The 110,696-nt window shown below is 36.8% G+C and overlaps 1 protein-coding gene across 2 annotated transcripts; it reads right to left on the bottom strand.

Annotated features, from left to right (window-relative positions):
* Positions 1-18,515: 18,515 nt before the first annotated feature.
* Positions 18,516-103,680, bottom strand: PPP2R2A (protein phosphatase 2 regulatory subunit Balpha). 2 transcript variants are annotated; one of them, XM_041765906.1, is made up of 11 exons: positions 103,391-103,680; positions 101,290-101,364; positions 66,312-66,450; positions 50,280-50,377; positions 33,892-34,057; positions 29,263-29,375; positions 28,480-28,657; positions 27,032-27,196; positions 25,679-25,848; positions 22,614-22,705; positions 18,516-19,515 (listed from the first exon to the last, which is right to left on the bottom strand). In XM_041765906.1, exons 3-11 carry the CDS (start codon positions 66,325-66,327, stop codon positions 19,236-19,238), a joined length of 1,278 nt encoding a protein of 425 aa, XP_041621840.1. In that variant the 5' UTR covers positions 66,328-66,450; positions 101,290-101,364; positions 103,391-103,680; the 3' UTR covers positions 18,516-19,235. The 2 variants fall into 2 exon arrangements, with proteins under 2 accessions (XP_041621840.1, XP_041621839.1); XM_041765905.1 differs by lacking the exon at positions 66,312-66,450 and having other exon boundaries at positions 103,391-103,679.
* Positions 103,681-110,696: the final 7,016 nt, after the last annotated feature.

Raw genomic sequence — 110,696 nt, 5'->3', positions numbered from 1 at the left:
GGCATGTTATCTCTTTCTCCATCTCTTTACTTTTAATTTATGTTTGTTTTTATATTTAAAATAAATTAATATATAGTTCGATCCTTTTTTAAAAAGATTTTATTTATTTATTTGAGAGCATGAGTGTACATGTGTGCATGATAAAGAGAGCAAGAGAAAGCTTGAGTGAGGGGAGAAGCATAGGGAGAGAATCTTAAGCATTGCACTCCTCACTAAGCATGGAGCGTAACTCAGGGTTCTATCTCAGGACCTTGAGATCATGACATCAGCCAAATTCAAGAGCCATATGCTTAACCAACTGAGTCACCCAGGTGCCCCGGGTCTTGTTTTTTGATCCATTCCAACACATGGCACAGTTAGACCATTTATATTCAAAGTGATTATTGATACAGTTGGATTAATATTTACCATATCTGTTGCCTTATTCCATTTGTTGCCTTTGTTCTTATTTTTTGTCTTCCAGTCTTTTTCTGCCTTTTGTCATTTTAATTAAGCATTTTATATAATTTCATTTTCTCTCCTTTTAGCATATAATTTATACTTTCCCCCTTTATTCAGTGATTGCCCTAGAATTTGCAATACATTTATAACTAATTCAAGCCTACTTTCAAATAACACTGTGCTGTTTCCCAGGTAGTGTGAGTACCTTTTAAAAAACAAATAATGGGGATGCCTGGGTGGTTCAGTGGTTAGGCGTCTGCCTTTGACTCAGGGCGTGATCTTGGAGTCCCAAGATCGAGTCCCACATCAGGCTTCCTGCATGGAGCCCGCTTCTCCCTCTGCCTGTGTCTCTGCCTCTCTCTGCATCTCTCATGAATAAATAAATAAAATCTTAAAGAAAAAACAAATAATGCTAATTCCTCCATTTCTTCCCTAATATCATTGTTATCACTTATTTTATTTATACATAAGCATATATATACATTGTTGTTCTTATTATTTTGAACAAACGTAATCTGTTAGATCAATTAAACATAAGGACAGTAACTTTTATTTTACCTTCAATTTATCCAGTGCTCCTCCTTTCTTTTAGTAGACCTGAGTTTTTGACTTCTATCATTTTCCTTCTCTCTAAAGGAAGGTTTTTTGCAAGGTAAATCTACTGGGAAAAAAAAATCTATCAATTTTTGTTTGAGAAAGTCTTAATTTCCTTTTCACTTTTGAAGGATAATTTCACAGGATACAGAATTCTAGGTTGGTGAGTTTTTTCTCTGAGCCTTTTAAATATTTCACACCACTCTTTTGCATGGTTTCTGAGAAGTCTTATGTTTAGATGTATCTTTGTTCGTCTATAAGTAAGGTGTTTTTTCCCTCTAGCTTCCTTCAGGATTTTCTCTTTATCTCGTTTTCTGTTGTGTTTTGTTTTTTAAAATAATGTTCCTAGGTATAGTTTTTTTTTTTTTGGTATTTATCATACTTAGTGTGTTTGTGAGCTTCCTGTATCAGCAGTTTGGTGTTCAGCATTAATTTGAGGAAACTCCCAGTCCTTGTTGTTTCAAATGTTCCTTTTTCTTTTTCTTCTCCTTCTGTTACAATCTTCTGTTTTAAGCTGTATGTGTTACACATTTTGTAGTTGTTCCCCAGTTCTTGGATACTGTGTTACACTTTTTTCAGTCTTCTTCTTCTGTAAATAAGCCTTCAGAAATGTACTGCTAAGATGTAGGCACGGGGAAATGTTCTATACTCCTATGATTAGGTCTGTCTTTTAGTGAGCCTATGCTTCTAGACTGTATATTTCACATATTATCAATTTATTTTTTCATTTCAATTATTGTACTCTATAGTTCCAGTACTTTTGTTTGGTTCCTTTTTATATTTTGTGTTTCTTTTTTTTTTTAAGGTTTTATTTATTTATTTGACAGAGAGATAGAGAGAGCCAGACAGCACAAGCACAGGGAATGGTAGAGGGAGAAGGAAAAGCAGACTCCCCACTGGAGGAGCCTGATGCAGGGCTCTGTCCCAGGACCCTGAGATCATGACCTGAGCCGAAGGCAAATTCTTAACCCACTGAGCCACCCAGGCACCCCTAATTTGTGTTTCTTTATGATGTTCCCTATTCATTGAGATATTATTCTTCTTGTTCCCTTTAGCTCTTCATCTGTGGTTTCCTTTAGCTTTTCAAGCATATTTTAAACAATTTATTTAAAGTCTTCATCTAGTAAGTTCAATGTCTCTGACGCAGTTTTTAAAAAATTTCTTCTGTGAATGGGCTATATTTGTTACTTTATATGCTTCCTAATTTTTGTTGAAAACTGAGCATTTGAATATAAATATGGCAACTCTGGAAATCAGATTTTCTCTCATTTTAGGGTTTATTTTGTTGCTAGCTGTGGACTATAGCTATTTAGTTTTTCAGTGGCCTTTAAAAACTATTTCTGTAAAGTCCATATTCTTTGTCATGTGAAATTTCTGAAGCCTCTGTTCCTTTTAGCTTGTGATCAGTTGGTGTTTTGACAGAGATTTCTTTGAGTGTCTGGAACTAAAGGAAAAGACAAGAAAAAAAAAGAAATGGGAAAAATACTTTCAGACTGTGTTGGAGCACTCCTTCAGTGCTTTGACAGGTCATTTACGATGCTGAGCCTCTATTTCTTCCTCGTGCTGCGGCCAGAGATCAGCCAGGGGTGAAAGTTTAGTGTCTTTCTAAGTCTTTTCTACACACATCCTACTTTGGGCATATGCATGGCTTTCTTGGTTTCTCAATAAATGTAGTCACTTTTGAATGTCCTAATTTACAAAAATAAAAAACAAAAACAAAAACTCTTCCCAGCTTTTCCTGCCAAGCTTTGGGCACATCACTGGGCATATCACATGCCTCGGCTGTAATCTTTTGCCAAGGAAACAGCAGTAGTTCATTTGCCTTGCAAGGATTACAAGGAATTCTGACTGTAAAACCACTTTTCTGCCCCGAGTGACTTCCAAGTTAGGGCAAACAAAAGCAAGCACTTTCAGGTAGCCCCCACACAGGTTAGAACAGACAAACATATTTCTTTGAAAATACAACGTGCTCTTCTCTCTGAAACCAAGGACCAGGGTCTCACGGTGATAATGCAGGCTGCCATCATCCAGACTATCTACCCCTGAGCCAGGGATGCATGGGGCCAGGATAAATAGAAATGCCACAAAACATTAATACCATTTTTTCAGTTGCCTTTTTCATAATTCAGCATTCTTTTTGTTATTAACCAGAGTCCTGAAAATTTTGCTTCTGACAATTTTTACTTGGTTTTCCAATGTTTCTGAAAGATATTTTGCTTGGTATAGAATTTAAGGTTTACAAGGTCTTTTTTTCTCTTAGTATTTTGTTTATTTGAGAGAGGGAGATAGCGAGAGAGAGAGAGAGAGCAAGAGAGAGAAAGAGTGAGAGCGCACGAGTACACCCACCCAGGTGCTTGTGCATACACAAAGGCAGAGGGGAGAGGGAGAGAAATAATCTTAAGCAGACACTACTCCTAGCACAGAGCCTTACATGAGGCTTGATCTCAAAATCCTGAGATCATGACTTGAGCCCAAATCAAGAGTCCCACCTCTAACTGACTGAGTCACTGAGGTGCTCCTCTTTCAGTATTTTTTTTTTAAAGATTGTATTTATTTATTCATGAGAGGCAGAGAGAGAGAGAGAGAGAGAGAGAGAGAGAGTGAGTCAGAGACACAGGCAGAAGGAGAAGCAGGCTCCATGCAGGGAGCCTAATGTGGGACTCGATCCCAGGTCTCCAGGATCACGCCCAGGCTGAAGGCAGGCACTAAACTGCTGAGCCACCCAGGGATCCCCTCTTTCAGTACTTTAAAAATGCTTTGGTGGCTTCTTTTTTAGCATTATTTCCAATGAGAAATCTGATAGCATCCTTTTCTTTGTTCTCCTGTATAACACTGGTTTTCTTTCACTGCCTATAATATTTTCTCCTTTTTATTGATTTTCAGTCATTTGATTATATGGTACCTTAATTTAGTTTCCCTTATGTTTCATATGCTTGGGATTTATTAACTATTTTGGATCTCTGTTTATAATTTTTATCAAATTTGGAAAAATTTCAACTATGATTTCTTTAAAAAATATTTTTTTAGTCTCCTGCTCTCTCTCGTCTCCTTGTGAATGCTATTTATCCATATATTAGGTTGCTTACTGTTTTTTAACATTAAGAAATGGTGCTCTTTTCATTATTTTTTTCCTTTATGTTTCATTTAGAATAGTTTTTATTGGTATTGCTTCAAGTTCACTAATCTTTTCTTCCATAATATTTAATTTACCATTAATCTCATCTGGCATATTTTTCATGTTAGACCTTATAGTTTCTAACCCCTAAAAGTATGATTTAGTCTGTTTTATACCTTCATTTCTCTTATCTTTTTAACATATAAAATACAGATTTACAGGTGCCTGGCTGGCTCAGGCAAAAGAATATGACTGACTCTTGATCTCATGACTCTTGATCTCAGGTTCATGAGTTCGAGCCCCACATTGGGTGTAGAAATTACTAAAATAAATAAATAATCTTTAAAAAAAGACTTAAAATTATTTTATTTCACTTTTCTTCTATTTTCTGTGGCTGTTCTTGGTTGTTATCAGTTGGTTGATTATTCTCCTCACTGTGGGTGTGTTTTTACAACTTCTTTGAATTCCTGGTCTTCTTTGATTGTCTTTCAGACATTATGACTTTTGCCATAGTGAGTCCTGGATATTTTTGCATTCCTATAAATCTTCTTGAGCTTCATCCTGTGATACCATTAAGTTACTTGAGAATGGTTTGACTTGGGGTGGTCTAGTTTTGATGATTTTTTAGGTGGATTCAGAGCAGTGCTTAGTCTAGGATTACCTATTCTCTTTTGTTGAAGTGAGACCTTTCTGAGTCCTCTACTCAAAACTATATGAACAATGAGCCTAATTGATAGGAGTTGACACTATTCCCAGACCTCTGTCATCCTGTCCCTCTAATCCTTTGGTGACTCTTTCACAGGCCTCTATTAATTTCCTTACTGACCGAGGGCTGGTTAGTACTCTGATGAACACTAAAGGTGATCCTTCTTTAGATCTCTAGGGTTTTCTCTTTGTGCGGCTGTCATCACTATGGTACTTTATCCTGTGAATGTAGCCACTTTGGTCTCAGAAGCACCACCTTGCCTCAGAGAGTTTTCCAGGTTCCATTTTAGTTCCCTGTCCTTTTTCCACAGCCTGGAAACTCTCACAAGGCAATAAGGTGCAGCACTCATAGGCCTCACCTTCTTTGACTTCTCTCTTTCGGAGATCACTGTCCTTCATTGCCTAACATCTGGTGTCTTTAAAACCATTGTTTATGTGTTTTGTCTGTGTTGTTTTTTAAACTGTTTTGCAGAAGGGTAAATCTAGTTTCCTTCACCCTATCTTGCCTGGAAATGGCTGTTTCCTTTAGATGGTAATACAGTTTGTCTAGTGTGCCAATTATTGGTCTCTTGTCTCTCAGCTTTATTCACAGGCTTCCATGTTCTCTTCTGAGCATTGGGAACAGAAACCTGCACATTACATTTCCACATCTCTTTGCAATCTGGCTTCCACTTAGGTTCTGCCTATGGGGCATTTTGGTAGGAAATTGGAAGGTGGGAGAATGGTGGAATATTTTTTTGGATTATTCACGTACAACTAACATGTACTGTTATATTAGTTTCGGGTGTACAATATAATTATTCAGCAATTCTATACATTACTCAGTGTTCAGTATAATAAGTGTACTCTTAGTCCCCTTCACTTATTTCACCCATCCCTCCACCTGCCAGTTCTGGCAACTGGCAACTCTGGCAACTACAAGTTCGTTCACTATGTTTGAGAGTCTTTTTTGTTTTTTTCACTTGTTTTGTTTTTAAAGATTTTCTTTATTTATTCATGAGAGACACAGAGAGAGAGAGAGAGAGGCAGAGACACAGGCAGAGGGAGAATCAGGCTCCATACAGGGAGCCCGACGTGGGACTCGATCCTGGGACTCCAGGATCATGCCCTGGGCTGAAGGCGGCACTAAACTGCTGAGCCACCCGGGCTGCGCACTTGTTTTGTTTCTTAAATTCCACATAAGAGTGAAATTATATGGTATTGTCTTTCTCTGACTGACTTTCACTTAGCATTATACTCTCTAGGTCTATCCATGTTGGTGCAAATGGCAAGATTTCATTCTTTTTTGTGGCTGAGTAATATTCCATTGTGTGTGTGTGTGTGTGTGTGTGTGTGTGTGTGTGTGAGATAGAGAGAGAGACATCTTTTTCATCTATTGATAGATACTTTGGTTGCTTCTATATCTTGGCTATTGTAAATAATGGTGCAATAAACATCTTTTCGAATTAGTGTTTACATTGTTTTTGGGTAAATACCCAGTAGTGGAATTACTTGATCATATGGTAAATCTATTTTTAATTTTTTTTTTAATTTTTTTTTTTTTTTACTGTTTTCCAGAGTAGCTGCACCAATTTGCATTCCCACTAGCAGTGCATTAGGGTTTCTTTTTCTCCACATTCTTTCCAACATTTTTTATTCAGCAGAAGCATTTCTTTATTTTGCTTTTAGTACGTGTGTCTGGCAGTGGTATCAGTAGCAAAGGCAGGTAAATCTTGACCACTGCTTCCTACCCAGATATTATGCTTCCCAGAGTAACAGCCACACAGATGCAGTCTTGCCAGCATAGCATCTGTGGGCTCTTAGCCTGGGAACAGTAGGCACTTTGGACTCATGGGCTTCTGCAGCATCAGGAGGAATATGCATTCCTGGGTGTAATGTAGTGTTGGCAGTTCCAAGAGCTGCCCCACTATTACAGAAATAACTGTGGGCTCTGGGTAAAACCATTGCCTACTCTGATTCTTTAGCTTCAGGGCTGGTAGTGGCTTCTTGAAGTAACTAGTCTAGATAGAACTCTTTTTGTATAATTAATATCTTGTGTTAAATTTTCTCTACAATCTATTATATTTCTTCAAAACATCCACAATACTTTCTTTTTCCTAACTGAACACTAAGTGTAATAGGAAGATATGAAAAAATTGGATTATACTTCATTTATTTAAAGATTTTGTCAGAAAAAATAAAAAATAAAGATTTTGTCAGCACTACTCCACTGTCTTCTAGAACTCAATATTATTTTGAGGAAATTTGAGGTCAGCTTGATTCCCCCCTTTGCTTTATAATTTACTTTAATATTTTTTACTGGATACTCATGAATTTTTTTCTTCATTTTTGACATCCATTAGTTTTATCCATATGTCTGGAAATGGATTGGTCTGTATCAGGTTTTCCCAGACATCTGTACATCTCTTTTTTTAAAGACTTGGGTCTCATTTCTAGAAAATTTGCTTGAATCATAGAATGCATTTATTCCATTACATTATTTTTCTCCAGATACACAAATCAGGTATATGATAGTTTTATCATATGCCTGTCTTTGCCTGTCTTTAGTATCTATCATTTTTTTTAATCTTTTTGCTTTTTTCCCCTAAATATTATACTTCTTTTCCTCTGAATATTTTATACTGTAGGCAGAATAACCCTCTCCCTCCCCCCACACACACCAAAATGTACAGGTCCTAATCACTAGAACCTGTGCCTGTGTTATATGGCAAAAGGGACTTCCCTCAAAAAAAGGGATAGTATCCTGGATTAGCTGTCTGGGCTCAATCTGATCACTTGAGCACCTAACAGTGGAGAATTATCTCCTTAAAAAGAGATGAATCAAAAAAGGAAGTTAAAGGGACTACAAACAAGAAAAGGAATCAACTTTCTGTTTTTGGTTCTAAGACATAGGGACCCACATAGGGCAAGTCCTCTAGGAGCTAAGTAAGGAAGGCCCAAGTTGCACAAGCAAACAGAAACCTCAGTCTTAACCTACAAGGACCATTCTCCCAGCAATCTGAAAGTATTTCGACATTATAATAGTGACTGTTTAGTGCCATGGCCTATCCTAAGCACTTGCATATGTTTATCTCACTTGATCCTCATTACTAGCATCACTTAACCAATGAGGAATCTGAAAGTTACATCCATGGGGTAGCATGGGTAAGGTAGCATCCTCCCCCCATGGAGGGCAGGATGTATTCATTCAGTCATTCAATAAATATTCTTTGAGTGTCTATTAAATGCCATACATATTTTAGGGTCCAGGTTACTACAGTTAAGGAGTCAAACAAGACCTCTCTTTTGTAGTTGCCTGTCTCACTAGGGAGACAGATAATTATCAAAGTGAATGACTGACACAGTTTTGGATAGTAACCAGTGCCATGAAAGAAATTGGAGGCCTGCTGGTTGGTGATCGAGGCTCCCTGAAGGGATGCCAACTGAGCATCAGTCTGGAGAGAGCTATCTAAAGAGTAGATGTTTGAACTAAGACCTATAGAGGCAACCTTATGCTAACAGAACCTTGGCATGCCTAGGGATGGAACAGAGGGCCTGGGGGCAGAGTTGTGGGGAATGAGAAAGGAGTGGGAGATAATGACCTATGTTGGTTAGGGATCTGTGAGCTACAGCAGGGTTTCCTTGGTGTAGAGAAGCAGGTTTTCAGTTAAGGCAAACCAAATTACGAAGTAAAGCCTGAGTTCCTCCCCACTGAGCTGGTAAAGGTCTCCCTCCCAGGGAGGGAGGTTTATTACAATGACACAAGCCACGTGTAACTGAGATCCTAGTGAGGGGCAAAACATGTGGTCTGGCTGGCTCCGCTTTGGAGGAAGGCCTGAATTTAAGTCTGGAAAGTGTGTTATCAGGACGGGAAATTTGTATTTTACATGTTAAACAGGATCTGGATACTACAGAATTTGTATATACCACATTACATGTTATTTCCCCACTGCCTTTATCAAAACCAGTTAGGTAATAAATCAGGTAGGGTGGGGGTCAACCATGTACAATAGCAGCTAACGTTATTGTGCACTTAATATACACTAGACTCTATAAGTACTTCATAGAATTAATGTCCTATTTAATTCTCTCAACAATCTCATGAGTTAGGTGTTACTACTATTTTACAGATGAGAAAACTGACACACTTGCAAAGTACCATACACAAGATGGCAGTGGTAGAGGAGGACTTGAATCCAGAACCATTTGACTCCAAAGCACAGACTCACAGCTGCTATGATTCCTTTGTATTTTAACACAAATGTGATAAAAAGTGACTACTGTATTATAATTGTAGTCTAGTTTCTCAGCCTGCAAGGCACTGTCCAGAAAAATGGCTCTGGGTGGTCTGGATTCTTCTTTATCCAGATTTACAGAGATCCCACCTGGCCCCATGCTGAGTTATCCTACACTATCTGCACCTTCATGTACACTTCCTTCAGAATCTCTCATTATCAGAGTTCCTACTTTTTATTTAGGGGCTTATGCAAATTTCACTCTATGAGGTTCAACTATTTAACACTTCTCTCATAGGAAAGAATTTGTTTCCTTTCATATGCTTTAAAAAAAGAAAAAAGGTGGCTGCCTGTGCATTAATCCAAGGAATTATCTCTTTCAAATTTCCCATCAAGAGAAAGTTAAAAGCCATAGTTATATTGTGCAGAAAATGTTTTATCTTGATACCTGAAATTTCATCCAGTTCTAGAACCTTGCCATATTATTAGCCATGGAAAAATAAGGGCCAAACTTAATATAAATCAGTAACGAAATGGACATTTTTATCCACTGCTTTGGCACCTGTCACATTGTATTTAAATTAGGACCTTAAGCTTGTTTTACTTCCTTTTTTTTAAAGTTTGTTTTACTTCCTAACAAAGCTTCATCTAGAACCTTTCTGGTAGATAGTTATAACACTGTATCCAGATTTAAAAGGTAGCTTGTTGATCTAGAACTTTCATTTTCAGGAAATCGGTCCAACGAAATGATCAGAGTACTAGATGTCTGTGCATGGATAGACGTTGCAGAATTACCTGGAACAGGAAAAAATCTTAGCAAAAAAATCTAGATGTGGCCAACAGGAAGTCAGTTTAATACACCATGGTATATCTTTGTAATGCAGTCATTAAAAATGGAAGTGTTTCTCAGTGGTGGGAAAATGTAGGCCATAATGTGAGAATAGCTTATAAAACAGTGTGAATACAACCCCAGTTTTTGTACACATGAAAACAAAACAAATGACCTCTGAGAGGTGGCATTATGGATGAACTTTATTTTTATTCCAGGAATCTAAAGTTATGGTTAAGACTATGGGCTCTGGAGGGGTGCCTGGATAGAGTCATTGAGCATTGGACTCTTGGTTTGGCTAGGGTCATGGGATTGAGCCCCGCGTGGAGCCTGAGACTCTGCCTCTCCTACTCATGCTCTCGCTAAAATAAATAAATCTTAAAAAAAAAAAAAAAAAAAAAAAAAGCCTGTGGGCTTTGGAGATGGCCCAAGTAGGTTTAATCCTTGGCTTTACTATTTACTAGCTGTGTGGCTCTAGGCAAGTCACATTTATGAAAATTATGTCAGTTAATTTATGTAAAATCTTTAGTACAATGAAAAACTATCATTATAAAATGGAAATGAAATTAAAAATAAAAATATCTTTAATATCAAAGAGGGAGTGTGTTTATTTTATTTTTTTATAAAGATTTTATTTATTTATTCATGAGAGACACAGAAAGAGAGGCAGAGACATGGGCAGAGGGAGAAGCAGGCTCCCCGGGGGAAGCCTGATGTGAGACTCGATCCCAGGACCCCAGATCACGACCTGAGCCAAAGGCAGACGCTCAACCACTGAGCCACCCAGGTGCCCAGGAGTGTGTTTAATATTGTACAAAAGGACACATGGGAATGAGAATAAGAAAAACTGGGTTTGAACCCAAGTCTACCAAGTGGTTAGACTTTGCGCAAGTCACATCCTCTGAGTCCTGATTTCAAGGGTCAAATGGGGAGAGTAACACTTTCACCATCTCAGAAATGAAGTTGGGATCAAATGAGAGTTTATACGAGGACTACGTAAACCATGTTACACTCTGCAAAATATTTTATTATTATATTGAGTGTTGACTCCTTAATATCGTAATTACAAACATTTTGTCCTAATTCCAAAGCAGCAGAGGCACAAACTTAAATGGTCACAGAAGAAAAAGGGAAGTAACTTGGTGTAGTGGAATAAGCTTGTTGGCAAGACAGGTCGGCACTTGCCGCCAGTGGAGTGAAGAAAGGGTAAGAGGAGAAGAGAAAGAACTTTATAATACTATTTTCTTAGACTGGCAGGGCTCCTAGTGTGGCAGTCCATTACATCCTAACTACTTCTTCGTTGCTATTTAAGAGAATATCTAATCTGATCAGTGGATCCTCTCAGGCATTACTGAATAAACTGCTGGGCAACAAGAGTTTGATCTAGATTTGGGCCAATAGATTAACTTTTTCAAAGATAATTGGGAAGAAGCAAAAATGTCACTAGTAAAAGTTCAAATGATGGTGCTTCATTCTGCTGACTCTGCTGGGTGATTCAGAGACTAATAAAGAAATAATAAATTTCAATTCCCACAAGAGACATATGTTACAATTCTCTTTGTAGAGTGACTCATAGCTACGTGACTCTTGACACAACAATTGTATGTTTTGCCATTTTTCAACTGAGGAGGTTGGCTGAATAAGGTTTGAGGTCCCTTTAAGGAATAAAATACTTTTTATTGATGTATAGGTCAGGATCATGCTACTAGGACATATTATTTGGTAATTTGGAGTGAATTCTTTACCTGTAATAATTTTAAGTATTATAACCTTGATGGAGTTCAGAATTAAAATAAGAAGGACCCTTTGGAGAAGAGAGTAACCACCACAAAAATAAATATCACCTTACCTTTTGCCCCTCACTCCCACTCCGCTGGAATTACAAAGGGTACGCTTGAGTCAAAGCAGCAAAACCATGCTAATGCACTGAGATGAGACCATGTCATTTAATTTTATGAAGCTGACCCAACCCTGACAAAAACAAGTACACACAAAAACTAAAGATCAATGTTATCTAGTATGAAGAAGTAAAATTCCAAAAATATTATTCATCAATTTAGTAGTTTCAAAGGAAATTAAAACAAACTGATTAGACAGCCACAGCATTTGATATTTCATTTGATTAAAAAAAAATCTCGGTAAAAATAGGACCAGGGAGATTTTTCTTCTTAACAGGATGAAGTGTACCTCAATCAATGGCCCACATTATACTTAACAACAAAACCAAAGGCATTCCCGTGCACTCGTGAATAAGACAAACAACTTTGTATCTGTCTTTTATTTAGCATTATTTTGGAAGTTACTGCAATTAAAGCAGAAAAATAAGAGATTTTAAAATAAGAGATTCAATATTGGAAAATAAGTGAAATTATGTGAAGGCAGTATAATTACACAAAACACCAAAGAATCAACTGACATACAAAGTAGAGTTGCTAAGTGCTCTAGTTAATGGCTAAAATTTAAAATATAGTGAAATTAATAGCTCTCATGTCATCATTAATAGAAGTGAAAATTCAATGAAGAAATAAAATGATTCATAATAAAAAGCAGTAAGTGTTAAAAAATGAATATTAAAGAACTTTTTCTCATTTTCTAATCATAAATGAAGGGAAGAACTTTCTAACCCTAAATGAAATAGACTCTTTGGTTGGAATACAGAAGAACAAGAAAGAGGAGGAGAAGGGGGGGGAGAGAGGGGAAAAGAGAGAGGAAGAGAAGTGGGAGGGGGAGGAAAAGAAAATAAAAAAGAACCGCCTATGGTACTTTGTTATAGCAGCCTGAGCAGAGTAAGACAAAACAGAATGTTATGAATAACTCTGCTCATAAGTTTGATAACTTGGATGAAATGGACAATTTCCTTGACAGTCAAACTGCTAAAACTCAAGAAATAGATAATCTGCATAATTCTACTTAAAGAATTGAATTCAGATAAAAATCTTCCAATAAAGAGGCCCAAATGGCATCGTTGGTGAATACTGTCCAACATCTAGGAAATTATATTAATTCTACCCATATTCTTCCATGAATATACAAGAGGAGGGAAACTCATTTTATAAGAGCAACATTACACTGACCGGACAATGACATTAAAAGGTAAGGAAACCACATATCAATATCCCTTATGAACAAAAATAATAAAATACTAGCAAAGGAATCTAACAATACTCTGGAAATTCAAGGTTAGTCCTACAAAAAAAAAATGGATGTGATTCATACACCAATATTATGAAGGGAAAAATAAAAGACAAGATCGTTTCGATAGATGCAGAATAAACATCCAACAGAACCCAACATCCATTCATGATTAACAAGTCTCAGAAAACCAGGAATAAAAGGGAATTTCCTCAGCCTTAAAAAGGCCATTTACAAAAATCCTACAATTAACCTACTTAACGGTAGAAGACTGAATGCTCGCCTCCTAGGATTGGTGACAAGACAAGGATGTGTCTGGCCTCACCACGGCTTTCATCAATGGCTGGAGGGTCTAACCAGTGCAGTAGGACAAAGAAAAGAAATAAATGGCATTTGAAAGGAAAATTGGAAAGATTGTAAAGAAAGGAAACATTTATTATAAATAAGCTGCAGACAACATGACTAAATAGAAAACTTCTAAAAATCTACATAAGTGGATCTGGCAAGGTGTCAGGATACAAGGTCAATATACAAAAATCAATTGTATTTCTAGATACAATGAACAATTAAAAATAGAAAACTTTCTAAGAATGAACTAGTTCACAGTGTGCATGCAAGATCCGTATGCTAACAACTAAAAACACTGATAAAAGAAATCCACGACCTACATAAAACAGAGCACTGCGCTGCGTTCATGGAGTAGAAGACAAATATTAAGACGTCCACTCTCCCTCAACTGGTCTATGCATTCGATGCAATTATCATCAAAATCCACGAAGGTGCTTGTTTTGGTTCCTGTCAAGAGGCCAATTCTAAAATGTCCAATGGAAAGGCAAAGGAACCAATATGGCAAAACGTTTTTGTAAAAGAACAAAGTTGATTTACTTTGTGCTTATGGAAAGCTACAGCGACCAAAGCAACGTAGAATGGGTGAAAGCACAGACCCAGAAACTAATGGAACAGTTTAGAAACAGACTAACACCTTGTCAACTGATTTTTGACAAAAGTGCAAAGAAAACAAACTTTGATCTATGGTACATATATAATTCTTATACACACCATATGTAAAAAGTGACTCAAATGGATCCCAGACCTAAATGTAAAAACGGAAAACTCAGTCCTACAAAATAAAAAAGCCTTTGTCACCTTAAGTTAGGCAAGTTTCTTAGATATGACAACAAAACTATTATCCATTGAAGAAAAAGGTGCTCAAGTGGACTTTGTGAAAATTAAGAACTGCTGCTCTTCAAAGAGCTCAGTCAAGCGAATGAAAAGACAAGCCATAGACGGGGAGAAAATATTTACAGAGCATATGTCTTTTCTAGATTATAGAAATTAGTATCTGGCTAGAAATATGAAAACAAATTGACTTACCACTTATGATTTTTTCAAACTAATAAAGATAGAATATGGGATTTTTGTTCATTAGTGAGAGTGTGAGGATACAGGTAATCCCATATACTTTTTAAAAAGATTTTATTTACTCATGAGAGACACAGAGAGAGGCAGAGACAGAGGCAGAGAGAAAAGCAGTTTCCCTGTGGGGAGCCCCATGTGGGACTAGATCCCAGGACTCCAGGATCACGACCTGAGACTGAGCCCAAGGCAGATGCTCAACCACTGAGCCACCCAGGTGTTCCTAATCCCATGTACTTGTGATGAACTTCCAGTTTTGGAAAGAAATCTGACAAGATACATCAAATCTTAAATATATCTGTACCCTTTAATACACTCTATTTCTAGAAATGTATCCTTAAAATCTTACACTCTGATACTTCTATTTACAAAAATGAAAACAAAAATCAGTCCCACAACAGGAACTGATGAAATAAATCGTGTACTATCCACCTATGGGAGGCTCTGCGGACAGGGAAATCTTGCTTAAAGAGTCTTCTCAAGACACAACAACGTTAAGTGGAGAAATAGGACATAAAACTGTATACAGGATTCCATTTTCTGTGGGGAAAAAAGAAAAAAGCCAAGTATGTTTTCTCTGCATGGTGAGATTGCCGGTGAGGTATTTTTTCATTTTGTACCTCCTGAAAAACACATTTCCAAGATACAGAAGTTATTTTTAAAAAGGAAATGGTGGGATCCCTGGGTGGTGCAGAGGTTTGGCGCCTGCCTTTGGCCCAGGGCGCGATCCTGGAGACCCGGGATCGAATCCCACGTCGGGCTCCCTGCATGGAGCCTGCTTCTCTTTCTGCCTGTCTCTGCCTCTCTCTCTCTCTTTCTCTCTCTCTCTCTCTCGGTGTGACTATCATAAATTAAAAAAAAAGGAAATGGTGTTCTAGAGTTAACATGAAGTTCAACAGAAATCAACACGAAATTCCCGGTCTCTCTGGAAAGGAGAAGGCGAGCATGGCCTGCAAGCATCGGATTTCGCCAAGCGCTGGGCAGACTGTGTGGGCGATGACCGACAGCTCACAGCTCTTGCCTAAGTTCATTTTTGGTGCTTTCCCAGCAAGACAGGACCCTAAGACACATGGGAACTGACACGTGGGAGCCCCCCTCTATCACCGGGCCCTCAAGCGCTGCTGGAATACTGGTTTTATTTGGACATAAATACGACTTTGAACTTTCCCTTTGTTTGGTTCCCAATTTACTTTTTAATAATTAAGCTCTTACAGAACTCTCCTGTCGGTGCATTCTAAAAATACCTGGTAAGTTATGTTCGGGACTGGACCATTGCCCCCTAGTGGGAAAGCCCTCAAATAACCTGTTGCTGTTCACACACTGTACGCAGAGCCAGGACACCGAGAAACAAGCGCTAGCTTTCCTCCTTATGCCGGTTGGTTTCTTGCCAGGTTTCTCCTCCTGGAGAAATCTCCGTAAGGCCTTCTTCAGTAGGCCGGTTCTATGCTAAAGAGGAACTTTTCATATGTATGAACTTTAAGCCCATAAGGCGGGCACTTCTTTTATTATCTAAGGTGGCCGTTTCTTAATGCTTACACGGGTCACAAAGTCTAATGCAGTTAAGAGGTCAAGGAGACAATTTATCATTATGCTTATAAAAGTATCTCCAGCATTTGAGAACATCCCAAGACTTTGTAAAGTCATTATTCATTTGATAATACTAACGAGTTAGGATGTTTTGACCTCATGTGCATTTTTCCATAATGAAGCAGGGTCAGGTCCAAAGTCTGGGGGGCAAGAGGTGTGTAAAAAACCTTTTTAGCCATAGTAAAACACACACACACCACTTCGGTTACCAACTGAATAGATACCCCAAATGGTAGTGCTCTCAAATACTAAATAATTTGACTTCTCGATTACCTAGCATTCACTTTTATTTCTTGGCTTGGGTTTATTCTTCCAGAAGTGTACAGTACTATCTCCACCTGAATGTATATGGGACTAAAAAAAATGCTGAAAGTGCTCCCTAAGAAGGTAATGATTTATGATCCACTAAAAATACTTGTCAGTAGTGTTTAGGTTTCACATATAAATTTTCCAAGACTAAAAACCTATTACTTGAAATAAATCCTGTTACACACCAGAAGAACCCGTTTTCCTATTTCTCATTTTCTTTAGGAGTATCGGTACCCAGAATCCTCCTCACATCGAAAGTTTAAAAAGATCCTCACTTAAAAAAAAAAAAAAAAATCCTCACAATTTGAAAGGAAAAAAAAGTGTGTGGATGTAGTATATTTATTCCAAAAGACTAAGGGCTTCACAGAAGAAAGCTTAATATCCAGTAGTTAGTTATAATATAAATGTGTTTACATAGACACGGAGATTTATAAAGTAACTATTGCCCAGCCACTAAATAAAGATCAAAAGAGATTTTTTTCCTACTGTAATTAAAAAAAAAAAAAAAAAGGTTAAGACAGAAGGCATAGAATATGAATGTAGGTGTCAAGACAATAGAATACAAGCAATTTGACAAGACTAAGTTTATTCTAAGCAAAATTTTTATTAATAAAAAGATTAACCATGACCATATGAGATGAGTGGCTGGGCTTAGACTTTGCTACATCAAATAAATTAAAAATTGATACTTGAGAATATCATTACAATTTATAATAGCATTCCTTTATAGAGGCATTTTAGTTTTAGCAATGTTTCTCTTAAACATAAAAGACTAACCCTTAAGTGTCATGGGTGAGAATCATTATAGCTACTGTTTATTCAGAAGAGAATTTCCAAGAGCTGTTTGGTGGTATTATCTCAAGACCTACACCCAAACTTTAGGGAAACAATCTTCCAAAAAGGTCTGGAACACTGCGTGATCAGAGACAAGTATCAGTGCTTGATACTGTGGCAGGAAGATATCCCACCCCAAGTCAAGTGTGAAGAACAAATAACACAAATTAAGAATGCACCCAAGACCCCCAAATAAGTTAGTAAAAGTGCCATTACTTTAAGAATTATCAGACATATCATGTGTTTAAATACAAATTCAAATTTGTTAAGTCCAAAAGATACAGTAATTTTATTACATAAAATTTCTCCTGTGTGCTAAAAATGTTAACTTACAAGAACATAATATTTGTATAAGTGTAGAGGGAATTAAGGTCAAATTGTCTAATCATTTTTCATTGATGAGAATAGAACAATAGGTAGTGGACATAGAAGAAGCACTCAGAGTCCTCTAAAATTCCAGGTTGTCTATTACTGCTCAGCCAAAACACACTGACCATTCTCTAATAATATAAATGCCTACTCAATTTTTATTTTTAAAAATAAAGTCCATTTGTTTCTTCATTAAAGCTTCTGCAAGACTGACAAAGGTACATTCTACCTATTAAAAATAGGAGTACTCTTCATCTTTGGATAGGTATCACCACTTAAGGGAAATGTAATCATATACAGATTACTATATTTTTATTTGAGGCAGCTGTTGGAGTCCATTAAGCACTTTTTGAACACTGTACCTTTAAAGTTTGTCTTTAATATTAATACTTTGGAAAACCAAAAATAGAGGAAAAACATCTACGGCAAAGTACATTTCATTCAGATTTGATAGCAGTAAAATACAAAAAAAAAAAAAATAGTGCAGTGTCAATTTTATATCTGTAAATCACTTGAGGATAGTTTTATGTTTTATGATTGAATGACAAAAAAAGTTTTAACCTGTTAAAAAAGTTTAAGTCTTTGACTTAGTAAGGCAAAAATGAAATTAAGCACTGTAAAAAGACTTTAAAAATGAAGTTCTACAAATTTGGTTTCCATTTACAACAATTTCATTAACAGATGAGTTAAGTGTAGATACAATGTATCCAATACTCTTATAACCACAGTAAAAAAAAATCTCTAGCAATTTATAGATTGTGAAATCCTTAGTAATACCAATATATATTTAAAACATGTTCATACAGAACCAAGACCTCTCCTTCACCATGTAAAAGAACACTTCTTAGAGATAATTAACAAAAATACCAATTAAACAATGGAAACTCATTTCATTTCACTGCGCCCAAAAGTATGACACAAAATATTGGCTTAAAGAGGTAGATTAAAAAGAAAAAAGAAAACCAGATTCTCCATTCTTTGTCACTTTTATTCAGTAGTAGTATTTTTTTTTCCTTATTTTCGGTGCCAGACACGGCAAGGAGTGATTACAGCCAACTGTTATTAAAACATTTGTTCGCAACATATACCCCCTTTACCACTGACCCCAAACTGACTCATTTTGTGTGCTTTCGTTCTTTCAATTTTTAATATACCACCACCAAGACTGGGTGGAGGGGGCAAGGGTAAAAGAGATGAAGGGGAAGAGTCCAGGAGGCCAGAAGAGGAGGAATGCTACAAGCCACAGTAAGAATGAGCTGTATTTAATTTAAAAAAGGGGGGAGGGGTGTACCCCACAAATGATACAGTAATGAGGATACACAATTAAATCCCATAAGCATGACTGAAGGCTTTCACTGTGTTTGACGTCATCACAATGGAAGGCATAAAAAGTGGAGTAAATCAATGTTGATACAGTCCAATCTAGTCCATTAGGCAAGATGGTGCAAGAAGTCATTTAAATTAAAAGTGCCCTACCCTTACCTACATGGCTAGCAGACATGGAGAACACCACAGTGATGAATCCACAGAGATCTCTCCATGTAGCTATAAAAAATGTGTTGTCGAATGGCACATTGTCAAACACTGGAAAAGGGCGCCACAATGGACCTCTCTCTTTTTTAGGTACGAATGCTAGATTCAACTATCTCAACTAAGCAGGAAGTGGGCTCTTCTGTTGGGAATGCCAACCCTAATTCACTTTGTCTTGAAATATATACAGATTGTTTGTAGTAGCTACAGCAATGATATTTTCCTTGGGGTGCCAGGCTGTATGAAGGATTTTCTTGTTGAAGTCTAGGCTGTCAACACTTATTTCATCTTTCTTTCGCTTGCCACTTGCACAGACTTTGCGTGGCTTCAAAACCGTGCGAGGTTTGTTGTTCTCGCGTGATGCCTCTAGGGTTATGTCTCGCTTGGTGTTCCTGTCAAACATTCTGAAGAAATTATTGTAAGATCCGGTCATGACAACACTGTAAAAGTAAACAGAGTATGAAGTCAAATAAATGAACAAAAGTTTATCTTCAGTAAAATGATTCAGTGATGAAACCTAGCCTATTACTCCACAGGAAATAGCTACTTCAAGCAGATTTGGATTTAGGGAGAGGGCTGTTGACACCAACCAAGGGACCAATCATTCAAACACACTAGAACTAGTCTGGTACTAGTTAGTGCTAGTTGGATTTCTATAAATGACTCCTTTTCATGACGACCAAAACTATCACTAAAGCTGGGTGTATTCTCAATTATTGCTTTTTAGTAGTATTGAAATAACCTCTGCTGAATGTTTTCGCAACTAAAGGCTATGTGATTAACCACACTGGTACCTTCTTGAAGTATCAGCCAACTGTTGGCTCAAAGGTTCTGAAACCCTTCAAAATTTAAAGTATGTAACTGTTCATCAGAAACCAATGCTTTATTTTGTGATTTAAATTATAAACTATGGAATTCATTCCCAGGACCTTCTCTGGCTGGGATAATTCTAGCTTAAGGATGCTTACAAGAAATCTCCTACTGAGAATATTAAGAGAGTAGAAAATAAATTTTGTATTAGCAGGAAATCATTTTACCTGTAACATCAAATATAATTTAAGCACTTTTTGCAGGGGGACAAATATTTTTAACAGTATCTGTTTAAAAAGTTGCCGAATTTTAACCCTACCCAAGGTAGTTCAGTCAGTTCAACTTTCCATCCATCACTGCTCAACATTCGCTAAGTTTTAAAGTAGCCAATAAGCAAAACCTCACAAGTTTGAAACTGTTCATTTAGAAAGGGCCTGGGGTACCTGGGTGGCTCAGTGGTTGAGCATCTAACTTTGGCTCATGTCGTAATCCCAGTGTTCTGGGATTGAGTCCCGCATCAGGCTCCCCACAGGGAGTCTGCTTCTCCTTCTGCTTGTGTTTTTGCCTCTCTCTCTCTCTCTCTCATGAATAAATAAATAAAATCTTAGGGGAAAAAAAAATTTAGGAAGTGTCTGGTGCTATGGTTACTTACCACGTTCTTCCCCCATTGTTTAAATTGCTATTGTGAATAAGGTTATAGAATATCAAGGAACTGTTTAATGCTTTAAAAAGACTATTTACAAGTATCATACATTATATAGGTCATACGTGAAACACAAAGGATTACCATCTATTCAGTAATGTCAATTCCTCCAAAGGACACTTGACATTTTATTCAAACTCAAACTGGTGTATGTACCTAAGGGTAATACAACTTATTTATTTTTAAATGATTTATGTAATTTGGGTTGTCATCTTTGTATTATTCGAATTTGTGAGGTTTTAATGGATTAGGACACCTAGGTCTATGGCTATTTGTGAATTTCAGAAATGCTGTGGTAACCTGCCCAAAATGTGTAACCTGAATTAAATCATAAGGAAACATTTGACAATACTCAAATTAAGCAATATCCTATAAAATCATTGGCCTGTTTTTTTTTTTTTTTTAAAGTCACAGTTGCAGAAGACAAGGAAAGTATAAAAAACTATCATTCCAGATTAAAGGAGAACGAGATAGGACAACTCAATGTTACATATACTTTTGGACTGGATATTCAACTGGATTTTTTTCTCTGATAGGAAGGACATGGCTAAGAGGACTGGTGAAATTTTAATGGACTCCATAGATTTGATGGGAGGACTGTGCCAACAGGAACTGTTCTGCTTTAGAGGACTGCCCGTCATTACATAGCAGAGACTCTTTTAGAAAATACTCATTAACAAGTTTAAGGGCAATGGGGCACCAAGTCGGAGTTTACTCCCAATTGGTTCACAAATAAAGTATGTGTATCTTTTTGTGTGTCTTTATAGAGATAGAAATAAAGAGAAGAGACTGACATAGCAAACAGTAACAGGAAAACCTGAGGAAGGACTAAATAAGACTTGTGTCACTCTTACAATTTTTCTCCCCACCTGAAATTACTTCAAAACAAGTTTTTAAACGTTAAGGAAAATCAATATTCCTTTTTGATAATGAAATGTAACTTAAAACTGCCAACAGTATGTTTCAACAACATGAGGAAGAGCTGGTTGTAGCAGTGCCTCAGATCGTAGTGTATCAGTATCTTCCTTCTCTTCCTGTCTGCGAATTTCTCCTTTCTCTTCTTCCCTTTCCTTCACCCTTCCTGATGCCTTACGGTTATAGCAGTGGCATTCAAAGGCAAAAGCTTGCTTGTTCCTAGTCTGGTTTACTGTGGCCAGCCTATTTGTGGGTGTCATGTTAGATTCAGATAAAGGTAATATATACTAAAGACAAATGATCCAAGTTCTAGCATCCTCTATAACACAGAACACACCATGAAACCTGAATGCTATCAAGCTTCACTGACTGAACTATTAAATAAAAAGTACCTTAATGACCTTGAAGGCAAGTTTAAGTAATTCCAAATTATGTTTTCTTTTGTTATTATCTGTTTTATTGGAACACAATAAATAGTAAATACTGATAAGGAAAAACTGAAAGATTAAGACTTACTTTATCCTTGGAAATAATGGCATACATTTCCATGATATAGTAAAAACGAATCATACACCATGGCAAAGTTGTGGCTTATAAAAACCCTAATTACTCATGGTAATATGGTTAAAATTACAGAGAGTAATTACCACTTCTATGAGATATTAATGTATTTGGAAAAACTGGTGTGTAACATTCCACATAAACTATCCACTGCCAAAATATTTCTCAAAATTGTTTCATAGGAGATGGAACCACCAAACTGAAATATCACCATTTTAATTGTTGGCACGTCAAAACCGTTATTAATCTGATTCATAAAAGGGAAGTATTTAAAGATATTTAAATCTAAGATATTTAGATTTTTTTGTGTATTTTCATATTTCCTAGTGAAACACAATGTTTAATTTTCATCTGCTATTATTACTACAAGATTATTGAATTTATTTCAAGCAAACTGAGGGAAAATGAAGAGGATTTGTAACTTACGTCAATCTAAAAAAAGCTACGTTTTTTTGTGAATGTGGCAACCATACTAGAAGTGAAATAGCATATTTCCTTCCTGCAGTAAAATGCACATTTGAATGAGAAGTTCAAATTAAAATCAATTACCTGTCAGATCCATTCCAACAACATTCAAATTTGTCAAATATGCAGTCATTTTCATAGAGTGAACAAAGTTTACTTCTGAGGTATTCATGAACCTGGGTTTTAAATGTAAATATATTACTATATATTTATTACTATATATATATATATATATATTACTATAGATATACAACTCAAGATCTGTTAAGTGATATTAGAAAAATGATTTAAATAACTCCTTATTTTTTTTAAGGATATATAGACACATAATACTCTGTAATCTTATTAAAACTCAATTCTTAGTAACAACAAAGGCATTTTATCCTTTTCACAAACAAACAAATGAGCTCCCTTCCATGAACACACATTTTCCTACTGTAGGACAGAGAAAAATACCCTTTGGGGCATGACACATGAATTCTTTATAAGTTGGACTAAAATAGGCCAGAAAAATTTGAAAATGGTACAGATAAGAGAATAAAGACTATTATAGCAATAGTTGAATATGTTAGTTTTTTTCAGTCCATTAACTGCTGATAAATAACACTCAGTATTATGTTTTACTTCTTTTTTAAATACCATTTTCTGGGTATAAATGACTGAAGTCTACATTATCATTACAAGTGCCTATGTAATGTACGGCCTGGTTTGGTGATAAATCATAACGGACCCTTGAGCAGTTTGAGGATTAGGGGCACTAATCCCCCTGCACAGTCAAAAATGTGCATACAGCAGCACTTGGGTGGCACAGCTGGTTAAGTGTCCCACTCTTAGGTTACAGCTCAGGTTGTGATCTTGGGGTCCTGAGATTGAGCCCTATGTCAGGCTCCATGCTCAAGATGGTATCTGTTTCAGATTCTCTCCCCCTTTCCCTCTGCCCCTTCCTGCTCATGCTCTTTTTCTCTTTCTCAAATAAATAGATAAATCTCTTAAAAATATATAAATATCCCCATGTAATTTTTGGCTCCCTGAAACTTAACTATCAATAGCCTACAACTGGCTGGGGAAGCTTACTGATAACAAAGTTAACACTTACGTTGTATGTTATATGTAATATGTATTACATGCCATATTCTTCTAACAAAGTAGGCCAGAGAAAAGAAAGTATTCAGAAAACCAAAAGGAAAATACATTTGCAGGACTGTATTTATTTTTATAGGAAAAAACCCATGTATAAAGTATATCTACATGGTTCAAACCAGGTTGCTCAAGGATCATTTGTATATAGTTACTCAATGTATGCATCACTGAAAAAATTTTATCACTTGATATTCTTTTAAAATATTATAAAATATTAGAACTTAATGAAAATGGACCTATTTTTTGAGGTATAACTCTATACTTACTCACTAGTATTTCACAAGGGGATAACCTAAACAATAAATCTGGTATTTAAAAATATATTCTGAGAAATAAAGCATTTCAATCTTAACACTAAATTACAAAACAGGAAAGTTCCAAAGTTCTTGTTATGATGGGGGGAGGGGGAGGGGGAGTGTTGTCTCAATCTTACTGTTTTTACTTACAGAGAGCCTTAAAAAAGAATCAATGATAGAAAATAGTTACTTTCTAAATGCTTAGAATTCTCTATTCTTTATAAAACAACCTAAAGTCATTTTAAGTGTCCGTTTCAACTTTTTAAGTATACTGGAATGATTCAGGCCATGTCTATGTGACATAAAGCACAAATTTGTTAACACTAAGGAACTGCAGCCCACATACGGTCAGGATAGAAGGCAAAAATTAGTAAGATCAAAATATTCTTTAGTTATACACAGCTCAGTAAGTTGTTTATATAAATCCAACAATAGTTGAATCTGCATACACTGAGTATAAAATGGGACTCTACTCTGAATCACTAATCAATTTCAGTATAGGCAAAAAAATCCCCTGCAAATCAGGTAAAACATAATTCAGCAAAGTTTTAGAATGCACAGACAATGCACATACAAGGGTTTCTCACCAATTTTAAAAGACTATGAAGTTAAGGTTTAAATCAATTATTCACAATGGCAACCAGGGGGTGGTGGTGGTAGTGGTGGTGATAGTGAGAACTACCCAGGACACAGATCACAATCTTGGAAGTTACACAAATGTAATTTGAAAACAAAGCAGGATGTATCCCTTTGGCTTTTGTTTCAATATAGCACTTATTTTAAACTTTCAAATACCATTAAGGTAGAGTCTTAAGTAGTTTATGTTTGTCAAAGAGGATTAAAAAGTTTGAGAAACATCATTCTTATTTTATGAAAAACACACAACATAAAGAAGGTACCATTTATAAATTCTGTATTCTTACACAGTGTTCAAGTGTCTTCTACACTGTAGTCTAGGGCTTACCTCAGGTTTCTGTTTGCCCCCACCTGGGCTCCTGTCCCTGGCTGTGCATGTCTTTATTCTTTATTCTCTTTTCCAGAAGAAAAGGATAGGGGAAACAATGGTAGTGTGGCTGGCTGAACTAACATTCTACAACTGACAGCTAAACAACTCAAGCCATCCTCTGGGCTTTCAAGCTCTTCTCCTTTAGCTTAAGAGCCAAAAGGCAGAATGCCAGTCTATTTCACTGGGCATGCCAAGATTAATAAGCTCTAGTTCAACTATTCCACATATTCCAACCAGGACATCTCTACTAGGCCTGGCCATTCTCCCTAATTCTCTTCTCCACCTAGACTTTATGAGAGTACTTTTCCCTCCTCACTTTAAATGTAATGTAGATAGGGAGTCTGGGTAGCTCAGTGGTTGAGCGTCTGCCTTTGGCTCAAGGCATGATCCCAGGAGCAGGGACAAGTCCCACATTGGGATCCTTGCAGGGAGCCTGCTTCTCCCCCTCTGCCTGTGTCCCTCAAGAATAAATAAATAAAATCTTAAAAAAAAAAATTAATGTAGACAGTGGTGGGGGAAAAAATGGTCAATATTGAACCAAACTGGTAGCAATATCACACTTTAACTGAAGAGACAACACAAATTATAGAAAAAGCCTAAGGGTCAACCATGCTGTATTGGGATTAATGCATAGTACAAAATCCTCCTCTATAAAGACTTAGAAGTAAATAGGGTATATGCTAATTGAAAGAAAAAACTATAAATACCTGGTATGTTTCCACAGGCCTGTTTTCCATATTTAAGTCCCAAATTTTGACTGACAAATAGTCTCTAGTCATCATATATCGGCCACTATGGCTGAATTTTACATCGGAAATCGAGGAGATGATTTCAGAAAAAAAAGACCTGTTACTGGGATCTTCAGGTTCTTCAAACACTAAAAACAAGCAAAAAAAAAAAAAAAAAAAAAAAAAAAGGCAAGTTGTAGAACATTCTGGCTTCAACAAAGCCCTTGCTGAGACAACCATTCAGAAACCTCCTAAGAGTGAGCTAGAGATGACAGGCTAGTACAGAACTGAAAAACATTGACTATAAGAACATAACCTCCCTGTAAGTTTCTAAGGGGAATGACTTAACATTGACTTCAAAGATACAAAGTATATATAGTATGCTCCAGGGGCCCACAGCTGATTTAGCAGAACCAGGCACATCCAGGACTTCTGACTTCAAAGTGCACTGGGTTTGTAAGTTTTGTATATACCTCAATGACTTTGCCTGTACTGTCACCACAAGGGAACACACCACCCAAATGTATACCACATTTTATTTTATTTTTACATTTTATTTTTTTTTACGGCCAGGTAGAACTGTTTTGGTAACAGACATGTACCAATTTCCATGAGTTTAAATTTTTTTTTTTATTTTTATTTATTTATGATAGTCACAGAGAGAGGGAGAGAGAGAGGCAGAGACATAGACAGAGGGAGAAGCAGGCTCCATGCACTGGGAGCCCGACGTGGGATTCGATCCCGGGTCTCCAGGATCGCGCCCTGGGCCAAAGGCAGGCGCCAAACCACTGCGCCACCCAGGGATCCCCAATTTCCATGAGTTTAAAAAATACTCAACAACATGAAGACAATAATAATGCAACCCCTTAATTTTTCAACCCAGTGCTTTTTCAAACTTTTTTTTTTTAAACCAAGCAAATCTCTTCGCAGAAAAGTCTTCCTAGAAAGCTCAAAACAGAAAGCAATAAAGAAAGGGTGGGAGGAAAATAGAGAAGGGAGGTTAGGAGGGAAGAAAAGAACTACTTTACTTGAGACCTGGAAAGCCCAACCCTAAGTTACTCAAAAATAACATTCCATTTAAAAATATATCCACTGAGACATCGACAGACATGCTCCCAAGAAAGCCTTTTATGTTCTTCCAGTAGAATAACATACAATGTCTAATGTGGAGTCAGAAAGCTTACCAAAAGGTACAAGAGGCCCTGCGCACACAGGTTTTTAGACTTGTAAACCTATCTAAGTTAGTCACAGTTAATCTAAGTCACTAACTTAGATTAGTCACAGTTTCAAAAACAGAAAATAGCACTTGAAAAAAGGACACAGTATACTTACGTTTAGAATGCCTATCACAGAGGGCAGAGGCCCGCATGTCACATAACCGAATAGTTCCTTTACTGCTGCTGTATACAAACGTGTTGCAGCTGTTTGGATGGAATTCTGCTGCCGTAATCACCTCAGTTAGCTCTTCCATATTGGCAGGCTTGATATCCACAATATCTGAATAGCATTTTATTAAGGAATTTCCATTTATGAAAAAGGACAATAAAATTCTACATTTCTCAAACCTAAAATTCATTCAAAACTTAAACACAAATATTCATTCTGAATTGGATTCTACTCCTTATAGGAGTATAAATCCCAGAGGAATCAGAACTTCTAATGCTTGGGGAAAAAAAAAATCTTAGAAGAAATCATGTTAAAATAAGAGGAGCCTAAAAAAAAAAAAAAACAATAATAATAAAAAGAGGGGCCCTGTTTTCTGAGTATGATACAAATCTCAGAAGCCATAAGGAAAAGACTGGTAAGTTTATTTTCCTAAATATTAATAGGACTTAGTGTACATTCCAAATAAAACAAAAGTAAAAAACTTTAAGGGGGCAAAATGGGGAACCTCTCTGCACCACAAAGGAGTGGATTCATTTAATAACAAAAAAGGTGCTTTAAAAGAAACCCCCCCCCCAAAAGAATATATATAAACCCAATTAAAAAAACTAGAAAAGAACAAAAAAAATATATATAAATGGTTAGTAAATAGGACTTTCCACTAACTAGACTGGTAATGCTACACAGAAACAAGCTCTTTTACATACTGTGGATAGAGTATAAATTACAGTAAACTATTGACTTTTCAAATGATGTCTACTTAAAAATACATAAAACAGTAACATTAGCAATAATAACTGCAAACACTTCAAAACCTCTTTAAAAAAAGGTACTTAAATATATTTATAAATAATTCTAGATTTATAAGTGTATGCCAGGTATGTCTGTATCACACACTTGTATATGTACCGAAAGTATTCAGAAGGATAATATAAACAATGAAAGTGGTGTTTGGAGAAGTATTTCTTTTGACTTTATACCACCATGCATAACGGATATGAATTTCTTTTGCTAACTTTACTAAGAATATTTTTGTAATTACATTTTTAATGAATAGTACTCCATAAATTTGTTTTATAAAAAACTCAACCATTAAAAAAATGCCTATTTTTATAGGTATAACAGTATTTAATATACACAGTATCATAGCAAAGTACTTAGTATGAAGTACTAAACTTAGTCTAATAGTACTTAAAATTCTAAGAATCCTATTAATATATTATGCTCTTTATCAAAGAACTTCCCCCACTGTCTAGTCACTTAAACACAAAGAAAAAGGGGCATAAAGTAAGAAGCTACTATAAAGAGAATAAATAAAAGGAGAGATGAAAATAAATGTAGTATGGGCACAACATGCCTTCTTTACCAAACACCAAAAAAAGAAACCAAATGGATACTAAAACTCCTGTCTGTGATCTCCAGATGCCAAAGATTAATCCGTAAATCGTCTGCAGATAAATATGTTTCATAATCACTATTAATAGAAATTGAGTTGATGTGATATGTATGAGCATTGGCAAATATTCTTCGTGGACTGGCCTCAACCATTAGGTCCATGGGCCTAAAGACTGGCACCTGTCAATAAGACACAGGAAAAAAATGGTCATTACAAAATGCTCACTATTTACAACAGCATTTAAAGTTCAGTTCTTTATCCTAGTTTTTGAGGGACCAATGTACTATATTACACAGATTTAGTTTTATAAAGCAACTGATGCTGATCCTTAAAATGTTAAAATGAGGGAGAAAAATTAGTAATTTGGTCAATTTATTGATTGATAGGAATACTATTAGGATTTGCTGTGCTTTCTAGTTCAAATCTTTGGCTGGAGATTTGCAAAGCTTAAATGTTCTGGTTTGAAGTGGCTAAGAAGGAAATTAGCTCAAAGCATTTAATTCCTGGTATTTCTTAGCTGCAACTAAAGTATCTGGTCCATTTCTAATTTTCTGATCTCAAAGAAAATTAATCTTGAAACTTAAAGTTGTAATAGCTGACATTCAAACTATGAGGACAAAAGAGTGTGGCATAGTAATGTCCTATCTGGTTATAAAGTTGTTGGGGGATGGGGGTGCAGATTATAGTTAATCCTATCCAAGTTCTGCTCAGGATCTAGAATATATAATATAGATACTGAAACCTAATCATCAGAATTACCATTATTTTTTTCTTAAGTACTTACTCGTAGTGTAGTGACTGTAGTAGGATCTCTATACCTTCCATCTTCCTCTTTCAAGTTATACCCTTCTGGTCTTTTGTCCCTTTCACTGATTTTCCATAATTTTATTGTTTTATCTGGAGAGAAAAATGAAAAAAGTCCTCAAAAAAACCCCTGCAATACTAATAGAAGAAAAACATTTAAGGCACATTTAAACATGCTATTTTGTTTTTCACCTAAAAGGATTCCAAGAATAAAATCTCTTACGTGACTTAATAAAAAACAAATTTCCTAATTACCCAGTGAATAAAAAACACATATACATAGAAATACAGTATAGACATCACAAATTTTTATGTTAATGACAGTCAAAGTACTATTTGATATTAAAATCAAGTCACAGTCAGGCTCTTGTCCTTTAAAAATAATTAAAGCTAGAGGGGAGAAAAGTTGTGTGTATGTATATAAGCACCCATATATCTGTACATACACATACATATATATACTTAATATTTTATTTTTAAAAGAAAATAAATGGCAGGGTTATTAAGATAGCCTATAATTTAGAATAAAAACGAGAGAGGAGCATCTATCTCCCTTGGTCCCATACTTCCTAGCAGATCCTACCAAAGACTCAACAAATTCCTTTACAGACTGGATGCCTCTGTTTAAATCCTTCCCTGTTGTATTAAGGATTCAAGTCAAGTTGGCATCAGAGTCTGAAAAAAAAAAAAGACCAATTAAAGCTATGTCCTGAAGTGTCTGGGTGGCTTAGTTGGTTAAGCTCCTGCCTTCAGCTCAGGTTATGATCCTGAGGCCCTGGGTTCAATCCCTGCATCAAGCTCCCTACTTCTCCTCCCTCTGCTAGCCACTCTCCCCACTCTGTTTATGCTTTCTGGCTCTCTATCAAATAAATAAAATCTTTAAAATAATTAATAAAATAAAGCTATGTCCCCAAATTCTTTAAGACAAAATTTGTGGGTATCAAGAATATATAAAATAGTATTTTTATAATGAACATTTATTTTGGAGCAAGTTTAGACTTACAATAAAGTTGCAAAGATAGCAGTGTTTCCATTATACCGTTCATCTAATTTCCTCTAATGTCAACATCTTAAGCCACCACAGGTATGATTGTTAAAACCAAGAAATTAACATTGTATGTTACTACTAACTGAACTCCAGACTTTACTCAGAATCCACCAGGTTTTCTACTTAACATCCCTTTCTATGCCAGGATCCAAACAAAGTGTATTTAGTTGTCCAGTTTCCCTAGTCTCTCTCATTTTAACAATTTTTCAGACTTTTCTTATTTTTTGTCATCCTGACAGTTCTGAGAAGCAGCAGTAAAGTACTAAAGAATGTCCCTCTACTGGGTATATCTGCGGTTTTCTCATGATCAGACTGGGATCAATGGGTTTTTAGGAAGAATACCAGAGGTGAAAAGAAGGTATACATGGTATCAACATTACTTTTCCACTGGTGATGATAATTCTTTTCACTTGGTTAAGGCAGTATCTGCCAGATTTCTCCATTGCACAGTTACTAATTTCCCCCTTCTCATACTCTATTCTTTGGAAATGAATCTCTAAGTCCAGTCCACACTTAAAGAAGAACCAAGTTACAGTCCCTATAAGGAGAAGCATCCATCCAAATATTATTTGAAATTCTCCTGTAAGAAGCATCTCCCCTCCCTGCTTATTTATTCAACTGTTTATTTAAATCATTACAAAAAAAAATCATTACAGACTCACCATGAATGTTTATTTAATGCTTTGTGTTATAATCCTAAAATTGCATTATCATTCTTAATGGTCCTTTCATAAGCAATTTGGTACAATTTTTAAAAATAGTGTATAGAGATACTTTATAAAATTTTATCATATAGAGAGGTAGCAGGGACTCCTGTAGCCCTGCCACCTCTCTCCGCCTGGTGGTGAAGAGCATGCTAGCTATCTCTGTGAATAACCTTTACAAAGAGGAGTATAAGCAGAAAAGAACTGCTAACTTTACTAACTTGTAATCTAATATTTCATCTAAACCCTAGTGATCTTGGTTAGAATTATCATGAAGTTAAGTTGTATGTGTTTTCTATGTACTATGTTTATTTTATAGATATACATATAAAATATAAGTTAGGTAAAGATCTATATATTTTAGGATATTTTACTTGTCCCCAAATATTATTAATAAGTCAAGCCTAAACTCATTATTTTGGGAGTATCTAAAAATAAGGATGAAAAGCTTCCCTTCACCCAACCCCCATAACTGCCTTGTGCCCTGTACAAATCCATCATCCTTACCAAAGGTCCAGATAAATCACCATGCATTTATCAAAATTTTCAAATAAGATGTAATTAGTTTGTGGTTTCTAATAGTGTTTTAGGAAGAAAATTAATTTTTTAAAAATCACGAAGAACTGAATAAACAGATTTTTAAAAATATGCTACACTTAAAAAAAATTTTATGTGATAAAATTTGTCACTTAAGAGGTTTAAAAAACTTAATAGCATAAACACAGGATAGAAAAGTACTATACAATTTCAGTGCAATGCCTGGAAACAAGGCATGTCAGAAATAAAATATTTTAATAATTAGGACAAATTTTTAAAAAGTCAAAATTAAGCTCTATAGTAGTGATTTAATTAACTGTAGTTTTTGGCCAACTAGAAGTATGTGACAATAATCAAACTCCATAGAACTACATGCAAAATTATGTAAATATATGTATTTTTCTGTAAGAGTATTATTGGATTCCTTAAAGAAATCTGTCATTTCCAAAAGGTTAAGAGTGCTCTATGGTGTTTCCCTACATTGTCAATACTAACGAGTAAAGAGTATTCCAGAAGTCTAAAAGTCCCAGTGTTTCTCTCACCATAAAGAGAGAGTAGGACAGGGAAAACCATCTACCAAGTTTCCTTGTGGGAATCTGGCTTTGTTATTAAAAAACTTATTAACAGCTGTTAAAACACAAGGTATTTACTGGTAAACTCTGTATTACTCATATATTCAAGATCCACAGTCAATAGGTTAGAGGTGGACATTTTGCAATGTGGAAGAATTGTGGAAAACTCCGAGAAAGCAAAAGGAGATGAAAGAGAATAAAGTTATGTGAAGATAAATGAAATGAACCAAAGTTGTAAGGAGGGCACTATGAAGTTATGTGAATAAAAATGACCTGGGAAACACTGGACAGTTGATGATGACCATGGGAAATCCATATAAGACCAAAGTGAGATTATTTGTAGTCAATCAAAGGTGGGGGGATGTTTCATGCTATTTTCCACCACCTCCCTTTAGGAGTTCATCTTTTATGAGCCAAAAGGCCTGTTACATGTAGGGGAAGAGGAATTGTTAATGCTCAATCTTACAGAGGCAAACATACCAGATAATATAAAGTTATGACTTAGATTTAAGAGATACTGGCATTCTCCCATTATTTTCTTTCTTTGTAAACAATAAAGCTCTCCAGATATAGCTTAAAGTTCTATTCCTTCCATCCTTTTCCCATCCCACCACATCCAGACACAACAGTCTGTAAAATTCCCACTAGTATTATTCTTCTACAGTGGGTTCTGTTTTTTATCACAAAAAAATAATGTAGCTCCAAATAATTGTATTTTATTTAGTGCTCATTAACAGTAACAACAAAAGACAGAAACCTACAATGCACTGTCTAGTGCCCTTTAAAATAATTTGTATTATTAATCAATGACTTAAAAATTCACATGGTAAATCTATTTGGGAGACACTGTTGATTGTCTATAGAAAATACTACACAGGATCACATACCCAAGACCCAGCGACTAGAATTCCCAGGGCCTCTCCCTCTACTGAGCGTTTGTAGAATTTACTGTCTAGAAAGGCTCATCTGGTTACACACATGCAAGTATGAACAGAGAAGTGAGGGGTAATTAAGATTTAATCCATAAATGAATCGAAATGGGATTTTTTCCCGAACAATACTGAGGAGGGAAAGCAGAAGTACCTGAACAAACAACTGGCTTCGAACTGAGAAGTGCTAAAGCTGGATGATGGGTACATAGGACTTTCTTATTCTAGTTCAGCCTTTATTTTAAACATTTCCCATTATTAAAAAGAAAAATACTTTATCCTGTAAGAAGTGAACTGCCAAAATTACTAAGAACAAATATCCCAATACATGAATTATGTATGTCCCAACACATCTGCTTGGGGTATTTATCATCATCATCATCATCATCATCATCATCATCATCATATATATCACATTTACTACCCATAACAATACTATTACATTATTACCATCATCAGTTTGCTGATGAGGAAAATTTGACTTTTGTTACAATGTGCCAAAGGCAACTAAACCAAGATGTGGCACAAATGGTACCTGATCTAAAATCCAGTGGTAAAGTCCTTTTTTTCACTACAGAGTGTGTATATACCAAAAGAATATGGACACCTGAGATCTTTTTCATAGAATTTAAAAACTAAAAGAAAAAAGGGAAGACAAAGAAGAATTTACACATCATGTATAGGGAAGACGTCTATTTCCAAGTGTCTATTTGTAGAACTTTCTGAACATCTATTCCTCTTTGTAAAAGTTAAGCATTGTACAGGATATATGTACACACATATATATAAAAGGCATATAAATAAAAATTTAACACTTACCATTGGTAGACAATAAAAACTGAGCAGCATTTTTCTGGGGTAACCACCTAATTTTGTTGATCTTTTCTTCTATTTCTAAACTTTTCAAGTAGTCAAACTCTGGTTCATGGCTCTGAAAGGTGCTGTAAACATTATATTCTCCTCTGCTATGAGACTGGATTTTGTTCTAAAATGGAAACAAAAATATTTGGACCATTGTTGAGAAATATTTCGAAACATAAACATGCAATCAATTCCAACAGATCTTGCAAATTCTGGTTAATTAATTAATTACCTGCATCTTAAATACAACTATAGTGGTTTTTTTTTTTTAATATTTAAGGCCTTTAGGAATAAATAAAACAGCTCCTCACAAAAAAGGGAAAAGCTTAATAAAAAGCCTGAGCCCAATTCAATAGGAAAATGACATTAAAATATTGATCAATCTGATTACTAATTTATCATTATATAATAAATAGTAGAGGACTACTAGTAAAAAAAAAAAATCTAAGCACCCTTAATGAGGGAGCTCACCTTTTTAAAAAGGGAAGATTAAAATAAAAAATTAAAAGGAAAGAATAAATAAAAGCTTGTTAGAAAACAGCTGGCTGCGGCACACTTTCTTTCTCTGTCCACTGTAGGGTCAACCATCAATCAGTTATTTATTGGATGTATTGTCTTCCTCCTCTTCCTTTCTTATGCCTGTCTCTAGGTCATGTCACTGCTGAAAAATTCTTCTTTAAGAACTCCATCAACGTAATAGTATCATCTGACCCCAGCTTCCCCCAAGACCACAGTTACAGAGCTCTGTGACTCATTAAGTTCACATAAAGCATTACCCAGCAAACCTCACCCCACAAACCCATCAACAATTGCTTCCTCTCTTTAAGTTAGCCTTATGAGCCTAGCACACACTGATGATTTATTTCAGTTAGTATCTGGGTAAGTGAATATAGTTTAAACTATTAGCTAAAGCAACTACTTGTCAACTTCTTCAGTTAACACTAGTATGTTCACAAAAGTGAGAATTATAACCATGAGAGAATTTCACCTTTTAACCTATTATCACATGATTAAAAATCTTTCCGTCAAAAACATTAAAAGTCTAGTTCAAAGAAGAACCTATGGAAAAATAGTTTAAAGGAAAGATATTACTGATAGCCAACTATTCAAAAGTAAAAGTCAATTTAGCAAATGAAATGTTTAAGATTACTTATTAAAAGAATGGCTCATTAGTTATTGTTCTACATATAAAAGAAAACCTTAGTGAATCATCACCTTAAAAGCTTGTTTTGGGTTGTTTTTATACAGCAGCTTGATTATCTGGATTGGTCATTCATGGTTCCAGTTATATTTGAACCCTCTGATAGCAGTATCAATTATTATTGAGTTTGCCAATATTAAGAATGCAAGGCATACCAAAAAACATAATCCCCACTGGGGATTAAAACCCTAGTCTCATTACCACAGTTTCTTTCTTTTTTTTTTTTTTAAAGATTTTATTTATTTATTCATGAGAGACACACAGAGAGAGGCATAGGGAGAAGCAGGCTCCCTGTAGGGAGCTCAATGTGGGACTCGATCCCAGGACCCTGGGGATCATGACCTGAGCCAAAGGCAGACGCTCAACCATTGAGCCACTCAGGTGCCTCTCTTTACCACAGTTTTATGCCAAATCACATAACCTAATCTATTAAATATGTATATGCTACTATTGCTCTATAAGAAGAAATTCAATAAATCTTTTACCGAAAATTACTGTTTCTAAAGGTCTGTTGTGCTACTCTCAAAAAAACCCCTTAACAGCAATTCAATTTTTAATATGAATGCTGTTTTTTGAGCTTAAGAAACTACAGCACTGTGTACATCAAGTCCTACAAGTATAGAGAGATTTAAAACCTACTTCTACCTTTAAGTAACTTGTGTAAGGTTTTACTAAAACCTTAGTTTAAAAAAGTAGGTCCGCTTGATTCAGGTAAGCGATATAGAGAACGAAAGGCAAACACATACAGTTCTTTATGCAAAAACTGGGTTTATATGGGTCACAACATAAAAGATGGTAAGAAAAACACAAACATAGGAACACACCCTCTAAAACAAATGAACAAAACAACCCTATCACCCTAAAGACTCAATAATTACCACATGGTCTAAACATCTATTAAAGAATGCAAAAACAATCATAGAGGTGATTAGAGATTAGCAGTCTTAATGGATTTCAAGAAGCAATGTTTCTTTTCAACAGAGGAAAAAAATACACCACACAAGAATGTTATGCCTACAAAGTTAGAGATGCCAGGCTGGACTCATATATTAATATCCATACTCCTTAAACTCTACTAAAATTACAATGAAAGAATTTTTAAAAACAAATCAACAAGAACAAAGAACAGCAGCAGAGATGACAGCAGTAATAACAAAGAGAAGAAACCATAAAAAAGATGCATGAATGGAGACTGACTTCATGGACTGCAGAGAGCTGGACTCGTAGCCAAAAGTGGGTTGAGATTTTGCCTAAAACTCAGGGAGAGATGTTTCTATTATTACAATGATCATGACAGCGAGCAAGTATGAACTAAGTACAGTGAGCAAAATATGAAAAGGAAATGCAATTCCCTGTCAACACTGTGTCAAAGAAGAATGAACTTAAAAATGCTTTTTTGTTTCAAAATTTCCCTACAATCATGGAGAATTGACACATTCTAGAAAGGCTGCATATTTGTGTTTTACTTGCAAGGCTGTTTACAACTCCCTTTTCTGTAGTCTGTTTTCACTAAGAGAGGACCTACTTTCTTAACCAATCTATTTATACAAATAAATATATATACATTTAAACATAAATACAAAAGCTTAAAAGAGCTTTATCTTCAAAACATGTAATAGTGCCTGGCATATAACAGGGATTCAGTAAAGATTTTCTAAATGACCAGAAAGAATAAAAGGTTGTGCTGGTACAGTAAAAGAGGTTGGAATTAACCTGGCAATTAAGAGTATAGTGCAGACATCAGGAGAAATGGGTTAGAGGTACATATAGCAAGACAAAAAAAGATCTTGAAAACGTAGCCCTTAGTTTAAAAAAAAAAAAAAAAGCAGGAAACAAAATGAGATGTGAGATATAGCATTCATGTGCACTGAAGACACAGTACATAAAAATGCAAATTACACATCTCAAAAAATAAAATTCATAAATATATAAAGGATACTATACATGACCAAGTTTTAAAGCAGAGTAATAAAACACTGTGGTACTCACACAGTACTTACAAATAAACCAATTGAACAGAACAAAGGGCCCAGAAATAGCCCTGAATTATGACAAAGGAGCACAGCTGAGACAGGACAGTCTTATCATTAAATGGCTTTGGTCAATTTGCTATTCATATGTAAAAAAAAAAAAGAACCTTGACCTCTACTACCTACCTCAAAGCACTCCTATAAATTGATTCCACGTGAATCAGAAATACAAACATGAATGTTCAATAATCAGGTTCTAGGACAACACTGGCCAAGACAGCTTTCTGTAATGGTGGTAAGAGTCTGTTATCTATGCTGCCCAATATGGTAGCCACTAACTACATGTCATTACTGAGCACCTGAAATGGGACTACAGTGACTGAAGAAATGAACTTTAAATTTATTTAATCAAAATTTAAATGGATGCATGGAGCAAATGACTACCATACCAGACACGCACACATCTAAAAGAATCTAACACATATGTATGTATGTCATCTGGGACCTTGGGATAGATAAGTATTTCTGATGCAAGGCAAAAAAAAAAGGAGTAAGCTCAAGGAAATCATTGATAAACTGTTCTGTACTCTTATATTAAACACTGGCAAAGTTATTGAACAGTCAGAATTTTCATATATTGTTCACGAAAATAAAATTGACAGAACTTTTTACTCTTATACCAAATGACATGATTTTATGCATGACTGTGTGCATCAAAAAATATAATCAAGAATGTTCACAGCTGCATTATTCTTTTTTTTTTTTTAAGATTTTTATTTATTTATTTGACAGAGAACACAAGCAGGGGGAGCAGGAGGCAGAGGGAGAGAGAGAAGCAGGCTCCCCACTTAACAGAGAGCCTGACTTGGGGGCTCAATCCCAGGACCCTGGGATGATGACTTGAGCTGAAAGCAGATGCTTCCCGGACTGAGCCATCCAGGCACCCTGCATTAATAGCCACAAATGAAAACAACCAAAATGTGTCCATCTACAACATAATGGATAAACTGTGGTACGTAATACAAAAGAACATGAGTAAATTATATCTGCAAATGCAATATTGACCAAAAAGACCAGACATGACACTTAATGATTCTATTTATAAAAAGTTCTAAAACTAGGGGCACCTGGGGTGGCTCAGTGGTTGAGTGTCTGCCTTCGGCTCAGGTTCCTGGGTCCTGTGATCAAGTCCCACATCAAGCTCACCAAGAGGAGCCTGCTTCTGAGCCTGCTTCTCCCTCTGCCTATGTTTCTGCCTCTGTCTCTCATGAATACATAAAATCTAAAAAAAAAAAAAAAAAAAGAAAAAAAAAGGTTCTAAAACTGTTAAGATCAAACTAGGTGTTAGAAGACAGGCTTACAAACAGGCTTATAAGGGAAGGACAAATTAGTGGCTTAGAAGGGGAACGAGAAGGGTTATGTGGAAGGGTGGGAAGTTCTATTTCTATTTTTTATTTCAAGATTTATGTATTTATTTGAGAGAGAAAGCATGAGTGAGAGCGAGGGCCAGGTGCAAGCGGGTGGAAGGGCAGAGGGAGAGAGAAAATCTCAAGCAGACTCCCCACTGAGTATGGAACCCTATGCAGGGCTTCTCATGACCCATGAAATCATGATCTTAGCTGAAATCACAAGATAGACGCTTACCTGACACTGAGCCACCCAGACTGCCCATCTATTTCTTGACTTTACATGTCTGCTATGTGATAATCTATTAATGTTTTGTAGCTTTTTTGAGTTTATTCCAATCAATTGTAAAAAAACATATACATAGCACATAAAAGGTGCAGCCACTTTGAAAACAGTATGGAGGTTCCTTGAAACAGAACTACCCTGTGATCTAGTTATGCTACTTCTGGATATATATTCAAAAGAATTTGAAAACAAGATCTCAAAAGAGATTATTCAAAATAGCCATGTTGTGGAAGCAAACTAAATGTCCACTGACGGATAAATGAATAAAGAAAATGTGACATACAAACACACACCAATATTATTCAGCCATAAAAAGGAACTCATGCAGGAACCATAAGGAGTTAATGTTAAGTCAAACAATCCAGTCAGAAAAAGACAAATACTTTATGATCCCACTTATGAGGTATCTTAAAGTATCCCAACTTCACAGAAAAACCAAGAATGGTGGTTCCAGAGGCTGGTAGGAAGTTGTTCGGTGGTTACAGAGTTTCAGTTCTGCAGGATGCGGGGGAGGGGGGGCGGGAGGGGTTCCCTAGGAATATGTTGTACAATACTGAGTATATGGTTGGCAATATTGTATTATATACTTGGAGATTGTTGAGAAATTCCAAGTTACATGATATTTTGCTACAGTTAAATAACTGCACAAAAACAAAATACTTATTACAGAACACATTCAAATTATTATCCATGTTAGGGAGAGGTGAAGGGAGCATGTTATGTGTAATGCATTTGCTCCTTCCTGCACACCTATGCACACAGGTTTGTTTACTGAAAGAGAGGTTCTTATTATGATATGTCATGAACTCAATTGCCCCCTCAGGTTCAAAAAAACTAAAACAAAATATAAAATAATAGTAAAATTCAGTGGTGTTAGAACCAACCATTTGACAAGGGAACTGGAACTTCATTTCTTATATATAAAAGTAAATTCCAAAGGGAACAATTAAATGCTTAAAAATAAGTAATAGTGGCAAAAGAAAAATACAATGATGAATTTCTATATATTTTGAAGTGAAAGAGAACTTTTTTGTATAAAAACAAAAACAGGGGATCCCTGGGTGGCTCAGCAGTCGAGTGCCTGCTCCTGGAGTCCCGGGATCGAGTCCCACCTCGGGCTCCCTACATGGACCCTGCTCCTCCCTCTGCCTGTGTCTCTGCTTCTCTCTCTGTGTCTCTCATGAATAAATAAAATCTTTAAAATAAATAAATAAGTAAATACATACATACATACATACATACATACATACAAAAACAAAGAACAGAGAAAGGCTTGTATCTACTAAGAAAATATTTAAAGGTCAAAAAATATATATAATGGCAAGAAAATTTTATCTTCAAGATAGCAAGTTACTGTCTTAAAAGGTCCTTAAAAATCACTAGGAAAGGGATGCCTGGGTGGCTCAGTGCTTTAGTGCCTGCCTTTGGCCCAGGGTGTAATCCTGGAGACGCGGGATCGAGTCCCACATTGGGCTTCCCACATGGAGCCTGCTTCTCCCCCTGCCTGTGTCTCCGCCTGCCTCTCTGTGTCTCTCATGAATAAATAAATAAAATCTTAAAAAAAAAAAAAAAGGAACATCTAAAATACCCATATTAAAAAAAAAATCACTAGGAAAAATACTAATACTTTACTCTGAAAGATGACAAAGGTCAAAAGCTGGCAATTTATATAAAAAATGATCAGTAAATATACATGTAACTGCTCATTATCATTAGTAATCAAAACTAAGGAATACTGTTTTGTCCTTAAACTGATGAATAAAAATGTTCTAATGTTCCTCGAAATAGGCACAAAGTCATATACTACTGGCAGAAGTATAAATTTATACAGCTTTTCTGGAGGCAAATTTGTTAATACATATTGAAAGTGTTAAAAAATACAGATACCCAACAATTCCACTTCAAAGTATAACCTAATAGAAAACAATGTATGCAAAGATGTATCAAATTAATGCATAAAAAGCCTCAATGTCCATCAAATGAAGTAAATTGTGAAATACCAGAGTCTATTACATCCAATGGCAGATCAATGTTTCTCAATCATATTAATTTATGCACAATGCTTTCTGCTACCCATCTTCTGCAGTTCCCACAAGCTACGTATTTATTAAACTTCTGTCACCTAAGTTATAAAACCAGATTGGAGTGTTCTTCCAACTACATATGCACTCCTTTCCATTCAATGGTTGCAATGAAGAGACCATTCACTTCCCTGAGAATGAGACTAACCTGAGTAAACATCAACAGATATAAAAGCTGAAAGTTATAGAATGATTGACATGTTCAACATGATTCTAATTCTGCAAAATAAAAACAAAAACCCCAGAACACGCACAGACACAGACTGGTCTTGACTCATGAGATGGGATAGATTTTGTATGTTTATCTTTTCTTTGTGAAAATGATAGTTTTCATATTTTCCATGATAAACATATTAAGGGAATCATGAGGAATTAAAAAGAATCTCTGAAAAGAATGTCACTTGATAGTCTATTAACACCTAATTCTAAATATAAATTACTGCATTATGCTTTTACTAATTCTCTTCTTTTTAAATAAAACTCTGAAAATGTAGGATTTCCTGTGCTCCTTGAACAAAACAGAAGTTTTAAATAAAACTAAATGTATTTTTACTTTGATCATCTCCTATAAATGAGAATAGGTTTTTAAGCTTCCAAACAGAACACTGCTAAAACTTAGTTACTGTTTACAAATGCTCCTTTAAAATCATATTTGTAACAGGTAATCATTTGTTTTCTATTTCAAGGTACTTTAAAGAGTTTTATTAGAGTCTTGTAAAAAGGGCCATTCAGGGGCAATGAGAGAAATGGCACACACACAAAAAATCAATTCGTATCTGATAACAAACCACTATCGATGCAAACAGTGAAACTTTCTATAGTAAAGCAAAATACAACGCAATCAATGGTATAAATAGAAAACAAAAAGAAATTTCAAGTGTTTTCTCAACTGATCACAATGATGGTGATGGAATACTTCAAGATTTTGTGGGAACTTATTAAGTTACACTCAATAGTAAGTTGTGTCCCTTCGCTGAATGCGTACTGTATCAACTATACCAAGAAACATCCATTTTAGACAACTTGGGACTCTTTAAGGAGTTGATTTCTCTGATACAAGACTCAGCAGATGGACCCCATTTAGCATTAGGTTAAAAAATAATAATTCTACTAATTTTATCTATTTTTACCTCACAGATTCATTAAATAATCCTCAGACCTCAATTTCCTCATGTTTTAAATAGAATTTATTGTCTCTACCTTTGGTGTGACAGAGCAGTTTTGAGAATTAAATGAGAAAATGAGTAATGTTCAAGTATCAGCTTTTCTTCCAGATAGGGACCGAGTCTCATCAATCCATATTATGCCTTTTAGAGACAAGATGATACAGCTAAACATACCATGCCATGGAATTCAAGGAATCTAAAGTCAGTTTCTCAAATAGGGAAACCTGCAACACACTTTATTCTGACCAAGTTATTTATTTTGAAAAGAACATAAAGAGGTATTTTTTTAAAAAGATTTTATTTATCTATTCAAGACAGACAGAGAGAGAGAGAGGCAGAGACACAGGCAGAGGGAGAAGCAAGGCTCCATGCAGGAGGCCTGATGTGAGACTCGATCCAGGGACTCCAGGATCACATCCTGGGCTGAAGGCAGGCGCTAAACCGCTGAGCCACCCAGGGATCCCCATAAAGAGGTATTTGAGAAAGAAACCAACATCAATAAATTTCAAAACCTGTATGTATGTATGTAAGTGTGTGTGTGTGTGTGTGTGTGTGTGTATTGAATCTCGGCCTTTTGGCTAAGATCAAGTGTAAAACCTGTATTTACAACTCAATTACAATATGGGAAAAATGAGAAAGAGAAGTACTTCAACATCTTTAGGTTTTAAAAAAGTAAAATATAGTAAAGATTAGATACAACTCTATAAAAAATGTTCTGTCTGATAAAAATGCATTTAAAACAATCACTGTGAAAAGATTTGCAATAAATATGTTAGAATAATCTGCCTGCCAATTTGGGAGTGGGTGGGAGAAGTAAAGGAGGGTAAGATTTCTAAATCATATTAATTAGGGTAATACATCTCAAACAGATAATGAAATGGAAACAAATGAAATATGAGTAAATGTCTAAATAATACAGGCAGGAAACCAACAACGTAAACAAAACTTAAAGGCAGCCAATCTACAAAACTGAAAAACACAGCCTCATGAAAAAACGTATTCTGACAACATGTGACCTATACAAATTTAACAAATACACCATCAGAAAAAACAGGGCATAAAGAAGATAATTTTAATAATTGCAAATATGAAGAGGTTAGGTAAAACTAAAACCCAGTGAACAACACCTTTTCAACCACCAATTTGTTATCTTATTTCTTATCTATATGTAGACATTTTTGAAGTATAAATTGGTAAAATTTACTCAAAGAGATTTGGCCAATATAAGACTTAAAAATGTTCATGACCTTATATCCAGTTACTTAACTTCTAGAAAGTTCTAAAGAAGTAATAAGTACTTCAAAGATTCCACTACAAGAATGTTTTTATAGCATCTTTTATGACAGAAAATGTAAAATGAACAGAAAGCAAGAAATAAACACTCTGGGTTTTATCTACCAAGAGACTACATGAAATGAACTTTAGTACATGTCTGTAATGGAATATCATATAATCATTAAAGATGATGATTTACAATCTTTAACAACATGAAAGGTCGTTATATACAATATGTGAGGGGAGAAAAATACCATCCTAAAAATATTATAACCTCCTTTTAGAAAGACAAAACTTTAATGCACACCATTAAGTGTTTGTCTTTTTTTGGTGGAGATAAATGTACTTTCTTTGCCCCTTTAACTTGTCTACAACGAACATGGCGACTTTTTAATTAGAGGGAAAAAATTACTTACAAGAAAAATACAACGAAGCAGTATTGTGTATGTGAGGTTGAGGAGAAGATGGCAAAGGGAAGCAAAAGTAAATTCTAAAATTACTGGGTATTAATAGTTTCATAGATTTGGATCTACTTTTTGTTGCTGGAATTGGGGGTACAACATAAGAAATATGGTTAAGTCAAATTTCTGGGCAACAGGTAAAGTAAAAAAATAATGTTACTTTAATATGTCAAAACCCAGTGAACAATACCTTTTCAACCACCAATTTGTTATCTTATTTTTTATCTATATGTAGACATTTTTGAAGTATAAATTGGTAAAATTTACTCAAAGAGATTTGGCCAATATAAGACTTAAGAATGTTCATAACCTTATATCCAGTTACTGAAGATCTAATCTAGTGTTAAGAAAAATAACATTTAAAGGAATCCTACTTTGTCTAAGAGTTGTTTAGTGGCATTCATACTGATATGATCAGTAATCAACAAAGGTACTTTAAATGATAATCAACTTCTGAAAAATATATTCTAAATAAACTTGAACCTCAAAAGTTAGTAGGTAGTTGATAAGTGTGTGACAGCTGGTTGGATAGAAATGTGTACAACAGACATCTTAAAAAGAGAAGTGACCACATGAATTCACGAACAAATAGAAATGAGGACTAGAACTCCAGGTACTTAAGCTCTCAATCTAAAACTCTTTCCAACTTTTCTCTCCTTAAACCTACCATAGGAGACAACATCATTCATTAATGGCTACTATTAAAAAGTCAAAATCAAGTACTTTCTTCATTACTATAAAGTGACAGAAATGATTTTCCTGCATGATTTACAGCACTTAGACTCATTACTTAGAGAAGTCTGATTTTTTTCATTTGTTAAAAAATATTCAGCGTGTGGGTATTCATTCCAATTTATACAGAATTAGCTTTTACCCACTTCACTAGTGGGATCTTAGAAAAGTTACTTCTCTGATCTCAATTCATTTATAAATTGGTAATAAATTGAGACACAATAGCAAGTGTGCATACATCTTCACTGTTTTGCTGTGAAGATTAACTGTATGACTTTGGATGAGTAAACCTATTGTCTGGGACCCTAGTCTCTATATTGGTAAAAGGAGACTGCATTGCCAGGGGTTGTTAATTTGAGGTCCACATACTACCTGTTGATGCATAGAACCCAGAGATTTTGTGAACTTGGATGTAGTGGAGGTTTTTCTGACTAATGTCTGGCTGAAATTCAGTATTCCTTTCAATTATGGATAGAGGCAATAAACCGCCATATTAGCATCATCTATGACTTTGTCACTATAGAAATGACATGCTTTAAAATCACACCCAGCTGCTGTCCGCAAAAAAAAAAACACATATTACTCAATAAGTGTTTAACATTGAAAAATATTTTTCTATAAAGGTGCCTTCTAATTTTATGTACCAACTAGGCTGCTGAAGAAATCCATGACACCAAAGGTTGAGAACTCTTGAAAAACCCTATAAATTTTAGCACTTAGGGGCAGCCCTGGTGGCTCAGCGGTTTAGCGCTACCTTCAGCCTGGGGTGTGATCCTGGAGACCCAGGATCAAGTCCCGCATCAGACTCCCTCCACGGAACCTGCTTCTTCCTCTCCCTGTGTCTGTACCTCTCTTTCTCTCCATATCTCTCATGAATAAATAAATAAAATCTTAAAAAAATTAGGACTTAATTTCTATGAATGGACCATATACATATAAAGTTCAACACAGGCAAAACAAATTCATCACAGTTAGCTTTGGTAGAGCATAGTACTGACAGAAAGGACAGAGAAAGCTTCTGAAGTACCAGTAGCATATCCAATTTCTTGATCCGGGGAAGAGTTACACAAGTCTGTATGTTTGGTGAAAACTGACAGAACTATACACTTGTGATTCTGTGCATTTTTCTGTATGTATCATTTGATCTATCTTGGGAAACCTTTATTTTGTTTTAAAGATTTTATTTATTCATAAGAGACACAGAGAGAGGGAGAGACATAGGCAAAGGGAGAAGCAGGCTTTCCATGGGGAGCCTGATGGGGGACTTGATCCCAGGACCCCAGGACCACAACCTGAGCCAAAGGCAGGCGTGCTACCCAGGTGTCCCTCTTGGGAAAACTTTAAATGTATTTTTAGGTAACATAAACTTGAAGCTGTATTTTGGAGCTTTTATCATTATTCTGGTACTGGAATGCAGACAATTTCAATTTTACATTTTCTTCTACCAGGTGAAGTCCTCAAAGGACTTAAAAAAAAAAAAAAAGGGACGCCTGGGTGGCTCAGCAGTTGAGCATCTGCCTTTGGCCTTTGGCTCAGGGCATGATCCTGGAGCTTCCTGCATGGAGCCTGCTTCTCCCTCTGACTGTGTCTCTGCCTCTTTCTTTCATGAATAAATAAATAAAATCTTAAAAAAAAAAAAGAAAAAAGTAAAAGTGGAATCTCAGGCTTCCAGATATTCTAATTTAGTGGTTCTAAGATAGAGTCTAGGAATCTGCATTTGAAATACATGTTCCCATGTGGTTCTAACATTTTACAATCTGAAAAACACAAACTTAGATCAAAGAGTGAATGAAAAAGGAAGACCGGGAAAGCCTGGTAGCTGATTTGGAAGATACCACAGTGGTATTTTCTTGAACTTCTCATGTATTCTTTCCCTAATATTTTGGACAGACAGGCATCCAACTCCTGTGCACACATTTCCATATACAAAAGAAACTAATCGTTTCTTCTCACACGAATCTCTAAATAGCAGAACTCTAATATCATCCCTTCTGGCTACTACACAGTCTTGGTTCCTTTGACCATTCCCCGCTGACATTTCTAAATTTGCTATTTTGATTGGTGCACCAGTAAATACCATGTTAAGTGAATGCTGCCACATCACCCTACAACGAGTGGGTTCTATTTCTTCACTTAAACATCAAACTAAATCAACTCCTTTGTATAGATGGTAGAAATTCTGTTAACATCTTGTTGCTTTTGAGCCCCATTCTAGTCTTTCTAAATAAGTTTAAAAAAGAAAAATCCTAGAAAGTTACCAGCACACCTAGAAAACAGAAAACAAAGGCCATGTAATAATCTAGGAAGAAATGAAAAAAGGACCAATCTTCCTTCTTTCTCCTTAATTATCCCTTTGAAAAAAAAAATCATCATCCCCCACACATTTTAACTTACCATGTACATCAGAAAGCCTCAGAGAAAACTGAAGGTCTGAGCAAACCAAGGTCGTTAGGAAAACAACTATTTCAACAACTGCTGATGAACTAATTTGAGCACCCATAAAACAAAGATCCCTCAAAAAAATACAGAACACCAAACACACCACACCTATTCTAACAGTTCTTTGGAATCTCCCAAGAAAACCTGTATTAATATTTTCATTATCAAAAAGAATAGATCCTATCATTTACTTTGTTGTCTATGAAAATAAATCAGTAAGACTGTTCACTTATTTTAGGACATGCTATAAAAACTAGATTGGATATCAAAGCAGGACAGGTGGGATACCTCATGGAAATCATCTGATCCTTGTGCCTCAATTTCCCTACATGATCTGCTTCTATCAAGAGAGTCTATCCAATAGAAAACTGTAAGAACATATTAGTCATAAAAATATTTTTAAACGACAGCAAAAAATGTTACAGGATCAACAAACTGAAATATATTGGAACTGAATGAGGACCCTCTAAATGACTACTCAGTTTCTTTGACGGGAACAAAGGGACAAGCAGCAAGAGGTACTCAACAGGATGACAAGAAGGGGATCTGCCACAAAGAGTAACACAGTGAGACAGAAAGAGGAGTTAAAGGTGTCATCAGTTCAAAGTGCTAGTTAAGTGAAGTTTAGCAAGGAACCCAGCCAATGGATGAGAAGATAAAGCCACAATAATGCAAACGTCACTGTGTTTTGCAAACACAGCTAGCATCATTATCAGAGACGAAGAAATGTTCCATGGATAAGCACCAGTGTGCCCTGAAATGTATGCATAATAGCTGTGATTGTTAGAAGGTGGACTGAAATTTAGAGATTGAAATTCTAATTTCAGAGTTCTGCTATTAAACTAAGGAATGTAACTTTCTGATATAAACCTTTCCTGTGATTATCTAAAAATTAGGAAAAGACCATCTTTTAAGTTCTCTTCCACTTTTCAAACTATAACAGTTTTACAGATATAATAGGTGTGGATTCATAAAACTAATCTAAATATATTAGGTACTAATATAAAAGGTGCCTCTAGATGTAAGCATATAAACAGTGACATAGAAATTGACTATCCTGAAGACAGCCCCATACTAGAAGATCCAGTCTAAGATATGGCTTAAAAATGTGGAAAATAAATTAGGTAACAAGCGCCAAATTAATATTAACAAGATCAAATTTCAAAGGAGGAAACCAATTACTACATCTTATTTATTTTATTTACTTATTTATAAAAAGATTTTATTTATTTATTCATGAGAGACACACAGAGAGAGAGAGGCAGAGACACAGGCAGAGGGAGAAGCAGGCTCCATGCATGGAGCCCGATGTGGAACTCGATCCCGGGTCTCCAGGATGAGGCCCTCGGCAGAAGGCGGCGCTAGACCACTGAGCCATCCAGGGATCTCCACATCATTGTTATTTAACCTATCACTTTTTAAAAAATGATACTTACAACTAAGCAATTCTTAGATGACAGACACACCACTAATCTGAGGTTCTAGATAATGAATTGGTCTTAAATTCTTAAATGCAGTTAAGAATGATAGATACCAGTGGCCCTTCTCAAAAGGGCCAAAATACATAAAACACATACCCTTATGTATTTTAAATATTAGCACTTTAGAATCTTCAGTAGAATTTCACAAAAGAAATCCTTACTTCAAATTTTTGGCCTTGTTTCCGAATACAACTAAAATGTTCAAGTAGTTTCAGTAACTCCATTGTAGACCTTTTATTCCAATTTAAGGTATTACTAACAGGCTTCAACTATTACTCTGAGTACATTTATAGAAAGCTCCAAACACCTTTCTTTAAAACAAAAGCAAAGTGTAGACAGTCATTAACTTTCAGTAAAACAAAACAAAACAAAAACACTCAAGGGCAGAGAATGCCTATGGGAATGCCAGCTAATTTCTGAATAACAAAATTAACATTCATATTTGGTTATTTAACATAAAAGGCACTGAAGAATATTGAAAAGATAAGTCAAAAGTTTTGGGTTCTAGTTGGTAGTTCTGCCACTAATCAAGTGATCTCTTAATATCCTGACTTTCTCATTTGTAAAGAAAGGGAAACTGTAATGATCTGTAAGCTTCCATTTCAACTCTAAGTATTTTCCTATGGTCATGATTTTAGTAGCTTGAAAACAGGAACAGAAAACTGATTTTGCCCCCCCGCTTCCCACAAGAACAGTCTTTGTCAAGAAAAGCCTGAGTCTTTTCATATTGTCTTCCAACCAAAAAAATAATAAAAGGAGACATATTTAGGGTTTGTGCATCTTCTAATCAGACACTATTAATCATTTCTTTTAAAATTAAATTACCTACCTCACTGGGGTGTTGTGAGGATTAATTCATTAGTGTTTGTAAAGCACTTTGAGATCCTCAGGTCAAAGGCGCTATAGAAGTGCAAAGTAGTAGTATTATTACTAGATTCTTTGCTTATTTAAGGAACTTCACAATCCTTTAAAACCTAACTCTCTGTTATGATTTAGACATCTATTTGTAAAACCTTGCAATTTATGCATTACTTTAACTCTTTTTGGATATATAGACAGGAACAGGATGTTTCAAAGTAAATGATTTTAAATAAGGTTTAACTTTGATCTACAAATGGAGGAAGAGAGCAAGGGAAAATCTCTAGTGTGACAAATTTTGTTTAGCATAAGATTTTAGTGAGAAATCTTGTCAATTAGATTTAGAAGTGTGCCTAAGCTATACCCAAAACAAAACCTCACTTTAATCTCAAGAGTCTGCAATGAGAAATTCCTTTCTTCAAAGAGAAAAGGAAACAGTTTTAAAATCAACTCCATTTTAAATGGGTACTGGGTTTATAAATTACATTATATGGGTATACATGCAATTGTCATTTAAAACTACTTTATTTAAACTACAGTAACAATATTAGTATGAATTGATGTCAAAATAACTGAGCAGTTTTTTCTTTAAACTAGCCTCCCACCCCCAAGTACACAAAGCTAACTAGGCATTGAGAAGAGATCAAAGCAATTTTGCTTTATGGAGTTTTAAGAAGAAAAAAAAAAGGGGGCCAAGGCTTCAAAACCAATTAAAATCTTGGATTAATTCCACCACTTCCCATTCCTTTCTCTAACCAAATCTTCTAACAATTAAAGTGCTGAGTTTTTTAATCAAAACCACACACATACACACAAACACACAAAGCTAAGAGAAACAGAGCTATCTATCCGTTGGGCATTCTGCTTGATAAACAGATACTTCTTAAAAGAGGGGGGAAAAAGTCATCCTCTGATGAAATACTTCAGTGCAACACAAGTTCTAGCCCCAAGAACAAACTGAAATTTAGATATTAAACTTTAAACACTTACCTCCTGCTCCTGTTGAAAGATGACAACTCTACCACCTTTATCTCCTGTTGCTAGTAATTCTCCAGAATGATTAAATTCTACTGTAGAAATTATATCTGCTGTATAATTGAAAAACAAAGAAAAAATGATGTTAGTTTTTCTTTCCCAAATTACTACAGTTTCAGAATTTAGCATGTTTATCCTAACACAATCCAAGCCTATAGATCAACCTGTCATCAGAAATAAGTAAACCTAAAGCTCTTTTATGAATATTTTGGTTTTCCAAAAGAACACTCTCTGGAATAAATATGACACTACTTTAATAAGAACACAAGAAATACTGAAATACTAGTGGTTTACTGGTATTCCATTAAAATCATTAATGTAATCAACAATTTGTGAAACACTTGATAGCATCATTAAACATTAATAATTATGCTAATTTTCTTTCTTATATCTTTTGATAAGGTAACTTTATCCAAAGGTGGCCTACAAAATTAAAGCAGATATAACTGAAATAGGTAAATTTTATTTTATTTAAAGATTTTATTTATTTATTCATGGGAGAGAGAGAGGGAGAGGGAGGCAGAGACACCAGAGGGTGAAGCTGGCTCCATGCAGGGAGCCCGACGTGGGACTCAATCCTGGGACTCCAGGATCACACTCTGAGCCGAAGGCAGGTGCTAAACCGCTGAGCCACCCAGGAAACCCCAGAAATGGGTAAATTTTAAATGAAAAAATAATTTCAGATGGAATTTTAGCAGCCAAACTATTAATTCAAATTATGGCCTCTCAAACAAAAGTCTGCAAACAGAACACAGGGATAGCAGAAATGCTTTTGCTATGCACCTTCAACTCTTCTTCTGACTCCCAAACACTGCAAAAGGCTACTAGAATCAGTTGTTACACCCAAAGTCAGTGCTAACTTCACAGTAAAATCAAATAAAATTACAGGGTTTTCCGCTTGCTTTTTGACACCAGAGCCATTTTTCTAAGGAAAAAATAGCTAAGTTACAGAATTAGGCATTGAAATAAAGCAACTACAATGTATAATCACCACTGTCACTAACAAGTTCTTCACTATAAAGTATGATGCCAAGTTAGGAAAAACTTCATCTATATGTACTTGAAATAAGTAAACTTTTTCTACCAGAAAAAGGTAATTTTCTGGTCTATATTAGCTCACTTAAAAATGCTGCCTTGAAAAAAAAAAAAAATGCTGCCTTGATATAAAAAAGAACACTATATACCTTAAATTCTTAACATTACAGACCAATGTATCTTTATCAATAATCTGCCCAAAACTGCATTTTACAGGTTTTTTTTTTTTTTTAACTGATTTTTTCCAAGACCAGCTTGATTTTGAAAAGCTTTCTTCACTTTCTCTACTGTCTAGGTCCAAGGCACTTTACCTTTTTGGAACACTCTGAGAACTACCAGAAGCTACACATGCTATGCCAATAAACTGCCTATGTTTTAAGTGTGCACAAACATTTGCATATAACTTCAGAAGGTATGGACAGCACCTCACTTCCAGGTTAAAACCTTATCCCAGAAGCCCACCATGGTCAGTGGCATCAGGAGGAAAGCGTAAGTTTAGTGTTTGTATATGTAACATAAAAGTATAAAACTGAGTATGTTGGACTGCAAAGCCAAACGTGTAAATACTTAAAAAGTCATTCTATTTTTCTTAAGTTTTTAATTTTAGTTTTAGTATAAGTTAACATCATACAGTGATGTATTAGTTTCTGGTGTACAAAATAGTGATTCAGTAATTCTATACAACATTATTCAGTGCCAACCATGGTAAGTGTACTCAAAATCCCCTTCACCTGTTTCACCCATCCCCTACCCACCTACCCCCTGGTATGCTCTATTTGAAACGAGTACATTTGGTTTAAATTATTTTCTTTTTCAACAAGAACATTTTTTATTTGAAGCATACTTCAGAATATATGGTTCTAAAAAAAAAAAATATATATATATATATATATATATATATATATATATATATATAAAACATTCCATCCAAGAAAAATAGAATACACATTTTCTTCAAGCAACACAGAGGAATCCCCTGATTAAATCACATAGAGGCCTAACAAATATTACAAACTTATGAAGACTGAAATCATACCAAGTGTATTTTCTGATCACAATGGTACAAAACTAAAGATCAACAATAAAACAATGCTGGAAAAGCTACAATGTAAATATTAAATATTTAATATGTAAACAGCAAGCAACACACTACTGCACAAGCAACGGGCCAAGTAAGAAATCAAATGTAAAAGCCATTCTATTGGGTGCTCTGTACTGCACTTACTTCTGTGGTGAATATGTTAAAGGGTTAAAAACATACACAGTCCCTGCACTTAAAAGTACATTAGAGTACATGTCTGCGACAAAACCTAAGTAGAAGCTAACAATATCAGGCAATATATGGACTCACTTCTTATTTGAAGATTAGGTTCTAAAATTAGGGAATAAAAATCATACCTAATAAAATTATCTTTAAATTCAAACCCCTCACACAAGCATCACTTGGAGATGCAAATTCTTTCTGCCATCAGTCCAACTCTATGAATTTCCCCTACTGCACTACTAGTTTATGGTTTCTTTGACTAACACATCAAATAAGCTACTTGATTTGAATATAAAAATCATGCTGCACCAAAAATATCTGAACTCTAGAACTCTTGACTTGGTAAAATGCTAACCTAACACCAGATTTCATTTTCCTGTTCATCCAATGAATACAGGCAGAGTTGGCTCAGTATTTAAATTATTTCATCTTCTTCCCAGGTCCAAATTGTTGCATTCACCTAAATTAAAGAAATCATAACTGCCTGTTAGGTAGATAAGCTGCCATGGCTATAACTTAATAGGGATAAGTCAATGATGATGGTATGACTAGCCTGACTAGCTAGCTTCCCGGCTGAGTAGTGAGAAAAGCAGGACAGATAGGTATGCTGCAAGATGGGTCCATTTCTAATGGGGGAAAGATCTTGATCTTCCTTAGGTAACCTGAACAGGAAAAAAATATAGAGATGATTAAGTCAGAAAGGAGATCATTGTAGTAAAAGGACTGAAGAGAGATGTAGGATGGGGATTCTCCAGCTGTGTTATCTTTAGAAGACAGAACAAGAACCAAGTAATAAAGCAGCTTTAATTACACTACCCCCAGGTACTGAAGACTGTACTGGTTCACGAATGCAGTCATTGAATATGTGATAGGGAGGGGAAGAGAAGTGTGTAGGTCTCCATCTGCGTGCATGTAAGAGAGAGAAGGAGGAGGCAGAGAACAAAAAAAAAGACCAGTATTTTAGTGCAAGCTGCAACAGGAATAATAAGACATCTGTTCTTACATATGGTAACTAACCAGAATTTAAATAAAAATTTGAAAAAGAAATAAAGACATCTGTTCTCACAATGGTCACTCATCTCAGGAATGGTTATTTTACAACTAGAACTCCAGAGTAAAGTCATGTTATAAATGCTTAATACTGAACCACCTTTGCAGAAAGGTTACAAAACTTTAACAGGCACAGTTGAGATAAACTTAAGAATCCTACAAAACAACTAAACTATCAAGAGAGACCATACACCACAGAAGTCAACCCACTTTAAATCCTTTAGTAATGGGGATCCCTGGGTGGCTCAGCGGTTGAGTGCCTGCCTTCGGCTCAGGGCGTGATCCTGGAGACCCGGGATCCTGGAGACCCGGGATCGAGTCCCGCGTCGGGCTCCCTGCAAGGAGCCTGCTTCTCCCTCTGCCTGTGTCTCTGTCTCTCTCTATGTCTATCATGAATAAATAAATAAATAAATCTTAAAAAAAAAAATCCGTTAGTAATGAAGAGAAACACTGGATGAATGGCACACAATTTTCTCAATTTACAGATATTCTTAAGATACTGGTGTTTCTTACTATTCATCTTGCCAAAAGATGATAAAAGAAAAAATTTTGGAAACAGCCAACCAGGGATGCCTAGGTGTCTCAGTCAGTAGGGCATCTGCCTCAGATCAATATCTCAATGTCTCCGGATAGAGCCCTGCATTGGGCTCCCTGCAGGGGAGGGAGCTGCTTCTCCCTCTCCCTCTGCCTCCCGCTCCCCCTCCTTGTGTTCGCCCTCTCTCTAACAAATAAAAAAATAAAATCTTAAAATAAAATAAATAGGCACTGTATCATGGTGTTCCTTCCTCCCTTCCCCCCAAAACAAGAGATACTGCGATTTCTGGATACTCAGTCATCTGTATAAGTGTTAAGAACTATCACATAGCCAAGCACCTATTAAATTTCCCAAGTTTATGATGATGCTTTTTGAGTTATTTTGACTTGTAAAATGCCACGATCTCACAGGGTCTCACTGAGAGTACGACATATGAAAGGGAGGAATAAAAGAACAAAATCAAGTGCTGCTTAGAGAACAATAAAAATATACAGGCATCACTTATGAAGAACACTAAGAAACTGAGATTTGAAATGCATGTGCCATGGCATACTGGAGTATCTGGAATGGGTTAGGAGTTTGACTAGATGCTGCAAAAAAGCACCCAAATCTGTAACCTCCCATTATGAACAACCTATTTACCTCAGTGTCTCATACTGACCTAACTGCTTCCTGGGGATACCATGATCTGCAAAAGACGAGGAAGCATGGTTCTAAAAACAGTGCTCCTATTACACACTATACCCAAGCAAGGTTGGCCAAATACTGGTATCAGTTTTTGAAAAATAATAATAAATTTATTCCTAGAAAATAATCCTAATATTCCATACCATTTTAAAAAAATAGTAGATAACTGCAGAAAGTATACCATGTGCTGCTCAACAGAACTTTGTTTCAATGGAAGGACACTATTATCTACACTGTTTAATGCAGTAATCACAAGCCACATGTGGCTCCTTAATTTCTAATTTTAGCCATACATGGCTAGTAGCTATCACACTAGACAATCTAAAACATTACAGAGTGGACACTGACTTCTATTGCAAAGCCAAGAATACTGTACCTAAGATAATTTTGAGCCTTTAAATACTAAGCTATGGGTAAAATAAAACAACAATCTTAACAACACATGGGATTGCTGCCCCAGGAGCAGCAGGATGAAAACATAAATGTGTTTCATGAGAATTTAGATTCCTGGACACTACTTTTAAAACAAACTATTAATGAAAACTTGAGAATACTTTACTCTTAAGAGTAAAGTAACTATAACATGCTTTAAAAAAGCAAAGACATTAACCTCACTGTTAAGAGTCAGAACACTAAATCCCTTTCACAAAGATGGCGCCGAAGGCGAAGAAGGAAGCCCCTGACCCTCCCAAAGCCGAAGCCAAAGCAAAGACTTTGAAAGCTAAGAAAGCGGTGTTGAGAGGCGTGCACAGTCACAAAAAAAAAAAAAAAGAAGATCCATACATCACCTATATTCTGACGACCCAAGACCCTGCAGCTCCAAAGGCAGCCCAAATATCCTCGAAAGAGCGCCCCCAGGAGAAACAAGCTTGATCACTATGCCATCATCAAGTTCCCCCTGACGACTGAGTCAGCCATGAAGAAAACAAAAGACAACACACTTGTGTTCATTGTCGAGGTCAAGGCCAATAAGCACCAGATCAAACAGGCTGTGAAAAAGCTCTATGACATTGATGTGGCCAAGATCAACACCTTGATCAAGCCTGATGGAAAGAAGAAAGCGTATGTTCGACTGGCTCCTGACTATGATGGTTTGGATGTTGCCAACAAAATTGGGATCATCTACACTGAGTCCAGCTGGCTATAAATCTAAATATAAATTTTTTCACCATAAAAAAAAAAGAGTCATAATACTAAACTCTAGGGATGGCCCATTACAACGTATCAACTGGGTCATGTTCTCCCAAACCAATAGCAACAAACAGCAAAAATCAAAGAACAAAAACTTCCTCTTTTAAAGAAAAAAATAAGATCATTTCCCCTGCCCCCCTCAAAAAAAGCTTATTTCACAATGAAAAAATTGCCTGTGTTAATCTTATAAAATAACATTCTAATACAGTTAATAAAAAGAGAAGACTCCCTCTCAACTGCCCACCTGTGTATTAAAACACACAGCAATTTTAGGCAGAGACTAAATTTCAAGCAACACAAAGATTGTGCTTAAAAGGCACAATTTTTTATTAGGAATACTTAATAAGCACAATGTTTTTGACCTTTATTGTTATATCTTATATACTGTTAATAAAAACCAAGGATTTATAATGTATTATATAAAATGGAACTCTTCACTTCTTCCAAGATCTCATTCGAAACCATCAGCAGCCAGGTTGCATTCTAAAAAGGCAAAATAACTGCTGCTTTTGGGGGCGAAGTGGTAGGTAGTTGGTGGTGGTAAGAGTGACAATAGCAGTATTACTGGGGTCTGTTTTTATTTCATCACCCATAACATTTCCTTCTTGTTACCTACCTTCCCTATTATCTTAAGTGGTTATGATAAACGGTACAGACAGCCAAAGATTCAAAATTGTAAAATTCTCAGCATAAAAATCAGACAAGGGAAAATTAATAGATGGCGTGTATATATATGTGTACACACACACACACACACACGGTAGTAATTAATAATAATTGCTATATATTAGGTGGAACATGTGAGTTAGGGTGAGGATGAAGATGAGGGTTGGGATTGGTCTTCTGCTTCTGGCCATGAAGGAGAATAAGACATCTGGATGCATCCTCTTGCTGGGAAAGACTAGAAAATGGAACAAAATACTGTGGACTGTGAACCCTTAGACAAGAGAAAGAAATTGAGTCATATATTTAACCCACTTTACTTTTGGATGCAGTTAGGAAGAATTCAAATACAAAGCAACACTCTCAGTTAGCTGTGGAGACAGAAACTGGGGGTTAAAGCAGAATCAGCTGGAATTTGTGGCAGAGTACCAAAAGAAAGTTGGAGGGATTTACAGAGGACACTTAGGATCTTTAAGTGAATACTCATCTGAGCATTCCCTAAGGCCTAGGAAAGAACCACCAGAAAGCTTATGAGGGCTTAGAATTGTTAAGGATTACTGGAATAGAGAAACCTCATAATGAAGCATGAGGTAAAGTCTTCAGAAGAGCATCACCTTAGTACTGGGATCAGCACTAAAGACTGAATTTGTCCTACCAAAGAGAATAAAAGTAAACTTTACAACAATCAAATTTGCCTCAAGTAACTATGTGCTAGAACAAAATCCAACATTCAACAATGTAAATTCACAATGTCTGGCATCCAATCCCAAATCACCAGAATATAAAGAAGAAGAAAAATAAACCAACAGAACCAGAAATGACAAAAATGATGGAATTAAGGTCCCAGCAGACAAGAATCTTAAAATAGCTGTTGTAAATATGCTCCAGAACATAGAATCATGAACATGTTGAGAACTATAAGAGAAAAGACAAAGAAGGCAAACCTAGAAATGAAAAAATACTATCTGAAAGATACACTGAATAGCATTAACAGACTACATACTGCAGTAAAAAAAGATCAAGAATTTGAAGGGCTAGTAATAGGGGAGAAGGAAAAAAATGGCAGGATCAAAGCAGGAAAAAAGAACGAAGAGCTGACTTGTAGGATACTAACAGGTGTTCTACCATATAGGTCACTGCAATCCCAAAAAGAAAGACGGAAAAAAAATATATTTTAAAGATTTTATTTATTTATTCATAAGAGACACACAGAAAGAGAGAGAAAGGCAAAGACATAGGCAGAGGGAGAAGCAGGCTCCATGCAGGGAGCCCGATGTGGGACTCAATCCCGGGACTCAAGGACCATGCCCTGGGCTGAGGGCGGCACCAAACCGCTGAGCCACCCAGGCTGCCCGGAAAATATTTTTTAAAAAATGACCAGCATGGGGGCACCTGGGTGGCTCAGTGGTTGAGCATCTGCCTTAGGCTTGGGTCATGATCCCGGGGGGCCTGGGATCGAGTCCCACATAGAGCTTCCCACAGGGAGCCTGCTTCTCCCTCTGCCAATGTCTTTGCCTCTCTGTGTCTCTCATGAATAAGTAAATAAACAAAATCTTAAAAAAATAAAAATTAAAAATGATCACCATGTAAATGTTCAAGCATAATAACACTATATACAGAAGAACCACAAGAGATCAGTTATAAATGCAAACTTATACTATATACAATAATGGTCACTCAAAAACCATCAATAGCCTTGCACTGGTGATATGACTTTGCAAAAGCATTAAGAATTCTTTTTAAGATTCTAATATTTCAGGGGTGCCTGGGTGATGCAATAGGTTGAGTGTGTACAACTCTTGTCACGATCTCAGGATCCTGGGATCGAGCCCCACACCAGGTTCAGCATCAGGCTCCACACTTAGTGTGGAGTCTGTTTGGGGCTCGCTTTCTCTCTGCCCCTCCTCCCTGCTCTCTCTTTCTAGAATAAAATCTTTTTTAAAAAAATCTAGCATTTCAAAGCAGAATCTTCCCTTGATTTACAAGCAGACCTCAGTATACACATTAAACCCATGAAAAAAAATACTTGATAAATAAAACAGAGTTATATTTTAGGCTCAGAATATAAGTTTTTTTCGGCACCATGAACATTTGGCAGAATTTTCTAAATCATGCAGAGCAGGATGGTCTTTTCTTGTTCAAGATTGTCCTGCAAACTGCCAAATAGCTAACACACTTGGCTCATGCCTACTAAATGCCAATAATGCCTCCAATCATTGGTTAATTAAGAAGGAATTCAAAAGGACAAGAGTTTATAATGTGTATGCCTGATTAAAAAGTGTGACAGAGATGTTAATAATTGTAAATCTTTATGCCCACAGATTTTCACTATATATGTTTCAGGGTTATCAGAAGTAGAGGAGTTGACACAAATTTTAACTATAACACTGACATATGCCTCTCTATGCCTGACAGATTTTTTAATGGGGCAGGGAAGAAGGGGGCGGGGTAGGAAAAAGTATACGTACTTTAATCATATAATTGATATACACTTGAAGAGAACTTTACACCAATAGGAAAAATAATGTTTCTTCTAAAGAGCTATGCAGTTTTTAAAAAACTCATCCACTGAACCACAGACAGTCCCTTAAAGAATTCTAAGTACAAATTTAAAAAACAGTCTCCAACTACAACAAAACTACCTAAAGATTAAGTAAGAATTACTGGTTCTAACTAACCACTTGGTAATCTTACAACTCTAAGGCAAAGGATCAAATACACAAAAGGATAAAAGGCAAAGGATAAAAACTAGTATTGCAATAAAAACACTTAAAAAGATTTGTAAGAACATAAATATATAAATATTGAAAGCATAATTGTTTTTGTAAAAAAAACAAAACAACAGCAATCACTTTAACCACCTTAAAAAAACTGAAAGCATAAACCTGGAATAGCACCAGTAAGAGGTGATAGCACCACAGGTGATAACTGAACAGTCTTTTTGCAAACTTGTGCAAATTATAAAATATCTATCTGATGTATTTAAAATACACTATGATTTCTGTAAAATCTGTTTTTTACAGAATCTTTGTATTACTTCGTTTTAATCACACAAATTGCTTTTTAGAAAACAATCATCACTCTTAACCTCACTTCTGAGAGAACCACTATGATTATTTTAGTACACATCCCTCCAAAGTTTGTCCATGTATACCTTACATTTTGAGTATAAAAAAAATAAAAATCTATTTGTATTAAGAAAGAATGTTGTCAGGGCATCTAGGTAGCTCAGTTGGTTAAGCGTCTGCCTTCAGCTCAGGTCATGATCCTAGGGTCCTGGGATGGAGCCCCACATTGGGGCTCCCTGCTCAGTGGGGGGCCTGCTTCTCCCTCTCCTCCTCCCTTGCGCTCTCTAACTCTCTCTCAAATAAAAATCTTAAAAAAAAATCTTGTCTACATTATATCACTGAGTTAAAAAAACATACATATATAAAGAATATTTGATCTTACTTGTACGACATAAAGCAATCAGAGCATTATGGAATTCGTTTCCAGAGTTCAGGCAAGAAGACCAGGTTAACACATCTATAGCCATTACCCTAACAGTAACTTGAAAACTCTTTTGACAAAAGATGAATCTCCACAAGATAAAGAAATAATAAGATACTACTACACACCATCTGAATTAAAAAGAAAAAAGAAAAGAAAACGCCTATTGCTAACATTGAGCAACAGGAACTCTCACATTTAGCTCATGGGACTGCAAAAGGCACATTCACTTTGGGGAAAAAAAGTTTGGCAGTTTCTTATAAAGTTAAAACACTATGTGACCTAACAATCACAATAGTAGATACTTACCCAAAAGAGACAAAACCTATGGTCACATAAAAATCTGGATGCAAATGTTCATAGCAGCTTTATCTGTAATTACTAAAAACTAGACACAACCCCAAATGACCCTCAATTGGGGAATAAACAAAATGCAATATAGCCATACAATGAAATACCACTCAGCAATAAAAAGGAACTACTAATGCAAGCAATCTCAAATCTCAGAATGCATTATGATAAGCTAAAGAAACCAAATTCAAGGGCCACATACTATATAATAATTCATTTATCTGCTGGAAAAGGCCCAACTACAGAGATAGAGGACAGATCAGTGTTTGCTTAGGAGTGGGGTGGAGGTTGACTACAAAGAGACACAAAACATCTTGGGATGATGAATTGCTTTCCATGTTGTTAGTGACTATACTTCTTTCTGTATGTTTTCTTTTAAGATTTACTTTTATTTTATATATAGAGAGAGCACATAATGAAGTGTGCACAAGGTGGAAGCCAGAAGGAGAGGGACAGTCTTAAGCAGACTCGCTGAGACCAGAGACCGATGAGGGGCTCGATCTCAACAACCCTCAGATCACCCACCACCTGAGCCAAAACCAAGAGTTGGATGCTTAACTGACTGTGTCACCCAGGCACCCATCTGTATGTTTTTTTTTTTTAAATCAAACCTTGAGAAACTGTATGCTAAAAAGGATGAATTTCATGTTTGCAAATTATATCTTAAGAAAACTATATCAACACTTTCCCTAATATATACCATCTTACTTTCTAGTACCTTAACATCAGCCAAATTCTGTAAGACTGATGTTTTATATACAACTTCCACATTTATACTTATGCCCACCCTTATGCTTCCTTCTTTAGCTTTCATGTGCTATCTGCCTTGCTTGAATTATCACCTTTCCTCTCATTTCTTTAGCCCTCTGTATGTGGCCCATCAGGAAAAAAAATTCATTATTAGATCTTTGGAGGGGTAGAAATACACAAGGATAACCCAGACATAATAAAAGAAAACTGTGATTTTTTTACACAATAACTAAAGACAACCAGACTAGGAAAAAATATTTTTATTTCCAAAAACAGCTCATACAACATAGAAAGACAATTGACAGAAGAGCAATACGGGTAAAATATCAAGAAAGTATCCACTCAAAATTAAATTAGTGTTTAGATAAGACACCATTTTCTACCTCTTAAACTAGAGGAAAAAATAATAAGTTGTTATATCTACATTGTAAGATAGAAGTAGATATGGGTTTTTTTTTAAAACTATCTCATAATTTATATCAACAGCCCTAAAGCATTCATTCTCTTGGAACTTCATGTCAGTTCCAGAAGCCATCCTACTGAAATAATAAAAAATATTTTAAAAAATGTATAAAGATGCTCACTAATGTCTTCCAGTTATCTAAAGTGTTAGAGACTATGTGGGAAACATCAGATGTTCTTATTCTGCCAGTATCCTTTCACATTTTGCACATTCTCGAAATCCTCCTCCCTTTCCACTCTTCCTGTAGCCTTTCATTAACCATTAGGCAAGAAGACATCTGGAGATGCAGTCTCAGCTCTGCTATTAAGAAATAATTTGACCATGAGTAAGTCAATTATGAACTTCAAAATTTACAAAGAAACTTCATTTGCAAAGAAACATCAAAAGAGAAGATTTCTCTCTTCAGAGGGTTTATCTTTCAGAGCATATACCACATGTATTCAGATACTTAACACATCTAGAAGAGGAAGAAAACAGAATAATGGCTGGAGAAAAATAATGTGCTTTTGTCAGGCAACTTTCAGTATGGAGAATTCAAGACCTGAAAGGACAACACAACTGCAAATACTCCATTAACTCCACCATAACCATGGATCTCTATTAGAGATCACAGTCTGACAAAAATGGATCTTAGATTTCTTTGTAACCTGGAATTCACCAACCATAGTGACTTAACACAAGTTACTTTCTGTAAGTTAGAAGTCAATCAATGATGAAATCAGGACAAAACAGGTAATGAAGTATGATTCTGCTCTGCTCAACTCCCACCACTGCTATAGCAGTAAACCACGGTACTGGAGATTCTCATGTCATTGATCACCTTACCTGCCTTTTATAAGATGGGGTCTTTCTCACTTTTATTTATTTATTACTTTAAAAAAGATTTTATTTATTTATGAGAGAAAGAGAGAGAGAGAGAGAGAGAGGCAGAGACACAGGCAGAGGGAGAAGCAGGCTCCATGCAGGGAGCCCAACATGGGACTCGATCCCGGGTCTCCAGGATCACGCCCTGGGTTGAAGGTGGCACTAAACCGCTGAGCCACCTTGGCTGCCCTCACTTTTATACATGAAAGTTACACACTACTTATCTGCAAGTCATAATGCATATACACGATAACAGAGAAGTTCCCCATTTTTCAAATATCACTAAACAAAAGCTACATAGCACAAAAGTTAACTAATCTGTTTTCCATAAATTAATTTTAGCATACCTTTAGATTTACATAAGATCTGCAAAGACAGTATAGAGTTCCTGTGTACCTTCATCTAGGTATTCCTTATTTGTTAGCATCTTACATTGCTATGGTTTATCTGCCACAACCAAAGAACTCACAAAGGAATATTAACTAAAAACTATACTTTATTCAGATTTCACTCATTTTTCCCTAGTGTCCCTTTTCAGTTGAAGGGTCCCATATTACATTTAGTTCTCTTTCCTTTAGTCTCCTCCAGTCTGTGACAGTTTCTCAGACTTCTCTTGTTTTGGATGACCTTTGCGGTTCTGAAGAATACTGGCCAGGTGCTTTACAGTATGTTCCTACATTTGAGATCGTTTTTCTCATGGCCACACTGCAATTATCACTTACTGGCAGGAAGATCACAGAGGTGAAGTGTCATTCTTATCACATCAGACAAAGGTCCATCTTATCAATATGACTTATTAATGATAACCTACATTATCTGGCCAGGGTGCTGCTTGCCAGGTTTCTCCACTATAAAGTCCCCTGTCCCCCAAGAAGGTACTCTGGTAGGAAGTCATTAAGTGCAGCCCACATATAAGGGATACTCCTTTGAAGAGGAGTAGCTACGTAAATTACCTGCAATCTTCTGTAGGGGAAATTTGTCTTCTCCCCTACTTATTTACTTGGTTATTTTCAATATGAAGTCACATTTATTTATTTCATGCTTTGGGTTATAATCTACTATGTCATTTATTGTATTGTTCAAATTATTCCAGATTTGGTCACTGAGAGCACTTTCAGGTTAGCTCCTGTGTCCCTTTGTAGGATGCTCCAATTCTTCTGGTATTTTTGAGCATTTCAGGAACTTTAAGGAAATCTGTAACTTTCATATATTCTTAATATTGCCACAAATTAAACATGACTTCTAACTTTTTCATTCTATAGTTACTAAGTTTTAAGAACTGAACTCTCTTGGTGGGTTCTGAAGAGAACAATAAACCATACTGAGAACAAAAGGAGAAAATACAGTAAAGTTCAACACCATAACTAATTCTCATCCATGGAGTATCTGGCTAGGACTAAGATTTCTGCCCTGAAATAAATTTTTCATTTGACCAGCTGAGGTTCTAAAACTTAAACTGTATGTTAGCATTCTTAGAAATTTTAACACATGCCTGCAACTTGGACTTCAGATTAATCTTCTGGTACTCTTTGAGAAGTTGGGGAGGTAGGTGGGGGTGAGAACACAGGGGTATACTGATCATCTTTATCTCTGCTAAACTCAAGGGCCTGCTGCTGTCAGAACATTCTGATAGCACAGAATTCATTCCCATCTTGTTCCTATTTGCTTCAATACTCAGAGCTCCTATTAAGCATCACGCTATTTTGTTTGGACACAGTCTATTTTCATGATCTTTTCTCTTTTATTAGTTCAATGTACCCTAATACAGCAAACACTGAATTTTAGGACTGACCCACACACAGCTAATTAGAATATGATTAACCCAAATTTATCCTCAAAGGTAACTACTCCTCAAAGTAAAAAATGTTTTTCTGGGTAATGCATCTATAAAATGCTAGTTTGTGGCTGAAAGGGGTAAGCTAGCTTTAGGTTCAGTTTATTTCCCATTATGATGCTTTTTTTTTTTAATCACTGTTGACCTCTAGAGGGAGCTCAAAGTTTTTGTTACCTTTTCTCAAAGGACGGTCTACTCCTCCCACAAATGTGACATAGTCAAGATTAAGAACATTTTATTATGGGCAAAATAGAAGTTAAGTCTATGCCATCCCTTTAGGAATCTCTTATTCCTGTTAAGTGAATAATGTTTGACCCCACTCACCTGTTCCTTGGGGTATGGGCTCCAACCATTTCTTCCTGTCTCCCTTCCAGACTCTCTGAACATTCTCTTTCCCACTTGGCATTGAGTAGGGCATATTACTGCAGCCTGAGAGGCTGAAAGGAGGATAGCTGTAAGAAGTAGGGGCAAATGCTTCCTCTTGCTGGCTCTTGTGACTTTCAGTGGAGCAGGCCAGTGTGGCTCTATTTTCTTCACGTCGCATACACAGAATACAGTATTTGTACGGCACACTAGTATAAAAGATTAGGCTGTTCATGTTTGTTCAGTCAGGAACTCTAGTCAGCTAAGCACTCCCCTGTCCAGCTCAGCAGGCATCTCCAGGAACTGAGGAATCCTTATCTTAGCATACTCGAAATATATTCTTAGGGCCACATTTGTAGAAACTTGAGCAGGAAATGAGAAGACTGGACATTTCTTCACTTCACCTGCCTATATGACCCTGAGGTTAAATAACCAAGGCTCTTAAAGACTCAGTTCCCTCATCTTTAAATACCTATCTCACAAAGTTGCTTTGAGGGCTAACACCAAGTAATAAATGTAAAGAAATAAGCCTTGAATATGGCACATGCTAGGCACATTGGTAAAAGGTTGGCCAAGGTTTTGGCTTTGTGGCACAAAGCAGAAACCAGCATTTACTCTGTCTGTCTGTTTTTAAACTATTGAAGCCAATCTTCAGGTAAAGTTCTCCAAATGGTCCAGCAAAGCTCCAGGAAGTGTGAGGCTAAAGCCCAAACTAGTTAATAAAGCATTACAGCTTCCCGCTTTGCTGCTTCTTTGCATATATACTCTTGACCTAAGATGGGGTTACAGCCCAATAAACCCATTGTAAACTGAAAATATCTTAAGTTGAAATGCATTTAAATGCATCTAACCGTCCAAACATAATAGCTCAGCCCTGCCTTACATGTGCTCAGAACACTTACACTAGCCTATAGTTGGCAAAATTATCTACTACAAAGCTTGTTTGATAATTAAGTGTTGAATAGCTCATGTAAGTTACTGAATAACTGTACTGAAAGTGAAAAATGAATCATTGCATGGGTACAGAATCATTGTTAAGCGTACTGGCTATTTACCCTTGTGATCATGTTCCAACTGGGAGAATCATACCACATATCACTAGTCACTAGCCCGGGAAAAGATCAAAATTCAAAGTACAACATCTACTAAATGCATACAGCTTTCATACCATCATAAAGTTGAAAAATCATAAATCAAAGCATCATTAAGTCGGCGACCATCTGTACACTCAAGAAGCCTCAGGGTGAAGCAGGACTGGTCATAAGATTCTATACTCCTAGGTCTCTGGATCAAGATATCACTTTGATTACACCATGATTTCCAACAATAAAGTAACTGCGAACAGCCTTTATATAATAACCTTTTTTCAACCTCTGACTCAGTGAACAGGAACATATGTGTTAGGCTCAACAAAGACCACTGGCTATTGACGCTCATACAGAACCTACATTGTAATGTTGCCATGAGAGTCAGGGTCCATAGGGTAATTTCCAGAGATGTGTTCTGGAACCAGTCTCCCTTCTTTTTAACTTGTTCCTGGATAATCTGTTATCATGTTTGGATAAAATGGAATGGAACCATACCCTCCTGCAACAAAGAACAGAAAGATAAACAGTTGCTAATACATTTACTCTATAGGTGTGATCTTAACAAACAAGCCTTGGTGTATTAATGTTATATATAATGTTAGAATGAAGAGCTCAAAGTAGACCATTCTAAACCTAAAATTATCATCTTTGTTAGATGTTCACTAACTCTTAAATTCATCCCACAAAGCAAAGCACCTCATTAAGTTGCCTTATCAAAATATAATGCAAAGTGTTTCCATGGAGATTATACAAACAAAGTAGTACTGCACAAAGCTTGTGCATCTATGCATGCCTTAAGGTATTTTTATACCCTGAATGGGCATATGGTTATTAAGATCTTCCTAAAATCTTTACAAACTAGGATTATTAGGGCCACGCTTTAAGAACCAGAAAGCCCTTCATTGTCCATCTGTCCTGGCAGAGCCATAACCCAACTCTATTTTAAGAGGATTCCTCTCATTCACCTACAAACCCCAGTAGCAGCCTATTTACACAAGGAAGTTAGAGATCACTAAGGTATGTTACCCCAATGATAAAAGGGAGCCCACCGGGAAATTTTAAATACCAGTAAGTTTTAAATCCAAGTAATCCAATTAGATGTGCCTTTAGACTACTGAGGCTGAAGTGAAGAGTACAAGGAACTGGGAGAAGGGTAAATGCAGAGAGGAGTCTGGAGACAAATACTGGTAAGCAATGAGAGTGATATGAGCCAGTATCATACAGTAACAATATTATCCTCAAGTAGCAAACATTTAAAATGAACTTACAGTATGTTACGGATTTAACCCTCAAAACAAACCTATAAAGTTGGTTTTATTAATATTATATATTCCATTAACTAAACCACAGGGTGAGAAAAGGGGACAGAAGTACAGAGATTTTAAAATATACATTTATGAAGTATATAATGCAAGGCCTGGCCATTGATAAGGGGTGAAGAGCTAAAGATGAAAGCAAGAATAATAACATCCAGCTTCTCATGATGGTTGAATATACCTAGTATCATTAGTAGATTGATATTTGTCTTATATAAGTATTATTTAACATTATCTAAATGGCAGATACAACTTTGGTTTAAAGAAAAAAGTTAATCTCCATTGGCTAAATAATACAAAAGATTATGTCATGAATGACAAAGCATGAGTGGTCAAAAGACCATTTGGCCTGACCAAAAGAAACACATCACATACTACTACAAAGAAAGAAATTTAGTTAGAAAATTCTTTTTGCCCATCTTTTTCCCTTCTTTTTAATTCTTTTTTTCTCAGCTCTGGCATGTTAGTTTGCTCAAGGTGCTACTCCTGAACTTCTTTTCAATTGCACTTACATTCCAATTCAGTGTCTCCACTATACGTTTTAAATAATTGCTCTTATTTTTCAATAAATGCTTTTTTAATGATTTGAAATTTTCACAGTACTGTTTTCAAAGATGCAATTTCTTTCATGAACCTCATTAAAAGAGAATTAAACATTAAAGGTTTTCTCCACTTACTTGAACTAAACGTTTATTCCTCTAATTTTGGAAAATGATATATTTAAATCTCATGCACTTATACGGTTTTGCTTATTTTTAGGAAAGCCATTCCTTCAACAATATTTTTTTTCAAAGATTTATTTATTTATTTACTTATTTATGATAGACATACACAGAGAGAGAGAGGCAGAAACACAGGAGGAGGCTCCATGCCGGGAGCCCGACGTGGGACTCAATCCCGGGTCTCCAGGATCACGCCCTGGGCCAAAGGCAGGCGCCAAACCGCTGAGCCACCCAGGGATCCCCAACAATATTTTAGAGAACATCTATTACATGCTAGACATTCTGAGAAATGCTAGCATTTCTAGCTGCTAAGGATACAGGAGTAAATAAGAGACAAAAAACTCCCTGCCTTCATGGAACATACTTTCTAGTGCTGGGGGCACATTATAAACAAATATAAAATGTAGCAGATAGTGTTAAATACTGTAAAAATAGAAAGACCAACAAGAGAATACAAGTAATGGGGGTGGGCCATGTATTTCAGGTAGAGTGGTCGGAGAAAAGCCTCTCAAGGAGGTTGACTTAAACAGACCAAAACGAACTGAGAAGCAGTCATCCAAACTTGTAAAAGAAAATATTCCAAGTAAGCAGCCTAAGTAGAAATGAGCATACTAAATTTAATTAAAACCAGTACAGAATAAGGTGGTAAAGGATATGGCTCATTTAGCAGAGGCCCAACCATATACAGTCTTGTAGGTCATGGCAAAAGGACTGTGGATTTAAGAAGCCACTACAGAGTTTGTACTTTGTGTTAAAGTGATTACCTGTCATGTGAACAGTGCAAAATCGGGGGTGGGGGGGGGGTGGGGGGGGTGGAGGGAATGGAGACTGGTTCCTAAATTACTACAGGAGCATAAGCAAAGACCATGATGGACTGAACTCGGGCAGCCAGAGAAATGGATAAACTCAGAATACGTTCTGAGGATTTCACTGCCAGTATTAAGCTGGTGGAAAGCGGTGTCAAAAGAAAATTACAAGGTTTTAGAACCAAGCCCAATGGAGGAAAGGCAGTGCCATTTACTGGGGAAAGACATGCCAGAAAGGAGCAGGTTTAGGGTAAAAAAGGAGCCAAGGGGCCTCTCGGTGGTGCAGTCTGTTGAACCTTGCTTGCAGGTCAAGTCAAGATCTCAGGGTCTTAAGATCAAGCCCCACCTCAGCAAGGAGTCTGCTAGGGTTTTTCTCTCCCCCTCCCCCTGCCTCTGCCTGTCCCAATGTTCTCTAAAATAAATACATAAATCTGAATCTTTAAAAAAGAGAGAGAGAGAGAGAGAGAGAGAAAGGAGCCAAGAATTTTCATTTTCACATCTTTGGGTATTGATTTCACTCAACTGTCATATAGGCAGCTGGGTGAATTTGATGGCACTTTAGGCAAGGAAGAGGAAATGTAAATTAAGGTATCATCAGCTAATAGAAGGCATTTAAATGCTAAATGTGATTTCTTAGTGAATGATTACAGAAAACAAGAGGTCTGGCCTGAGAGAGGAAGGAGCCTTGAGGCTCTCCCATATTTAGCCTTGTGAAGGAGGAAACAGTAAAGGAGATTGCACGGGGAACAACAGGTAGGGTAGGAAGAGCTTTTCTGGAAGCCAAGTAAAGTGTTTCTAAAAGGAGAGAGTGATGAGCTGTGCCCAAAAAGTGCACAGAGATCAAGCAAAGTGAGAGCTGAAACGTAAGCGTGGATTTGGCGGCACGAAGATATTCTGTGTGATTTCAACAGAAGTGGTTTCAATGGATTAAGTGCCCTTAAAATAAAAGCTGTTTTCTGTGGCTTTATTTAACAACTATCAGAAGGAGATGCAGCCCTGAAGTTGAACTGTAGGTTGAAATCACTACTCTGACAGTTTGCACTCTGGATGATGAAGGACATTCTCTTTAGACCCTCCATCGATGATGATTTTCCCTTTTATATATCTTGGTTATTCTGAGAACTAAGGGTTAAACAAACAGGGCTCTGAAGCTGATTCATCAGGCTTCTGAGTTGATTTCTCAGTTCCCTGGATATACTGAGTAGGATTTTTTTTAAGAAAAGTACTTGAGTGACATATTTTCAGTCATCACAAGCCTAAAAATGGCCATTTTGTTATTTTGCCTATGTGAAGGACAGTTTCACCAATTTAAGATTCTTGGGTTTTAAGAGCTTTTTCCTCCGGGTTTTCTAAATGTCACTCCACTACCTTTTAGTACAGTGCTATCCAACAAAACTTTCTATTATAATAGAAATGTTCTATTCTGCACTGTCCAACATGGTAGCCACACGTCACAGTTATTTATTGAGCACTGAAACTGAGGAAATGAATTTATTCTATTTTAACTAACTTAAATTTAATAGCCGTACATGCTATCGTTAAATAACACAGTCCTAGCATATAGAAGACAAATGAAATGCCTATTCTGATACACCTTCCTTTGCAGGTAACCTTATCTGGGCACTTGTACTACTGATTTCTATATCCTAAAATTTTAAAACCCACTAGGCTATTCCTCATTTATTTTGCTTGGTATACACTTTAGTTATCTGTAGAAGAATAACATTAATAGACCCTACCACATCTGGGAGTTGTAGAGAATTTCAAATGAGTTTCAAGGTGAAAAATACTTAGGACATAGTAAGTGTTCAATAAATGTTAGCTATATATTCCTTGAACCCTTTTGATCTGTTTCTCTCTAGGTTAGAATAATTTTTACTGTTTCTCGGACTTTATCTTTTATGTTTGTTCCTGATCTCTCACTCTGAACCTTTATGATACACTGGATCTATTCTTTGTTTCTTATACTTGTGCCTATAGTTTCCATCTCGTTTTTTCCTCTAAATTATGGGAATATTTCCAAAGCCCTCTGCTAACTCTCCAAAAAGTCAACAGTTAAAAATCACAAATTTCACTTAAGAAGTCTTTTCTGCTCTGACTGATTCTTTCTTCAAATGTTCATGAGTCTCCTTGAGAATATTAATTAGTTCTTTAAATTGCAACATTTTCTCATTTCTTGCAATAAGTCTGTATCACAAGATATCACTTGCTCACATTGGTCATCTTCTTTTAAACTACTGAGTATGTATGTGTCTACTTTTTTGGTACATTCAATTTTAAAGAAAAAGATCTGTGTTTATGTAACTTTTGGGAATTGTGTTAGGTTCAATGGGAAAACTTTCAGAACCAAGTTCAGAACTTGGGGGTGGCAGTGTATGTGTTCACACTGTTACTTCCTGTCTTAGTTCTCAATTGCTGCCTAACGATTTACCCCAAATTTAGCGGCTTAAAACAATAAACATGTATTCTCTCAGTTTTTGTGAAATCAGGAATCTGAGTATGGCTTAGCTGGGGGCATCCTGCTCAGGGTGTTTCAAAAGGTTGCAGTCTATGTGTCAGGCAGGGCCTCTGTCATCTCAAAACTTAATGGTGGAAGTCCAAGCTCATACACATGACTGCTGGCAGGCATCAGGTCTTCACTGGCTGTTGGCCAAAACACCAGGTTCTTGCCTCATGAGCTCCACAGAGCAGCTTACAAAATGGAAGATTGTTTCTCTCAGAGCAAATGAGAGAGAACAGCCCAACATGAAAGCCAAAGCCTTTTTGTAACCTAATCTCAAAAGTTTTGTGGCTAAATTAACCCTTCACTTGGAGAAGCAAGTCAGTAGGTTCAGCCACACTCAAGGGGAGAGAAATCAGATACAAGACAGGAGGCAAGGATCATTGGGGGCTATCTTAGAGATGCCTGCCACATTTCTTTAGTCACCATAGAGATTCAGTAATATGTAGTCAAGTGGCAGCATGCAGACCAAAGGCAGCTTTTAGAGCAAGAAGTTTCAACTTTGTGCTTCATGGTTAGTCTCTCTCCTGAAACCATGGGGTGCTAGCCATTCTTCACTGATCATATTCCCCTTAGTAAGAGTCATTTTGTTTCCAATCCTCGCTTCAAAGTACAAAATATCATACCAGCCGTCTACCCCATGGACAACCCTTAAATCCTAGCTCAAAATAGGTCTTTACCCACACCCTCCGAGGGCTTCTCAACCACATAAATGAATAACCAAGTTAACCAGAGGGAGCTTTCCTCACTACATTTCTCATTTCTACCTTTGCCTGCCAAAATTCTTTATTTTACGGCAACCTTCCAGGGTTTCCACGGAGACTGAACTCTCCCATTATCTTGTTGGTCATTTCAGTGTGTGTTTGTCTGTTTGTTTTAACATATGGGCTTAGATCATCATCTCCCATGGAAAGTCAACACAGCGATTTGTTTAAGTAAAGCATTTTACACATAGAAGACTCTTGATAAATATGACAGGAAATGCCTTTAGTTTTCCTACCCGTGAATTCAATTTTACTGTTGGATAAAACAAAAATGTTTTAATCAACATCATTAATCCCCAGGATATTACTATGGTAATTTAAGTAACTAAATTTTGATGATTTCCAAAAAAATACAATGTAACCAACCTTTGCATAGACACTTTAACAATATACTTATAATCTCAGAAGCCCCTACAACTATGTGCCCAGGAGTAGGTACTTTAGTACTGTGAAAAGAATCTAACATGGGGTGCCAAGTCATGATTCCAGAGTCCTGGGATCCAGCCCCACAAAGGCTCTCTGCTCAGCGGGGAGCCTGTTTCTCCCTCTTCCTCTGCCTGCAGCTCCCATGTGTGTATGCTTGTTCCATCAAATAAACAAACAAACAAACAAATAAATAAATAAATAAAATATTAAAAAAAAACAAAACAAAACTAGCACTTAATCTAAGGCAAATCTTAAGTTAGAATATCAACAGCATTGTAACTCACAAACCAAAATATGTTTTTGGTTTAACAATGAAAAATTTTTTCCTATACTACATTACTCCTCTACCACTGAGGATTCCCCTGAAGATAATTTATTTGCCTGTTTACTTAGAATACTAAAAAACAGGGTAGGAGGAGAATCAACAAAACTACACAGAGGTCAACAAATTTTCTCATCTGATGATATCTGGTACAAAATGTATATACTCTCCAGGATAATCAGAATTCAGATTTCTTGTCCTCTGCTGATAAATATGCAGGAAACAGAATTAAGGGACTTATTAATACAAATGACATTAAGCACAAATAACATACTGCTGCATGGGACCCAACCTACACAAGCAGCCAACCTGCACAGACATCTAAGGCAGAGTCCCTGAAGGATAAACCATGCATCTAAGCTCTCATCAGATTTCTAGGTGATATGTTCTTAGTCAAAGAAAAGAGATTTTCAAATATTTTAGCACTTTACTTAAGAAATAACATTATTTGTTATCTCAGCCAAGTTGCAGGACACAAAATAAAACACACAAAAATCAGCTGTGCTTCTAAACACTAGCAATGAACAATCTAAAAAGAAAATCATATAAACACAAATTCATTTTACACTAGCATCAAAAAAAATAAAATATTTAAAAATACATTTATTCAACAAGGTGAAAGACATACACTGGATAGTGTTGCTAAAAGAAATTTTAAAAGTAAATGGAAAGACATCCCTTGTTCATAAACTCTAAGATTTAAAACTGTTAACATGTCAACACTACCCAAAGTGATCCAGAGATTCAATATAATCCCTTATCCCTGATGGCATTTTTTTTGCAGAAATAGGAAAATCTATCCTTTCATATAGAATCTAAAACCTGGGATCCCTGGGTGGCGCAGCGGTTTGGCGCCTGCCTTTGGCCCAGGGCGCGATCCTGGAGACCCGGGATCGAATCCCACGTCGGGCTCCCGGCTCATGGAGCCTGCTTCTCCCTCCGCCTGTGTCTCTGCCTCTCTCTTTCTCTCTGTATGACTATCATAAATAAATAAAAATTAAAAAAAAAAAAAAAAAGAATCTAAAACCTGAAGGGATCTGAATAGCCAAACAATCTTAAAAAAAGAAAAAAGGTTGGAGGTTTCACACTTCCCTGTTTGAAAGAATACTACACAAAGATACAATCATCATAATAGTGTGGTACTGACATAAATGCAGACACACAGACCAAGGAAATAGCAACCAGAGATAAACACTACTCCATCTATGGTCTCATGTGATGAACTGCACATATGGTCATCAAATGCTTGCTGGTAACATTGTTTCTATACATGGTGCTGGGGAAACTGGATATCCACCTGCAAAACAATGATGCTGGACCCTTACCTTAAACCATCTACAAAAATTAACTTAAAATGGATCAAAGACCTAAACATAAGACATAAAACTTTTATAAGAAAATCAGGAAAAGGGTTCATGCCATTGGATTTGGCAATAGTTTCCTGACTAGGATGTTTAAAAACAAAACAAAACAAAACAAAACAAACAAACAAACAAACAAAAAAAACAGGTCAAAGAAAAAAACAGATAAATTGAATACCATCAAAATTAAAATCTTTTTGTGCATCAAAGGACACAAAAGTGAAAAGGCAACATGAGAGAAAGTATGTGCATATCACCTCTGATAAAGGAATTACATCCAGAACATATAAAGAACTCCCACAACTCAACAACAAAAAATCAAACTAATTTAAAAATAGACAAGAGACTTGGAAAAACATTTCTCTTAAGGAAGATACACAAATAGCCAAAAAAGCACATAAGATGTGAAACATAACCAGTCATCAAGGAAATATAAATCAAAACCACACTGAACCACCACTTCACATCTATTAGTATAGCATGGCTATTGTCAAAAATGAAAACAAAATAAATAGTGCTGGTGAGGATATAGAAAAATTAAAACCCATAGACATTGCTGGTGAATAAAATGGAGCAGCCACTATGGAACACAGTATGGTAGTCTTTTTCAAAAAGTTAGAGAATTGCCTTACAATTTAACAACTGCACTTCTGGATATATACCCAAATGCCCTCAGAGTAGAGACTTAAAACAGATATTGGAATACCAATGTTTAATAGCAACATCATTCAGGATAGCCAAAAGGTAAAAACAATCCAAAAGTGCATCAACATATCAATGGATAAACAAAGTAGTATTACAATGGGGGAAGGAAAGGACACACTCTGTAACATGGATAAGCTCTAAGTACTGTTATGGGCTAATATTTTTTTTTTTACCTCCCCCATTCTATATTTGTATCTTTTTTCTATTACAATGAAAACCTCAGTTCTCAAATCTGTAGCTATCTTTTGACAGAATAGGAAGGCGAAAAGAACCAGGATCTCTGATGAAATAAGCCCAGAATTCATGCTGAAATCCTAACCCTCAGTGTATGAGGATGTGGGGCCTCTGGGAGGTGATTAGGGCATAAGGGTAGAGCTGTCATGAATGGGTTTAGTGCCATTACATAAGAGATCCCAAAGAGCTCTCTCACCCCTTCTGCCATGTAAGGACACAGAGAAGAAGGCCATCTGTGACCAAGAAGCCAGCCCTGATCAGGTACAGAATCTGCCTGAGCCTTGATTTTTGGACTTCCCACAATTGTGTGAAATAAATTGTTTAGGCTACCCAATTTATGGTAGTTTGTTATGGCAGCCTGAACAAACTAAGACAAAAGACATTATGCTATGTGAAATAAGCCAGTCACTAGAGGATAAACACTATATAAATGCATTTCTATGAGGTACCTGGAGCAATCAAATTCATAAAGACAGAAAGTAGAAGGGAGTTGCCTGGAGCTGGGAAAGGGGAGAACAGTAAGTTATTGTTTAATGGGTGTGAAGTTTCAGTAGGTAAGATAAAAAGTTCTAGAGATGGATGGCAGTGATGGTTTGCACAATGTGCATGTACTTAATGCCAATAAACTATACGTGAAAAATGGTTAAAATAGTAAATCTTATGTATATTTTATCACAATAAAAAATTATTTGTTATCTCCCATAAGAAATCCCAAGATAGGGCAATTATTATTATTATTTATTTCTTTTTAAGATAGGGCAATTAAATGCAGGTTAGTTACTTCATTGGGTTATTTTAAAGATCCAGGTTCTTTCCATCTTCCTATTCTGACAAAAAAGATAGCTTACAGATTTGGGAACTGAAGTACTTAGGTTAAGAAAAAAAGATACAAATATAAGAGTGGGGAAGGTAAAAAAGAACTCTGTAGTAAATCAAAGTTGGCAGATCAGTACAAACTAATATTTTACAAATTTCATCACAAATTATTTTAATCACATACTTAAGTAGGTAGAAGAGAAAACTCATGGCCACTCTTATTTCATCCATAAAATCACCCCATATTACTTTGTGCATATCCCAGATTCCTAATTATTTCACCCAGAAATGTTTCAAAGGTATTTCTAAAAGACCCACCATATTTAATATAACCAAATGCCATTATATCTGGGAAAACAAAACAAAGCACAGTACTTCCTTAATATCAAATATCCAGTATACCATATACATTCAAATTTCTAATTTTTGTGTAAAAAAAGATAGTGTTAGCTGTCTGAATTACAATCCAGTGAGGTTTTCAAACTACAATTGACGTATTTTTTAAGTCTTTTTTAGTCCATAGGTCCCCCCTCTATTTTTTTTGTGCAATTTATCTTTTAAGAAACAAAGTACTATAGTTCATCCTGTATGAATCCATAACTTAAAAGAACCCACGACCTCTTAGAAAATCATTGATTTCAAGTCTCAGAAAAATTACAATTTGAAACATCTGTCAGAAAAATAGGGCGTGATCAAAGATTGACTGGGGCACAGGAGGGACTTGATGGGTCTCCTCCCATACCTCAAATTTAGGACAATTTGAGCCTCAAAAGGAACAGTGTCGTTAACAGATTAACACGTAGAATAACTAAAGAACCTATGAATCCAGAAGGATACTAAAAAGGAGAGGAAGAATTGTGGGATAAGGAAAACACCAATCTGCATCCACCAATGGAAAATAACTCACTGCGCCTCGGCAATGCTTATTAATTACAAAGAAAAGAGTTTCTTTTGTGAGAGATCTGGTTTACAAGTGATGGAACTAAGAACATCAATAATGATACAAATTTACATGATGTGAGGCACCAGGAAGTACGCATTATATATTTTGCTAAAAATGTTTAACCTGGATTTTATTATGAGGAAAGTTGTTGAAATGAATTTTAGATGTATGGTATTTTAGATAATAAGTTTGACTCCTCAAAATTAATAGAAGCTTTGACTGGATCCTGGACTGAAAAAAAAAAAAATTAAGGATATTTTCTGAGTCACTTGGGGAAGTTTAAATATGAACTATAACAGAGAACATTTCTGAATTAATGTTAAATTTCTTGGATATGATAATGTTATTGTGTTTGTGTAAGAATACTCTTCTTAAGAGGTTAATGATATATTTAGGGGTAAGGAATATGCTTTTTCCAACATATTTTCAAAAGATCTGGGGACAGGGACACCTGGGTGGTTCAGTGGTTAGGTGTCTGCCTTTGGCCCAGGTCATGATCCTGGGATTCTGGGATCAAGTCCCACACTGGGTTCCTGCAGGGAGCCTGCTTCTCCCTCTGCCTATGTATCTGCCTATCTCTGTGCCTCTCATGAATAAATAAAATTTTTTTTAAAGTGCAAAACAAAAGATATGGGGACATAAGTGCAAGTATAAGAGGAGAGATAAAGCAAATGCACCAAAATGTTTGTAACTGGTGACTCTAATTAAAGAATGAATAAGGGGTGCCTGGGCAGCTCAGTTGGTAAGTGCCTGACTCTTGATTTTGGCTCAGGGCTCATGATCTCAGGCTGCGATGGGCTTCATGCTCAGCAGAGTCTGCCTGAGATTCTCTCTCCCCCTTTCCCTCTGCTCCTACCTCCTCCCCCCACCCCGTGTGCTTTCACTCTAAATTAATACATCTTAAAAAAAGGGGGGGGGGGACAGCTCTCTCTTCCTTGGGTTTCTTTTTAAAGCCTCTACAAAGCCTTTCATGGAACCACCTCCCTTGCTTCTACCCCCAGCAAACAGCTCTTTATATTTCACTGTATAGACCTAATATTATCTGTCTGACCTCATTTCATATTTAGCTTAGTCCTAAAACCATGAATACATGTACAATGAAAAAAAAAATGTCAGACTGGACATTTCCCACCTAGCCAGCAGGAAAACCAAGATCTAAGCTGGCACTGTTTCTCCCATACCATTACTGGAGACAAAATCTCCCTGGTACTCTAACTAGGCTATATAAGGGCACTCTTAATTGGGGAAGGAGGATACTTGCCTCTTAAAAATGAGATATAGGTGGTTTCCATCCCCCCAGCAAATAAGACACAACCAAACCAGAGTTGAAGACTTTATTTTCTGTCACTATTCTAGAACTTAACCCATTCTGGATTAACAACATTTTATCCGATAAGGAAAGCTGCAGTAATATTTTTATTTTTTAATTTCCTGAAGAAATATCTAATGTTAGGTACAGATGAGGTAGGAAGGAAAGAGCAATGCAATAAGGAGTCAAAAGGCCTGAGTAAAAGTTCTAAGAATTACTAGCTATATAGAAGAGACTAACTATCCCTGCATGTGGCCATGTCTCCCTTTTCTCCTTTTAATAGAAAGGGTACCCTGTAACCTCTTTTCTCCCCAGCAAAACCATACAGAGTTTTAAGGGGTATTAGAGGTTACATTCCTTGGGCTCTCCTAAGGCCATGTGACCAAATTCTGAACAATGGGATATGAGGGTAAAATCTCCATGTCACATACTTAAAAAGAAGCTACTTGCCATCCCCTCTTTCTCCCCGCTGTAGGCTGAACACAGGTATGAGTCACATCTGATCATGCGGAGAAGAGCATATTAAACACCAAGACAGAAGAAACCTGGGATGCTGAAAAGTCTCTGGCAAAAGCAGCTTATCCACCTTGGACCACTGTCTACCACTGGACAATTACATGAGTGAGAATTAGCTAATTTTCGGAACTATTATATGGGTCTCTTACAGCAGTTTGGCCCATAATAGCTTGTATGACTCTGGGTACTTCTCTGGGCCTCATTTTCCTGGTTTACAAAACTGGGAAGAATGGCATCAGTGCTGTAACTTCTTCTTTAGCTTACTATATTTTCTATTTTTTAAAAAAAGATTTTATTTATTTATTCATGAGAATACACAGAGAGGTGAGAGAAAGGCAGAGACACAGGCAGAGGGAGAAGCAGGCTCCATGCAGGGAGCCTCACGTGGGACTCAATCCTGGGTCTCCAGAATCACACCCTGGGCTGAAGGTGGCGCTAAACCGCTGAGCCACCGGGCTACCCTATTTTCTATTTTTTAAAAAAACAACACAAGTATGCACATTTGGCAAAATTAAAAAATTGAAATTTCAAATATTTTTAAATGGGATGACATGTGAAAACACCTTGTACAATTTACCTACCCATTTAACAAATAATTACAAAATGCCCACTAAGCACCAGATACTGTTATAGGCCTGAAACTACTCAACACACTAAGAATAAAGTAGTAAAACAAAAGAAATAGAGTTCATTCACATGTACAACAAAATGTGAGAGGAAGTCTACAATATGCAACCAAACAATAAACAGGATTATTCCAAATAGCAAGGTTGTTTGAAAAAGACAGAAAAGAGCAGAAACACTGAGTTATCTAGGGCTGGCAGGGGAATCAGTTAATTTACACAGGGCCACACAAAAATCTGGGTGAAGTATATTTCAAGTTAAAAAGTTCAAGTTCAAGGCCTTCAGCAAGAACTAGATAGTGTTTGTTCACAAACCACCAAGAAAGCCCCAGTACCTTGGAGCCACTAGCAAGCAAAGGAGAAGAAGAACTAAAGCAGGCAGAAGCAGTATGGTATTAAGTGCACAAATGTTATAGTACTAATATCAGGGGGCAAGCAGTTCTCATGAAAAACAGAAAAAGCCATAACTCCCTTAATTCTATGTCTTGGCTTCAGGAACAAATGATATTCCCAATAAAAATTATGATCTTAGCTTGCCTGCTATCAGTGACTATAATCTTAGATTCTACTTATATCTTTACTCAGAAATAAATATTTTAATTAATTAAAAGCGATTTTAGGAGAATAAAACTTAAAGCTCATTTAAATCCAATAAAGCTAACACTTTCTCTGATATTTTAAATATATGAACAAATCACACATACACAGTCAACAAGTATTTCACGAGCACCTACTATGTATGCCACAGTTGCAAATGCTTTTTTTTAACAGTAAATAAAGACCCACTCCTTATAGAATTTAATCAGAATATATTCCAAAACTTACAAATGGTAATAAAATTTTTAAAATCTCAGTGCTTTTGGCTGATTCCTTAAAGGTGTCTAAAATTTAGATTTGAAAATCCAAGTTAGTATCTTTTGTCATCTGTTACTATACTTGAAAGAATTCCAGTTCTCCAAAACTTAGTAAAAAACAATAGTACAGAACCTTAGAATTTAGATCTAAGAAAACAACCTTACTTTTATATAGAAAAAGAAATATGAATTCTGTGAATTCTCCTGTTTCATGGTAGATAAAGCGATTATCAAATGTTCTGGGACACGAAGGAAACTTTAAACATTTTACTGATATGCTTGTTAAAGTCAAAACTCCATTCTTTCTCCACTCTATATCCCACTAAAACGACAATAAATGAGTAAAAACAGTTTAAGACAATAAGAGCAAAGGAGCATGCAGGAAAAAAAACAAAAGGAAGACAACAATGAATGTGATGGAAAATAGATAACTTACCGAATAAAAGAGCAATGCAATAAGGAGTCAAAAGGCCATGGAAGGGGTTGCAAAGGAGAAGCAAGCCAATTCACCCAGCAGACCTTGCAAAGGGCCAGGAAAGGACAACAGTGAGGGATGGTGCTCAAAACACTGCTCCTGGTTAAAACATCTGTACAGGATGCAGGGAAACCCACTCTCAAGAAAGAACTGCTTTACTTTCTGAAGTATCTGTACCAGAGAAGACAAGAGTTGGAGCTGAGGATAATGATGAAGTACCAAACTGAAAGATTAAGTGAGAGCACACTTACTAAACAATGAGCTACTCAGTTATCTTCCTGGCTCCCATAATGCCAGAAGCCAGGCTTGAGTATAACCCCCCCATACATACTTCCCCCTGAGACAGGAGGCTGGAAGTTCCTTCTCACACTGAGACAGCGAGAGTCCCTGGCTCATCACCTTACTGGGAAGCTGCCAGCTGATTAGCTCTCTCAGTAAACACAGCATTTCCAATCTACTTCTTAGCTCCTCATTTTTTTTTTAAGTAGGCTCCATGTGGAGCCCATGGAGGGCTTGAACTCACCACCCTGAGATCAAGACCAGTTAGTGCTTCATTCTTAAATGCTACCGACAACCAAGGATTGCCACATACTATATAGTCTGCTGACACAAATAAAAAGGAAGCTTAAAAGAAAGGGAATGCCAAGACCAGAAAATTTTTTTAAAAAATTAATCTGCTCAAAAAGAAAAGCTGCTGAAAAAGGAACAGAAGAGTTCTTAAAAACATAACTGGAAATGTAAAAATCAGTAAAGGAGTTGGCAACAAAACTGAATTATTCTCCTAGAACATAAAACATGTAGAGGAGAAGAAAAAAAAACAAAACAAAACTGGAAGATCTGTGCAAAAAGCCCAAAATCCATATAATAGGAGTTCCAGAAAGAACATAAACAGAGAAGAAACTGGAAGAAATGAATCCACAAGTTGAAAGGGCCCAATCAAGACTAACCTGTAGAAGGCACATTCCAAATAGAAGAGTAAACAGAGTGACATTAGGCTTCTCAGATTCAACAATGGACACCAGCAGACAAAAGAAATGCCTTCCAATTTTGAGGAAAAATGATTTCCAATAACCAGCCAAACCCTGAAGTGGCAAAGTAGAATAAAGACCTCTTTTCCAGGGTGGCAAGACCTCAAGAACTGTATCACCCATGAAATCTTTCTCATGAAACACTGATGCTGTGCACCACTAAAATGAGGGAGCAAACCAAAAACAGAAAAGATATGGGATCCAGGAATAAAGAGATCCAACACAGAAGAAGCAAAAGGAATCCCTATGATGGTTAAGTAAAAATAATAATACAGGAAAACCCAAGGACAACAGCTACCCAATGAACTTAAAAAAAAGTCAGCCCGGGCAGCCCGGGTGGCTCAGTGGTTTAGCGCCACCTTCAGCCCAGGGCCTGATCCTGGAGACCAGGGATTGGGTCCCATGTTGGGCTCCCTGCATGGAGCCTGCTTCTCCCTCTGCCTGTGGCTCTACCTCTCTCTATATGTGTCTCTCATGAATAAATAAATAAAATCTTAAAAAAAAAAAAAAAGCCACACCAAACTGAAGGATAGAGCTCAAGGCAAAAGTAAAACTGATAGAACATTTGACATACTTCAATATACCGACAGGAGATTGAGTCACCTGTCAGAAAAACCAAAGGATGATTTAGTGATAGATCCACAGAAAACAAAGCAAATCACTTTAGATTGAAATACTGTAACAGAGAACTCCAGAAAGGGTGTGTGTGCAAGTGTGTTACCTGATGCTTTTGACCATGTAGAAAATTATATTGAAAGGTGCACAAAGAAAACAGCAATGAGGGGATCCCTGGGTGGCTCAGCAGTTTAGTGCCTGCCTTGGGCCCAGGGCGTGATCCTGGAGTCCCGGGATCAAGTCCCACATCAGGCTCCCTGCAAGGAGCCTGCTTCTCCTTCTCCCTGTGTCTCTGCCTCTCTTTCTCTCTGTGTGTGTCTCTCATGAATAAATAAATAATAAAATCTTAAAAAAAAAAGACAACTGAAAAACAAGGTCATTATTAATCCTATAGAGAAAATAATGTCATAGAAGAAAGGATATAATCCTATTCAATACCTGGCAGCAGTGAACAAGTATATGGACATAATAGCATCCATTCTAATATTAGTTTCCTATGGCAACTGTAACCAATTACCACAAATTTGGTGGCTTACCAGTATACAAATTTATTCAAAGTTCTGGAAACCGGAAGTCCCCAAAATCAGTTTCACTGGATTCAACATATCAGCCAACTAACTCCTAAAGGTTCCAAGGAAGAATCTGGTTTCTTTACTTTCTTAGCTTCAGGAGGCTACCTCTACTCCTCGGCTAGTGACCCTTTCTTTCCCTGCAACACTCCAACCTCTTGCTTCTAGTATCACATATACTACTTCCTCCTTAGATCTTACCTACCCCTCTTTTCCTTGTAAGGATCCTTGTGATTACATTTAGGGCCCAGGACAATCCAAAATAATTTCCCTATGTCAAAATCCTTATTTTAATTGCACCTCTATTCCCTTGGCCATATAAAGTAGATTCACTTGTTCTGAAGATGAGGATGTCGATCTGAGGGGTAATGGAGGGTATTATTTAGCCTATCACAACCTTAAACACCAGTTCAAACAATAATGGTATAAGAGCAGTAAGAGGAGTAGAACATAATTCAATTCTTGGCTACCATTTACATCTGAGGACATCTAAAATTGATGAACAGCTATAGGAACATACTGTTTAGAAATAGGAAAATAAATACCAGAGGAAATAGCTGAAAGTCTTGGGTAGGGAACTCAAGGTGATTTACAGGTGAGGGAGACAGAAAACTGTCACTTTACTTTTCTTCATAAGCATTTTGAAATTACTTGTTGAACTATGTACATGCATGAGCTATACAAATAAAATGAAAATCAACTTAAACTAAAACTAAGATTAGGTGATTGGGGAGGGAAAGAAATCCTGACTAGAGACTGACAAGGTATCTCCAAGACTAAAAAGAAGCACATAGAAAAATCACAAAAATTAAAAAGTTAATCCTTTATACTTACTAAAAATCTGTTAAAAGATTATAAAACAACCTTAAGGAGTGAAGAGTTTACTTCCTAAATTCATCTTTTTCACAGCACTAGGAGGGCAATCTATTTTAAAAGGCAAATCACTAGCAAAAATAAACCTTTAAGTATACTATGATATCAGTCTGAGCTAAATTTGAAATACAAGCACAAATCTAATCTGACAATTAGGGGTGGCTAACTAGTAGTACACCATGATGCAAGCTGCTCTTTAAACAGTATAAAGTTCCCCAGGAGGTGTTTATTCATTTATTGAACAAATGTTAAATGATGTGAGAACAGCAACAATGAATCTATTCAGTCTGTCTATTCTTTACAGCTGAGTAAAATAATTAAGATACTACCTACCTGTTCTCCCTTCCCTTAAAAAAGGCTATAAACTGCCTTTTCCCTCAAAGCATAGAGTGTAGTAGACCAACAGAGCAGCAGTAGCAACAACATGGCCATCACCAGAGTTAGAAAAGTAAAATCAGGGCAGCCCAAGTGGCTCAGCGGTTTAGTGCCACCTTCAGCCCAGGGTGTGATCCTGGAGACCCAGGATCGATTTCCACGTCGGGCTCCCTGCATGGAGCCTGCTTCTCCTCTGCCTGTGTCTCTGCCTCTCTCTCTCTCTCTCTCTCTCTCTCATGAATAAATAAAATCTTAAAAAAAAAAAAAAAAAGGAAAAGTAAAATCACAGGCTCCGCCTCAGATCTACAAGCAGAATCATAATCTGCATTTTACAAGATTTCAGGAAAATCCATAAGCACTTAAAGCTTGGGAAGTACTGATATCCAGCTGATAGAATTCCTTTGACAAAACACAGCGCACTTCTGTGAGTAGAGATAGAAGGGTGTTCACTGGTACAATAAAATGTGCTTTCTCTTCAGATTCCTATAAAGTATTTTTATGGGCTCTACATATATTCATCAGCCTACTCAAGGTTTCAGATCATCACAGAAACAGAATACTCACTGCCTTAGAGGGGAAGAAGAACAGGACTTCTTAAAGAGCCTCTGCAGTTAAGGGTCTATACTTCTAATGGGATTTTTCTGAGATCACACTTTCAGGTGCCCCCAAACTCCATTCCTATCAGCTAGGGGAAATGAAACTAGTAGTATGAAGGATGTTATGGTTCTAGTGTATTTTGAAAGCCCCCACACTGATGCAGAGTATCCAATCACAGGAAAGAACAAAACAATGGAGGGACTTGAGAATAGGAAAATGAAACAAAAGAATTAAAGAACAAGCTTGAACTTTTTTTTTTCTAAGATTTTATTTATCTATTCACAAGAGACAGAGACAGAGAGAAAGAGGCACGCAGAGACCTAGGCAAAGGGAGAAGCAGACTCTGTGCAGAGAGCCAGATGTGGGACTTGATTCCTGAGCCAAAGGCAGATGTTCAACCACTGAGCCACCTAGGTGTCCCCAAGCTTGAACTTTTATTGTAAATTAAACTAGTAAGTCAAAGTGCCAGACCCCAGCCTAACCCAAATTCTGATGAACCAAATCTTCCTACTTCTGTCTTTGGATTCCCCAAATTCCTAACTCAACAAAGCTAAAGTGCATTCATTAATGCAACATATATTTATTCAAAGTGCCTATCACCTGCCCCAAATCTCAAAAAACTAGTTGATCTTGATTTGTGGACTCGAATAGGCATTCACTCTGTTAATTGTTAATCTGTTGATCATGCATTAAATAACTAACTGCACCAACTAAATTTTCTGAGCACTAAGTATATGCCAAAACTGAGTACTCAAGTACGTTCAATTATTTGAATAACAATGTAAGTACTATTAATTATGCCCATTTGCAGATAAGAAAACTAATAGTTCTCAAACTTTTTTTTTCTTAAGATTTTATTTATTCAAAACAAAAGATTTTATTTATTCATAGAGAGAGAGGGGCAGAGACACAGGCAGAGGGAGAAGCAGACTCTATACAGGAAGCCCGACGTGGGACTCAATCCAGGGTCTCCAGGATCGCACCCCAGGCTGCAGGTGGCGCTAAACCGCTGCGCCACCGGGGCTACCCCAGATGTTTTTTTCTTACCCTCTGCCTTCTACTGCCTGCCAAAAACGGACAAAATCACTTCATTTAGAAAGACTTTCCCATCTACTCTAGACCCAAATTATGTTTCTGAGCTTCCATGCAACTTTGTTCAGTTATGGTGATGAGAGGGGGTAGGGGGGTTTAGCTATTACAAATGAATAAGAAAAGCACCCACAAAGAATAACAAAGGACATGAACAGATTCTATATACTTAAACATGTTCAAACAAGTGAAAAAAAATTGTACTGAATGGTAATATTGTGCTAGACATTGTCAACAGACCAGGAAATGGGTAACTCCTATTCACTGCTGACATGAAAATCAACACCAACTTTCTAAGGCAATTTAGTAATACATTCTTTAAGCCACAAAAAAGGTCACATTTCTGACCAGCAACTCCACTTCTAGAAATATACCCTAAAGTAGTAAGATTCTCACAAGGATGTTCATCATAAATTTACAGTAGCAAAAGCTATTGCCCAAATTAAGTAGAAGAGCCATTTATCTTCTTAGATGTTAATTCGGGGAAAAAGCACTATAAAAAACTACACATGTGACGCTAATTTTTAAAATACATATTCACAGCAGAAAAAGAACAGATCTATGTCGAAATGTTAATAGATCTTAACTAAAAATGCTGAGATTATATATGATTACTTATGGTAGTCCTCCTTTGTTTCTGCATCTTTTAAAAAAAAAAAAAACATTTTATTTATTCATGAGACACACAGAAGAGAGAGAGAGGCAGAGGCAAAGGGAGAAGCAGACTCTCCATGCAGGGAGCCCGATGCGGGACTCAATCTCGGGTCTCCAGGATCGTGCCCTGTGCTGAAGGCAGACACTTAACCACTGAGCCACCCAGGCATCCCACTTATGGTAATTCTAAAGTCAGAAGAACCAAGGCTCAACCTCTGGCTCCCCCACTTACCACTGTGTGACCCTGATCAAGTTACTTTATCTAATTCTTGATTTCCTCATCTACAAAATGAAAATAATAAATAATACCTATCCTCAGAGGCTGGCTGTGAAGATTAAATGGTAACGCACGCAAAACACTGGTTTGGCAGTTACCTAAGTTTCTTGAGTACTTTTTAAAAAAGATTTATTAATTTTAGAGAGAGGATGTGTGCACAAACACAGGGGTGATGAGCAGAGGGACAGGATGAAGGAGTAAGAGTCTTACAGCAGACTCGGAGCTGAACCCGATATAGGGGTTGATCCCACGATCCCAAGATCACAACCTGAGCCAAAATCAAGAGTCCAACACTTAACTGACTTCACCACTCAGGCGCACAGCACTTACTTTTAAAATATGTTTACGTCTATACGGAGTTATTTTTCCTTAAATAATAAAAATCCTTAATATTAAAGAAATACCACAGACGAATTTGATGAAACTGTATTAACAGCAACCTGGGCAGTGCAAAAATCATGACATTCTGGCATTTTACACAACATTAACAAAATTTCCAAACAATCTGGTTCAGAATTAGAGATGGTGGACATCTGAACAAAAGGAGCTAAGTATTTACTGAGTAGTCAAAAAGACACAAAAGGAGAAGGGAAAAAAAAGACACAGTAGGTCTTTAGGATCTAGCCTACTTTATAATATGTAATTTAGTTATACATCATCACCTGAAAAAAAAAGACCTAGTCACTTCAAACATCACATCAGGCACAATAAGATTCAAATGGAGAAAATGCAAGGCCTAGTTTAATGAGGAAGTAAGAGACAGACTTCACGTATCAATGAACCCAAATTATTATTTTTAAAGATCTGGATACCTTAGACATTATTACTTCATTATTACACATTATTTCATAAATTTTACTTAGCTGTAGAGTCTACTAATTGTACATCTAGATGCACATCCCAAACACATACAACTTTCTCAGCAACTCTTCCAGACCTATAGAAATCACAGGACAGGAACACCTGGCTGGCTCAGCGGTTAAGCATCTGCCTTCAGCTCAGGGTGTGATCCTGAAGTTCCAGGATCAAGTCCCACATTGGGCTCCCTGCATGAAGCCTTGCTTCTCCCTCTGCCTATGTCTCTGCCTCTCTCTTTCTGTGTCTTTCATGAATAAATAAAAATATCTTTTGCCTATGTCTCTGCCTCTCTCTTTCTGTGTCTTTCATGAATAAATAAAAATATCTTTAAAAAAAAAAAAGCTAAAAAAAAAAAAGCTGAGAATCTTATTAAAAAAAAATCACAGGACAGTTAAAAGAAAATGGTAGCTACTTAGGCAATTCATTAGATCCTCTCTAAGATAAGTCCTATACATACTTTGCCTATCATGGATCTCTGGAATGTATTTCCCCACTTTCAAATAAAATGCTAAAACATGCTCTGTTAAATTAAAAACATGCAACTATGAAACACTTCTGAAACCGTATGTAAGAAATTTGTGACAGTTATCTCTAGGGACATAGAACCTGGGAGAATGGGGTTAAGAGGGAGAGACATACTTTCACTCTATACCTCTTGCACTATTTGGATTGACAATCTGTAAGTATAAGTAATCTAAAAAGTTTATTTACTATTATTCGTTTGTCAAATTCAGTGTACAATTCAGTATTTACTACATTCACAGAATTGTGCAACCATTACTATCTAATTCCAGAACATTTTCATCACATAGTTAGAGAAATGCTGTACCCACTGGCAGTCACACCCACCCTCCACTGGCCCTACCAACCACTGATCTATTTTGTTTTGATAGATTTGTCTCTTCTGGATATTTCACATAAACAGAATCATATAATATGTGGTCTTCTGTGACCAACTTCTTTTTTTTTTAAATTAATTTTTATTGGTGTTCAATTTACCAACATACAGAGAAACACCCAGTGCTCATCCCGTTGTGACCAACTTCTTCAACTCAGCATACTGCTTTCCAAGTTCATCCATGTTGCAGCATGTAACAGCACTTCACTGCTTTCTATGGCTGCATAATATTCCACTGTGCAGATACACCACCACCTTTTCTTTATTCATCATCAATTAACAGACATTTGGTCTATTTCCACTTTTTGGCTATTATAAATAATGTCGCTACAAACATTCATGTAAAAGTTCTCTGAAGTATACATTGAAGAAGAGAATTGCTGGATTATATGGTTAAATCTATATTTAACTTTTTAAGGAACTGCCAAACTGATCAAATGAAGGCTTAAAACACACAGGATAGAGGGAAGAGAGAAAAAGGCTTACAGGTTACCACATTTATCTGGAAAGATCTCCAATAATTTCATTAATAAATTCTACTCACACCATTTAAAACCACAGAAAGACAGTCATGTCTTAGAAAAACTTGAGATACGTGTGATTCTTTCACATTTAACTCCATGAACAACCAAGTATTTATACTACAGCACCATCTCAATATCAAAAAGCATGTCAACTTGGAAGAGAGAAAACAATTTATTACTCACATTCCAACATCACTTGTAAATTTTTTACATAGGATTAGCCAAGACTCTCCCAGTAATGAGGACAGGTTAATACCAGAAGTCAGAAGGTGTGATGGAAAAGGCTTACCGTAATAAAATTGACCCTCATAATATACCTAAAGTGAAGGATATATAAAGCTATGGCCTCACATTCTCCACAGCACTGGGCACTCAACATATTCTTACTGACTTGTGGATAAGTAAGGTGTCACCTTAGTTCTCTACTCTTTCCCTATGAAAACCAGAGATTTAGATTTTTAGTCAAATAGTATTTTTAAAAACTGAACCACAGAAAAGCAACGTGGAAGCCTAAAAAGCAGACAGAATATAACTCACAATCTTAGGTTAACATTGCACAACTTTGAGTTTCACTGTCCTGTCCTTGGGTACAAAATGACAATAATGTCAAAAAAGACAACCTTGATCATTCCTTATCTACAATTTCATTACAAAGAAAAACAATACAGTTACCAAATATTCTTATCACGATGAAGATTTTGCTTAATTAAAACATGTATGAAATAACATACTGGTTGTCTTCACTGTTAATATAAAGAGGCTTACAATAATGAAATGTGACTTACAAAATCCATGGGATTTTCTATTTTTAAACTAGAAATTACAAAACAAATGAGGTAAAACTTTAGCCAAAAACTTAGACTTTGTTTAACCCTATCCTGAAATAGCCTACAAAATAAAGTAATCCAGTTCTAGCTTGAAAACTGCTAATCTGGGATAAACAGATATGTAGCACAGCAGTACCAATCTGTATTATCATCTTCTATTCTGGTATTTTCATGTTCCATCCAGGGCTCTGTCCACCTCCAGTCATTTAAAGGAAGCACTTCTGCTGTTCCTTCCCACAGAAACCCCAGTTATATATAAAAAAGAGTTGAAGCAACCTAAATGTCTATCAACGCATGAATGGACAAACAAAATGTGATATGTACACACAACATAGTATCATCCAGCCTTAAAAAGGAAGAAAAACTTATCAAATGCTACAACATGGATGAACCTCAGGACATGAATAAGCCACCCACAAAAAGACAAACACTGTATGATTCCATTTGTAGGAGGTATCTAAAGTAGTCAAATTCAAAGAAACAGAAAGCAAAATGGTGGATACCAGGGGCAGAGGAGAGAATGGGGAACTGTTAAACAGGTCGAGTTTCACTTTTGCAATATGAAAAAAGTCTAGAGATAGCCTCACAACAATGTGAATACAGTTAACGCTCGAGTGTATACTTAAAAACGGTTAATATGGTAAACTTTGTTATGGGTTTTTAACAATTAAAAATGTTTTAAAATAATTTTTTTTATTTTATAAGCTAAGAAGCATTTTGCTTAAAGAATTGGTTCTGCCACTAGAAAAAAATCATTTCTCCTTTTATGTCAAGGGGGAAAAAAGAGTAGGAGCAATCCCTTCTCAACTACCAGGTCCCGTAACCATTTTTGCATGCTGCATCCCTAAAGAATTTGACAAGAATTATTTACTGCCTACAACCTTCCCAATCTATATGCCAACAAGAATGTATTCAAGATTCCTCTTATGCTACCTTAAAAACACATCTATTGCAGACCCATAGGACTCTTGTGGTAAGCTGGAAAAAATACAGGTAACACCAAGAAGGTTCTATCTCCATTTTCACACAAAAGAGACTTGACACCCTACCTACAGTGCCAGGTTCTAAAAGTTAACATTTTCCCAGATCTTTAGAAAACTTAGAAAATTTTCTCATCAATTTCTTTTATCTATACTTTGGTTTCTCTCTTAATATGGGCTACCGAAGAAGTTTAGATTTCTTCTGAATTAAGTATAAAACAAAAAACTGATTCAAAACCCAGTATATTTCTCTAATGATTTTACCTGTGGTTAAAGAGACAGAAATTTTTAATTAAAAAAAAAAAAAAAAAAGATGAGAATATACTAAAGCTGTCAAGTCCAGTATCTTAGAAAAGATTCATCCCTCTAATATCATAGCAGGAACATTAAGTACTAAGAGGACTCCTAAGAAAAAGAATACAGTCCAAAAGCTATTATTTCCATATAAGATATCCTCAACTCTTCCAAATTTCAGCAGGCATATAACCACAGGCAAAACTTTAGGTTAAAGCAGAGGTTTTTAAATAGGGTCACTGGTCCATGAACCTCCTTGAACTGGATAAAAGAAATAATTCAAAGGTTCCAGAAGAGAAAATCCCAATTGATATTGAAACATTCAAAAAGGAAATCAACGAAAAGAAACAAAAAATTACAAAAGCATAACCTCTTTTGTATAGTGGCTTATAGAAAAGCATTCCATCATGATTTGCCAAGGATTCCACATATGACTCAAGCAAAGACCTGGGTGACATTTTTTTTTTTTTAATTTTATTTATTTATGATAGGCACACAGTGAGAGAGAGAGAGAAGCAGAGACATAGGCAGAGGGAGAAGCGGGCTCCATGCACCGGGAGCCCGACGTGGGATTCGATCCCGGGTCTCCAGGATCGCGCCCTGGGCCAAAGGCAGGCGCCAAACCGCTGCGCCACCCAGGGATCCCCTGGGTGACATTTTAATTAACTACGAAGATTAACTAAATACGTTAAAAATAATTAGTTGTTTCTTTTTTAACAAACCTAACATTTAAACGCATATGGGAAACTGGTGTAGCTAGTTTTAAAAGGCATACAGTACTTTGACAAGCATTCTCTAAAGGGTAGAAAAAGAGCCAAAAAAATACTGAAAATATTAAGCAATAAAAGGCTGATACTGCATTCCTAGAATGGGAAATTCAACTGTTTTAAGAATTATGCTGTATTTTTTTTTATTTATTTATGATAGAGAGACAGAGAGAGAGAGAGAGAGAGAGAGAGAGGCAGAGTGCACAGGAGGAGGGAGAAGCAGGCTCTATGCCGGGACCCCGACGTGGGACTCGATCCCGGGACTCCAGGATCGCACCCTGGGCCAAAGGCAGGCGCTAAACCGCTGAGCCACCCAGGGATCCCCTATGCTGTACTTTAAAGTAAAATTTTGGGGTGACTGCTGGCTCAGTCAGAAGAGCACGCGACTCCTGATCTCAGGGCTGTGAGTTTGAGCCCCACAGAGTGTAGAGATTACTAAAAAATAAACAAACTTAAAGAAAACACTGTCCTCTTTCCCTTTCCTCCCTATAGTAATTAATAGAGTTGGGAAATAGAAAATTACAATGCCAATTTTATGCCTTTCTTACAAGAAAAAAAAAAACACATCAAAGTGCTACATGTTGGGCTCAAAATAAAACATAATTCCAAGGTCACCAACTCATTTCAAATAACCAGGCAGCAACCAGAAATGGCAGCACACCAGGCTCTGAGGAACTCAGTAATCCTACATAAGTGTTAATGTTAACTGGACTGAGCAGATAGTGGGAAATGCCCTAAAAAAAAACCTTTTAGATCCAAAGTATTTTGACAAATATAGTATGTAATCTCTGCAAGGGAGGTTAAGTTTAAAAATAGGTATTTTAAAATCCTAAAAGTATCCTTCCTTCACCAAAATCCCCAGATGAAAGAGCTTAAGGCACATCTAATTTGGTATCTAAAGTGAGGGAATAGGCTGAAACAACAATATCAAGTCACAGGAAATATCACTTCAGATATTCATGCACAAAAGCAGCATACTGCTCTGATCACTTATCTTGTGGTCTGTGAGACTTTTTTAAAGCATTAATACAGTGAAACCTATGACCAGACTAAACCAATGGCTGTCAGCTATTTCTAGACGGCAGTGATTTCTTTACACTTAAAATCCGAGGACCCCAAAGGCCTTACGAATTTTAAAATACTTATCAATTTAAAAATATTAATGATAAACCCTACAAATTAACAAAAAAAGATGAATGACTTTACCCTCAGCAAAAAATTAGCAAGAATGGCACTGTTTTACATTGCTGCAAATCTAATGTGTGGCTTAAATGAAAGACACCTAGATTTTGACTACTACACTCAACACACTCCACTGCATTGCATTGGTTAAATATACAAAGAAAATCCACCCTCATTCAGGTATGTGATTGAAAAGGTAGGAGTATTTTAATAGGCTTTTTAGGCAGTATGGATATTCCTTTGATACTATACCCAAACTGGACAAGTGGTAGTTTCTTAAAAGTTTGTGGAATCTGAAACCTTTGTCTGTTACATTAATATCCATTGCTGTACCTTGCACTTTTACTTATGCATTTTTTTTACCATCACAGGCATTGGATAGTTGTGAAACACCGATTCAGAGTCATCCAGATATTCATTTTTTTTTGTCATCCAGATATTCAGAGCTTCCAAACGTTGATACATTTCATTACATTTCATCAAAAATTACAGTCATTAACACTACTGATCTCATCTGAAAAATCTTTAAGTATTGAGAAGTTATCCAACTCAAGATGATCGAAACATGTTTTCCAAAATTCTCACTTTTGCTTGAAAGCTCAAATTTCATCATGGGCAACAAAGACTGTGTCCATTGAAGCAACAAATTCACTGTTCATTTGAGAAGATGTCTGCTAAATATCCAAATCTGAATAACCATCCCTTATTAGTAGTTCTTTCTAACAAAAATAATGTTCCATGAAAGGAGCAGATAGCTAGTTCAGCTTAATACCCAAATAAGCGTACGAGTGCTTTTCCTCCAAGCAACACGTATTCTGATCTGTAGCAGAGTGCTTTGGTGTACCTCATTTTGTCACACAGAATGTGTAACACACATGTACTCAAAGAGTCAAGATTTAATAAAATTAGTTTTTACTGCTTCACCAAAAACATTCATATGTAAAACTGGCATTATTAAACTGCTGGTACATGGTATAGATTACCATGACTACTGGGACCATTTGGTGCCAAAGCCTTGATTCACACTAAGACACCAGCAGCTTTACCCACATTGCTTTTGTTTTGTTTTGTTTTTTTCCCACATTGCTTTTGTATCAGTGCTGCAAATATCAACATTGTCAAAAAGGCAAATATCATATTAATATACAAATAGTTTTGACTTCATACACCTTTTGAATGAGTTAAGGAGTCACCAGACCACACTCTAAAACAGCTATTTCGATAATAGTTATGGACTCTCGCTGACTTATGTACAAGTATACACAATACAACTTTACATACAACCTCAGAAGGTTTATAAAGCCTGTACAGCCCACTTACAGCACATCCTAGCTTAAAAACTCTGTTAGAAAAATCCAGAAAATCTCCAAATTGAATTACTTCAAAGCAACTGCAATCCACTGGGCATTATAAGTAACTCTGTTATAAACAAGTCACATTCCAACAACCTCAAACACCTTCACATTAACCAAAAAAAAGTAGCAAGTTTTGAAATAAGTAAAATTACATTAGGGAGATTAAAAGGAAAATTAAATTTGAAGTATGAATCCTAGGTTCCAACACCCGCTCAAAGACACACAATTAATAAATTAAACTTCCAAGTCTGTAATATGGAAAAGCAACATCTACTTATTTCACAGAGGTTTTGCGAAGTTTAATGAAACGTATAAAAAGCACCTAACGTATAAAAAGTACCTGGCACATAGTTAAACACTCAATAAACTCTGGCTGCTATGACTACTTAAGATGACCAGGCCATCTCTTCCTCATACTGACTATACAGTGGTAATAATCAGATTCAATTATTTATTTTAAAAAAAAGTAATAATTTAGAAATTACCAAGACTTTCTGTTTACTTCTACTAAGAAAGCAACTTGTGGATCCTTGATTGCTCAATTATAATTTCCATTATCACTTCAGGGGAAAAGAGATCATAGTTGAGATTAGCTCAAATATCCATGTCCAACTATTCAATTTTCCCATTTAATGACATAAGAAACTTAAAAATATAGCTTAGTTTTCTTTCTGCAATTCAACTAAACCAGGCATATACCGATGTAATATCTTAAAAGAAAAAAGGATATTGCCTAATACTAGAGAGTCATTCACATTATTTAATGGGCAACTTTACACTAAGTGATTGTATCGCATGAGTATGAAACTTCTATCAGTAATACCAGTGTTAAGAGCAAGGAGGAGTGTCATGTGTGATACAAGAATGTTAAATGAGGCCCCTACCATGGGTCATTAGGTTTTGTTGTATTTTGAAATCTGCAAAAAACAGGGTTCTACAATTTTTTCCTACTGATCGGCCTTAGTGCCTAAATCTAATATGCATACCACTCTAAGAAACACAAAACACAGATGATATTAAATTCTTTTTATATTGTAGCATTAGACATTTAAAACCATTAAATTTAATGTGATATTCCAAAAACTGTTTTTCACAATTTTATTTATTAGGTCTTTATTCGGGGACTACTTAGACTCTACTACTGAACTCCACCCCCCCCAAAGAAAATCAGTCCATTGGTCTAAATACCACCAAAAATAAACAAGATCAAAGCATTGAAAGATGCAATACATATGGATCCAAGTTTTGTAAAAACAAGGTTTTATGTAATAAAACCATATCCTAAAATAACTTCCTATAAAAAAATTAAGGTTAAATAATGGAGATAAGGGAATACATACTTGCATTAAAATATTATAAACTTAAATTACTTAATAGTCAACAATATTGAAAATTTACATTAATTAACCATCTTGAATAACAATTGTTCCATATGTTTAACCAAAAATTACACACTTCAGATTATCCACATGTATTTGAATTTTTAATATTTCCATAACTAAAACTTAAGCAAATAATAGATTACTAAGTATTGGTACTGCAAAAAAAAAATCATTAGGAAAAATTATTTTTGTTTCACTTTAAACACTTTAAACTGATGACCTTGGTTTTCTAGTTTGCTGAATCCTGATTTTAAAAACAAAATCAGTAATGTTTCTACTACTAAATACAAAGGGCTGGAAAGGGATCAAGTGATGTATAAAAGGGCCAGCAACGGCCATGGGTTGATGATGCTGGGTGATGGAGATTCAATGCATTATTCCACACATTTTTGGTAATGTTCAAAATCTCCCATAACAAAGTGTTTTTTAAAAAACACAAATATAGGGCAGCCCAGGTGGCTCAGCGGTTTAGCGCTGCCTTCAGCCCAGGGCCTGATCCTGGAGACCAGGGACCGAGTCAAGTCCCACGTCGGGCTCCATGCATGGAGCCTGCTTCTCCCTCTGCCTGTGTCTCTGCCTCTCTCTCTCTCTCTCTCTCTCTGTCTCTCATGAATAATAAATAAGTAAAATCTTAAAAAAGACAAAAACACAAATATAAAAAAATAAAAATACAAAATGCAAATACAAAAAAAAAACTAGGCAAATTAAAAATGGGCAATGATTAGCTTTAGGACAAATGAACTGGTACGCGAACAATGTAGAGTAGTCTTGGTTCAGCAGTGAACATGTGCATGCTCCTAACAATGTAAGCACCAACTTCTAATTTAACCATACTATATGTTAAAACATTGGGGCATGGGGTTGATAAGGGGAACAGCTTAAGCTTCATCTACTAGAGAGGAAAGTCACCTGGTTATGTCTAAAATGGATGAGAAATATTAGTATCATTTCACTCACAAAAAAATAAGCACCAGGGAATACAGTTGAAAGAGTCCAATATAATCGCCTTTAGAAGGATGAGGGAGGATTAGGGAGTAGATGAAGGTAGGGATTGCCAGTTTTCACTCTAAACCCTTTTTTAATACAGTATTGATTTAAACACACGCACACTCTTTTGGGGTGAAATCTAACAAATACAGAAAATCAAAAATCAAAAGAAAAATATCCAGGGGGTGCCTGCGTGGCTCAGTTGTTGAACATCTGCCTTTGGCTCTGGTCGTGATCCCAGGGTCCTGTGATCGAGTCCTGCATCAGGCTTCCCACAGTGAGCCTGCTTATCCCTCTATGTCTCTGCCTCTCTCTGTCGCTCATGAATAAATTAAATATTAGAAAAGAAAAGAAAAGAAAAGAAAAGAAAAGAAAAGAAAAGAAAAGAAAAGAAAGAAAAGAAAAGAAAAAAAGAAAAGAAAAGAAAGAAAAAGAAAAGAAAAGAAAAGAAAAGAAAAATGTCCAGGATAATCAGTTAATCAGTACAACTGTCACCCAGTCAGGATACCATCTCCATGAGGCCCCCAGATTCCCTTCCAAGAACTCCCTTCCATCACTTAAAGGTAACCACCACATACTGGCTTTTATAGCAATTATTTTGTAGCTTTTCTTCAGAGTTTTACCTACCAGTTTAGTATGTGTCTCTAAGGCTATGGTTTAGTTTTGAATGTTTTCTGAACTATGTGTCATTGGAATTAAAGAATATGTGTAAAATATACATACCATCCCCACTTTGAGAAGAAACCCTTAGTAGCCTTTAAAAACAATTGCCCAGTTTTCTCCTTCTCCAACTCTTATTTGCCATAAGTGTTCAAAAAAATAACAGCTAAATCCTTGTAACACCCTTACTATGTGTCAGGCTTCTGCTTTATGCATATTAACTCATTTAAAAATCACAAAAACACCACCATAAGATTTTATTGTGATCTTCATTTTAGAGAGGAAAATGGCACAAAGGTGAGTTAATTTGCCCAAGATTACAAAGCTAGCAGAGGGCTGAGTAGGATTCAAACTATGTGGCCTAGCACCAGTGTCTGTAACTACGCACTGTCTCATGAGAGCAAGTTGTCAATAAAGGAAAATTTTCAATTACAGAATATAATAAAATCTTATTACCACTACCACAAAGATTAAAAGGAAAACTGCAGGACATGAGACTGAGTGATAGAGATTTTAGTACCTCCCCTTCTAGACAAGTGGCTATACCAAAGATAAACCACTTCAAGTGCCTAAAGAGATGTGTGCATAGAATAAGTATCCCAGTAAGAGCCTACATTGGCCAAAGGTCAGAGTATTTGGTAAAACATCAAAATTCTTAAATTTGCAATATACTTAATGACAAATTGAGCCTTAATTAAGTCCAGTAAACACTTCCTTCTAAATTCAGTCCCCCAAAGAGCCCATTATCTCTCACACAATTTAACTTTTTTTTTTTCCACACAATTTAACTTACCAGGAGTAATAACATTGGACTGTTTCTTTCCTAAAACTCTGAGAATTAACAAGATTAGAGTAAACGAACAACAACAGAAACCACTCGTTTGTCACCAAGATAAAAACTTCTTCCCATTACACAGCTGTATAACATCAATCCGGTTATAAAGCCTGCCAAGTGGATACATCCATGATTTTCAGAAGCATATCACAATCCTCTTTTCAATGTATCTCTTTCTCCCTTCAAAGCCTCATAATATTAACACATTCCTTCATTCAACAAATACTCAACACCTACTATGCACCAGGCATTGTTCTAAGCATAGCAGCTTGTACAGGATGTTCTGCATAGAGCACAAAGATGCATTAGTCCTGCACAGTGTAACAGCAAAGGTTTAGGATAAGTTATAAATACAAAGCCCTATGAAGAAAGATTTTTAAAATACTTCCAAAAGAGGAAGATAAATAGAAGAGTTACAGATATGACTTGAAGAATTCTGATAAAAGCAATAAACTGTGGGAGGAGTGTATGTAAGGCATTCCAAGGTGGAAACAGCAAAGACCCAAAAGTAAGACTGTACAGGATTTGAAGAACAGCATCCATTTAGCTGGATCATAAACCCTCTTAGCAGATGAACTTAGAAACAGGGGTCATACTGGTGAAACATCTCATATTCTAGGCTGAAATACTTGAATGTAATTTATAATCCTGGGGAAGCAGTGACCACTGAAGATTTCTGAGGAACATAAAAATGGGATAGCATTTAAGATTAACTTAGAAGCAGAACAGAGGACAAGAAGCAGGAAATCACTTAGGAAGTTACTGCAACGTGGATGAAAAATACTAAGAACCTGAACTAAGGTGACAGTGGGTATGGAAAGAAGACTAAAGCATTACAGAAGTAAAAATGGTATGCTGTGACAGCTACTGCATGTAGGAGGGGAAAGACAATTTGGAGCCTTTAATGGGAAAGAAGCTGCAATGCATCATCAACAGAAAACAGGCAAGCTAAACTGAAGATTTAGCTAGATGTAACCTGTTTATAGAGTTTACAGTCTAAAACAAGAGGGGAAACATATTCATCCTATTTAAGAAAAGCAAATCTTCCCTTAGTAACAAACATAATAGACTATGACACGCAAAACTACAGTATGCAAAAAAAAAAATTAGAAGTAAAATTTGAAAATTAGGTGTTTAATACTACAGCAGCACAAACAGAAGTACTAGAGTTAAGTCATGTTTTTACTAAAATATACATACCAAACCTCAGCATGTTAAGACACTAGGAATGCACTATATGTTAAAGTGTTATTTAACAACCTCAAAAAAAATAAAAAGTATTTCATCAATCAGGAGCAAAATGTAGCTATAAGTATCAGCAGAAGAAAACTACAACTGATTCCATCATACATATCACAAACTATCATTTAATTCAGTTAGGTAAGTTTAAAACCATCAATTTCTTCTAATTAAATAAAATCTATGTGGTCTCTCTGCCTACTTAGTTTAGCAAGTAAACCATGAGCTCCTTCAGGGCAGGGTTTATGTCCCAGATACCAGGCAGCCCCAGTGCTCAATATTTAGGAAACTCAACAGATCTTTGATATAAAAAAATAAATGGAAATTAACCCAGGAATAGTTTCCAAGTATATAGCATTCTCATAACGAGTATTATACAACAGCACAGAATAAATGATCCAATATCTGAGTGCCTAATATTCAACAGGTAATGGAATTATAAAATGAGTAACACGAGTCCTCTTTTGAACTTAAAGGATTTCTCTCAACAAGTCAACCACCACAAGCTTCACCAGAAAACCTTGATTTGCACTATTTGTGTGACCATCAGTGAGTCTCTTAACTAAGGCTTCTGATTTCTCATCTGAAAAAGATGAGGATTCAATAGAAAAGAAATGTGATACTGCTCTGTAAAGTATCACAAGCACAATGTATGCCAACTGGCTCCAAAAAGGACACATCAAGCTGATCAGACACTTCACTGAGAATGACAGGGACACAGGCAAATCCAAGCATCTGACTGGCTCAACACAAGCCATCATCCTACCATCACCTGAAGAAATCCTCAAAACAAACAGTACTGCAGACAGTAGGTCAGAAATAGGATCTTAAAAGGAGGACAATACGACCTAAAGAGAGAAGATTTGTAAACTTTCACTAGACAAATTTTTTTAAATTAAAAGGACATTTTAATTCATTTTAGTTTTGTTGGGAAATTCCTACTGTAATTCAAGACAGAATGCCATTAAAATCCAAACTTTATAAATATTTCTGAACAATGAAATGACACAACTACTTTATGGGAAATAATGCCTCCACCACCTAAGACCATCTCAAATTAAGTGCAAATCTGTAACGTTTCAAAACTTTTTAAGTTTTTGAAATACACTAATAAAACAAATTTGGCAAAGAATTAAGACTTAAGTACTTCAACTGATCAAACCCAGCTTCTAACTGCACAAGAATAAGCTCCCCAGAAGCCATGCTATATGTCTACAGCATTGTTGCTTCCTTATCCATCTAAATTAGTCCTTACACGACAATAAAATGTATCATTTGAGCCAGCATTTCTTCACAGAATGTCAACACCACACTTTGAAAGTATGCCAGTTAAACACTAAAAATCTTACCCAAAAATGAATGACAGTCATTCAAAAATGTTTCTGAGCTAAACACTGATGACGCCTATTTTAACACGATTATCTAAAACTGACGTACGAACATGAAAATGCATCACCACTTATCTGTACAGGAAATTTACAGTCAAGAAACCTTTACCATATGAACCTTAGATTTTTCTTGTGACAAGTTTTATATACATCATCATCTAGTGCTTCTTTCACTTAATAGAGATAAAAAAATGATACAAGGTATTAATAATAAGGGTATTATTAATACAAGGTATTAAAAATAGAAGACTGAATGTCTTCCAGAAAGGTGACTTTTAAAACTGTTCCTCCATTGGTGAGACAATAAACGCAGTATATTCGTAAACTAGCTACAAAGAAATCCTTCAATAATCAAGATTCTGAAGATTCCATACTCAAATTTTGCTTTCTTACCTTCTGCTACATCATCATCTACTGCTCCTTTCACCTGAGAAAAACACCACTGAATATCATTCCCTCCTCCAGCTCCTGGAAAAAGAAAACATACCAATTAAAACTGAGTTCTGTTCATGTTTACTCTCGTAAACACAGAGATGGTATCCATGGTTGGCATGATACTAATAGCCTACTACTGCCCACACATACAACCACAACCAGCCCAGAGCACTAATTTGGAAGGTTAGTCTCCAATAGTTGGTACTGCATTAAAAAAAAAAGGGGGGGGGGGGGAGAGATTCCAGGTATGAAATATTTAAAGGCCATGTGCTACCATTAACATTGTGCATGTGTTCAAAACTTCCATTTGCCCTTCCCTCAAATACAGCAAAAGCCTGACAGTCACTCAAGACCTACCAGAGAAAAGTAAATACCAAAAGTTAAGACAGTTTTCCTTTAAGTTTACAAAAACCTGCAGAAGGGTTAATAAGGTTAAACTACCATAAAACATGGAACGAAGAGAAAACTTCAGGAACATTACTGCCTGGGTGAGGAGTAATGATTCATATGAACCCAATCGCCAAAGCGCACACACAGCAAACACAACACTCACCACCCATTTCTTTGCATTTCATTACCAGCAAATCACTGGCTCCAGACAGGAAAAGAAAACGAGAAAAAAAAAAAAAATGCGGGTGTAGAGACTGTCAGAGGAAGCTTGCTCTGCCTCCCTTCACCTTATCCCTCAGAATCCAAAGGACCTTGCAAACAATTTCACTAGTTGGTGGTCATCTTGTGCAAAAACAATTTTAACTTCATTTAATCATTCAACAAGGCCAAAGAGCCAACTTATTTACAGCAAGACGTTAAGTCCAACCCAACACACCTCAACTTTTTCTTAAAGGTCTTATCATTTAAAGGTTCTTATCTAAATCTTGGGAGAAGCATGGAAAATTGATTTAGTCCCTGAATGTTTCTATTTCGCTCCCAAGCACTGGGGAGGGAGGAAATGTCCTGGTTCTATTGGGGGGAGGGGGGGGGGGGAACGACTGAATCAAGCTCTAGAATTGGTTCTCCTAAAAGAACGAAGACGTTCAGCGACATCAAAACGTATTTAAAAAAAAAAAAAAATCATCCTCAAAGCCATCACCTTTCTCTTCCTTCACCTTCCTTCCTTGCTAAATATTCCAAGCTGGTTTTTCTGTCTGTATGCATCCTTTCCCACCCACCCCCCCAACCCCCGCCCCGCACCGCACCAGGCTTTTACCTACATCTCTCTCTCCTCTTGGCTATTTATAACACTGAACTCCACAACTATTTTAACTAACTCTACGAAACCCTTTTGGGAAAAGGACATCTGCGCAAAAAAAAAAAAAAAAAAAACTAACACACACACGAAAACGCAAAGTTTAAACTACATTTTTCATGCAACTTGGGGGGTATGAGGGGGCCCTGCACTCTTTGGACACGAAGGGTGAGAAACGAAAGGGAACTAGTTCGAGACCAAAAAAAAAAAAAAAAAAAATTTAGGTTCATGGTCTCAAAAATAGACGTACCTACCCACAGTTGCAAGGGGGCAGGGGAGGGGAGGGGAGGGGGGGAATACACATAGGTCCCCATTGTATTTTAACTTGTAAAGCACTCTTCTCAGGGCAAAAATACATTAATATAAACACCCAGAAGGCTTGCAGCAGGGGAGGAAAAAAATAGGAATTAAATGAAGGAAGAGCGCTTAAAATAAGCCCCGGGGAGCGGCGGGGGGCTGGCCGGAGGAGGGGGGAGCGAGCGGAGCGGGCCCCAGAGCCGCAGGGCCGACTCGGCACTCGCCCCCCCCCGCCCCACCCACGCCTCACCCCCGGCTCGCCGGCACACACCCCACCCCCACCCGTGCCAAGCCGCCAAGCCTCCAGCCCCCGCTCCCGAGCCCTTCCGCTATCACGGCGCCCCCCCGCCCCCCCACAGCCCTCCCCACCCCCACCCCACCCCGCTGGACCAATTCCCGGAGACCCGAGGGGCGCCCCGTGGCTCTACGGGAGGCGCCGGCGGTCGCTAGGGGGTGATGGAGGGAGAAGGAAGGAAGCGGTGCCTTGTCAGTGGACGAGGGTGATTTCTCCTTTACCTGCCATGTTGCGCTGCAAATGGTGACCCTGCTGGGTTCCTCGGGGTCTCCGCTTCCTGAACTCACCCCCCTCACCTGGGGATGGGGGGGTAGAGAGGGCGGATGGCGGCGGATGGCACCTGTGGGGGGAGAGGGCGGGGGTCGGGGGAGAAGGAAGGAGGGGCGGGCAGACGAGCCAGCAGGATGGTGGATTTCACTCTGGGGCTTCCCCGCTCTCGCTCTTTCTCCGGCAGCGGCGGCGGCAGCTACGACAGCGGCGGCGGCGGCAGCGGCAGGGGTAGGCGACTCCACTTTCAAAATGGCGCCGGCTGGCCTGGCCAGTGACGTCACCGGGGGCGGGGCGGCCGGGCCGGAGGGGCGGGGCGAGGCGGGGCGGGGCGGGGCGGAGACCAGAGGGGGAGGGGCGGGGAGCGGCCGGCCGGGCTCCAGGCCCCGCCCCTTCCTCCGGGCCCGCGGGGCTTCTACGCCGCGCCCTCTGCCGCGCGGGGAGCTCGGCAGCCTCGCGGTGGCTTCTGCGGACTCCGGGGCGGGCTCCAGCCGCGCAGCTGCAGCTCCGGGGGTTCGTGCGATGCTGCGTCTCCAAGCCCGCCTGCTCCTCCTTAAACTAGTGACCCCCGTGGCCCGTGCAGCAAAGGACGAAGGGTGCACGCTCGGCGGCTCGGCCCGGGGGGGAAGTTCGCGGCCCCGAGAAGGACGCAGCTGGGCCGGCGCCGTCTGGGTGAATGAAATACTTTCTCCCGGGCCCCGGGAACTGAGGCGACAGTCCTCGGCCACTGAGAGCGGTGCAGTGTTTTCTGGACGGAAAACCGAGTTTGCTAGCAGCAGAACGTGGCCGAGAAAGTGGCCCCGGTCCGTCCTGCTGGAAGCGGCCGCCCGGCTGCCGAATGCTCCATCCTACCTCGTAGGATGGTTTCAAAGATGAAATGACTTAGGGTCCGTGATAAGAATTTGCTGCTGTTATTATTAGATTTGTGTTGAAAGCAGCTTCAGCCGGCGTGGAGAGGTATAAGGGGGAGAAAACGGGAACCCCAGTCGTGGGCCAAGAGGGGATGTGTATGTACTTCATAGAAAGATGCACCGGGGACACCTGGATGGCTCAGTGGTTGAGCATCTGCCTTTGGCTCAGGTCGTGATTCCGGAGTTCTGAGATCGAGCCCCACGTCGGGGTCCCCGCAGGGAGGGAGCCTGCTTCTCCCTCTGCCTGTGTCTCTGCCCCTCTCTCTGTGTATCTCTCATGAATGAATAAATTTAAAAATATATTAAAAAAAAAAAAAGAAAGATGCATCAATGGGGGATCCCTGGGGGGTTCAGCGGTTTAGCACCTGCCTTCAGTCCAGGGCGTGATCCTGGAGGCCCGGGATCGAGTCCCGCATCGGGCTCCCTACGTGGGGCCTGCTTCTCCCTCTGCCTGTGTCTCTGCCTCTCTCGCTCTGTGTCTCTCATGAATAAGTAAATAAAATTTTTTTTTTTTTGTAGTAAATAAAATCTTTAAAAAAAAAAAAAAAGAAAGATGCATTAATTATGCAGTCATTGAATCCTGGACACTTTACATATCTCGATCCCCACAATACTCCTCGCAGACAGATACCCACATTTTGCACATGACAAATACCTGTAAAAAAAAAATCCAGAATTTGATCTTAAGGCTGAAAGGAGTGATCAGGCATTCAGAGAGCAAGGGGAAGTTGACACCTCCTCTCCTTATCTCCACTTTCTATCTTGTTCTTGATTTCTAGAACAGTTCAATTGTAAAACAAGTTTCAAAATGTCTCCACACGGAAATAGCTGTACCATTGGATTATAATTCCTCCATTTCTTCGTTAGTATTCCTCACTTAACCAATGAACAATCCCAAAACTAAAATTCCGCCCTGTATCTGTCATCTTTCAGCTACCTGTACAGAACACTAACGCACCATGTGCTGTATTTACTTCTATTTTCGTTGGTTTCTCTGCCTATGCCTTTACCTACTCGTTTCCTTTTTACTTTTTCCTTTTTTACTTTCTGTGCCATTGTTTAATAATTCAATCCAAAAAATAAATAAATAAAATAATTCAATCCTAGACTCTCTAGTGAACCTTAACCAGAACTGAGAGAGAGAGAGGGAGGGAGGGAGGGAGCATAGACCGCTAAACTAGAAGACTGGACCCTATACACAAGTCATTTTCCCATTTTATGCTTCAGTTTTTGCTATGTGTAGGATTTGTATCTTCACACTTCCTGGAGAATGATTTGGTCTACATAAATGATTCGTTCTTCTTAGAAGCCAATAAAGCTTGCCTAGAAACTGGGATAATTATAACAGAAGTTCATATAGCACTATGTGCTGGGTGCTGTTCTAAGAACATTATATGAAATCTTGAGGGTACTACATGCCCATGGGGCAAACTGAGAAGGGTCTAATAAACAAGGAACGGTGGCTCTAAGCAGTTATTTCAGCAGGCCACGAGCTGCCTCCCTTTCTTCTGAATGGCTATTAGGAAGAGAAACCAGAATACCTAGTAGCCCAAAGACAAGGGTTACTCTTGTTGGTCTCTCCTTCCTTGTCTTATTTTCTATCTTCTATCTTCAGTACTAAGGCTCTGTCCCTACCATTTTATGGAAATGTTCTTCTGTCAAGGTTATTAATGATCTCCATGTAACCAAATCCAATGGTCAATTCTTTGGTTTTCTCTTTCTCTACTTCCAACAGCATTTGAAACCACTAACCACCCCCATGCTTTTTTGAGCCCCCCTTTTGTTTGTTATATGATGAGTATACCCTCAATCTTTCTACATACCCCTTTCAGTTTCCTTTGCTAGCTCCCCCACCTCAGACCACCCATTAAATATTAGGGCAATATATCTCCCTGGCCTCTGCCCTACATACACTTCTCTACCCCAGGCAACCTCATTTAGTATTTACAGATATAAATATCATGTATATACCAGTCACTGCCAAATCTAGATCTCCAGCTGTCCTTACCCTGGAACTACAGGCACATACCTCTACCTGCCTGCTTGGCATTTCTACAGATGTCCAATAAGCATGTCAAACAAGCACTGCCAGAACATAAGTCTTGATTCCAGGTCTCCTTCATACCTTGGTTGATGCTGGTTTTTCTCTGGAATGTCACCATCCGCTTAAACCCACCGTTGCCTCAACAGTCTGACATGCCCTTCTCTCTTTCTTTCCTCAGCCAGTAAAAATCTTTCTGGTTCTTTAAAAACCAATTCTGATGTAACTGCCTTCAGAAAGTTTTCTCTGATATTTCTCCTTATTTCCTATCCACCTTAAGCTGGGCTGGGTGCCCTTCTGAAATATTCCCATAAAACCTAATGTACTTCTCCCTTACTAGGTCATGTTAAAGGTACCTAAATATGTATCTGTTACTAGACAGAGTTCTTTGAGGTAAAAAGTATGTCTTATTCATCTCCATATCACCAGCCACATGATTTGTTAGATTAACGGATGAATGAATAAAGTTCTCTGGCTCGGGAAGAAAACCACTGAAGTGTTGCCTCCTTAAAGCTTACCCTATCATAAATGTTTTCACTCACCCTTCTTAACCCTGGAATAAAAGGGGCATTTTACAAATTATCTTGGTCATTCTGATCTACATCTGTTAGGCATAGCTAGTTAAATATGTAAGTTGCTTAGAGATAGATTTATCCCAATTACTTCAAACTGCTCCTTTGTCCCTGAGTACATACTATCCAAGAGAATCCCATACACATCATTCCTCATCCACATGATACACACATATTCATGCAAACAGTTTGTCATGTAAGCCCCTCACCAGAACTTCAACACCTGACCACGTGTAAGATGCATAAAATAATAATAGTTCCCTGCAGAACTGAGTTCAGCCTAGGCACACCAAGAGGAAAACTCGAGGTTTTCCTGATGAAACCTGGAGGATCTAAAAGACCTTGGACGTGTTTTGCTTCCAATCTAAGCTGAGAGGTACTAAGGGCACCCACAATCTCGCCAGCAGAATGGGGGTAATGGGACCAGTGGGATTTTGCAAGCTGGCTCTTTAAAGAATTTCATATAAGGAGGGGAGAATCACTTGAAAGTTGTTTGTTTCCTTGGAGTTAAGATAAATACAAACCCTCGTCCACACTAAATGAGAAGTGGCACTGTCTAGATGCTTCTCTCCTCTAGGCAGTTAGAATTAGAGATGTCTAAAAAAGGCCATGAACTCAAGAGTAAAAGGACAGGTTCCCGATTAGAAAATGATACAATTTAAAATTTTGGTAAACTCACGACAGCTGTGCTTTCTAACATGGAACAAGTTCAAGGGCTTTATCGGGAAAATTATAAGCAGATGTCAGCCTTTTACGTACTTTCTTCATATCTACAAATTTGGCCTACAAAACAATTGTCCAAAACCTAGCAGAGTCTAGACTATATTGACAATTCACACCACAATGTTCAAGGTATAGAACGCACTATCAAATCACTAAAATATCCTACACTAGCAGGTGTTTAAAAAAAAAAAAAACAATAGTGAATCTACCAAGAGGATTATTATGTAGTCAAATGTTTGTAAAAACAGAGGAAATTGCTTATGCTTTACGAACAGGATACAAAATACAAATACAATATGATCATAAGTTTGTACAACAAACATACACAAAATACTTAGAGCTGAAAAAGACAGGAAGGAAATGTACCAAGGTGTTCACAGAAATGTCTCTAGGCAGTGGCACAATGGTAATTTTTTTCTTCTTCGACATTTGTGTTTCTCCCAATTGTCTATAATCAATAAATATTAAGGGAAAGAATAAAATTAACTTTGAAGATTCTTTAAAAGTCCACTTTAATGCTGATATTAGAGCTTGATGGTAAAATCTGTGTTATAGATAGTCTACATTGAAGTAAAAGTTGTAGTCCATTATAACTGTGTTCACAGATGTGATTTAATCCATGATTTTACTGTAAAACAGAGAAATATTTTCTTTTGGTCTTTTAACAGTGTGCATAATTTATTTATTTTTTTAAAGATTTTATTGATTTATTCATGAGTCGCAGAACCACAGGCAGAGGGAGAAGCAGGCTCCCTACGGGGAGCCCTATTCGGGACTCAATCCCAGGACACCGGGATCACGACCTGAGCCAAAGGCAAATGCTCAATCACTGAGTCATCTGGGTGCCTCAACAGCATGCGTATTTAAAGATGAACGAAACATCAGTAAATTCATGCCATTACCTTGAGTTTGTAAATTGCAACCAAAAAGCTTATTTTATGCTTTCACTGGAGATAGTCTATAGACACATAAGCTGAATATCTCTTTGATGTAAAATGCAAACTTTGTGAAATTAAACATTATCTCTGAAATCTATTTTCAGCATTGCATCATAAATGCTCTGTGATGTAGACAAACTATTATCCAAACAGCCTATTTGATTGATGTATAAGTCTACTTCCATGCTGTAGATGTTTTAGGAGAACTTTCTGTTTATCTATGGCACTGGTAAGTGTTTTATGCCTAAATAACAGAAACATGTAGGCTCAAGGTTGGAAGGAACTTTAGGGACTAACTAGCTCCATTCTCACATTGGAAGAACTCCCTATTCAGCATGCCTTCCCATGTTCATCCAGCCTTTGCTTGAAAACCTCCAAGTAATCAAGAACTAAGATCTCTTCTGATTTTAGACAGTTATAATCACTAGGTGATTCTTCCTTAGATTGTATAGAAATACACTTTACTGCAACTTTATTCTACAGACCCTGGCTCTCCCATCTGGGCAACCTGAACATGAAAGTCATTTGAATATTGGGATATAACTATGTCTCCCAAATTTTTCTTTTCTCCATAATCATCACCTCAGCCTCCTTAAAGCTTACTTCCTTGATCTATGTATCAATGGATTATCTCAGTCAATATCCTCTACATACAATCCATTGTTCCAAATGCCTTAAATAATCACGGCTAGGACTAAATATAACAATTCAGGCCCAACAATCACACATCCGTTACCTACTCATCTGAAACCATATTTCCAACATTTTCCAACTACAGTCAAGAGTCCATTGGATCTGACAATCATGTATTGTGATCTGGGCCCTTTTCTTTTTTTTCTTTTTTTTTTTAAGATTTTATTTATTTATTCATGAGAGGCACAGTGAGGGACAGAGAGAGGCAGAGGGAGAAGCAGTCTCCATGCAGGGAGCCCGACGTGGGCCTCCATCCTAGGCCTCCATCCAGGACCATGCCCTGGGCCAAAGGCAGGCGCCAAACCGCTCACCCACCCAGGCTGCCCCTTTGGGCCCTTTTCTATGCTTAGCTGTTAACACAGTCCCTAATAGTCTTCCCTAATGGCTCATTTTTCAGATTGATACATCATCTGGAACATAGTAGGAACTTGATAAATATTTGAATAAACAAATACAAGGTCTTATTCTCTATTATTGTTTCCTTCATAATTGGAATTTTATTGATTATAGTTTGATGAATGGTTCATAGAAAATGAAAAATGTGTAGAGAAAATCTAAAAAGCCATGTTTGCAATTCTAGAGAATTATTCCCGTGACTTTTTATTTTTTTTAAAGATTTTATTTATTTATTCATGAGGGACAGAAAGAGAGAGAGAGAGAGAGAGAGAGAGAGGCAGAGACACAGGCAGAGGGAGAAGCAGGCTCCTTGCAGGGAGCCTAATGTGGGACTCGATCCCTGGTCTCCAGGATCAGGCCGCGAGCTGAAGGCAGCACAAAACCGCTGAGCCACCCAGGCTGCCCTTCCCATGACTTTTTAGCTTAAAATTTGGTAGCAAAATATTTTTTAAAAGATAATTTCAAATATATTAAAGCTTTGATCAGTTCTTACATATAAAGTCCCTTGAGTTCACAACTGATGATCAGTTATATTACATACTCAAGAATTTACACATTATACATTAGCAAATTATTAAGAAAAAGTAGACGATGACAACCAAAGACGTTACAGGAAGTTCACATGTTTGACAGAGAAGATTTTAGGCCCCAACTCCAAAGATTCTGATTTAGTAGGTCCTTTGAGAAGCTTCCAACCATAAGATCCAGCAATCCCATTTCTGGGTATATATCCAAAGGAAACGAAATTAATACCTCAAAGAAGTATCTGTTTTCCCATGTTTATGTAACAATATTCAAAATATCCAAGATGGGAATCCTTGGGTGGCTCAGCGGTTGAGCACCTGCCTTCGGCCCGGGGAGTGATCCTGGGGTCCCGGGATCGAGTCCCAAATCAGACTCCCTGGGTGGAGCCTGCTCCTCCCTCTGCCTGTGTCTCTGCCTCTCTCTCTCTGTGTGTCTCTCATGAATGAATACATAAAATCTTA

The sequence above is a fragment of the Vulpes lagopus genome, chromosome 8, assembly GCF_018345385.1.
Source record: "Vulpes lagopus strain Blue_001 chromosome 8, ASM1834538v1, whole genome shotgun sequence".
NCBI classification, from domain to species: domain Eukaryota; kingdom Metazoa; phylum Chordata; class Mammalia; order Carnivora; family Canidae; genus Vulpes; species Vulpes lagopus.
This window is presented reverse-complemented; position numbering and strand designations above follow the sequence as displayed.

Coding starts and splice junctions, on each gene's coding strand:
- PPP2R2A (XM_041765905.1), bottom strand. Junction 25,849..27,031: donor CTGTGATAGGCATTCTAAAC/GTAAGTATACTG, acceptor GCTTGTTTTTAG/TGTTTGAAGAACCTGAAGAT. Junction 19,516..22,613: donor TGTTGGAATGGATCTGACAG/GTAATTGATTTT, acceptor TTACTTTTACAG/TGTTGTCATGACCGGATCTT.